Source organism: Strongylocentrotus purpuratus, unplaced genomic scaffold (assembly GCF_000002235.5).
Source record: "Strongylocentrotus purpuratus isolate Spur 01 unplaced genomic scaffold, Spur_5.0 spur5_scaffold_6, whole genome shotgun sequence".
Taxonomy (NCBI): domain Eukaryota; kingdom Metazoa; phylum Echinodermata; class Echinoidea; order Camarodonta; family Strongylocentrotidae; genus Strongylocentrotus; species Strongylocentrotus purpuratus.
In genome coordinates, this window is record NW_022145612.1 from 41,848,097 (window position 1) to 41,962,750 (window position 114,654).

The 114,654-nt window shown below is 37.5% G+C and overlaps 6 protein-coding genes across 8 annotated transcripts; 1 reads left to right on the plus strand and 5 right to left on the minus strand.

Annotated features, from left to right (window-relative positions):
* Positions 1 to 8,394: 8,394 nt before the first annotated feature.
* LOC100889105 lies at positions 8,395 to 11,373 on the minus strand. Its single transcript, XM_003728794.3, has 3 exons — positions 11,240 to 11,373; positions 9,916 to 10,195; positions 8,395 to 9,184 (listed from the first exon to the last, which is right to left on the minus strand). Exons 2-3 carry the CDS (start codon positions 10,193 to 10,195, stop codon positions 8,877 to 8,879), a joined length of 588 nt encoding a protein of 195 aa, XP_003728842.1. The 5' UTR covers positions 11,240 to 11,373; the 3' UTR covers positions 8,395 to 8,876.
* A 4,451-nt stretch (positions 11,374 to 15,824) lies between these two features.
* On the minus strand, positions 15,825 to 21,466 carry LOC115918052. Its single transcript, XM_030973483.1, has 3 exons — positions 21,390 to 21,466; positions 17,385 to 17,673; positions 15,825 to 16,188 (listed from the first exon to the last, which is right to left on the minus strand). The coding sequence occupies exons 1-3, from the start codon at positions 21,420 to 21,422 to the stop codon at positions 15,902 to 15,904; spliced, it is 609 nt and encodes a 202-aa protein (XP_030829343.1). The 5' UTR covers positions 21,423 to 21,466; the 3' UTR covers positions 15,825 to 15,901.
* Positions 21,467 to 25,176: 3,710 nt separating this feature from the next.
* LOC100888975 lies at positions 25,177 to 30,599 on the minus strand. Of its 2 annotated transcripts, none has more exons than XM_011664511.2 (3): positions 30,373 to 30,599; positions 28,703 to 29,012; positions 25,177 to 27,320 (listed from the first exon to the last, which is right to left on the minus strand). In XM_011664511.2, exons 1-3 carry the CDS (start codon positions 30,385 to 30,387, stop codon positions 27,043 to 27,045), a joined length of 603 nt encoding a protein of 200 aa, XP_011662813.2. In that variant the 5' UTR covers positions 30,388 to 30,599; the 3' UTR covers positions 25,177 to 27,042. The 2 variants fall into 2 exon arrangements, with proteins under 2 accessions (XP_011662813.2, XP_011662815.2); XM_011664513.2 differs by lacking the exon at positions 30,373 to 30,599 and adding an exon at positions 29,861 to 29,953.
* A 2,596-nt stretch (positions 30,600 to 33,195) lies between these two features.
* On the minus strand, positions 33,196 to 35,125 carry LOC115919398. Its single transcript, XM_030973071.1, has 2 exons — positions 34,678 to 35,125; positions 33,196 to 33,806 (listed from the first exon to the last, which is right to left on the minus strand). The coding sequence occupies exons 1-2, from the start codon at positions 34,775 to 34,777 to the stop codon at positions 33,475 to 33,477; spliced, it is 432 nt and encodes a 143-aa protein (XP_030828931.1). The 5' UTR covers positions 34,778 to 35,125; the 3' UTR covers positions 33,196 to 33,474.
* Positions 35,126 to 40,861: 5,736 nt separating this feature from the next.
* On the minus strand, positions 40,862 to 51,668 carry LOC589708 (IQ and ubiquitin-like domain-containing protein). Its single transcript, XM_030972158.1, has 12 exons — positions 51,398 to 51,668; positions 48,574 to 49,251; positions 47,920 to 48,054; positions 47,168 to 47,335; positions 46,554 to 46,885; positions 46,031 to 46,241; positions 45,338 to 45,513; positions 44,556 to 44,726; positions 43,847 to 44,023; positions 42,867 to 43,115; positions 41,909 to 42,094; positions 40,862 to 41,153 (listed from the first exon to the last, which is right to left on the minus strand). Exons 2-12 carry the CDS (start codon positions 49,232 to 49,234, stop codon positions 40,986 to 40,988), a joined length of 2,634 nt encoding a protein of 877 aa, XP_030828018.1. The 5' UTR covers positions 49,235 to 49,251; positions 51,398 to 51,668; the 3' UTR covers positions 40,862 to 40,985.
* A 277-nt stretch (positions 51,669 to 51,945) lies between these two features.
* Positions 51,946 to 109,366, plus strand: LOC576226 (dynein heavy chain 12, axonemal-like). Of its 2 annotated transcripts, XM_030972455.1 has the most exons (67): positions 51,946 to 52,105; positions 55,517 to 55,873; positions 56,283 to 56,309; positions 57,685 to 57,874; positions 58,636 to 58,711; positions 59,088 to 59,318; positions 59,834 to 59,957; positions 60,825 to 61,170; positions 61,646 to 61,737; positions 62,295 to 62,473; positions 63,023 to 63,284; positions 63,569 to 63,775; positions 64,672 to 64,793; positions 65,265 to 65,529; positions 65,879 to 66,064; positions 66,803 to 67,003; positions 68,103 to 68,297; positions 68,822 to 68,943; positions 69,455 to 69,617; positions 70,028 to 70,147; positions 70,705 to 70,981; positions 71,629 to 71,758; positions 72,157 to 72,592; positions 73,022 to 73,267; positions 74,002 to 74,231; positions 76,147 to 76,330; positions 76,764 to 76,988; positions 77,662 to 77,844; positions 78,386 to 78,502; positions 78,876 to 79,064; positions 79,510 to 79,658; positions 80,339 to 80,477; positions 80,985 to 81,151; positions 81,862 to 82,054; positions 82,271 to 82,551; positions 82,908 to 83,168; positions 83,948 to 84,140; positions 84,611 to 84,772; positions 85,165 to 85,359; positions 85,902 to 86,035; positions 86,423 to 86,666; positions 87,410 to 87,586; positions 88,583 to 88,804; positions 89,340 to 89,553; positions 90,146 to 90,314; positions 90,716 to 90,863; positions 91,872 to 92,017; positions 92,517 to 92,731; positions 93,113 to 93,305; positions 93,908 to 94,067; positions 94,434 to 94,639; positions 95,068 to 95,208; positions 95,925 to 95,939; positions 97,960 to 98,118; positions 98,543 to 98,687; positions 99,038 to 99,262; positions 99,660 to 99,839; positions 100,516 to 100,656; positions 101,000 to 101,137; positions 101,863 to 102,096; positions 102,594 to 102,782; positions 103,468 to 103,571; positions 104,283 to 104,394; positions 105,284 to 105,514; positions 106,447 to 106,538; positions 106,962 to 107,029; positions 107,480 to 109,366. In XM_030972455.1, the coding sequence occupies exons 2-67, from the start codon at positions 55,517 to 55,519 to the stop codon at positions 107,668 to 107,670; spliced, it is 12,015 nt and encodes a 4,004-aa protein (XP_030828315.1). In that variant the 5' UTR covers positions 51,946 to 52,105; the 3' UTR covers positions 107,671 to 109,366. The 2 variants fall into 2 exon arrangements, with proteins under 2 accessions (XP_030828315.1, XP_030828316.1); XM_030972456.1 differs by lacking the exon at positions 95,925 to 95,939 and having other exon boundaries at positions 107,480 to 107,670.
* Positions 109,367 to 114,654: the final 5,288 nt, after the last annotated feature.

The window sequence follows — 114,654 nt, forward strand, 5'->3', positions numbered from 1 at the left end:
TCTTGCTCCTGCTGATTAAAAGGAGACGAACATTTGTGTCCATGACGGTTTTTAGCTTTCGCTTTCTAGAATATGTAAAGATCTGATTAAAATAAGTAAAAAACAAGTCTAATACATATATATTGGTTAACAGCTCTAATAGTTGAAATATAAAGAGGACAAGTAGTTTGAAAAATTGAGTTCATTGCGATTTGAACTTTAACTTGTTCGACTAATGAAATGAAAGGAGGCAATGAGACAACGATTATTAACAATGGTATAAAGAAAGGAAAACAAATTGAGTTAAGGGTTTTAGCTCTAATTTCCTAGAATTTGTAAAAATGTGATGAAAGACAAGAAGAAAACAAGAAGAATAACATTATTTTCTAAACATTGATCCTATTTAGATAGAAATTATAAAATGGCGCGAACAATTCAGTTCATTATGACTTTAAATTTCATTTTCTAGAATTTGCAAAATCGTATAATGAAAGAAAAAGAGGCGATGATGCAAATACTATTTTGAAAACGTAAAAGGGGATGAACAAATGACTTCATCGAGGTTTTAGTTTTCAAAGTTTCCCGAAATTCTAAAACATTTGGTTATACTAATGATATTTATATGAATATATATATTATGTCAGAAGAAGTAATTTAAGAATTTTACATGGTTTGTATTGTAATTCTATTGTGGTTTTTATTCATCGCTGTATGGTACAGAATGTGAAAGTAAGGTTTGAGAATAGGAAATTATCTTATGTTAGAAAAGAGCAATTTTGATATAAATGTGCATTGCCAATATTGATATCAATATATCTACGTTTTGTAGTTTCGAGTTAAAATGTTGTGAATATATACACTTTATATCTACTTCTGAGACAGAATGCGATTACGTCATTTGATTTTGAAAAAAAGTAACCCCTGTAGCTGAAGGTTTAGAGAGAAGATGGTTATAATTATCTATGAATTACATGTATTATAAAGGTGAAATCTTTGTGACTTTTCTGTAGGTAATGCGATGACAGGCAAAAACTGACGTGTTGCAAGGATTTTTGTGTAAAAAGAAAACAAAAGGATAGTAAAACTGCAAATAATCATTAATCGTGTTGAAAATATTTATGAAGTGCACAGAGCGAATTGTGCTGAGTTTGATTCCCAATTCGTCAGTGTGTTTTAGTAATAGAGCTAAATTCACAAAGCTATAGCGGTATTGATGAATCGTACATGTAAATACAGAAGAGTATAGAGTATCTAGACAAGAGGATCTGATTGTGTTTAAATATATAAAAACAAAGAACGTACAGTGTGTATTGATGAAATATTATGATTTATATGAAAGAATCATTCGAGTCGAACGATTTTCAAGCGGGGAAATTGTCAGAATACAGACATTCTTTTAAGATAATAGGAATGACTTATTTGATTTATAGACAGGTGATCGGAATTTTTAGATGATCGGCCTGATTATTTTTAATTATCTTAGGTGTTTGATGTCTTAACGCCATAGCAATTTAATTTGTTGTTTTGATAGTAATTTCTATATTAATTGTTGGAATAAGAAGGTTTCTTTATCAAAGGTTGTTATCGATGAATAACATGTCACAGAATTTCCTTTGAAATGTTGAGTTTCTTGTAGAAGCTCTGCTACTCTGTTAACTCCTGCACCGTCTGCACGTTTCACGGTTTCTTCTTTTCTTGTCTGGGTTTCCTTTAACATGATAATAGTTGTGAAACATATTTTGTGATATAGAATTGTGTGGTCTGATTTATTTGTCTTTGATGTATTTTTTGTTATCTTTATTGAATCTGTGTGTGAAATGTGAAACCAATAAATTCAAACTCAGACTCGAACTAAACTATAGGAGCATGATTTTTACTTGCACGTCACTATTTTATTGTATGAAGCGATTTCCGTTGTTGTCTGCATGATCACCTGCTGTCACAACACACCCCATCCAAGTATAGCTGTTTCAGGGATTACCTCATCAAGGTTCACGATTGATGTTTAGAGAGGATATGGGTACATGGTTGTAATGAATTTCCGCAGCGTGGTTAGTTAATTAGGTCATTAGTTTTGTTTTATATCAGCAAGTTCATTGAAGTACTTAGATTTATGCAATATGCATAAGGTATGTAAACCTCTGACTGAAACACATTTCACATTTCCCACGACATAATATAAAATAACGGGATGATGATTTAATCACCAGTATATTGTTTTGTTTATAGGCCTACCTTATGAACACGATGAAACCTTAATATCTGTTTCAAACACTGAATGAACTCTCTGTAGAAGCGATTTCAAAATAAATCATTGAGTTCTGCTCGGACTTCGAGAAAATACTACAAACTACAAGAAATAATGATCCTCCATACTAGAAGAAATTATTTTACAAATTTTCGCTCAAAGGGCTTTTTAAGGAATGATTTTATTGGACCCTGAAAATTGTTATGCGTCGAAATATGCGAATCCTATCCTGATGAAATATAACAGACATTTGATATAGGCCTACATAGCTTATAGATTCAACTTACAGATGAGAATTATCAAATAGTGAATTTGCATCCAACTTAGGCCGTATCCACTTTGGCACACAAATGTTATTAAATTCAACGTAAGCCGTAAGTTTCAATATTTTACACTACACGTTGAAGTAAATACTACTCGATACCAGATGAGTTTTAATTTAGAACAGACCTTTACTTACAGAATAATTAATTCGGGTGAACTAGATTTATTATAATTTAACATAGTATCTTTTCTAGTGAAACAAAATGACTTTCATTTAATTTGGTTTGTCATGCTCTAATGATTTCTGAATCATTTGTTTTAACACAACCTTTCATTCAACATGTAAGTATAGATCTGCTACATTTTCCCTTGAATAGACATCTACAAAATTATATATGTATACATTAATCAGAAAATTACAAATAAACCGAATACATAATGAACGTCAATGAGATATACGAGGGCTAACGCTAAATTCATTAATGTGTTTTTCAGCTCTGAAAATGTTTGTGTAAATAATATATGTATACATGTATACACTATTTTGTTCTGTGTTTTGCTTTGTTACCGTAACGAGTTTTTATTCATGATTGTTATTGCATTTTGTTGATATCATGATATAATGAATGTCAATCGATATATAACAGTATTAATACATGTTATAAAAATGTGGCTTCAAAAAAAGTATTTCCATAATATTAAAAAATTAATTTCGCAGTGAGAGTTTCAAAAATCAACGTATAATTTCAGTTTACGCCACCAGCACTCTTTAGTTCTTGGAATAAATTTCTCATTGGGGCTCAGTTTCAGGATGTCTATGGTTTCGTCTACAAATACCATTAGATAACTATAATACAAAAAGAAGACGAAGAAAAAGAAGAACAACAATATACAAACTTTCTCTCAGGAGTAGGTACAGACAAATAAAATATCCTGGTGGTGTTTCACAACATTTGTCATCAGTCACCAAATGACAGTTTTTGCTATAAGCTAGTGAAATCCTTGCTTCTGATTGGTTATCAGTAGATTTGTCACTGATTTTTGTCATTTGTCATTGAAAAAGGGCTTTGTGAAACGCCACCTGATTTCTTTATGTCCTGAATAACCTTGAGAAAGTAAAGTCACCCCCATTCAAACTGCTAAAACTTAAAACTTACCCAGGACAAACTGTCTTTTAAGAATGATTTTCGAGTGACGAGAGGCCCGCCCCGGTGTATGCTGCACATATTATCATGTGCCTAGGCGCGTACGCAGGGGGTGGTTTTGGGGTTAAACCCCCCCCCCCCCTCGAGTTTTTTTTATGTGTATGTTTTATGTATGTTTTTTGGGAAACCCCCCCCCTTTTGATTTTAACCCCCCCCCCCTTGAAAAAAATCCTGCGTACGCCACTGCATGTGCCGTTGACGTATGATCACCTAACAGTCACTGATTGTCTACGTTTCACTGCTCTAAAGAAATCAGACCAGAATGTCGAGTTATATGTTGAAAGGCTTAAATGCTTACCTAAACAACAATTAGTGTGAACTCAACACAAGTGCAGACTGTAAGAACTAACCTATGGCTGGACGTATCGATTCAAATGTAATGGAATTTCCTAAATATACAGTCATGCCTTACCGAATATCTTCCCTTTACAAACACGTATAAGAAGGCAATTATGTACTAGTTAGTAAAACAACACTTCTGCTAATTTCATTATATTATCAAATATAACCTCCGGTACAACCCCTTCTTCTTGATCGGATAGCTTTCACAAAAATAATATGCCCAAATGAAACATGATAATTCCCCTAACTTGACTAAAATATGTGAATTATGCTTTAAAAAAAAAAAAATTGGCAGTACCTATATTGACACAATGCGCCATTGCTGTAGCGCATGCGCATATGCACTGACCAATCAGAGCTCGTCTGACTAAAATAGGGTGTAAAATTACATCCCTCAAATATACCTTTTTCCGTGTTTTACTCCCTAAAAGGTGTAATAGGAGCGCCCTATTTTTCCAATTTTGTTTTACTCCCCAAGAACACCTTTTATTTCTCTGTGTGTATATAATATACAGTGTTGATTGTGTTTCAGAAAATGTGATCAGTTTCTTCTAAACTGTCTTCCTATTCAACAGCAACTGCGGTATGAATTTACTTTAAAAGTAAATTTGTAGATTTCGCTGATTTCGATTTATACTATAATGTATCGTAGGTTGTGAAGAGGAACCATAATCACGAGGAGTATGAGCAGTCCGTCCCACATCTTCCCGAGGCATACAACATGGACACATCTTCATGCAGACACATGGAAGGCACAAATTGTATCCTCGTCTCCTTAGGCAAACTTCTGCAGCCTCTTCAGGTGGGGGTGATGAAGCAAGAAGAAAGAATTGTTTTAGTTCGTTAATTTGTTCTTGATTAATCTCTACGGGATACTGATTGAGACGACCACCGATTAGAACTACGGAAGAACTCGTAAATGTTGTCTCCTGTTGAGTACGAATGATTCCATCCGAGAAGTCAGGTTTGCTGCTGTGCGTACCTGCTCAGGAAAATCATGGGCGATCACCCCAACTTTGCTCTTTCCTATACAGATAAGGTAGAATGAGAAACCAGCCCTTGATGAAGTGAAGGTTGCAACGAGACAATAAATTGAGAGAGAAAAAAAAACATACCGCCTTATAACGTTCCCGAAATGCCGTGTGGGGCCAGTACCTACTGGCGTATAGACTTATGATGATGGAACTGTATTTCAAGAGATTACTGTTAATCTGAATTGTGGGTCGGGGAATGCCTGAATATTTTTACTTGTTTTGAATGGATAAATATGTATTGAACATTTGCAGCTACAAGCACTCGAGGGTGCATGCTATGTTCAACATTAGAAAACTACTTTCCGATCATAAAGCACATGTTATACTTTCTTTTTGCACAATAATTGTAACTCGTAAGAGTAAACTCCTTCACTCGAAAATGGAAAACTGTTGAATCACTACTCGGAAAGGCCGAGTAATGACAATGCTTAATAATGTTTACTCTTTTACATTGTTGGGTGCAACAATGTAAACATTGCTTAAAAGATAAAGTCGAGTTCTGGTCAGGCGATTGCATTGTGAAAGAAACGGTATGGAATGGATCAGAAAAAGTTTATCAGGTAGCATATTATAATTATTAGTGTGTACTGCAAGGGATGTGGAGTCATCAATATGATTTTTTAAATGGCACGGTTTGGGTTAAATAACAAGCACTGTACACAGACAGATGCATATGGGACTACCGTACACGTTGCACAAAAATCGGGCCTCATTTTTAAGCTGTTACTTGTCATATTCTGAATATAGAGGCATTTAAAGAGCCATGCTTTTCAGGGAACATTTTGTCTGTGATGTTCTTCCACACTTGCATACTAACAATGACAACGCTCCCAAAATATTGTTTACCTCTCTCCAGAACTCAACCTTCTATTTAAGCATGATTGAATCGTTTCATGTACAATTTTCGTGCCTGAAAGAATGTTAGATGTTGAATCTACCCTCTTCACAACTAAGTATTGTACCAACTACTGCTCCAAACGCTTTTAAAGGGGTTTGGAAGGAAACACTTCTATGGACAAAAGTGTGCTTGAACTGGACTGTGAAGTGCACCCACAAACTTCTTGGCCATTGGTAAGAAGTTATCATACAGAGCACCAATAACGTCTGTAAGTGAGAATCCCCTGTTATCAATAGAATGACAGAGAAGTAGAACATCCATCCCACTGAAATCAAACGCATCCATGTTTCTCATGTTGAAAGGGAGAGTTTGAAACCTCACGCTTCCTACGACGTCCGTCATGTCTTTTTCGATCTGCTGGATGAGGCCCTGTACGTTGTCTGAATGGCTGCCACTACACACGCACACATCTACCTTCTTCACAACTAAGTATTGTTGCTGATAAAAGAAATTAATCATAAGGACTGACTTTTTAAATTAGGTATATCAAATTGACTAAGGCCCAGGCATGTTTCTACCTGTCGTTACTTGTTAGGTGAAGCAACTTCTGGCTAATAATTACAAACATTATTGTTATTATTAGTTTTACTATTACTATCATTATTCTCATTATTATCATTGTATCATAGTTGCCCATGAATTTGGTATTATTTTTTCTTTTCTTTATTCATGAAGTGATTGTGACTTTGGTTCATTCGTGATTAGGTGTATATCTTCTCAGAACCTTATATGGCTCAATCTGTGTTACTCTTTAGATTAATAAATACATTTCTAAAAAGATTTAAACATTATTTATCAAAAAGAACCCATATTCCCACAATCACTTCATGAAAACATGTAAGAAAAAACGGGATTTTATAGTAAATGATACTATTATTATCATTATTATTATTATTATTATATTATTATTATCAACATCATCATCATAATAACAATAATGATACAAAATAATATAGTATCTATAATGCACCTACTCCTCATGAAAATTATGGTAAAATAATTCCTTATTTGTGCAATTCTTATAATAACACATATCACTTTAACATTATCTGAGGCCATCCGAAACATGAGAATGGTAGGACAATTAATAATAAGCATACTAATTGAATGGAATTTAATTTATTTTCTTCTGCAAAACATAAAATTCACATTACATTTTAACGATACAGCATATACAACATAAACAATTTTTTGGAACGTCACATACACGATATAATAATAATACAAATGTAAATGATTACACACTTTCGAGAATTAGTCATTAATCTAAGATTTTCAGAATTCTAAATTGATCTACATGTTTTATTTTATATAATCTAGGAGATCAATCCAGGATTCAAGCTTTGCATGCTGAAAAGCACTTTCTTTATAGCCTATCCTTGTGGAGAAATATTTCAAGAAACTAAGACGAATGAAGATTTGGGTTATGTTGCTGTGTGTGAACGGGATCTTGTTGGCCCATTTTACATTTCACAAACTCGAAACCACAACAACCACAACAACACCATAGATTATAAAGATTAATGCTATTCATCTTATGCTTATGAATTTTATGACAGGTTTTTCATAGAGAAAGAAACTTATTAAGCTGTTTACCGTTTAACTGTCCGCCATCTTGAGCTAATAAAGTGTAAAATAATAAGCTTATATTCCATTCGAAACAGAAACAAGACCAATGTCGTTCCCAACTTATTCGTCACATGGTCGGAACCATTTCCTTCTCACAAGGTAAGCGAGATTTCCTTTTACTACACGTGATATTATGCTGCTGGTAAAACATGTAAACATTGATTGTTTGGGATTCTCTGTCCCGCGTTCAAAACAGAAACAAAAAGTATATAACATGTACTTTGAACTCGATCGGCATCCAAAGACTTCCGACAGTGTGACCCTAATGAAATCTATATACTAGTAATATATTGTGTAAAGTTATAAAAACCAGATAAAGTGATCGAAGTTTATTACGACACTTTTTCTTCAGAAGCTTATCTAATAGAACCAAATTTAAAACCTTTATAGGCTCATGCAAAGTAATAATAATATTCAGGTAATATTTTCTAAGATGGTTCTACTGACATATATAAATGTAAACATGTCGCTAATGTGCTCAAGTATATCCTAGCTGTATTCTGAAGCTAGAGTTGTATTCATTAAAAAGTATGATATTCTTTGCATAAATCTACACTTTTCTCGTAGGCATCTATATCTAGTTCCAATCTAAATATAACTTCACGCATTGCTGTTTAGTAGCGTATCCGGACACCTACCCCCTGGACATCCACCCTCCGGATAACCACCCTCTAGGACAACTACCCCCTATAGGACAAATACCCCCTAGGGCACCCACCCCCTAGGACGATTACCCCCGGGACAACTACCCTCGACAACTACTCCCGGAAAACTACCCCCGGACAATTACCCCCGGACAACTACCCCCTAGGATAGTTGTCCCGGGGGAGTTGTCCTAGCGGATGATTGTCCCAGGGGTAGTCGTCCTAAAGGGTGGATGCCCTATGGGTAGTTGTCCTACTAGAGGGTGGTTATCCTAGGGGTGGTTATCCCGGGGGGGGGGGGGTGTCCAGGAGGTAGGTGTCCTAGAACCGGTTAGTAGAGCTCATTCGATTATATTGGTTGAAAATAACCACCCTGTTTGGTTAAAGAAAACTCCCATACGATAAAGTAATGGACAAAGCATCAGCACTATAAAAATAACATTATTCAACAAAGTTGGTACCAATAGATTATTTCAAAAATGTGTTTGTATTATTACAGGATTATAAAAATGGATATCCTTAATACCAAAAGTCTGGAATAATACTTCCATATATATTCATAAGTTCATCTCTATATAGTTATTATATTAGATTACGCCAAACGAAATGTTTTTATGCAAAAATTTCCAAAATTCATTGCTCTGTCCGTGTACCACGAGCACAGAGACAAGGTAAAGCCATCTGCATTTTAGGTTCGGCAGGTCTCGGTTTGGGTTTAGGCTTTTTCAGTTTGTTTCTAAAATAGTTGCCAAGCTCCTCCCATTGATCACTGTTCAGTTCTACAGGTGACTCCGAGAGTTTTCCACCGATGAGTTGCAGAATGGATTTTCTGAATGTTCTCTCTTGAGTGTTTCGGAAAGATTCCATCCTGCTCTCCAGTCTTTCAGGCGAGAGTTCAGCAGATTCAAAGTCATGAGCGATCACACCCACATTACGGCGGCCTACGAGGAAAAGGCACATAACACATGCATTGCGAATCATTCATTGCTTAATCGATATTATCAGCATTAATTACACATAAACAATAATGAGAATATTAATAGCATTCATATAATATTTGTAATAATGATAATGATGATGAATATGATACGCATTATGATAATAACAGTATTAGTAATAATTATAATAATAACAATAATGATAACAACAATATAAATAATTATAATGATGATGACATGCTATTCTTGTATACTACATATCACATTACAATTTCAAGTCTCTCTACTCTTCCAAGGGGCCTAATATATCCTTGCTTTATCTCCGGCAACCGTAGCTCTTTCGTAGTGCATTCAAGGCGCCCATATATACACCTGGGTCGAGTGGCAAACGAAGAGTATGTCTTGCCAAAGGAGGTTAGTGCTGCAACAGGCATTCGAACCCGTGGTTCAAAAGTCCGAAGACTTATCTACACTACAGCACCTCTATTTGGGCAGACGGACACACACATACACGCACGCACATGATTATGTAATTCATGCTCACGACTACTTGTTTACGCACACACCCTCACAAAAATTACAATTTTATTTTATTTATTTATTTTTAATCAAAATGTATAAGTTTATATTGTACATATTATGTATACATTTTGGGGGTAGTGCGTGCGTGAGTGTGTGCGTGTGTGTGTCATAGTTTTTAATTATAAAAACTAACATTGATTATCTTCGCTTACCCAGTTTCTTCTTGGCTTTCCGTAAGAAGTCATCATAAAGAGCATCTGTGACATTTGTGATTGAAAATCGTCTGTTCTCTATGGAATGACAGAGCAACATGTAGTATTTCTTGTCCAGCTTCATCTTTAACATGTCACTCACGTTGTACGGAAGTGGAACGAATTTGACTTCTGCAACACAATCCGACATCCTCCCCATTATTTCCTTGATAAGACCTGCTACATTTTCCTCGTTGCTGCCACTGTAAACAGCTACCTTTACTTTCTTACTGGATGTCATCTATTTAATGTCATGCATAAAACAAAGGGGAAAGTTACACATTTGATTATACCAGCTTGTTGACTGATCTTCACAAAACCGCTTTTTCGGTTTCTTTCATGATTTCCCGTTTAAAATCTTTTTCAAATATGGATATTGTACGTCTTCCTAAAACAATCACCAAATAAGGAGAAAGAACCAAAGATAATACATGTACATAATTGTCATAGTGAATCACTGCTTGGCTTAATTGTATTTTAACATTAGTACACGAGCATTAGGTCCAACATGGACAACGGTGACAGAAGCTGGTTTTTCAGAATAGGTCGAAGAATAGGTGAAGGATTTTTTTTTCTTCTTCAAAAATCGATATTAGAATCTCTCTTGAGTTGGTCGGAAAGTTGTTATCTGTTAGTAATTCGCAATGAAATACTGTAGAGCTCAGTGGTAATTGCCAAAGAGAAAAACAATTGCGCCCCCATCCCCGTCATTTTGACAACGGCTCGCTTGTAATTGTAAACATCATCTTGTTATTCAAACCATTACAATATCCGCTCGTATACAAAATACTGAATGTGCACAGACAGTAATGATTACGCTACGAAAACATTATGTTAGGAAATAAGTGTGAATACTAGTACAATTGGATATCAACTATCGAATAAATTCAGTCATACTTTTTATCAAGCTTCGAAACAGCAGATGTAATGACCTATTGTTAACAAAATCGAGGAATAGGTGAAAGATTTTTTTTCTTCAAAGTCGATATCAGAATCCCACTTGAGTCGGTTGGAAAAATGTTATCGGTTAGTAATTCGCAATGAGCTATACTGTAGAGTTCAGTGGTAACTCACCAGAGAAAAACAGATTGCGCCCCCATTCCTATCATTTTAACAGCGGCTCTCTTGTGATTATCATTACGTTATTCAAAACCCGGCAAAACACTCGTATACATATGAATGTACATAGTAATGAGTACGCTACGAAAACATTACAAACGTTAGGAATTAGTGTCAATGTAGTGCGATCGGGTATCAATAATCGAATATATTCTGTCAGTCCTACCTTTTCGCAATCTTCGAAACAGCAAATGTAATGACCTATTGTTCACATATATGGTGCACGTAAGTCTCTAACTATGCAGCCTTAATGTACAAATACCACTTGACGTCTCATGACTAAACGGGAATTCCCAGACTTGGCATGCATAAACTCAGGCACGCAGGAAAACATGATTGCCAAATGCCAATATCCTTATTATTTTTCCGAAATCATTTCCGGCATGTCTGATTGAGGCAAGGGGGTATCTTTCTCTCCCTTATACATTTCGACAAGAATAACAAACAGTTACTTCCTATAGATAATCATGATGTTGAGCAAACTACATGTATATTGATGAAAACATAAGAACTAATAGATACATATTTTTGTTAATTGTTGATTGACAAAGTGACATCAGTCACCCAACCCATACACACTAAGAAATAAAGGTACCAATTTGCACCGTTAAGGGTGCAGGCCTCTGCTTCAATAGAAGCACCCTATAGGGTGCAATTCTGTACCTTGCTATGGGGTTGCAAACTTGCCCCCTAGATGGAGCAGATGTGCACCCTTATGTGTACACGTCGAGTCCATTTGCGTCTTTTGTTAAACCTAGGCAAGCCATCCTATTAATTAATCAAAGCGGCTTGGAAAGAGGTCACAAGCAATCAGACTTTGACATTGATTCTTTTTTTGCTTTGCCTCACCCTAACTCCATGCTATTAAAGGTACTATGTCCCATTTGCAGGCCAAACAAAATGAAAAGGTTAAATTCCAATGGCATTTGAAAAGATAATACTAATTTAGAACTTGAAAATGTCTTCAAGTGGGAAAATAACGACTATTAGTTGTCAAATTGACTTAGGAGCTATAGAGCCAATAAGAAATAGTTGTGATTTTCAGACCATTGTACCGAATGGTCATACGTTTTATGCTGCGCAAAGATTCAATCAGTTTAATTTTGGCCATCACACGAAGTGGGTTATTGATGTAGCCAAATGCTCATGTACCCTTTACAGCTCATGTTATGTATGTTATTACCAAAGAAGAAAAAAAGCCAGTCAGTCACTCAATAGTGTCCGACAGTGAAGTCTAGCAAGTAAACGGGTTCCCTTGCATAATTTGAATATTAGGACACTGCTTACGTTTAAATTTCACAGATAGGACATACATGACATATTCATAGTTCCTGCAAATTTCTACATAATTTGAGGTTGGCTGCAAAAGGGACTAGTACCTTTAATAAAGGCAAATAATTTATAAGAAGGAATAATTTCTGGGTTTCAAACCCACTTATCTAGGATTATCGTATGCTTACCTGACCGATTGAGCCAACGATGGATTGATCAAAATCAGTTGCAATATTATTTTTAGCCCTAACTCTGAGAGGGATTGATAGTCTGTGCAGAAGATGAAGGCCTACTGACTTGAATTTGTTTCAAATTATATTGAGATATTTGCTTTTTGTATAATAATTATATCATGAAAAAGTGAAATAAATTTTGTATTTGAACATGTTTAATCTCGTTCTTCGAATATCGACACAAACTTGAAGACATATTCAACTTTAAATTAGTACTTATTTACTATTATGCCTTAATACAGACTACGCCGCGTGCACCGTTGTGCATCCTCCAACTTCTCGTACCCATAAGGTTGCACATTTAAGCCGCTTTGGGTGCAAACTGGCACCCTAGAGGGAGCATATACGTGCACCCTTAAGGGTGGTTGTCAGATACTGCACCCTTAGAGGAGCAGATCAGCACCCTCTGCCAAATACGCGTAGGTGTAATTACACCCTTATTTCTTAGTGTGTACCCATGCAAGTTAAGGCCAGGAACAGCGATTTTTTTTTGTGTGTGTGGATTACCATAGGCCTGTATATCTGTACAAATAAGAAAAGTTGTGATTTGTTTAAAAGTTGTAATCACTATAGTTATGAATTCTTCAATTCGGCTGAATCTGTAATGTCTATGTGATGTAGTTGGCGTACCACTTTCCCATTTGTTCCAAGTTCCAACACACAAAAAGACTAAAATTTCAAATTTTAAAAAATGTATGAGTCAGGAGGAACTTTTCACTTCAGAGGACCTAAAATGATATGCTATCCATAATATACCTTGAGTAGAGTCCGAGGGAGAAAGCGCTTAGGTGAAAAACTAAAATTAACGATGTTTTGTACGATGATGAAAGCCAAGAGAGCTATTCGCGACTACATCACCATCCACTAACTAACCTGCCAACTTGACATTGGCATCGACTTGGTGATCTCATGTTTCAAACATTCATATTTTTCTCATAATAGGCCGGATATATTTCAAACTTTCGCCATTCTTTTCATGCATGTTACTTCTCTGCTTTCATTCAAACTTATTACAAGTGCTAGATTGCTCTTTAAGGATTGTCATCGGTTTTAATCATTATACAAAAATTTGCATGTTTTTTAAAAAGTAATCCGACATTCATTGGACCACTCATGAACCATTCGTCAAGTACTATGAGCAAAACAAGAACGGAAATACGAAAAACGCAATTACAACAAAATAAAGAAGAAAAAAGAAAAAGAAACAACCACACAGACAGAGGGAGAAAAAAAACACATCCAAGACCAGTCTTGCATGCAAATGCCTTCAATGAGAGGAGACGAGTTCTGTTGACTTTATATAAAGTATCATGGAAGTTTTTAATTAAAATAACAAATCTTATTGTGATGCATCAGTTACTGTCCACGGTATGCAATTCTGTATGTAGTCTTCTAGCTCATGGTATTAATTATGTATCACGAGAGAATAAAAATGATCTTGAAAGAGTATGGTAATCAGGAGGCTCACTATTGTTCAGGTAACTGGATTATAATAAATTTTGCTTTTACAGCTACCTTTGAAACAGTCTTTGACACCTCTGTAGGGCAATAATGGTTATCAAAATAGCGTTTTAAAAATCATTTAGCTTACTATGTTTACAAGAGGTTTATCAATATGCAAAAATAAATGAAATTACAGTCGAATCACAACTGAACGCATGCACACATAATGATGTTCACGTATATACATTGTTGTTTGTTTGTTATGTTTATCAATACAAAGAAACATACAAATAAATATAATGAATAACATGTAAGTTTGACAAAATTTGTTTTTAGCTAAAATAACAGTTTCATACAAAAGGAAAAAGCATGAGGCCACATGTCGTAAGCGTAAATGCTTGAAGATGACGGTGGCCTCTGCCGAGTTAAAACAAAAAACAAAAAAAAACAACCCTTGCAACTGCATTGTATTCGATGTTAAATAAGATATAAGTGAAGTGATTAAAAGTGAGCATGGCTGAAATAATTTTGAGTGAAAATAACAAAACATATTTAGTGAAATATTTCGTGTTGAGAAGTGCATTTGTGCAAGGTGCAAAAATTTAGCTTGGTGGAACAAACAGAGACTAATACCGTGATATTAATTGTGTGTTGGTTTCGGTTACGGGTGATAATATTACATGTATGCAGGGTCCATTCCTGTTGACAAACAGAGACAGAACAATTCTAGACATAGCAAATTAGATAATTTTAAATTTCTATGTACTAAGATCTAGTAAACTATACTGAGTTAACAAATATGTTTTCATATAAGCTTTAAAAGAATAAAGGGAGGTTCCAGTTTTAATATGGTTTGGTAAGTTATTCCAAATATCTGGTCCATGGTGTCTGATTGATCGTAGGGCTAAACTAAGTTTGGGATTATTAAGATGATAATCATGAGCATGTCCAGTTAAATATGAGTGAACGTTTACATTTAACAAATAAAAGTTTAAGAAAGATGCCGGAAGAGTTTTGGAAGTGTACTTATACATAAAAATGGCGGTTTGGAGCGTATGTATACCATAAACCTTTAATTGTAATAATAATATTAATAATCCGGATTTATATAGCGCTTTAGCGTTTTACAAGTATTATGACCCCATATGGTCACCATGAGGGCATATGGTAATTACTTACACAAAGACATTCGTGATCCTAATAGGTCCCCATTTCTCTCCTGGGTATGGATTGGCAAATGTAGATTAATGCATTGCCAAAGCACATTCAGATAACTTATAAGCGCCCTTCTTATTGCTCGAAAATCAATATCTAAATTTTACAAAATTAATGTAGACTCATTTCTCCTCAGAGAAATGTAGGCTTACTGTTTTTAATGTATAACAATAACAAATAATTATAACATATAATAACAAGTACAGTTTATATGTGGTGTATATTCAAGAAAAACATATACATGAATTTTGAAATCCATGATAAAGAATTTAGATTGGGGATCTATCATGTTTCTTTTATGACCGCTCTTTACCGATGTCTCCCTTTTGTAAAATCCACATTAACAGAAAATGTATATAATAAGGTAGATTATATACATTTGCAACAATTTCATCGGTTTTAGCCGAAAAATAACGGATCTAAAACTTACATGGGGCATCTTTGGGGGGGGGGGGGGGGGTTAGTGAGCACTATTTTTTTTTTTGCCCCATGAAAATTAAAAATTTGCACCCCCCCCCCCCCCTTGAGCGCCCATCCCCCTTGAGCCCCCACCCCCCCCCCCCCCCCCCCCAAAGTCTCCCCCCCCCCCTTGGATCCGCCACTTGCTCCTGGAAATCATTTCAAATCCGTTGGAAACCTAGGAAAACAAAACATTCTGAAGACGGTCAAGAATTGTGACATTCACTGCGACAAAAGCAGAGGGCAAAGGGAAGACAAAAGGTGCGTGTAGGTGGGGTTGAAGCAGTAAGAAAGAAATGCTTGAGGTCACTAAACTGTTGGTGGGTTAGCCTCACTGGAACTTGACTCAGCTGACCGCCGATCAGAACTAGAGAAGAGCAGGCGAATGTAGTCTCTTGTTTGTCACGTAACCAATTCATAGTTATAGCTACACAATCTTGCTCCAGAGAATCCTCGGATAAATCATATGCGATTACTCCAACCTTGCTCTTACCTTTACCGAAATGACAAAAGAAAACAAATTAAACGTCCAATGGAAATGATACTGTTTTATGTGTTATTTAAAGTGACTCGGTAACATTGTTGAAGGTTGATGAAAAAATTGCTTAATTTTTGTATAAAATGTTACTTATTATATTCCTTCTACTGTACTAACCTCTGACATGCAAAAAATCCTGAAAAAAATCTCAAACCACGAAGATATCTAGTGCTTTCTAACAGTGATTAACAATGAATTCTCCCAACCATTTTTGAATTTTCCCAAACGTTTTTCCATGAAAAAAGACATAAAACAGGCTATTAAATATATTTCAACACTTAAATGTCCGGAATGGTATGTAGAGTCAATTTATTGCTTTGTGATGATTTACATTCACCTAAAATGTAATTAAATTTTAATAATATAGTTGGGAGAATTGAGGAATCGATCAGATCAGTTTTTCCCCAATTTGTATCATCAATAATGGTCCGTTTTCTCTCAAATTTTCAGATTATCTTTAATTGTACATTTGGCATTGAAGTCACTACCTTAGCATCACTTTCTCTCATCTGAACAATGTTACCAAGTCCCTTTAAGCATTGAAAACCGATTCTGAATTAGCAGCCAACTCTTAATAATAGAACTCAGTAACTAATATTCAGTCCCATTAAAGTTTTATTTCCAATTCTTATAAAACACTACTTGGGCAGGGAACTTAGGCAAAACTAAAAAGAAATATATACATGTTTTTTTTAATTTAAAAAAAAAATGACATGTAAACGCTTGCTGTATTTTGAATGGTGTTGAGGATCCCTGTTTACTGAAGTTGATGTTATACTGAAAAGATAATGAATATAAACCTCATTTCTTCTGTGCATATTAATTCCTTCAAACTTGAGTTCAAGGCGGCGATTACAATCAAGCCTGTCTAATTAGTGGCCATACACTTTTTCTCTTTCCAGTAAGAGGTGTACGTCAATGGAGAACCTGGATAGAAAAGCCACCTGTCTATGGTGTCCACTTCTCTGTGGCCTTAAGGTGGCCTCAACAGACGGGCTTGACTGTTTATCATAATCTTTCCCGTCATAATAAGACACATAATTAACCTGTTAGGTACATGTACCATCCCCACGCCCTTGGTAGAATTCTTTCTTGAGGCCATGAACAATGCATGAACAAAATAATTATGTCAAGGAATACACTTATCATACCTAAGAATTTCTTTGCCCTTGGTAAGAAAACATCATAGAGAGCACTAGTAACGTTGGTAAGTGAGAATAGCCTGTTCTCTATAGAATGGCAGAGAAGTAGAACATCTATCCCACTGAAATCAAACGCATTAATGTCTCTGATGTTGTAAGGGAGAGTCTGAAACGTCATGCTTCCGACGACGTCCGTCATTTCTTCTTTGATCTGTTGGATTAATCCCTGCACGGTGTTCATTTGACTACAGCTACACACGCACACATCTACCGTCTTCCCTTCTCCTACGTGCTTTAGCTGTACAAGGAAAATAATGGAAGATGCCAAAATCAAGCTTCTGATAATTTATTTCATACGTCTATGGTGGCCCTGAAGGGACATCGCGAATAGACTAAATCGTGAAAAATATGCGATAAAATTCACGATATCGTCAATTTTATCGCATATTTTTCACGAAGAAATTCACGAAATTGACGATATCGTGAACTTTATCGTGAACTTTTCACGATGAAATTGACGATATCGTGAATTTTATCGTGAAAAGTTCACGATATAAAGTTCACGATATCGTCAATTTTATCGTGTACTCTATCGTGTACTCTATCGTGTACTCTCCTGACGGGCGCTTCGTAAACAAAACCAGCCCTAGCTGGGGGAGACAGGGAGAAGGAAAAAAGGGAAAGGGAAAGAGAAGATAAAAGGAAAGAAAGAATAATAAGAAGAAAAGAGGGAAACGGGGGGGGGGGGCGAAGGACTCTTTCCCCCCCCCCTCCCCCCCCCCCCTCCCCCCCCCCCGCCAAAAAATAAATCAGAGAGAGAGAGAGAAGGGAAAGGGAAAGGGAAAGAGAAGATAAAAGGAAAGAAAGAAGAGGAAGAAGAAGAAAAGAGGGAAACGGGGGCAAAGGGCTTTTGCCTCGTCCCCCCGCCCCCCGCCAAAAATAAATAAGAGAGAGAGAGAGAAGGAAAGGGAAAGAGAAGAAAGAAAGAGAAAAACGAAAAAGAGGGAGAATAGGAAAGAAAGGAAAAGAAAGAAAAGAAAGGAGGCAAGAGCCATTCGCCCCTGTTTCCCTCTTTTCTTATTCTTTTTCCTCTTCTTTCTTTCCTTTTATATTTTCTTTCCCTCTCCCTTCTCTTTCCCTTTATGGCGGGAGGGGGGAGGGGGAGGTAAGAGCCTTTCGCCCTTCCCCCGTTTCCCTCTTTTCTTCTTATTATTCTTTCTTTCCTTTTATCTTCTCTTTCCCTTTCCCTTTTTTCCTTCTCTCTGTCTCCCCCAGCTAGGGCTGGTTTTGTTTACGAAGCGCCCGTCAGGAGAGTACACGATAGAGTACACGATAAAATTGACGATATCGTGAACTTTATATCGTGAACTTTTCACGATAAAATTCACGATATCGTCAATTTCATCGCGAAAAGTTCACGATAAAGTTCACGATATCGTCAATTTCGTGAATTTCTTCGTGAAAAATATGCGATAAAATTGACGATATCGTGAATTTTATCGCATATTTTTCACGATTTAGTCTATTCGCGATGTCCCTTCAGGGCCACCATATACGTCCCATGATTACAAAATGACAGAAACATCAAGAGGAAAACATTGTAATTTCCATGTGCTTTATTCAGATCGTGAACAAAATGTATCACATTGAAAATACAGCATTTGATTCATGGGTCTACGTTCAACTAGCTTTACAATTATTATTGTTATTGCTCCCCCTCTTTTAAGTTCACTGTAGATACAAAAATGATTATAAAGACTAAAAATGAAAACAGATAAGTTCAAATTTAAAGGATTATGCACTCCAAACTACTCATAACACGGCCCATGCGATTATTTGCACGCTCCGTGAGAGTCATGTATTCAGGGGCGTCGCTAGACCTTTTTCAGTGGAGGGGGGGGGGGGGGGGGGTGTAGAGGCCAACGATTACCGAAAAAACTAGCGACCAATTACCGACAAAATTAAATGTCCAATATTTACAAATTTAACCCTATAAACCCGGGGCCGAGGGCTAAATTGTTTTTCATGTGGACTATATATAGTACTTGCATATGCGCAAATGGTCATTTTCCTCGACGACATAAATATACGAATTATTTCGTCAACTTAGTCAGCATCATAGCTGATATATTTTAATGCAGGCGCGGAGCTAGGATCTTATTTTAGGGAGGGCGGTAGTGAGCAAGCGAATCACTTAAAGAGCACTCATAGGGGGTGTGGGTAATAGGCCTCTAAATTATTAGGAAAAGAAGACGATTTAGTGTACCTTTCTCGACTGTAAATCTTTGTCTAAATGAAGTTCCCCCCCCTCCCGCGCAAAGCGCGAAAGCTTTGATGTTTCATTACATTTTTATGAAAAGAAGACGATTTGCTGTTCCGTTCTCTACTGTTAATCCTTGTCTAAAATCAGTTTCTCCCCCTTCCGAGCGAAGCGCGAAAGCTTTGACGTTTCATTTAACTATTATGAAAAGAAGACGATTTGCTGTACCGTTCTCGACTGTTAAATCTTGTCTGAATTCAGTTTCTCCTCCTCTCGCGCAAAGCGCGGAAGTTTTGACGTTTCATTAAATTATTAGAGAAAGAAGACGATTCGTTGTACCGTTTTCGACTCTTAATAAGCCCTAATTGGTGTACTGTTTTCGACTCTTAATCCTTATCTGAATTCAGTTGTCCCCCTTTCGCGCGAAGCGCGGAAATTTTGACGTTTCATTAAATTATTAGAGAAAGAAGATGATTCGTTGTACCGTTTTCGACTCTTAATAAGCCCTAATTGTCTGAATTCAGTTTTCCCCTTCCGCGCGAAGCGTGGATTTTTTTTACGGCGTTTCATCACAATATAGAGAAAGGAAGGCGATTCGTCGTACCGTTGTTGACTCTTAAACCTTGTTTGAATTTAGTTTCCCCGAAAATGTTAAACCTCTGATTTCTTTAGCTGATATTATAGGAAAGTGAAACTTCGAGAAAATACAAGTATTGTAGTTGTAGTCACTCTTGAAGTCGTCACAGCGGATAAAAAGTCACAGTTCGTAAGGGAAAAAAACTTGTCGGCCGACCGACAATATACATCTCACCGACTTCAAACTTCTGCATTGATATGTACACGAGGATCGAGCAAGAATACCGACACAGCTGACCCGACATAGCAACATATTTACCCGTGTCTTTCTTGCTCCCTCGACGAGACGACTCCATCCAACAACCCCCTTCTCTCTTTTACCTCCACTCCTCCTCTCTCAGGCTCTTACCTCTCCTCTCTCTCCTCTCTTTCACCCCCGTTTATTTTGTTTCCCTTTTACTCTTTTTTCTCTTTTTTCCCCCCTTTTCTTTCTTTCCTTTCTTTCCTCTCCTCCCTCTTTTTCTTTTTCCTTTCTTTCTTTCTTCTCTTTTCTTTCCTTTCTTTTCTTTTCTTTCCTTTCTTTTCCTTTCTCACTTTTCTTTCCCTTTCCCTCTCTTTTTTTCCCTCACCCTTTTCTCCTTTTTCCCGACGGCAGCGCAATTTTACCGACAATATCCTGACAGGTGGGGGGGGGGTTGTCGCACCCCCCCCCCTTTGGCGACGCCCCTGCATGTATTACAATCTGATGGCTAAAACAAAACGGATAATGCAGATCAAACTATTACAAAGGGTTATGTTTGCAATAATACACCTGCTCACAAAGAATAAAAACTCGAATTTGATTGATAATATTCATCACATCACTGGCCTAGTTCCTTTCATTAGAATCATTGGAAATTGTTTATCAACAATTAGACTAAAATTAATTTTTAATGATTTTGTTAGTGAAGTCCAATCAATAAACCTAATAAGGGAATTGCCATTAGGACTGGCGTAAGAGAATGATAGTTCATGGGATATATTTTCGATCAATCTTGAGTTTCTCAACTGTTTTGCAGAGTTTATCACACATAATCGTGCACCATATACTGATGAATCAATTTCAGCCAAATAAAAGACTAAGATTTAAAATTACCCGCAGTTTAATATAAATTATAAACACATGATTTATTGCTTACTATTTTGCTCCTCTCTGTTGATCTCTCGGCCATTTTGATGAATCGATTTTCACCTATCAGTTGATCAAATCAGACAAACAGCAAACTACTAGAGTACTAGGCATGCACAACCCGGTTGCTTTGTTTTTCTTGTCAAATCAATGGATCACTTCCGTCACTTTATTTCACTCTCATAATGCATGTAAGGAGGAGATCCAGGATAATCAGAACTGTGTATATGGGGGGGGGGGGGGGGGGGAGCGGCAAATGCTTCCCGTAAGCTATTTTGTCATACGGAATACTGTAGAAAAAAAGTCCAACCGACTTCCCCAGGCGAAGATGTTGAGTTAGAAGGAAAACTTAATACTAATACTAACAGGGGCGGATCCAGGAATTTCTTCCCGGGGGGCACACGGGGGGGGGGGGGGGTAAGAGGACATATATATATATATATTTTGTTTGGTCCCCAAAAAATCGCAACGACTCAGCCAGCCGCTGAATAAGCGGGGGGGGGGGGGGGGGGAGCAGTGCGCACTTTTTTTCTTTTTTGGGGGGCCGGGGGGGGGGGCACGTCCCTGTTTGCCAGTACATTTTTGGCGAATTTGGGGCTGATTTTAACAATTCACGTGCCCCTGTGCCTCCCTGGATCCGCCACTGACAAAACAAATATATATACAGGGGAGGCGATTTCTTTTTAAGACCGGGGGGGGGGGGGGGTAACGAAATGCGAGGGATAAGAGAGCATAGTGAATGAAAGAGGCGAAGGTGAGGGAATGATATTTAGCGAGAGAGCGTAGCGACCAAGCGAGAAGATAGTTGTATTTTATTAGTCTAAACTCTGTCCTCTTGTGTAGCAGTTTTTAGTCAGTATTTGCTATCCATTATTTGTGTGCACTTTTTCAAATTTTCCAGGGGGGGGGGGCGATCCCACCCTAAAAAAAATGGGGGGGGGGGGGGAGTGTCCCCCGTCCCCCCGGATCACCGCCCCTGTATATATATATATATTTATATACGAACATCATTTCCTGGAATTATGAATAAAATAAATGTATAGGAATTCAATGTAAAAGTTTTATCCCCTGAATATAGTAACAATATAGCCCTAAAAATGTGTATGTATTTTCCTTTCGTCTCCGGCTCACCGGATAGACTGGTGGACTTTAGACTCCAGAGATGATCATAAAATAAGTCATCAAATAACATGCCCATTTTCCGTGTGAAATAGCTGACAGCGGTAAGTAGTCACCTTCTGTAATGTAAATGGAGCTTGTAGAGTACGTTTGTCAGTGTACGTGTGTGTGCGTGTGTGTGTGTGCATGTGTGTGTGTGTTTGTGTGAGAGAGAGATAGAGAGGGGAGAGAAAGAGAGATAGAGAGAGAGGGGGAGAGAGAGAGAGAGAGATAGAGAGAGAGAGAGGGGGGTGTCAGAGTGGGGAATTAACAAGAATTGAATTGATTTATTTCCACATTTCCATAAAAAATAACAAAACAATATACGATATATACATGAACATAGTTAATGTTTAGCACCAGTGGCGTACGCAGGATTTTTTTCAAGGGGGGGGGGTTTAACATTTTTAAATCGGGCCGAGCTTTTTGTTTGGGGGGGGGGGTCCCAAATATTTTTGCAACGACTCAGCCAGCCGCTGAATAAGCGGGGGGGGGGGGTAGGAGCACCTGTTTAGCACATTAATGACATAATAAACATTAGGAATAAAATTAACACTAATTAAAAGCAGAAATACAGAATAATACAAATTAATGTGGGGGATTACAACAATTTATGAACTAAGAACATGATAACCCCATGTATGTATTAATAAATGTATAATTTATAATTGGAAAAGAAGAAGAAAAAAACTAATTAATAAATAAAAAATAACAATTCAGTTGTGGTAAATGAATGATCGGAAGTATTAAAAATTGTGTAGAAGGTCATTTTGAATATTGGATTTGAATATATTCAGGGAATCCGATTGAGAATTGTTGATATTTTCATTAATTTTTCTAGAAACAGGTCCATTGTGAGATAGGGATTTTCGAGGTAAGGAATATATTCCGCATACAATACGATGATCACATTTTCCCCAGGTATTATGAATGTGAATGTCAGAATTTCCACTAAATAAAGAGTGAAAGTTAAATGATAATAATATCTTATAATATAAATACATAAAACCATCAAGATTATAATCTGACAGTTCATATACTAGCAAAATAATGAAATTTTGAAGAAAAAAAGGGGGGGGGGGTATGTGCTCTAAAATCAGAATGAGCCATCATTCTAGTTAGTCTTTTCTGTAAGATAAGGACTCTGTTCAATAAACATTTATTAGAAGATCCTCAAACTACGAGTCAATAATTCAAATATGGTAAAATTAAGGTGTTATACAACATTAACAATAGATTTAGGGGTACAAAATGAATATCAGATGAAGAAAGTGATCCCATAAGCTGTATTTTATAATGAAATTTCTTGCCATAAAATAGAATAATGAAATAGAACTTTAGGAAATGTAAACTCCCTGTCATGTTTCGGTATTTGATTTTGATGAAAAAAATAACTAAATTAAATCAGATTTAATCAGGCTTTTCCCTGTGAATAGGGCGCATTGATTAGAGAAAGTAGGTTCTAGTAAAAGTGAAATTAATTTCTGAGCTTTCTCATTCTAACTTATTCCAGTGTGGAAGTGTTTCATTGCAGCAAAGTAACATGAAATGGATTGCTCTTATAATGACCTTATACTACTACTACTAATAATAACAATAACGATACTAACAATAATTTTAATATATTTTAATTACTTATTTATTTATTCCGTCTTCTTTATACAGGGTAGTATCATCAGTACAAAAAAAAACCTGCTTTGCAAGATAGCCCTGCGTTATTGAATACAATTAACATATGATGTGAAACAATATGAAACATGATAAATAGCATAAATAAAAGCACAATACATAATTTTTTTAAAGAGCAAGAGCAAAAATATAGATTGATAATGGAAACAGGTATTAAGACTTTTGATAATGATGAATGATTTAGCTAAAAATATACTTTTATTAATCTAAATAAAATACCGCAGAGCTAAAGCTAAGCTAAAAGTTGGAGGTTAAAAGTTTACAGATCGTAAAACTTGAAAGTTAAAAGTTAAAGCTCAAATATTTGCATTGTTTCTTAAAAGTCACAGTCACATGATATAAAAATCGATAAATAATCATGACAGTAAAATCTGGATAGCGACAATCTGCATCAGGAAATAATTATATATTACTTTAGCTATACTGCTTTTAAAAAAATTCCAGCACCATAATATTTAAATTTTGCATATCCTTATCCAAAATGAATACAATGTTAGCATTTAAATTTAATGTTCTTGATATAACTTATACAACTGTATATACACACAGTCCTAGATACAAAATCAATACAATACAATATCAGATATAATTATGTTAACGAATTCAATTCAAATTATTCTTTCCACAAATCGATATAAGTGACAATGAGAACATACAAAACAACATATTAACATTGCAAGGTACATGTTTATATATACAAATCCAACAACAATAAAAGGTTTAGTACAAAATCATAACAGATAGAAATAACAACAAAACACAATGTGGAGGGACTAACAAAGGCTAAAGGTCTATCACAGGCGTGTCCCCCGAAATATTTAATACATAATGATAGACAATGAATTAAGAATAGTTTAGACACACGCACACATATCCACGCGCGCGCACACACACACACAAAAAGCAAATATCAGTGGATGTAATACTTAATCAATTCATTTAAAAAAAAATTTTGGAACTCGAAGAAGAAGGGCAACTGTTTATTTCAGACTCCAGACAGTTCCATATTTTGGGACCACTAAATGTGAGTGTGGTACGAGAAAATTCACACTTAAATGTAGGAATGCGAATCTGACAGGACTGTCTGGTAGAGTATGGACAAACGGACGACTTTCATGAATAAACATCTAAAAACTTAGACAACAAATTGTGAAAGTACGAAAACATAAATTTGATTTTTGCAATTTGTGTATATCCTGAACTTTTAACCGACTTACAAAGGGAATAGTGTGTGATAATAGAGCTGTACAACATGCAACATGTCATGAATTTCTTGATAAGATTTATTTCAATTTGTTAGATACAAACCAATCAGAATCTTTAATAATTCCGAATTCAAGGTGTTTTATAAATATGTAATATTTTTTTCTTATAGAAACAAGTTTGTGTCATCGACATAAATAATCCCATGTAGCACAAATCACCTGATCTCCGATTGCAGTATTGACGGATTTCCGGTAGGTGCTTGGATTTTTGATGTATTTCCGATACATAAGTTTTCTTTCTACATAGTTTCTTTAGTTCAAAGGTAAACCAAGGTTTAAAAATATGCTTTCTATTCAGTGAGTCAAGTTTCACATAATTCAAAGATAGAAACGGGATGAGGGAAATAAATGATAGAGTACATATAAAATTGTCAAAGTTTTTCTTTAGACTTCTGCACTTGAAATAAATTATAGATATAGAATTGTTACAATTGCGAATACTATTAACAACGATATTATCATAGATTCATAGTCTTGAGGAAGTACATCGTTAACAAAATCATGCGGTATTGCCCTCATAGATTCATGAACAGGATCCGGATCTTGCATCCCTGAATATACCGTATATATCCCTACCTCTAATCACATTCATAATAAATTCTAATCATATTATAATCATATATACTTTTTTCTTCTCAAAACGCATATAGTCAGAAAAGGAATTTTACCCGGGTTCAAGAACCACTTCAGAAGTTTATGTAATCCTTATTGATTATTGAAGCTGCATGATTATTGAAGTTGATTATATCACACGTTAGCCAACACTGATTATTCAAAATACTCTCCGAGATATTTGGGTCCAGTTCTTCGGAAAAATGTAAATTGTAACCAAATCGATATTTCATTTAATAGCACATTCAGGAGGCAATATAAGAAACGTTTAATTTGTTCCTATTGATTACTTTTAATTTGTTAAATATGTCTTCTTAAACTATCCTGTGGAACCATACCATACGGTTCGATGCTCTTATATCTTTTTTTATGTTTATGTTCTCATGTTCTCATGTATTTTGTTTTATGTATACCAAATATATACCGATCTCTAAATTTTATAATAATAATGTAAAAACAAATACTAAAATAGGTTTACACACTCTAACAAGCCACAAACTTGTGTCCACCATTTTCCACTTATCCACTTAATATGTTTTGTTATGTTGTCTGTCAATACTGAATTGCGTATTAAATGGTCTACTTTTCCCCTTTCTTTGCCTTGTTTCTCATTGAATGCTATACTTGTTGTGTTCTTTATCTTCTTAGTCGTTTGATTGAAATTTCATAGTTTTTAAAATGATTTTATTGCCCATTGACTGTTTTTACACATTGTTTTAATTGATGTTGGAATTTGACAACAAATGAAATGAATTCAATTGAATTCAATTGAACACAATGAGTTTCCGTTATTGCAAAATAATGATTTTTGAAACAAACATGAAATATGGTGTAAAATGATGGAGCCATGCAGAAAAGAAATAATTAAATAATCTCGGTGGATGTGATCATTATTCAACATTCCCAAAGGATTCTTCTCTTTCTCCCACCAAATGACATCTAACAGCAACAAGTAAAGCACGAATGGAGACAAACTCGCAAGCATTCTCCTATCGTCGGCGATGAGGCTTCATGAAAGAACCATTTGATTTTATTGATTTGATCATTTGTTAGTCCCACCGGGGTTCGCGTGAGCTGACCCCCGATCAACACCAGAGATGAATTGGCGAATGTCCTCTCCTGGGTACCGCGAAATATTTCCATCTTGGAAGCCATTTCATCCGATAAGAGTGCATCATCGGGGAAGTCGTGTGCTATCACTCCTACTTTGCTCTTCCCTGTTCGGATTAAGACATAATCAGAAACATTTCAAAATATGTTTCTTTTCCCTTTCCTTTCTCCTTGCTTTAAAATTGTCTTCTCGTAAACCTTTTTAACGTTGTTTACAGCAATTTAACAATGATTCTAATATAAGCGATTGTACCACTTTAATCATTTTTCTCTATTCAATTTGTTTTAAATGGCTCCCACAATAAAACTATTAGTATAGAGATATCGACAGCTTTGAGAGGCCTGGCTGTTTGATATGCTCAAGGGAACGCGCGCAGATCCTGCCATTACCCTGAGGCGCGCCTGGGTGGGCGGCGCTGAGAGGCAGGCGCGTACGCAGGGGGGGGGGGGGGTGTGAACACCCCCCTTTGATATTTTTATGTGTGTAAACCCCCCTAAAACCCCCCTAAACCCCCCCCCCCACCCTTTGGATTTTTTTTTTTTAATTATAAAAAAAAAAAAAAAAAATTATGCCCATGGTTGACCTAAAAAAGGTGACCTTACCCCCCCCCCCCCCCCCCCCCCCCCCCCCAACAAAGAAAAATTTCAAATTTATTAAATTTCCAGACCAAAAAAAAAAAAAAAAAGTGTCCTCTTAATTGGACAATAGCCCAATTGTAACCTTCCCGAGAGCGTATAAAAACAACTATTTCTCGAATATTAAAGCAGTCATTAATACTTTTATATGCCAAAAAAGAGTCAACTTATGACACCATCTTGGCCTTCATCTAGTTTGTCTGCACGGTTGTTTTTTATGACTGTATCTTTGAGAGTAGACTAAAAAATATATTTTTTTTTTTTTTTTTGAAGATTGGATTCGATCTCTTGCGTATCAACGATGATGTGACTAAAATCACAGCCGTAGACCGCTCGGCCATCGCGCACTAATACCATACTCAGCAGTTTTCTCTGATGTATACATTAAAATGGATTGAAAACGGCTTCGCGTGCTGGATGCTTCGCGGCAGCTCCATTAAACGGGCCCTACTTTTACTTTTGCAATGCATTGGCACGAACTTAGATCAAGATCTATCGGCAAATGTTGTTTTTGGAAGTTTATTTTCGTCTTCATGTCAACAATGCAAGATAAAATTCATCCATCGAGATTCAATTGTATTGAAATTACCGACCAATTCATCGCACACGTACGGTATCCTCGATTGCTCAGACCATTTTTTAACATGTAAACCTATGGGTATTTCACCAAGACTGAACTATTTTCCCAGTAACCATGGTAACTGTGATTTTAGAACTATTTTTTTGAACTATTACACGGGTTTGGAATTTTACCGGGAATTTTACAGGAATAGTTGAAGTTTATGAATGCAATTTCGACCAATCAGATGGCTGGATTTCTTAAGTGAGGTATATAATGAAAGATAGCACATACCTAAATACATTCTGGCCTTTGGTAAGAAACCATCATAGAGAGCATCAGTAACGTTGGTAAGTGAGAATCGCCTGTTCTCTATAGAATGACATAGAAGTAGAACATCTATCCCACTGAAATTAAACGCATCCATGTCTCTGATGTTGTAAGGGAGAGCCTGAAACCTCACAGTTTTGACGACATCCGCCATGTTTGCATTGATGAGCAGCATGATCCCCTCCACGTTATCAGGGCGACTACAGCTACATACCACGACATTCACTCCCTTTCGTGTTGCTTCACATATGGGGATTAGCGGAGTGGATTCATCCTCGTTTAAAAAAAAAATCAGAGGATATGGAATTTCATTAGCCATTATGAGAAGTATACTCTATTAGTATATCCAATAATATACGTCTTTTTTTCCCCCACTGTAAATAAACACTTTTGACTTGTATATTAAAACAAATTTAAAATAATACAAAAATATATGTGCTATTTATAATGCGTATAAAGTCCTGAGTGTAGTAACTCCTTGGTCGAAACAAGGAAGTGTATTTTCAACAGATATGAATGACATTGTGTTGTGTGCTTTAAGTCCCTACTTTAATGACTATCGTGTTGTCTTCTTAGAATTACAAAAATGTTTTTGCGTCCATTTTGAAAATTTCACGAAGACTCTTTTCTTGGTCGCTGGTAGTGGTAGGAAATAATTTTTCCCAGCAACATGAATCACGTAATCTTAATGTTGCATGAACATAAACCAAAACTGCCTTTGACAACCACCCCCCCCCCCCCCCTTGACAGGCTCCCAAGAATAATATGATCTGAGATACGGTCATAATGTTCAGAGTATTAAAGTCACAACTACCGGTGCAAAATAGAATATGCACTATCCCTTATCAAGCTTTATATTAAATGGCCCACTGAAGAAAGGTCGAAGGAATCGGACTTGACGGTATACAGGTACGGTTCAACCGATCATTCTGATTTAACCAATGCCGTTGTGTTCAAATAATAGTCTATTATTGAAAGTATACTACTGCATGTAGTTGCCGCATATACTCAATCCAGTCACTTTACGAACATGATAATGTAATATGATAATTATACTAATATACAGGTGATGAAACAATGGAATACAATTAAGAGTCCTCATTGTTTCCCTTAAAAACTTACCCCCGTAGAACCCATTTCATGTTCGTAAGCTACATTAAATTTGGAAGAGATCGCCCTAGCCTCTGACAATGACTGAGCACCACACCAGCGAGACAAAAACAATCAATGACACTCACTATGAACATGACAGACAATGAAAGCGGACAAAATATACAGTTCCTCAGGTAGACAAAGGGACATCCCTTCACTGCTATTATGTAAAAAAATGTGTAGAACAGGTGTCACATGCATATTCACCTGTTCTACACCTTTTTACATAATAGCAGTGAAGGGATGTCCCTTTGTCTACCTGAGGAACTGTATATTTTGTCCGCTTTCATTGTCTGTCATGTTCATAGTGACTACACTGTTGTTTGTGAATCCCTGCAGTATAGGCTTCAAGAGTAATACATCCGGGTTAACACAACATTCAGTATTAAAGAGTCATGAAACCACCATTCAAAATATACTAAGAATAGATAGTAATATACAGGTAATGATAGAGAGTCATTATTGTTTTCTTTGTAACTTACCCCCGAAGAACCCATTTAATGTTCGTATATGAGCTACGATATTAATGTTGAAGAGATCATCGTTCCCTCTGACAATGATTGAGCACCACAAAACAATATTCGTAAGCTACACGGGTTAACACACTGAACATTGAGTAAGAGTCACGAGACCACGCAAGACGCATGATATCGGAACGGGGAATCCCCGTAATCTCGATCATGAATCCGTCAAGGCTCGCAATCCAAGCGACACCTATATATATGTTTGTTTAAAACCGAGAGAGAGAGAGAGAGAGAGAGAGAGAGAGAGAGACACACACACACACAGAGACACAGAGAGAGAGAGAGAAAGACAGAATGAGAGACAGAATGAGAGACAGAGAGAGAGAGAGATAGAAAGAGAGATACAGAGACAGACAGACAGACAGAGAGGGGAAGAGGGGGGAGAGGGAGAGAAAGAGAGAGGAAATGGGGATAGAGGGGGAGGGGAGGGGAAAAAGGAGAGAGAGAGAGAGAGGGGGATGGAGAAAGAGGGAGATAAAGAGAGAGAGAGAGAGAGGGATGGAGAAAGAGGGAGATAGAGAGAGAGAGAGAGACAGGGAGAGAAAGAGAGAGAGGGGAGGGGAGAGGGGAAAAGAAGGCGGCGGGGAGAGTCTTACCAAGTAAAAGCAAATTGAATTGAATGGAACAACAGACTATGATGGTAGCTGTCTCAGGCACATTTTTTAAATGTGAGAAAAAGACGTGGTCTGTGAGGGTAGAAAGTGAGAGAGGAGGTGCTCAATATGTCTAATGAATGTGGGGTGGGATGAAGAGAAACATTGAGGGGTGGAACTACAAATAGTAACCTACATGTTTAATACAATAATGTGTTGTTTTAAGTATCGATTCAAGTAGTCTGACAGGGGAGTACATGGCATTGTGTGTCGACTAAAGGTGTGTGCTTTTACATTCACATTTTAAAAAGAATGGGTATGTTTATCTGTCTAAAATGTTATGATAATATTTAAGAATTACATTGAACTCGGGTCGATATGCTTTCAATTCCAAATTGATATGAAATATACAATAACTAAACACAAAACGCAAATCGTCATTGATCATTGATTTATTTATATATTTCTGTCAAATACTATAGTTTTACAATAACATATGCTAAACATAATAATAAGTAGGCATACAGTTACTCTGTACATTATAATTATATTGTTTCCACTTGCGGCATGGTGATAAAGTAAAGGATAAAATTGCACAAGCCATTCAGTAATGCATATTTACATTATGGAATCGATGGAAACTTCTACGGAATAATCAATAGAGGAGGCGCGGTGGCTCAGTGGTGGAGCAGTGGTGTCGTTACCGTTATCCTCGGGGAGGACTTAAAGCCGTCGGTCTCCTGGTTGTTTACTTAGAGGCATATATATGCTGTCTTAGTGTCTTAGCCATCAGGTAAAACAATCATCGATCATTATTATTATCATCATCATCAAAAGAATTTAAAATCATGAGAAAACCGACAATACAGAAGGAAAAGAAGTACAAATAAATGAAAAGAAAACAAACCTATACAGAATCATGAAACAAGATAGAGGAGATGGGTCGACTTTCAGTCATAAGACTTACTGCTACATTCTGATTTAGGAGATGATACATTATATTCTTAATTACAGACTGTTATTGTGCTATTGTTCAGAACACCATCATTATGCCTCTATATGGCAGTAGTGATCCTACGGATCAGTTTCACCAAACTTTTTGAGAGACTCAGTCCATGTATTGTATATATAGAGAATAAGAATTATTATGTTTTATATAGACTCATTATGTGTACCTTTGGATTACAAGTAGGAAAATGCGCCACATCAAATACAATATTGTGAAACAGATGACAGACGATTTTGTATTGCATTATTGACACTTTATTGATAAATAAATCTTCAATGTCCGAATTTTCGAAACGCAACTCGTTCCTTAGTCAGGAAGTTTGCACAAAAAATGAATATATTATGTGTATATTGGACTGCAATTCAGGGGCGTATTTTCCCGGAGCGATGATGGCAGCTGCCACCACACCCATACCTTCCTTCAATTATTAAACTTTGTGCAAAGTTTCATTACCCCTCCCCCCCCCCCCATCTCCCCCAATCATTCATGATAGATAAGCCATGGTCCAAAATAGGAGTAGGCCTAGCCCTCTTTTACTGGAGCACCATGAAGATATGCTAACACAAAAACGGACCTCTACATTGACTTTCATTCATAGAATTCTTCTTGAATTGGATTGTTTTGTTTTTATCTATTACAAACTTGTTCAAATGGTAAAGAATAGGTTTGGGATGTCGGTGTATACATCAGTAACTCTTGGTTTAGAAAAGGAAAGATAAGGTTTTCTAGTCTTGTTGGCCATGTGCTATTAATTTTCAGAACTGTCATATACTTTCGACTTCCACCAGTGAATCACTGTCATTTTTATGTCAAATAAGGAAATTATGAAACCATACAATTATGCTGTATCACTTTCGTTGTTAATGACATTACTTATGTTTGGCAGAAGGAGTTTCCCTGAATATGAGCATGGATAAATCCAGAATGCTTGTGGTATGATTGATCAGCATATCTATTCAGTAACCTTGTCAGATTTCAAATCGGTCACCAAGCGAACTTGCACAGTATGAAACTCAGTGTACACTGGACCTCGAGTAGTACAATAGCGATGCTTGAGAAATGCGAAACAAAAATAACAAGAAATAAATACATAGGCATGTAGGTTAAAGAAAGCGAGAGAGAGAGAGAGAGAGAGAGAGAGAGAGAGAGAACGAGAGAGAGAGAGAGGGGGGGGGGGGAGAAGGAGAGAGGAGGAGAGGAGGGGGAGGGGCAAAAGAAGAACAAGGTCAATATACAATCAAACTATACAAATTATTTGATGCCATCCCCCTCCAAACTCACAAAGTCTTACGTATCATCAGTGCCAATTAAATTTAAACATTCGTCCTCTTAGAGTCCGGGTCATGAAATGAATTGCTAGGTAAAAGCATGAATTTCAAGAGGTTTCATCGATCAGAACAAAATAGATATTTATATTTATGCAATACTTAAATCTCTCATCAGCTTTCAACATTGCATTCAGGTTAGTCCAACGCTCAACCCGACAATTAATGCAACTATAATCGCAAAAATGAGAAACGCTGGTAAAAGCACCTCCCGAAGAGCTTTGTGTGGAGGTGCTTCGGATAATCTTGATGCCTTTGCGATAAAAGTTCTAAGCTCAGTCCAGTTGCCTGGCCCAAGTTGGGGAGGAGAATCGGCTAGCTGTCCGCTGATGAAAACCATAGCGGCATTCTTGAAAGTGGTTGGCTGTTGACGACGGAAAGATTCCATCTTTTCTTCGTATTTTCTATCATCGAGGATGTTCTCCATCGACATGTCATGTACAATCACCCCGACTTTTGCTTTCCCTGGAATATTACAGAAGAATTGGCAAGAGGGACAGTAAGACAGAGAGGGAGGAGAAGAGAGACAGAGAAAGAGAGAGAGACAGAGAAAGAGGGAAAAGGAGAGGGGGCGTTAGTGGACCCTTAAACAAAACACTCAGATTTGATTTGATCTTAAACAACAAATAATTAAAGGTGTTGTTCCAGTGGGTTACCGGATTCTTGCATATTTGGCAACAGAATACAGGTAGTGTTCATGAATAGTGCTTCTTATGGTCGGTGACGGTTCAAGGAAAATGTAAACTCCCGGAGAGAAGGGGGAGGGGGTATACATCAAGCCCCCAAAAGTTACCATCATAGGCCAATTTTCTTTTCAGAACAAATAAAATATATATTCTTTTTATAACTGTAATGCTTCCTGAGAGAACCAATCGATCTTATTTACTGGGTGTAAGCCAGGCGCGTACACAGGGGGGGGGGGGGGTTAACCCCCCCTTTGGTATTTTTATGTCCTCTTACCCCCCCCCCCCGCTTATTCAGCGGTCGGCTGAGTCGTTGCGAAATTTTTTGGGACCCCCTCCCCCCCAAAAAGTGTCCTCTTACCCCCCCCCCCCCGCTTATTCAGCGGCTGGCTGAGTCGTTGCGAAATTTTCGGCCCGATTTATAAATGTTAACCCCCCCCCCCCCTTGAAAAAAATCCTACGTACGCGCCTGGTGTAAGCCACAAATATGTTTAAATAAAATATTGTGACTATATAGTTCTAAAACATTTTACATTAAAACATTTTACATTAAAAGTTTTTAAAATTAGTGGCCGGGGCGCGTGATTTCATGGGCCTATCTACGCACCCCCCCCCCCCCCCGGATGTTCGAAGAATAATTATTGAAGTCCCACCTATCTCCCTTGTAGCTCTAGGAAGAAACCCGGTGTAGAGTGCATCCATGACGTCCGTGATAGCAAACCTTCTGTTTTTAATGGAATGGCAGAGTAGCATGACGTCGATGTCTTTGTCTCTGAAGATGAATTTCTCGACTTCGTTGTAAGAAAGCTGTTGATATCTGACCTCCTTCACAAGTTCATCTAGCTCACGTGACAGCTCTTCTATGAAACCGCGGACGTTAGATTCTGGAGCCGAGGTACACACTGTGACGGCTACACGGCGGTAAACCTTAGATAATGACAAATGTGTTTATAAACATGAAAACGTTTTAAACATACACACGCATGCAGTTACCTAGCTACGGAGCATATTTTGTGCCCCTCTCCCCACCGTCTACTAGAGAAAAAATGAATAGATAAAAAGTAAGAAAATAGGGATAAGAAAAAAAGAATTATATGGGCAATCTATCTATCCTCCAGGGGTGAGAAAATATTTAGCGACAAGGGGGGGGGGGGGGGAGGTAATGAGCACTAACTTTATCTACATATTTATTTTCGCTCAACGGGGGGGGGGGGGGGGTAGTGAGCACTATTTTGTTTACTCAACATCCCCCCCCCCCTCCTTGAGCAAAAAATAAAAAGGTAAAATTGTTGTTACCATCTTGTTTTAAGCCTTTTTTTGCCAGGGGTGGGGGCCGGGCCTCCCGTGCCCCCCACCCCGGATCCGCCACTGCTGCTCTCTCCACTATTATGGTCTCACGAGTATAATGATAATATATAAGCAATACGTTGTGAACTAATATGCTATGTAGTATCTTATGGTCCCATGAAATGCAAAACTGATACAACTTTAGAAACAGACTCGTGAACTTACAGGTGCTTCCACGATATGCTGATAATCTTTTCGTAACTTTGCCATTTCCATAATCAATATTCCTTAGAGGGTAGTGCAGCTCCGTACTCAAGAAATCTGCTTCAACATGGTATATCCATCATAACGAAATGTTCAAGTGTTCATAATTATATACCAGCAAACCAACAATCACATGGTTATGTGTACATTGTTTATTGCAATGAAAGGATACAGAAGCCAGTTGCCACACAACGGCATATCCTGTCACAAGACTACCCAGACTGATTATATTCACAATTGAATGACACACGCCTTTAAAGGTAAAGGCCAGTATTGGAAATGCCCCAATTTCAAAAAATGAAATGGAAGCTCTCATTACCAATCATATGAAAGAATATGTTTTGACTAATACATGATGATAAAAAATTTGCCGGGAAACCGCCTACTAATTTATATATTTGGTAAATTTGTTTCTCTCATGGTCTGTGAGAGATATAGGGTAGTCCCATATACATGTTTCTGTGTATAGTGCTTGTAACTTTACGAAGAATGTGCCAAATTTCTTATCATTTTGATGATTCCAGAACCTTGCAGATGCTAGATGCTAGATGATCAACCTTTTCTGATCGATTCCACAACGTTTCTTTCACAATGCAATCGCATGACCATAACTGGTCTTTACCTTTAAGACTAAAACAACAACAACAAACATTCTATTCACCCGTTAACTACTGAATTCTCTAAATCCCATATGATTAATACGGAGACCATCCGGTTCCAGTGGGCAATGGGTTAAAACAATCTTGTTATGAATGACACCAATATTTGTTTAAAAATACAGAGTTGTGAACTCTATTTTCACTTTGGTTTATGTCCAACATTCAGTTTCAGTTTCCGTTTTATTCTTCATTTCCAACAGATCAGTAATTTTGACAAGAAATCAGATATACAATTCAACATTCAATAATATAGTACATTTTACATGGTTTAAAGTTATGAGATAGAAAATACACATAAATATCTAGGATAATAGTTTTTTAAAGTTTGTTAAAGGAATAAAGGTACTATGTCCCATTTGCAGGCCAAAAAAATGAAAAAGTTCAATTTCAACTGCATTTGAAAGATAATACTAATTTAGAACTTCCCTAAAAAAGGTGGGGCTTGAAAATGTCTTCAAGTGGGAAAATAACGACTATTAGTTGTCAAATCGACTTTAGGGCTATAGAGCCCAAAAGTAATAGTCTTGATTTTCAGACAATTGTACCGAATGGTCATACGTTTTATGCTGCGCAAAGATTCAATCAGTTTAATCTTGGCCATCACAAGAAGTGGGTTATTGACGTAGACAAATGCTCCTGTACCCTTTAAAACTCTTTTCATGTATGTTATTACCAAAGAAGGGAAAAAGCCAGTCAGTCACTCAATAGTGTCTGACAGTGAAGTCTAGCAAGTAAACGGGTTTCCTTGCATAATTTGAATATGAGGACACTGCTAACGTTTAAATTTCACAGATAGGACATACATGACATATTCATAATTCCTGCAAAGTTCTACAGAATTTGAGGTTGGCTGCAAAAGGGACATAGTACCTTTAAGATAAACCTGTGGAAATGGAGGGATCCATCGAAAAGCAGAGCTTGTAAAATGTGGATCCCTCAAAATAATGACAAACATAATTTTTGTAACATGTAAATATATTGACTTGAAAAAAAAATATATAGATTACTAAAAAAGGTCAGATCGATAAAGAAAAGACTACATGTAGTTAGTAGCGTTTTTTTTTTTTTAAGTAGTGGTATATATATCCAGCGCTAATGTGAAGTCACCCCCCCCCCCCCTCCCCCGTTCGAATGCCCAAGGTGAAAGAAAAAAGCTGGACCAGGGTCATCCAAGGTATTTTCCGCTGCTACCCTTCCCCTTGTCCGTCCGGGGGAGTGCCGTCCCCTCCACTTCTTTTATACGACACCAGTACTGACATACTGGAGGGGCGCTGGGGGGGGGGGGGGCAGTAGCCCCCTAATACAATTAAAACGTGGTTTATTTTTAATTTAATACCAGTGATTTACAAATGTTGCTGAAATGACATGATTCATTTTGGGGAGTTTTCTCACTTTTTTGTAAATTGTACTTTTTTTTCTTTTCTGCCCCTCAAAACAGTTTTTGCTCATTACGCCACTGCGCCCTGGGTGTACGCCACTATATACGACACTATATATGCCACTGACATTATGGCAATTAAACGAATGTTCAAAGTACATGATCTTTTATTCGCCTGGTCTATTGAACAATACTAGTAGAGCGAAAAACGTTAACATTTATGATACTTCTATGATTCACAAGTTTCGCAATTCATTTTTGTACATTTATTGGCAACCATGAGAATAAGCACAAAACATTTAGTGGACTTTGCACCCAATAGTGAAAACAGGAACTCCGAGACTCTATTCGTGGCATATTGTGACCTTAGTATTTATTTTTGTACTATTGTTTTTTTTTCATCAGGGAGGGCGATGTGGCTATGATATATATAAAGTATGTTTGGAGGATTCTGTAAAGAGAGTACTAACTATCTCTCTGGCAGAAAACTTCATTGGAAATAAACTTATATAATACTTTTATCATTAAAAACAAAACAAATAAACTGAATCTCGATATATTCTAACGAATTTGTTACTAGTAATTCCTATATTGATCTCGAGATTGATAAAGTCTGTTGGAGGACAGAATAGCAATTTTAAATTCATGGAAGCTTAAGTGAAAGACACCTCAGTGAGAGATTATAAGGTATTCTAAGGTGATTAAAACAGCACTGCTCAAGCTGGTCTAAAACGTTCTTCATCTTCCTAACCTTTTCTCCTCCTCCCCTCTTTTTCTTCTTTTCATTCGTTCTCCTTTTTTGTTTTCTTCTTCTTAATAAATCTGTGTTTCAATATAAGTCAACGCCCTTCTGGCTCACAACAACCGTTATATAAAATAAACACCACCCCCTCTCTTTCTCTTTCTCTAAAAAAAAATGTTTGTACTCTATTGCTTTTATCATGCAAGAAGTTTCCAAACAAACATTTCTACATTACACCCCTCCCCCCCCCCCCCCAAAAAAAAGAGACCATTATATAATAAAAATCATGAATCTTCATGAGTTGTGGAGCGCCAGGAGTGTCAAGTTTGACACACATGAGCGCTATACAAAAACCCACCATTATTATTATTATTCAGGTAATAATTTGAATACAATTTTCCAGAGGACAAGAAAACAATCAACACAAGTCAAATATATTCAGGACTTCAGCTATCATTTAATAATCAAATATACATGACAAACATACATTATATCTCGATATGTACAGGCAGTCGTTCCAATTGTTGATGCCCATCACACACTGTATAATCCAACTAAGATTTAAAGAAAAATGCCAATGTTATGAAATTGGCAATCTTCTTCCCCCAAAATTGTTCACAGTGTCACAAACTTACAGCTTATTTGATCTTACAATTTCCCCTGATTCTGTTTTCTTACGACTATTCAAAACCTCAGATGCATTTTGCACTCTGTAATCTGTAATCTAACTGTAAGTGCATGTTCTTCATGAGGCTGTCGTCGGATTATACAGTGTTGTGAGCTTATCCATTTTATGCACAGTGAAGTTAGCGTTGAAGCAATCACTCATTCAAATTCATTAAGTTATCTACCTTATAAAACAAAAAGTGTATATACATCTAATATTGTACAATTTGAATAATATATATATATATGTAAACAAACTAGATAAATGTTATATACATGTAGTACAGTGTGCTCGTTTGTGGACGGATATGGCTGAACAATCTTTGGACTGGTGGAACAAGACCATAAAATTAATGCATTGATAAGAAAATAACCACCCAAAATATATTTACTCCTTTTCAACCCTGTAGTTTGTTTTCCACTTTTGGTTTCAGTGAAAGATAAGATGTGTTGACATTTAGAAATAGCATGAAATATAATTGAAAAACATGGAATTTTTATTCCTAGATATTTGGAGAGCAAAAGACAAGTACAAGAAAACTATCAGTGACATCTCACTGAGAGATTGCTCAAGAGACCAACAACCTACGGGACGGTAAGACTGAAATTCTGGTCTCATAAACCCTAAACAAATTTGTTGAAAGGTCCATGAGACCGATGCGTCGGCCTTGCAGGCGAATGGTCACATGGGCTATTGCTCTCTAGGGCTTTCAGGTTTTGGGGCTGTTGGCCAACTGGGTCATAGCGAAAGGTACGCTCTAGGAGGTTGTCAGAAGGTAAGTGCAACATGCATTTACCGTAGTAGCAAGTCATCAACAAGCCCTCGTGCTACAAAATTGTGACTTACAGAGCCTTACCAAATGCGATAACGCCGTGAAAAACAGGATCCCAGAGCCCTAGCGGTTGTGTTGTCATGAAAATAATCAATTCATCATAATTATAAAAATATGATTTCCTTTGAAAAGTTATGATCACATGCATTAACCGTCCCCAGTTTGCATAATTTATTCTTGTTCTCAACAAAACACATGAATATCTTGACCCTTGGAAGCAAGGATACTAGACTTCATGTATATGACTCACAGGTAAATAAAAACACTGATTGCGTTTATACAGTGGTGCTTCTTTATAAATACATATAATTCTACTTTATAAATACAGATGGTTTGAAGAGACTCCTTTCCCTAATGATGTATCCCTAGAAACTTTTTCTTCTCTGCAAACTTAAACTCATCACGCTTTCATAAGTGCCCTATTGTGGCTTGCTTGTTTAGTAGAATGGTTTCAGTGGCTCGAATCCACTAAAGTTCTAAAATGGAAATATAGTGTGGCATTCTTTAAATGAACCAAGGCATCGACAGGGGATGGAGTTTAATTTGTGAAAGCATAGTTATTCTAAGACAAAGATTGAATATGGGCTTTTTGAAATGAGCCCAGTGACTTAATTTTGAGTGTAAATGCAGGCCTTTTCATTCCCTGTTTTGATTATTACACAAGACAAGACATTAGGTGTGACGAGGCCTTGAGAGTAAGTGCAGGACTGTTCATTCCATAGCAAAGATTTAGTACAACATTCTCTTCAATGAGCTAAACCATTAAAGATGGGACTAAGCTTTGAGTGTAATGGTAGGTGTATTCATATTCTATTTCGGAGATTAGGCATGGTGTTCTATTAGGCCTAAAAAAGAATAATCTTGTATTGCCCTTTAGGTGCCAAAACATGGGTTGGTCATTCAGAAATCTTTTTTCTTGCTTTTTTTTCTCCCTCTTTTGGCTGATATTTCTCATTTTTGTGCATATATTTTAAAATTCATTCCACATTTTTTTCTCTAAAAAACAGTAAAAAAAAAAAATTAAAAATTAAAAAAGCCGACCCTAGATTTCAATATTTTGGGGTCGGTCGCAAAAGGCAATACAACATCTTCTTTTTTAGGCCTTAGATGCACCCAAGCAATCAAGTTGAGACTATGCTTGGAGCGTAAGCGCAGGTCTATTCGATATGCTCTTCTCCTGGTGGCTCTTCTTGGCTGCTGTTTCATGCATTACCTCAGCCATGCCGGGCAAACGGGAGAAGTAGTTACGAGCCCGAGTGTGCTTGGTCTTGATCTTGTGGCAGAAGACACGTCCATAGGCCTGAATCAAACATGAATGGAGAAACAAAGAATAAGTTATTATATTCTACTGCTATAATCATGATTATGTACGTGTATATCTCAAAAATTATAATGTAAGGTCAAAACCTATAAGTCCCCCTGTGGCTATTTTTCTGAAGCCTCATTGCATAAAGTAATTACTCCAATAGTCATAATGCATAATAAAATTGCCTAAACCCAAAGCTACACTCGCTATCTTTACCAACACATCCTATATCAATGCTATAATTTACTGATAATTGAGCAATATTTTAAAGAGAATACTGATCATTTTGGCCTACTATTATAGAAAATGTATGTAAAAAAAAAAAAAAAAATATTCACAAAACCTACACAGTGGAATACAGTCAAACCTGCTTTAGTGACCACCTGTCTACAAAGACCACCTGTCTACAACAAGCACATTTTTTGTTTCCCTTGAAAATGGTTCTCATTGAACATGTACTAAAGGAACCTGTCTACAAAGACCACTTTTTGTGTTTCCCTTGGGCGGTCGCTATAGACAGGTTTGACTGTACCATTATACCATAAGTTATATATTAGCTTTGGACGTCTAGGAAGAACAGAGCCATTTTGATAAGGGCTCTGTATAGAGCATTCCAGCCATTTTTAATTCTTGATTTGTATTATTTTTGTAAATTGTATTCTTGTATGTATTTGAATTTTTATACGGAAAATAAAACCAACCAACCAACCAACCAGCTCTGTATATAATTCATGAAGACTGGCACTTACCTTATCCAGGTCATCAATCTGTGAATGAGCTTTGGCCTCATCCTTGGTGAGGAGGATGCAATTCCACGGAGACCATTCCTCATCCTTATCCCAACGGACCAATACCAGATCATAGAGATCCTCCCAGGAGCTGAGGGCACTCTGGGTGTTCCAGATATCAACCACCAAATAGCGCAGGTCAGCCTCCTACACAGGGGAAGAAACAACGAAAGACCATATTCATTAGGCTACAAACTAATAATTAAATTGCAAAGGCATTTTAAAAACTGATGTCTTGACTTCGAAATTGTGCATGATTTCTGACTTTCGGTGAATAAAATCAAAATGATGACCTTTCAACTAATCCTATGCCTTTTTTTTACAAAGCGCTAGGTAAATTAAAACAGATTCTGCTTATGTTTTCATGCATTCCCAAATTTCTTTGAATATTTGTAATGTTATAAATCTCTTACTTGTAAAAATCAATTAATGTAAATGTGGATAGATAATATAAATTTTAAGACGACATTATGAATCGCAGTAATCATTCTGATTCATGTTTAAGCCGCCGTAAAGGAATTATGTAGTAATCATTTTTTTTTTTTGAAGGACCAAAGAAAAACTTTCCCAACAACAAATTACAAAGAGGAACCTCTACTCAACTTCTCCTTTTGTAATACATAAACATATAACCACCTCTTTTGAATCTCTTTAAGAATCAGTAGCAAATCTTAGAACAGCTCTTTTAGAGAAGCCATCGAACCAGCAATTGCAACTGAATGATAATCTGAGGCCCGTTTCACAAGACCTTTTTTCAATGACAAATGACAAAAATCAGTGACAAATCTGCTGATAACCAATCAGAAGCAAGGATTTCAGTAGCTTATAACAAAAACTGTCATTTGTCACTGATGACAAGTTTTGTGAAACACCCCCCCCCCCCTGATCCTTGTAGGAGTAACATGGATTTCTAACCCACCTGCAATAGGAAAGCAATCCTTGAGCCGTCTCCCATGGCCTCCTCTGACTTGCGCAGTCCCTTGAGCATGAAGCGGAAGTGACTGTAGTCCTGCCTGGTCCTGGCATCGTTGTCCAGCTTGGTACAGCGTCTGCACCGCCCAACGCCGGAGGAGTTGGAGGCCAGCTGGAACTCAGTGGACGGCAGGTAGCTGCTGCAGCTCGGGCAGAAGTAGATGTTCTTGCGCAGCGTGGATGGGTCCTGTGGTACCTGAAGGAGGAGGAGAGAACAAGTAAAAACTGTTCAAAATGATGCCAATGTAGAGATTTCAAGTCTTTCCTTTAAAAAAGTCCAGGGCCAAGTCTTATATTTAGAGTTGATATAATTGCAACTTATTTACAATTGATATCAATCACAATTATTTAAATGAGAGATAGGAGACTGCAAACTTGCAATTGATTTGGATCGATCGCAAGTCCTTATAAGACACAGGCCTTGGGGGTGTTTCATAAAGCTGTTCGTAAAGTTACGCATGACTTATATATGAAAAGCCAAATGGGATGCTCAATCATTTTTTAACTGCATCAACTAAAGTTGAACTGTGCAGATGTAGATTAACATTCTTTTTATAACAAACATTTTTAATACAAAGTATATTTTTTGCCATAATTTAATTGAGGTTATTGGAAATATAGTCACACTGTGTGAAAACATCAAGAAAAACTTTGGGCATCCTATCTGGCACTTCATATTCAAGTCGTTCGTAAAGTCATGCGTAACTTTACGAACAGCTTTTTGAAACACTCCCCTGGTGAAAAAACAGCATGCAATAGCGCAGAGTGCGCAGAGATTTAAGCACTTTCTGCTCATGCTATGATTTGGGGCTCTAGTTAATCAGTCCAACAATAAATGTGGAGTTTGATTCTGAATGGATCAATGCAAATGACTTCTTTTTTTATCATATTTTTATCAAAATTAAAAATACTTTGCACCATGCCTACCTTGAGTAATCTAGCTGCCTCTGCATTGAAGGTGGGTGTCTTGACGTACTGCAGGAAGAGAGTGGCAATTCTCTTACGCAGTCCTTCGAGGTTGGACTCCCTCACGCCTCTCATCAAGAGATCAGCCTCGCGATCAATCAGCTGGATGATCTCCTGCGTCAGCTTACAGTCATGCTCCTAACAAATATGGACAGAAAAACAGTTTTTCATGAAGATAGAAGCTGAACAGTGTGTGTGGATTGAAACTGGGGTGATATTTTAACGTTAACAGAGAAATAAACCTTCGTACAAAGTCAATATGGAGTGGCAGCAATACAGTAAGAGAAATAAATTCAGAGAAATTCATAAATTGTGAATTTTCTACTGCCTTTTTAAACCTTTATCTATATCTTCAGAAATGTATTCTTCCTACAACCCATTATGCCTGGGTACAATCAAAGATACTCACGTCCGAGATGATAATAATTATGATGATGATAACAACAATACTTCTCTTTAAAGCCCATCTGCAATAGTTTGGCCAGGAGGGTTTAGGCCTCCCTGCAAGGTCACTGACAGGTGGTTATCTCATCAAATCAGCTCTCAATTAACATAAGAAAAAGGGGATCATGGGGGACAAACAGTCACCGCTAAGGCATTGTTTGCTATAGAGAGGGCGCAAGTAGCTGTACAGTAGTACAGTGGTACAGTGGGGCTTTAAGGTTCTTACCTTGACTGTGTGTTTGAGGGTGAGTAAGACATCTAGCCTCTCGTCCTGGGTCAGGTACTTCATATTGAGACTGTTGTAGATATCTTTGAGTTCCCTGGCTCGGATTGTATAGGCTGTATCCATCTCGGTGTACTTCCCATCGAATGCCTTCCATCGCCTTGGAGCAGCAGCCTGTCAATGAGAAAGGACATTGGTGATGGGTACTCCGTGACAGCGCCAAATGCTCGATGTTATGGAAATATTAAGTTTCATTATTATATGTACATATGTAAACAACAAAATAATTTTGACATGAAGTGATTATTGTTTGTATATGTTGTATGTTACCTTACATTTATATGTTCTTTGTTATTTAGTTATATCATATTTGGGAAAATGCAGAAATCAAATCAAATGCCATTCAGTATCAGACTTCAGTTCATTAATTTGTTATTTTTAGTATTGACCAGGGATAGTGATAAAGCAGGTATATGCGTTGATATAAGTTGCGATTTATACCTCAGGTTGTAAGTAATTTCCAAGGGTTTGATGTCTTGCCAACTGACTTGGTCTGAAACCAAGGATCCTATGGTTCTATATGTATAACCAGAGCACTATAGTCCTAATCATATATGTAAAACATCTTCAAGCTTCCAGAGCTGTACAGATTTGAGATTCATTTTAACCATTAAGGGACTGACAACTTTTGAAGAGCTCGTATTGCAGAGCGCTTTTACTACGGATAACTTCTTCCATGATCTGTACATTTCACAATTTATGCGAGTTGACTGTTGCAATCGTACCTTATCAAGAAAGTTCTGGATAGACCTCTGCTTGTTCTCAGTGTCTGCTTCCAGCTTGTGTCTACCTATAGCTGCAATCAGCTGGGTCTCTTGATCCAACAAGTGACAGAGGGCAGCTTTCCGTTGTGCACCCCCCGTTGTTTCGTCAATTTGTGACAGTTCTTCCTGCCTCCATTCTAATTAGATAAAGAAGAAGGGTAGCAAGGTTGGTGTTAGAGAATTGCTGTTCATGGGCTATCCAACGCTATTTGGCTCTTGTGATTTGAGATCAAATGGCGAGGGATCAATTAATTCTTTGTATTGTCAGTAATCAATCTTCATGTGAAATGATTATAAGTTCATGACATGTTCATATTTTATATTTTTTTATCTTGGTCTTTTTCAAAAATGTGTGGGGAACCACATGAAGGGAACTACAAAGCAGTTTTAAGGCTGGTTATGCAATGAATATAAAATAAGCATGTCACTGCAGGCACATTCCTACAAAAATGCAATATACAAGTAGGATGCATCATGTAGTCACCAAAATCTGATCTAAAATCATTACTGAAAAGATATGTAATATCTTTCCATGAATATAGAAAAGTCAACCGTTTATCATGATGGGATGACAACAAAATTGTCAAGGAAATAAGCATTTCAAATTATCATGATCGAATTTCAATGTTTGAAGAAACAATCACCCGCACTCACTTTCTAAAGCATGGTAAAGGAGATCAAAGTCCTCCTTTGTACGTGGATTCATGCGTCGCTCAAACTCTTGCCTGATGCGCTCTTCTTTCTCCTTGATCTTACGCATCTCCTCCCGGCGCTCCCACTCGCGCCTCTTGACCATGTCCTCCTTGAGCTGCACCACGGTATTGTTGGCCTGCCATCGACGGAAGTACGACTGCAAGATGATGACCTGAATGAAAGAACCAACAAACCAGATTAGCTTAGCAATATAAGAAAGAGACTTCCAATAAGCATGTCTAGAGATTATTTATGTACAGAAAATGTATAACTTAATTATACACATACACTAATAAAAGTCTAGAAAAAATAAAAATGTCAATACCATATTGAAGCCTGAACATGACAGCTCTTTAAATCTTTTAACATACCGTATATTGACTCTAGATACATGATTTCATGATTTTCATATTTCCTCAAGAAAAGCCATTCCATTAGACCCCAATAAGTCACTTCACATATGTACACTAAAACAAAACTGTACCTTTTCCAGTCGTTTACTGTGGTATTCATCTGCAGTCTCATATCTGCCCGGTACTACAAGTTTGTCAGTCATGTTGGACATGTAGCATCCGATGGTTGTCATCTGTGTAGAGGTATCCAGTGTGGTCTGCTGGATTCTGTTCTTCGCCGATACGGTCTGGGTGTCTCGACAGAACCTCGTTATTCCATCGTCTGTACGCACTCTTCCTTTGGTTTGTGCCGATGCGTTGTGAAACTCCACTCCTGTAAGCCGGTGACGGAACCCACCCATGAAGGGTTTGCGCCTGGTGGTGCGCTCGATCTCTACTACTACGTCATCAACAGTCCCATCCTCTGTGAGAAATGAATATGGAAAGATTAAGATAAAAATATGACTTAAGTTCTTTGTCGCTTCCATTAGATTAATTAAGTAACACTTAAGTGAAGTAACCATATATCATTGCAAAATATCACAGCTCCTTTTAAAAAAAGAAGATTGATGATAATGATGGTCAATTATTTGAAGCAAACAAGATATCTACCCATTAATTATCAGCCAATGGAACATTAATCATCAAAATGAAGATTACTTGTGAAGAAATGGTAGGAACTATTTCAAAATAAACATTTACGAACCTCTTTCTATTCTTGTGGTGATGATGTCAGGCATGTTATATTCAGGCTTAGGTTTGGGCGCCCTCAACGGGACATTGACAGGATCTGACGAAGAGATCTCTAGCTGCACAGCTCCGTTGGGTCCTACACCGATGGAAGCCAAGGTCATGTCTGCACCTACATCAGCACCTGGGGAGAATAAATCAGATTTGCATAGGGGTTGGGTGTTAAGGAATTGACAAGCAATCACATGAAAAAGTTTAGCTTTGTAATTTGTAAGCATACAGCTTTAACTCTGACCTTATCAGACATGGGCAAGGGCACCATCTGCATAAAAGAGTTGTGGCTTATCCGAGACAATAGCAAGAAACCAGGGGGGTATTTCACAAAGATCCTAAGTCAAACTTAGCTCTAAGTTGGACTTAAAAATTATGTAGAGCCATTTGTAGCCTTAAAATAAAATATATTAAAAAGCGAAAATTCAAGTATTTTAGATTTTTTATAAATTCCACATCAAGAACTTTAAATCTCCTTGATAATAGAAAATATGATTGACTTGAATCAACATTTTATGCCTTTTTTCATAGATGCTAAAGGCTTTCCATAATTTTTAAGTCCAACTTAGAGATAAGTTTAACTTAGGATCTTTGTGAAACACCCCCCTGAGTTGATAGCAATCACAACTCTTTACAGTACATAACAGATAGGCACTTATAACTTTAGAAATGGATCTGAGAACTTTCTCATCAGACTGAAATTGATATTATTCTCACCATCAAACATGAAGACAAGCTTGTCTGCTGGCATTCTCAATTCACTAGCCAGATGCTCTTTCAACTCGTGCATGGTTTGTCCCAAAGCACATGCCATGGTTGTAACCTGTCCACTGGGCATCAGCACAAATTTCACTGTAAAATGAAATGAAAACATTGTCAATATTTTTGTTGCCATTATCTCCATCTAGAAGTCATACGATTTATAAAGGAGAGAGAAAGTGAGCGAGAGAAACTGAGAAAGAGAGAGAGAGAGAGAGAGAGAGAAAGAGAGAGAATGGTTAAAATCTATGGTAAAAAGTTGTTTGAGGTGGATTTTACACACTTCATAACACTGCAGCCCCCAAGTATATTACACAGTGCCTCTATCTAAACAACAAGACAAAGCATGAAGTAAATGATAAGTAAACCTTCTACAGGTATATACAGATTAGTCTGTACCAAAGATTTTATACGCAATAAAATGAAATTTCCATATAAAAATGGTGTGGTGTATGTCCAATCTGATTTCAGAGAGGAGAGCTAAAATATGAATTGATACAACTATACAACATACTTGTAGAAACAAGTTCTCTTTCAAGTTTCATTCAAATAAAGTAGAAGATCACTATTAAATCAAAGATATTAAACCTTAAGAGAACACACTGTTATTACCTGTTGCTGTAGCATTGACCATCATATCTGCATCTGGTTGAGGCGAAGAAGCATGTGGATCCGTCTCATGGGTGTCTCCAGTCTCCTCTGTGGCCATGCCCATATCCCCCGTGACTCGAGCAACCTCTTCCTCTGTCTGCTGCTGGCCAGATCCTGCTTCTTCTTGAGTGCCTTCGGCAGGTTGTTCATCATCTTCGACTGCTTCTGCGCTGTCAGTAGGCTGATCTTGCTCTGCTTCATCTGGAGCACCTTCTTGACCTTCCTGCTGACCATTTTGACCTCCGTGACCTCCTTGCTCGGCTGTATATCCTTCAGCAGCAGATGAATCAGCATCTTCAGTTGGAGTATCCACATTTGGGGCATCATCTCCTAATTCTTCAGTTTTCTCTTCTTCTGTACCAACTGCCTCTCCAGCATCACCCTGAACCTTTTCTCCTTTATTATCACCACTAGGAACCTCCTCTGGCTTCTCTCCTGGATCGTCCCTGACTTGTTCAGATTCGACAGCATTTTCTTGAGTGTCTTTGCCATCTTCTTGAGTTGTAGTTGTGGGCAATTGCTCTGATACTTCTTGACCGGTTTCCTGTTCTTGTCCTTCTGTTTGCTGGGATTCATCAACTTCTTCTGTTGGAGCAGGTTCATTTGCTTGTTCTTCAGACATATTGGAACTTTTTTTTTCTGTAGTCAATATATCAAGAGAAAAAAAAATCTGCATCATTAAAAAAGTTTTTTTTTTCTTCCCCGCATATTTAAAAATAAAATTCCAAAGCAAAGGCAAAAGTGAAGGCTTGATTTTGTTGTTATGCATCCACACACACAATGTAAACACTAAAAACAGACCCCATACTAGACCAACAGCTTCAGTATCTAAAAGTGAGAGTTGTTCCATGGAGATTTTGTCTTGCTCCACTGACAGAGACTGAAGCACGTCATACGACATATGACGGGGAGGTTATGTCCTATATACTGTACAGCCATAGTATTTTGCTGGTCTCATTGCGTGTAGTAGCTTCACAAAAACTGGACAGATTAAATGAAGGTAATCATTATATTTTAAAATTCTACTATTTTTTTTCATTTTTCAATTTCATTTTTATACATTTAGTATTATGTGAAAATTAGATCTAACATTTAGACCTAACATCGTAACAACTTGTTAACATTAGAAAGATATCATATATTTCCTTTCTGTCATTCTTTACTAAATAGAAAACCAGATCAAGATCAAGAAAAAGATTGCTTTGCTTAATATTCTTTAACTCCAGGGAGCTCCAGAAGTCCAGAGCTTGTACAGGAAAACAATTCAAACAGCGGGTTGGGTCACATTTTTTTTAAATGTGAAGAGGTAGAGTCTAGTAATTACAATTTTGACTTACATTATGTTTTTCAACACCTCTCGGCATAATTCTAACCACTTGGAATTATAATTTGAAAAAGTCTTTGATGGAAAGGGTGATTTTTTGTCCTAACCCGACGATTCTTCCATGTTGTATCGTCAACATGGCGAAGAGAAAGTACGCATTTGTGGTAGCGGTGGAGCAAATATGAATAATCATGACAAAAGGGCCCTTCGCTCAAAATTGCTGAATATGCAAGAGGTTGAGAAGGGCTCTGTCTCTTTGATTCATGCATATTCAGCAATTTTGAGTGAATGGTGCTCTATCACATGAATGGATACATACTGTAACATGGATGAATTGTCGGGCTAGAATGAAGAATCACCTTTTTCCATCAAAGACTTCTTCAAATTATAATTGCAAGTGGTTGGAAAACTTGGAATTAGATCTAGTCTAGTCTATGCCCATGCAGACTGCCAGAGGAGTCGAAAAACATAATGTAGACCTAGACCTAGATCTAAGTCAAAATTGTAATTACTAGAATATACATGTACAGTGTACCTCTTCACATTTAAAAAAAATGTGACCACACCCGCTGTTTGATTTTGAATCGTTTTCCTGAACGAGCTCGCTGGACTTGACTTAGACCAAATTTTTCTGTCGCTTTCGTTTGTTAGCCTCTAATTTGGGTAAGGTCGGCTCCTCCCTCTGATTTGGATAAGGTCAGAGCCGACCTTACCCAAATCAGAGGCTAACGAACGAAAGAGACATAAAAATTTGGTTTAGACTTGACTGAGCTCCGACGCTTTCAGCATCTGCATCGCAGTTCCCAAAGTTAAATGTTCTCAGTGTAGATACAGTGTAGACTTGGATCTTGGATTCTTTTCCTCCTAAATACTCCGAAGAAGAGTTTGACTGGAGGTGGTGGAGGGCACGTGGACGATTACATTTTGGAAAAAAGTTCTTTAGTATAATAGTCTAGTAACTGCATTTTTAAATGAGAGCGGGGAGGTTTGGTTCGATGGTTGACTTACGACTTATGATTTTTCATACTCAACGAGATGTTTATATTGATATAATATAGATCTAGTCTACAATGCCAAAAGGACCAGGCCGAGGACGGACCTGGCCCTGCGGGATCGACTCCTAACAGTAACACTAACAGTTCTTCAGGCTGAAGTTCAGCCGAGGCCGAGCTGAGCATTCCCTGTCTAGACCGAAAACTTCAGTCTCTCTAATCGTCGGTTGTTCCACTGAGACTACATCTGGCTCCACTAGACCTCCGATTATAAATGTCAGTTTTATTAAAGAAATGACCCAAATCAGACGGTTATTTCTGTCTATAAAGGCTAAGCATTCCCCATCAACTGATCAACGACTTCTCTCACGTCTTCACGACTCTCGATCGAGCTCTGATTCTGAATCTGATCTTATTTTGTTAGAATAAATAAAAGGTTATTAGACTATCTAGGCCTAGATCTACTTACCAATGGCAAATTAAATGAATGAATCACAGATAGACGTATGAAGAGGTGTCATTCAAGTTTAGAAATAAGAAAGACATCCATATCCGTTGTTAACATGATCATTGAATTTCACTGGCCAGCCTCGATCTAATGATAGACACAAACTATACACAAGATCCTAGCCGAGACTCTAGGCCTGCGCTGCACACTAATTCGGTGTATTGCAGCTAGTTGCACCCGACGAATTCGCTATCGTAGCAAAGCGTACACAATATACACATAACACACACTGTACACGCACACGAACACACACATACAAAAACGTGCAGTTGTTTTTGATGACGTCACGTTGCTGTGCGACGCCACTTTGTGAGTCAATATAATGAGGAAATACTCTCCTAAAAAGAGTTTTAGATAATAATTACAATCTATCAATAATATTTTTATTTATGAAAAATATATCAGATTATATTCGAATTGATTAATTATGAAAATTCGATTATTCAAGATGAAAATCGTTGTAGATACGATTCGGTATTTTTCGTGAATTTCCGGAAATTCACCCTAACAACCGAGGAAGCCTCTGCCGAACCTCGGATTTGTTGTTTTGCAAGATCAATCAATAGAAAATTCATTAAAAGATGACAAACATCTGATAATATTGTTAAGTATATCACCTGTGTGTCAGTGTAAGATGTAATCTGACCTACATCGAATACTGTGATAAAAGTGAGTAGAATTACCATTGAATTAAATGTCAATTTATTAGCGACACCATCTCGACGCGACGCTGCACTGCGAGTCTGCGTCTGCGCTGCGGCAAGGGGGTAGCCACGGCGTTAGACACTACCTAGCCCTAGGTCGATCGGGCCAGACCTCTGCCGAGGCACCCGGCCAAGAGACCCGCGGGGCTGCGATGGGTCTAAACTTGTACTTGCTTAACTTGTGTAGCATGGGCATGGTTGAGTGTGCGGACACTTAACTAAGATGAACACTTCTCTTTTACCTTCGAATTTGACGAAAAGTAGACATGCATCAATCAAGTTGCACTGTCCATAGACTACCCACTAAATTTTAGAGAGTATTAGATGGTCTAGATCTAGAATTCTAATTGAAATTGATTTGAATGTAGATCTATGATGATACTAGGTCTAGGATTTCGAAGGTCTTGGGCTCCCAAATTTTCTGTCTCTTTCATTAGCCTCTGATTTGGGTAGGGTCGGCTCCTCACCTCTCTTTAGAGAGGAGCTGACCCTACCCAAATCGGAGGCTAATGTACATGTAATGAATGAAAGAGACAGAAAATTTGGGCTAGGCCTAGATCTATAATCTAGACTCTATATTGACTTGAGTTGAGTATGAATGATGTGATGAGTGATGATGGAGGGGGGGGGGGGGTGTCTGAGCTGAACACAATGGATGTCCAGGTTTATTACTGGAGAGTCAACGGGCTGGAAGTGGCAGAGTGAGGTTGAAGTTGTTGTAGGTCTAGTCCAGTAGTGACAGAGCTCTGCAGAGGTGAGCTGGCTATTGCAAACTGCAAATTGTGTCCGAATGAATATTTGCAGATTTCTAAGGTAGGCACATTCATGGGGCACTAGAGGGCGCTTTGCGCGCGTACGAAAATCTGAATGGCCTTGCTGCGGTGGGTCGGCAATAATCAGCCCAAAACTTGGATATGGAAGGATATATCTTTTTTATAATGTTATCTGGTCTTACCCTTAACCATCCTATGTTTAATACCTTGAATATACCTTGAATACCAAAGCCGTCTCCAGCTGCCAAGCTTCCAGGTCTAACTTCAAGGGGGGGGGGGGGGATGTCCCAGCTTCCGGGTCTTGCACCATAGTCATTTTACATCTGTATCTTGCTTGCTGGGTCATATCAGGATTGTCATAACTGGAGTGTCAACTGGGAGAAGGGTGAATGATATTGCTCCTTCTTCCAGTGTTTGTCAAGTCTGGCTTTAAAGCTGTTTACCGAGGTTGCAGATACTACCAACTCAGGGAGGGAGTTCCAGTCGTTGAGGACCCTGTGGCTAAATGAGTCTTGCCTGAGTTTGGTGTTGCACCTGAATCTATGTAGAAATAACATGCGAGTACGATAAGAGAAACATCAGGCCCATTACTGATGCAAATTTTAAAATATTAGCCTAGAAATGACCACCAAACGGAAAAAATTGACATTTTTTCCTGACAAATCTTCATAAAATCTGATTTATAAACAAGTCACATCTACATGTAGGTACACTAATACAAATACGATTTTCTGAAAATTCAGGTATTATTTTTTAAGTTTCTTTCAAGTATATTTCTGCGCATCGCAGCGCCAATGTTCTTCACTGCTTCAAAATCACCCTTGAAATTTTTTTTTTGCAACGAATTTGTTACGAGGTCCGCGAGTGTTCCCCGTTCCTTGCGTGTTGAAAGTTTGGTAATACATAGTTTACATTGACTCGCGCACGAAAAAATGGTCGAAAACAAAATGTCAAATGAAGAAATAAACAAGCTTTTGTATAGTTATAAGAGTTCTACCGAGGTTTCTTTGTCGATTTAATTTATTATATAGTCTCAATTAGAATTCAGAATCATCTCTCTGAAAAGTTAAGAAACTGACGATGTTCTCGATCGTAGTTATTTTCATTTTGCCAGCAGCCGATGTAGCGTTGTTTGGGCAAAAAGCTAGGCCGCTGCCTTCCCATCGCAAACCTTTCCGAGTCCCGCTAAAATGGCGCGCTGCGGAGCTCCGAAGCTGCGTTGGTATCGCTGCAAACTCTCAGCCGGCTAGCTCCCCAAGACAGACCATTCGCGGTATGGCGAGATTGTGTGTGTGAGGTACGATTTTGGATTCGAGAACGCACGTAATGCAACCGTGCGCGTCATATTCAGCTGTCGAATGTCTACGACCAATTTTACATGTACGATTTTTAGTACAGATACTCGGTCAGTTTTCTTCTTATATCTTTGGTTTTACAACATTTAAAAATATAATTTCTTCAAATTTGCTCCTGACTCGGTTCAGACTAATTGTGTGATGTGTTTTCAAGTCAATTTTTTGAATATATTTTTTTGCATGAATTTGCCTATCTAAGGATGTCACCATGGGTCTTTCGGATGGTGACGTTTAATTAGGTCGGTCCCCAGACGCAAATAATCATATATGATTGACACATGTCTGTAAAACACAATACACACACACAGGTTTTTGCTGAGCAGAGCTCACGCCTTGCTTCTTATCTGATCCGAAAAATGAGGGGAAGGGTATTTTCAAACTGTAATGACTTGTGATCCCTTGGGGCTAGCGAAAAAATAAGCGCATGGATATATTCCTTACTACTTATCGGTTGGGGCGTCATTTCCAAAAAGTGGCAAATTTTGGAGCTCGATGGAAACAACATTAATTTAAATCGCTGTTTGACCAAGATATTTTTAGAATTCCAAAATGACGCCCCTTTGGAATATGGAGATAATTTGCTCTTTCATATGACACCTCATGTTATTGAGTATCATCTTCAAGATCACAAGAAATAAAGGTTATTTGAATCTTGATTTGGTAATATAAACTGACAAATTTTGCATATCGCGCAATGCACATAGACTGCATAGGGATGCATGCTTTGCATTGCTCAAGTTTAAGTCTTACGTAACTTTTTTATGTTTGAAAAATTATAATTTTCGTCATACTTAAGGTACAAATTTGCAAGTTGTACTGACATGTTCATTGACTTTTCTATTTTATATGTGTACCTATGCTGAGTGTGCGTCAGTTATGTGTGAAGCGCGTCACCTGTTTAAAGCATGACATGTCAGTGTACTGTTATGTAATATTACGTATTGGCATTTCCATTGCACTTACATGTAAGTTGTGTTTAAGTTAAGTAGGCCCTCTCTCACTTAAAATATTCACTCGAGCAGATCGGCCAATGGGAGCGCGCTATCTAAATGTACAGCGCTCGATGCGTAAAGTTCTACGTGTCTAAAGGGGATGTATTGTACATAATTGTAAGTTACATGTAGATCTGAATGTTACAATTTTTTCAGAAAACTGTGCAATTATTGTTAAAGATGCACCTATTCCACTGCTGATTGTTACTGATGTTTTTCATCTTTTTATATTTTTTTGTACTTATAACTTATGTAGATGTCTCGAGTAAATGGTCACAGCCCAACTCACAATGGAACCAGGACCAACCAAAGAAGCCCAGGACCTGGTCCCAAGAGTCCTACCCATAATGGTGCACATACAGAGAATGGGGGCTCACACCTGGTCAATGGCAAGCCTCGTCTGCCGCCCATCAACACTCCGGCAAGTATCTTGTCCAGCAGAAACTCCAGGGACTATAGCAAGAGCAAGCTAATGACTCACAGGAGAGCCAACGAGATGCAGGGACTGTTGATGGAGAAGATCTACCAGAAAGCAGAACAGATCAGGGAGGATGTGCAGGAAAAGGCCAAGAAAAGACCCCCTTCTGCAAATGATCCAGATTACCCATTAACGGTTCGTACAGTACAGGCTACTTTTTTTTTTCTTTCTTACTGTTTTCAGTAAATTCAGTCTTTAATAACTGTATAAGCGAAGGGGAATTTTCTTTATTAAATTGAACAGTTCCTAAAGTATTTTTCAATGATTTTTGTTTTGTCTCAGACTTTGTATTGATTAAAAAAAGCAACAACAACAAAAATGTTCCTCACAACTTGCTTGCTATTATCAAATAAGGACTCTATTTAAATACACAAACCTTTAAACAAGGAAATTAAAGTACAATGTAACTTACTGATGTTGAAATGAATTCTAGAAAATGACTATCATGTCATAAAAGAAAAAAAAATACTCTGATTTGTTCAGCACAGGGTTTTTTTTGTCATCAGAATATCATATGATTTATATTATGTTCATGTTTTCACAGATGATGAGTAAAGATCGTCAGACAAGGGTAAGACGTGTGTATCATCTGTGTTGATCATCTGTGCTTGAATTGTGTTGTGACACTTGTCTAATTGTAGCACCACCTATACTCTTCTGTAGTCACTTAGTAATTGTATACACATTTATGCACTGTATATGCATGAAACTGTAAGAAAAAAATGTGACTGCTCCCTATTTGGAATGAGTCTGTGGTGTCAACATGCACATTGATTTGCAGCATGCTAACACTATTTACATTCATCATGCACTCAAACTCTCGAAATTACACATAGGCGTAAATATACATTGATTCCAGGGTTGTAACTTATTAAAATTAGCTATTTTTAATTCTCTGTGTGTGTGTGATGTGTATGTGTGTGTGTGATGTGTTTGTTTGATCAATACAAAAAACAAAAGGAAAATAAGAAAGGTAAGGAATCTACATGTATTGTGCAAGTAATCATGCAATACTTATTCAAAGTCCAGTTGTAGGAACCCAAAGCATTTATGTTGTCTGTATTCATCTATAGTCCATGGGTACTCACAAATCCTGAGATCAGTCTCATATATCATCTTAACTTTATAGTTGACTTTAGTTACCTTAATTGTCTATCATCATGTGTAAAAGCTAACCTCAAACACTTCATTTAATGATTCAAAAAGCAATTATCTGCTGTGTCTGTGTGTGTGTAATATGATTTCATCGTAAAATTCCTAATCCATCTCACATCATACTTTGTATGGTTGCATGGATGTACACATATGTTTATGTATCACCCCATCACCCCCCCCCCCCTTTCCTTCCTACCTACCTACCTTTAGTTAACCTTAAGAAATGCAAGGTTATTTGTGTGCTCTCTCAGCTGGGAGGAGCCGATTCACCACCCATGCTCTTTTTGAGTGTTAAGGTTTTTAAAAAAGCACAAAGAGCAAATAAACTAATAGATTAAAATAGAGTGTGTATAATTGTTTGTGTGTTTCTTTACTTTTATTTGATAGATTCAAAAGAATTGTGTACGATAGGAAAGTACATGTGGTTAGTGTACAGTAAAATTAAACGAAAATATGCAAAAAAATAAATACATAAAATGTATGTTTTTTCTAAATTGACTCGGATATAAAAATTGGCTATTCTTCTGCTTGATGTTGATAGTGTAAATAAAAACTGTTTGATGACTACTTGACCTGCAAATTTTCCAAAGGGCCTTTTAAAGATGTAGCTAAAGTGTATATAGTACATGTAGTTATATTCAAAGCTTCAGATCGAGCTATTGATTCTTAATGATATACTGGTATTAAAAAGAATAGATGAAATGAAAATAGTGAAATAATAGAGATGTAAAAAGAGACGGATTATCATGTTTTTATCTAATGATCTTTCATCCTCTCCATCATAACAATAGCAAAACTACCAATACATGAAGCAATGTGTGGAGAGTGGTCCTATCCCTGTTATGGAAGAACAACGGTATACCAACATCCTAAGTTTGGTACCCTCCCACCTCCAAGAGTCTAAGTACATGCAAGAAACCATACAGGAACTGTTCACAGAGGTACAGGGTGACTTCCACAGCAGCATGATGAAATCCATGAGTGAGTTTATCAGAAAAGCTTCTCGCATTAAAGGCCATTGTTTCACAATGTTTCCAGTTTTAGAAATCTGAGATGCATGGCCCTACGTGTTATCAGTGATGTGGTGTATATAAAATTGAAGCCCCCCAAAAAAATTGTGCTTCAAAATGATCATGAAGGGCTACAAAAAAGTAAAAATCTTTGAGTGACTGGTTTGGCAATACTCATTTTCCCAGATAAACTGTAGTGTTAAAACAAATCTGTTCAAAACTGTTTGGCAAACAGTTTTTGACAATTTTGATATTTTTTGACAATTCAAATCATAATAATATCTTGATAATCAGACAAAAGTCATGGGATTCCTGACTGACTGACTGGTTGTTATTATTATAATGATTATCGCAGCATATGAGCTAAACCCAGGATTTTGTTGAGAATCTGAGGCAAAGATACCAAATCCCTTTAAGGTTCAGGTCCTTGCCATACTGAGATATTTCACATTGAGCACCATTTTCCCTCTTTTTATTCAACCTTTTTATATTACCAGTCATTTTTACAAAACTATTGTACTCGGAGCATTCAAATTTTAGTTTTAATTAAATTTTAATATATATTACCTTTTTCCTCCGAATTGGATCTGTAGAGATCATAGTTACCAAATACGTCAAGTCAATTCAGAATTCCAAAAATATAATGTAATGTAATGAAGTAGCCATTGTTAATGATGTGTTATTTTTTTGATACGTAAGACAATTTAATTTTGGATTTTCATCTTGATACAGCACAACATGTATTGGTCAAACCAAATATAAAAGGGCTTGAGAAAGACACAACAGGAGAGCCACCAGCAGAACCAGTGTAAGTATTTACTTATCAAGCATGTGTGAAAATTAAACTGGGGGGCAATCAGTCATTCAATATGATCTTTTCTTTTTTTTTGGGGGGGGGGGGGTCATGTTTTCTAGCTAGCTCCAAGCCTTTTTTTGTTGTATTTAAATTTGAAAATAAGTTCTATTGTTTTATTGACTTGATCTGTCCAAGAATGGATATTTCTATTTTTTGAATAATTTCCAAGTTTCTTCATGTTTGGAAAATGTTTAAACAAAATTAAAATGTAAGATGTCTTTTGTGCATTAAAGAAATACACCTACCTTTGATATTGTATTCATGATAACACCTTATAACGAAGTGGTAATATATGGATTAAACAATATGGATTATCTGTACTCTACAGTGGTCTCGACTACTCCAGCCCTTGGCACAACGACTTCCTGGATGCGGTGGAAGCGATGCAGTGCAACCTCCACGTCACCCATCCTTCCATGCAGATTGTACTGGGCATGTGTCAGACGAGCCTCGGACAGCTCCTGCTGGTTGACCTGAAAGGTCAAAGGGCACAGGGGCCAGTAGAGTGCGAGCACCTGAAAAATAATGTCATTCTCGAATGTGAGAAGATGGAAGAGAGGTGAGTGACCTTTACAGGCTTGTTCGCAAATGACGCAATGAACCGCTGCCCAAAAAAAGTTATTTTTTAAATGTGTAAAGTGAATGGCAATTTCCCACATTAAAGGACTTGCTCATAGTCACTTTGCTGTGTGATACAAGATACAGAAATTTGAAGCTTTTTACCCTTTACATCATAGTAAATAAAAAAAAAATGCAGCGTCTCATATCTGAAGGAGTCTTAATAGCAGGAAACATGCTGTAATTTAAGTTTCAGGTGAATACACTGAAATATAAGAATTATTGTGAAATAAATCATATATTATTATTTGGAATGATAGAGGGATATTTATCTAGGTGGTCCATGAACATGCTCTATCAGTAGCCATGCTGCCAGTATTTAAAAGTATTTTATAGGCAGTGATTTGCAATCAATAACATAAAGTCTTCAGAAAAATATCTCTGTGTATGGATTACAAGCTTAATTGTGATTTGGGAAACGGCACATTTCAATTCCTGATTTTGTTCTCTCTGCAGACTGATGCATAGCTGGTGGCCTGAAGTACTCAACGTGTTCATGGATAGAAAACGGTTGTCAGATGTCCCTACCGAGCAACTAGAATCTTTCTACTGCAGTGTCTCAACTCTAATATCGAATCAGGTAATTACTTATAGTTTTAGCTGTGTCATTTGCTAATTGTTACGATGCACCTGTATACCTCACTAAGAATGTTCTTTGTATTAATGATCTTCATGTATTTATATTCATAATTTACCAATTTCATTGTACTCAATTGAAAGATGTTTATAATCATGTTGAAAATGTATGTATTATATCAAATCAACCCTTTGGTTGCTACAAATAAATAAATTAAAGGGAAAGTCCACCCCCAAAATAAGTTTATTTCGATAGAGGCAGAATAATAAGAAAATCAGGTGAGTGAAAGTTTGAGCAAATTCTGAATGAAAATAAGAAAGTTATGAATTATTGAAGTTGTGATCAATCAAATACAAATTGGCAACTCTGTGACTTATTATACGAGCTCTTCTTCATTTGCTTTGTGCATAATATTCCATAAAATCATGTTTTCTTCGTTATTGATGACGGAATATATATTTGTTTCTTGCAGGGGGAGTATAGAAACATATTTGCAATTATTATATTTAGGGTGCATGTATGGTTGAAATTTTTCTTGAGGGAAAATGAAAATTTTAGATTTTTTTAGTACTGAGCAAATGGAAGTTGAGCTCGCATGATACGTCATAGAGTTGCCAATTTGTGTTTGATTGATCACAACTTCAAAAATCCTAACTTCCTTATTTTTAATCGGAATTTGCTCAAACTTTCACTGACTTGTTTCTCTCATTTTTCTACTCCTATTAAAACTAACTTAATTTCAGGGTGGACTTCCCCTTGAATATTAAGAAGCAATGTTCATTTGTCTCATTTACTCTTATTCTACATCGCTGTGTGATTATGTTGTAACTGTTGGGTATAATTGAGTCCTTGATTTTGCACTTCACACAGCTGAAAAAGCTGATTGCACGATCCATCGAAGCATGGGTGGAGCTGTTCGACATGGAAGACAAGCAGAACCTGCCCATCTTCAAGATGGAGCTGACCTACGACAACGACAAGATGGAGTTCTACCCGTACTACTCGGACCTGGAGGAATGCCTCCTCTTCGTGGTCCTCCAGCTGACCAAGACCATGCAGAGTGTTCCCACTGTCCAGTCCTGGCTCTCCGGGACCAACGAGCTCAATAGCATCGATGCCATGGTGGCCGAGCATGTTGTCACGGCAGCCAGGAGCACACTGAAGGAAGCCTGCAAGGTGAACTTCGAAAAGCCCAGTGCCCACCTGGATTCTTACAGTAAGCATCTCTGTTTAAATATGCATCTATATGTAAATAATACTTACGGTACTCATACAAAATTAACATTGCTGATTCATGATTAAAGATTACCGATATAATCTCTCCAAATCTGTTAATGATTAATCAAGATTGTTGGAAGTGGCATTCGCTTCCTTGCCCACTTGGAGTGCATTATAGGCTGAATATCTAAAGCACATTTTCACAAAATTTAATCGTTATCACTGGTAGTTGTAGAAAATCTGATGATTTGATATTGGTGTTCCATTATGCAAATTCCTTGTTTGACCTATTACCTAAGCAGCTAGATTATATGTAGCATCTTGAACCTTAATGAACTTCACTCCAAGCCAAATTTCTTTACACCTTGTGAGGATTGATATGCTCAAGCAACTACATCTCAAAATAATACCCTTTCCCGTGATTGTTTCTGATGATTGTGAAGTTTAATCTTTTTTTTCCTGCCATCTTCCAGTGGAAAAATATGAACATCTGTGCAGCGGAGAAGCTCAGTCCAAGGTCGATAAATTCCTTGAAGATGAACACACATTTGAAGAATACTGCCAGGTAAGCCTACCATGAGATGAACCACATTTACACTTAAAGCCTGTCCATACTAGTTTGGCCAGGGGGGATTAGACCTGCCTGCAAGGTCACTGACGGGTGGTTATGGCATTAAATCAGTTCTCAATTAACTTAAGAAAAAGAGGATCATGGGGGACCAACAGGCACCGATTAGGCATTGTTTGCTATATAGAGGGCACAAGTAGCTATAAGTAGTGCAGTGGGGCTTTAAAAGATGAGTCCCGATAAGAACACTTAATCAACCTTGACAGAGAATCAGAGGAGTGTGATGGTTTCTTCATGCTTTGGGGGTTTGAATAAGTACTTTCTGTAAACTTTGATACATCTCTCAGAAATGCACATGAAAGAATTTGATACACTTGGTGTGAGTACACAAAGCAAATCCAATGAAAATGTGAGAAGACACCAATGATTTGTAAATTGGAATACTATTTTTTTTAAGATATCAGTAATAAATCTGCTGGCTTTTTAATTATTGTTGCATTAATCAAATTGCATATACTTTTACATCACAATCAATTTTTTTTTTACACTTGCAGTATATTGAGGAGTTCCGCAACTTGGCTAAAGACATCATGAGTCTTGATAGCATCGTTCACTTTGACATGGTTCGTCTAGATTGTGAGGATCTTAAGAGAGGTCTGGCTGAGAAGTCTAGGGGTTATGCCAACACACTGCTAGAGAGAGTAGCATCAGATCACAGGCAGGAGAATGAAAGGTGAGTTAGGCCTAGAAAAAAAATGTTGTTTTGCCCTTTAGGTGCCAAAATATGGGTCAGTTAAGATTTTTTAAATTTTGTTTAAAAACTTTTTTTTTTAATCCCCTTTTTGGTTGTTGTTGTTATCGGCGCTATCCATCGATTCCGATGATTTCCGGCAGGCTGTGTGTAAGAGCGTCTTGCTCTCACTTCTGCTGCTCTACGTTTCTGTGATTCTGATACTTGGGCTGATATTTCTTAGTTTTAAATACATTTTTTTCTTATAAAAAACGGTTTTAAAAAAATCCGACCGTAGATTTCAAGATTTTTGTGTTAGTCGCAAAGGGCAATTCAACATCTTTTCTTTTTTTACACCTTACATTGTGATAAAGGATTATAATATAAAAAATAAGTAATATCTATACGGTCATGCAGATGATGCAGATGATACAGTGAGAAATTATGGAAAATTGAATTTTCTCTCTAAAATACTGCGAAATCATGCACTCACTTTTTAAAAATTGCAACTGAACCAACCAAACTTTTTCCTTTTTCCACCTAATTATATAGCATTTGCACAGAATTTGAGACAATCAAGGATCGTGCTCTGAAGCTTCCCGAGAGCTCAGAAGATATGATGGAGATGGTTTCTTACATTGAGAAGGCTCGCGTCGAAGGGATCAAGGGTCTGAAGGAGCGCATCGACGGCAGCAAACGCAAGATGAATTTCCTCTTGGACATCTACCTGTTCCAGCCAGAACACATTGAACTGAACAAGACGGTGCTCATGTGGCCCAGCAATATTCAGCCCATCTTTGATGACAATGAGGAGGTTAGAATGATTATTAAACTATTGGTCGTACACACTGAAAAATACCAAACTATAAGAATACTGGCAATATGGGTTTGGAGATGAGAGAGGGGTGGAGGGTGAATTTAGGGATGAATTATATAAAGAGGAACATTTAAACAAATGCTATATGTATATCATTTGTCAAAGCACCAAATTCCTATATTTCATGAAGAGCCGGAACTCTGAGCAAAATATCAGTCCTCTGTTGTTTTAGGACTTCATAATCACTTTTTGCTTTCCTTTCTTCCATTTTGTTGTTTTAGTTGGTTGAGAAATCCAAGAAGAAGGGAGAAAGTGAGCTCTTGGAGAAACGAGAGAAGCTCATGATCGAATTGGAGAAGATTCGCAAGAGAGTAGCAGAGTTTGCGGAGTATGGAGAACTAGACATGATGGTTCAGTATGTCAATGACGTCAGAGCTGTTCAGAAGAGGCTGGTAGAAGCATCAGAAACCATCAACTTCATCAACAAGGTATTCTTTCAAGCTAAATATAATACTTATTGTGGATATAGTATCAAAAATAATATCGCTAGTGATATTTGTTTGTCTCGCAATGTATGGTCAACAAGGGATCTAGGAGATCACGACATTTCGTGCGCCGCTGCAACACTGATAAAGTATATTGTAAGCAAGCGTCTTTTATACTCTACGGATGGACCGGCGGTCAAATAATTAGATCAATAATTAGAACAATAATAGAGAAGGCCTATTGGCTGAAGCACACGGGTGCGGGCCGGCTGGATGGGGAGTGTCATGGCGGTGTATCAAACACATCCAAAATTTGGGGAAATCGATCACGTTGTCTATGTTGAAATTATTGGGATTGAGACGAATATTGATAGCTTTCTTAACCCTCCATGTGTACCAATGTCGTTCTTGGGAAAGGCATTCTTTGCTTCCAAGATATTGTTGGCTCTGTTGTACATCTCTAGCAAATCATGTGTATGTGATTAGGGTTTACCTTTATAGAGCTGGAAAGTTACATCATCCAGTTATGATAAGCTATATTGTTTGGTAACTATTACAGGGAAGTAATAGTACACACATTTATCAATGACAACTGTTGAGTCCTATTTTAATGTTCAATTGTTTTTACTTTGTGCCAGGCCTGATAATTACCCGATTTTACCCCTATTTTCTCTATTTTCCTGATTTTTCCCTATTTTTCCCTATTTCTCACTAATATTATTACTCAAAAGGGGGGGGGGGGGGGGAGGGGGGGGGAATGTTGTAGAAGTCATTTTTTTCCAAATTTTTTTTTTTTTTTTTTTTTTAAAGTTAATAGGGGGTTGAGAAGGAAAAAAATATCCTCATCAAACTTGTTGCATACCGGCTTCATATGTATTTATTTTGTTTTATGTTTTCAGGAGGAGAAACTGTTCAAATGGGATGGGACTGAGTATCCAGAAGTTGATCAGATAACCACTGCCATCGAACCCTACCAGAGGCTCTTCGGTCTGGTTGTCAAATGGCAGAGAGCAGAAAAAAAGTGAGTTACTTCATGAACTCTCACCAGGAACGAACATTTTTATTTTGCATCCTAGTATTGGAAATTATATCGGAAGTGTAGCCTTAGAACCTAAACAGAGCACAATGTAATAATGTACATGTACTGTACACCAAGCATCAAAGTTACAATTTAATTGACTACATAGATTTAAAATTGGTCAATAACAGTGACTATATAAAATTATCTTCATGATTTTTAAGCAATGTAACAAAAATGGAAAAGACTCATTTCAAATAGTATAGGAATGTAATTCTTGGTTTTTTATATACACGTATAATATAGGATTTCAGTTTTTGTACATTAATTGACTCAAATTTAAATTAATGTGCAATTAGTGATAATCAATTGAAAATGTAGCAAATAGATGCATTAAATTCTCCCTCTTATCTTGATCCTTCCTCAAAATAAATTTGATCTCTAACTCCAAACTTTGCCCTCATCTTTCTTCAGATGGATGGATGGTGCTTTCCTGGAGCTCAACTCCGAGTCCATCGAAGGAGAGGCCGATGAGTACTGGAGAGACATCTACAAGATCACCAAGGGCTTCGTCAACGCCAAGAAGAAAGAGGAGGCAGAGAACAACAAGGCTGCGCCACCAAAGAGAAAGAAAAGGGATGATGCAGTGGAGGAAGAGGCTAAACCAGCAGAAGAGGAGACGGGCTGGGCGGCCATCAAGGTCTGCAATACAGTACAGGAACAAATCACAGAGTTCAAGGTGGGTTTAGTCAATGTCAGGATTGTCTTTAGTCTGTACTTGTTCACGCATGTGTAATATCAGAATAGCTGGACGGCCAAATTGTATTTAGTGTTTGTGTGCTATTTTGTTTTCCATTTACTCCAGTTTTAAGTTAATAAATTAATGTCTTTCTATGATATTCCCATGGTCAATAATGAAAACGAAAATATGTCTTTGAAGTCTTGATTAATGATGACAGTTTTGATGGAACAAGAGGCACATAGCTACACGTATTGAGGACCTTTTGCCTATGGGCAAAGAAAAATATCTATAGATATTGTTTTTTACCTAGTAATTGAATGTGATAACGTTATTTTTTGTATTTTAGGAATTCATTCCCACCTGTGCTGTCCTGTGCAACCCTGGCGTCAGGACCCGTCACTGGTCCAAGATGTCTGACATTGCTGGTTTTGACTTGACACCTGATTCAGGAAGTACCCTGCGTAAAGTGCTCAAGCTCAACCTCGGGACCTACATGGAACAGTTTGAATCCATTAGTGCAGCAGCTACAAAGGTATGGTGCTTAAAAAATATAAATTGATCACTTGATTGCGTATGTAGTGAAAGGGGGTGTAGCATGACGAGACTACTTGCCTTTCCTGTGGCCTGACCTGGGGGCCAATCAGGTATAAAATGACTATGGACGACGCGACCGCAGTATCCACGTGCATGCAACATACGTATAACCAAAGCGTGAGGAGAATTTCGGTCTGTTTTGCGAATGCTAGCATGCACTGACAGTTAATCAAGTCCATTGGTTTACTTGCAGTTGTCCAAAAGAAGTGGCAGATGGCATTAACCATTATTTGCCACGCTACACCCCCTTTAGCAACATTTATTATAATGTTGTATTATACTAAATTATCATAACAAGCAATCGTGTATCTGTTTTGGTATGCTATCAGTCAAAGAGCAATAGGATACTTCTCATCTGCTTTATATCCTCTCTATAGAACAGTTACATTTATTTAGTTAAAGAAGTTACTATTGCAACCGTGATGTAAACAAGTGATGTAAATGGGTACCTGGCAGGAATTAATTCCTTGAAATGCTAGAGCGCCATAATGGCAGCCTTGCTAAAGCCAGGGTAATAATCGGGAGCGCCAAGAGGGTCAAGCCTGACAGACATGAGCGCTATACAAGAACCCACCGTTATTATTATTATTATAATCCCCTACCGTAAAGCCAGTTTATGTCTTACTATGCATATTCCTTCCGGAATTCACTCTCATTCTCATTTGCTCTGCTACAGGAATACTCGTTGGAGAAAGCCATGGGTCGCATGCTTGAGGACTGGGAGGCGGTGTTCTTCGGACTGACCGCTTACAGGGACACAGGGGTCAAGATCCTGGCATCCGTGGATGAAATCCAGACCATGCTGGATGACCAGATTGTAAAAACCCAGACGATGAGAGGCTCCCCCTTCATCAAGCCATTTGAAAAGGAGATCAAGGTAATACATGACAATAAAGGTTTACCGGTGTATAGCCTTTTGACAAGGCCTCGTTGACTCTGGCTAAGCGGCTGAGATGAGTCTAGATACCCGGAGTGAACGCGCGACCGAATGACGAATGTCATGAGGCCTTTTGGAAAGTGGGTTTCACTGCTCCGCATGAATTATTCATAGATACATATTAGTAGGCCAATACGCCTACTTTGGATTCATTGACCAATCAGAACGGCGATCTCCTAGTTGGCTTCGTTCGTGATTCGTTCCATGTAGAGGTCAGTGGTCAGCGGTCTTAGCACGTACGTATAGTAGGTCCATGTTCGCACTACGTAGAGTTTACTGTGTGTGTGTGTGTGTGTGATGGATACTATATGCTGACGTCGTGCTAGGATACGTTCGCTGATTGGACACTACGTTTTCTGAAGCGAGTTCCAGTCGGAAACAAGGGTTAACATAAGAAATCCAAACCAGATTGATAAAGGCCACAGGTCTGGACAATTCGCACTGGTGTTCATTCAGGTTTTCGCGATTAGTCTCTTTTTAGTCGCTCGGCGTCTATCAGGCATGTGGCCTTGTTTAAAGGCTAACCGGTGTATGGATTTACCCAATCCTGTTATTGCCTGGAGTTAGTTCCTCCTCAAGTGTAACCTTGAGTTCTGATGATGACAGAAGATAAGATTCCATACTAAAGTTACAACTACAATCTTCTAAATAAATTTAGTAGAAAGTGTATGATAGTCGAGGAAAGAGCAAAGACAGATAAGGAAACCACACTAGTCTTCCTGACCTTGTACCAAGCAAGACACAGTTTTAGTGAATAAAACTTCCACCAAGTTTCATTAAGTATTTACATTTTGTGGTCAAAACTACAGTATTGGTCAACTTCCAGACTTTGAGTCCGGAATAACTTTGGGCAAGGTCCTCTTGAAACAGAGTTGCCTCAACAGAACTAATGCTTAGCTTTGTAAATGAACAGATTCTTCATTTCCATACCAAATACCATTCACATTACATTATTAGGTCCTCTTTAATAAGAAAGGGCCTTCAAGAAGGTGAAAAAATGTGTTTAAAACGTCTGTTGTTTTGTCTTTACGTCTGTTAGGTCTGGGAGGAGAGACTGTTACACATCCAGGAAACCATTGATGAATGGTTGAAGGTACAGGCTCAGTGGCTCTACCTAGAACCCATCTTCAGTTCAGAAGACATCATGCAGCAGATGCCCGAGGAAGGTAGACTCTTCCAGACGGTGGATCGTAATTGGAAGGACATCATGAAACACACCTCCAAAGATCCAAAGGTAAGATCGAGATACAAATGTTACACACAAACAAACTAAGCTTGTCGCTTTAGTTTTTCCATTTCACTCAAAAGATTGTTTTAAGCCCCACTGCACTACTTACAGCTACTTGCGCCCTTTATATAGTAAACGATGCCTAATCGATGCCTGTTGGTCCCCCGTGATCCCTTTTTCTTATGTTAATTTAGAGCTGATTTGATGAGATAACCACCTGTCAGTGACCTTGCAGGGAGGTCTTATACCCCCTGGCCAAACTAGTGCAGGCTTTAATGTAACTCAAATTGTGAAACAAGTTCCAAGAGAACTCTATAACGATCTAGCCGGAAGATAAGATTTGTCTGACCAGAGACATAAAATGACCTGCTTCTTCTACAACTACCATCATAATTGAAAAACTACAGTCTCAGTTTAAGAAAATCAATTCATTCTTTGGCCTTTGATTATCTAGGTTAATCGAGGAATACATATTTGTACCATAGCCATTACCTAACACTGCTTGTGTTTTACTTTTGAACTTGTTTTAGGTGCTGGCTGCTACATCCCTGACAGGAATCCTAGAGAAGCTCGTGGATAGTAATGGCCTACTGGATCGGATCCTCAAGGGTCTCAACGCCTACCTGGAGAAAAAGAGGCTCTTCTTCCCCAGGTAATATCATACTCTTAAAGAGATTGGGTATCTCTCCCTCAGATTCTAAACAAAATCCTGGATGTAGCTCATGCTGCAATCATAATTATAAACCTGTAGGTCAGTCAGGAATCCCATGACTTTTACAAGCTAATCGCCTGTCTGATTAGCAAGATATTTATGATTGGAATTCGTAATTTCAAAAAACGTTTTCCCAAAGATTTTTATAACACTACAGTCTTATTGGGGAAAATGAGTATGGTAAAACCGGTCACTCAAAGATTGTTCTTTTTTGAGGCACTTCATGATCATTTTGAAGCCATTTTATTTAGGGCTTCAATATTGAACCATATTACAGACACTGACAATATGTAGGGCCATGCATCTCAACTGGGAACATGTTGAACAATGCCTTTAACTAACCTTCAAATCAGAATATGCTTGCGGTACAGAGATCAAGTGCTCTCCATATTTCTTCTACCAGATTTGAATTTTAGTTTAGCTTATTTGTTTCTTCCTTCCATCATTTCAGATTCTTCTTCCTGTCCAATGACGAGATGTTGGAGATTCTCTCCGAGACCAAGGACCCACTGCGTGTCCAACCCCATCTCAAGAAGTGCTTCGAGGGCGTTTCTAAGTTAGACTTTGATGGTGCACTGGACATTCATGCTATGTTCAGTAGTGAAGGGGAAAAGGTATGTCGCTGCTTTAAATGACTTATTCATGTATTAACAGATCCTATGTGAAGGTTAACATAGGAGAGTAGAGTACGAAGATGAGACTGTTCCTTCAAATAATCTACTGTTCAGGGTGCAGTCAGTTTATTATGTTCGAAAGTGGTGACTCGATCTCCACATGGTCTACGCCTATCCGAGGTACAAAGTGTTTTTCACTGTAACTTAGCATGTCCCTATGAAATATTAAGGGCATGTTCAGACACAACAAAGCCTTTTTGTTTGACAGGGAGACGCTCTGCAGACTTGGCCAACTTGCCTCGATCCTTAAGATTATGCCTCGGTTCTTTAAAGTGGTACATTTAGACAATGAATTGTGGGGAAATGTCTCATTAGTTACCCTGATCTCTATTATCTGGTTGTATTCCTAGGTCAAGCTTAGTGATGTGATTTCAACTTCTGAAGCCAGAGGTGCTGTTGAAAAATGGCTACTGCAGGTTCAAGATGTCATGCTGAGGAGTGTCAGGGATGTCGTTGAGAATGCTCATGGGGTAAGATTCTAGTTCATTTTGCTTTGAAAATAATAATAATAATAGTAATAATAGCTCGTATTTATAATGCGCCTAATACTTTGTTTCTAGGCGCAGAACATATTATTACCCAGTCATCGGATTCAGGCTTTCTCGCACACAATGTATGCACATTCTCCACTCCCTGGGGAGCATTTTGGCCAGTCGCCATTTAACTAGCGCCACTTGCTCATCCAACCACATTAACTTTCGCAGCCTACCGGGTACTCATTTAACACCTGGATGGAGAGTTACAAATGTAGATTAACGTCTTGCCAAAGGTCATTAGTGCCGCGGCGGGACTCGAACCCCGTACCTTGCAATCTGCAGTCAGGTGACTTATCCACTAGACCACAACACTTTTACAAAAGATATGATTGCACTTTATCTGTTGAGTCTTTCAAGCCAGTCTTAATAAAGAGACACCATGTAGGAATATTCATTGTAGTGCAGAGATGACTGCTGGAGCTAATTTCATTATTTTCTCTTTGTAAAACAGTATTAGGATAATAATCGGTCTTATTCTCTGTGCATTATAGGCATATGCTGTGGAGCCCAGGTCCAATTGGGTTCAAGAGTGGCCAGGTCAAGTGGTCATCTGTGTCTCCCAGATCTACTGGACGGAGGAGGTGCACGAAGCCATACGTGGTGGCCCTCAGGGCTTGAGGAAATACTACGACAAGCTGGAGTCACAACTGCAAGACATTGTCGCTCTGGTGCGTGGCAAGCTGTCGAAGCAGACACGTACTACCTTGGGAGCTCTGACTACCATTGAGGTGCATGCCAGGGACGTAGTGGAAGACATGGCAAATCAAGGTACGACCAAGAGATTTGAGTTGTAACAGCAAATTAATCCAAAGTATTATAAAGGCCAAGGTAACAACAACAGAAAAGAAACTGATTGCAATTTTTCTCTGATAGATGAAAATTGTAGGTGGGTATATATGGCTAATTTTCGATGTATGCTGTGTTCAAGTACCAATACCACAAAAAGAAACGAAAGGAGTATGTATCGTTTGATTCAGAATAATGCATATCAAAATTTGCTTTGTGTTTTGGGATAAACTTTATTAATAATAATAATAATAATACATAAGATTTATAAGGCGCCAAATCCACTTGTCATTCAAATGCTCAAGGCACAGCTTGCGCAAAAGATGAAATACATGATAAATATACACAAAAGTGCAATAGGAAAGGTACAGACATGAAAGGTAATGGTAATCAATCAAAGCTAAATTAAACAGATATTTCTCAAGATTTCGTTTTAACACTTCAGCATAACTGCTATTTTTAATCCATTGAGGGAGAGTATTCCATAATGAAGGTCTAGCATGAGCGAAGATTCGCTCCCCCCACTTTCTTATGCTCATTGCAATTACTTCTATTTTCGCTTAAAAAGTGTGAAATGGTACGTTATTATTATAGACTACAATAATGACCTAACTCTTCTCTGTTTCTAGGCGTAAAGGAAGAGAGTGACTTTAACTGGTTAGCACAGCTGAGATACTACTGGGAGGACAGTAACACTCTTGTTCGTATCACCAATGCTACTGTCAAGTATGCCAATGAGTACCTTGGTAACTCTGGAAGGTGAGTGTCTCTCCCTCCCCCTTCCCCCTCCCCCTCCCTCCCCCTCTCTCTTTTAAATCTACTTGTAACGTATCAATTGTTGGATTTCATGGCTTGTATGACAAGTACTCCTTTTGAAAACAAGGGTTATTTTAGGAAACAAGTGTAGCACTTTAAATGAACAATGATAGCTACATTATATAATTAAGGTTGATGTAAATGTAGGTAGTTAGAATTGATATATTTTACAAACGATGAGTATTATAAACTTTTTGTTATATCTCTACAATGTGAAAATTGTGAGGTTAGAGCCCCCCCCCCCCTTCCCCACGCCAAGAAAGAAAAAAACATGTGCTGTTTATACACATGATGTTGCTACTAAACAACTGATCGATCTCTAAACTGTTCTCTCAACTTAGGTTGGTGATCACTCCTCTGACTGATCGATGCTACCGTACCTTGGTCGGTGCTTTACATCTCAACCTTGGCGGTGCCCCGGAAGGTCCAGCTGGTACCGGCAAGACTGAGACCACCAAGGATTTAGCCAAGGCCCTGGCTGTCCAGTGTGTGGTTTTCAACTGTTCCGATGGTCTGGACTACCTGGCCATGAGCAAGTTCTTCAAGGGGCTTGCAAGCTCCGGTGCCTGGGCCTGCTTTGATGAGTTCAACCGTATCGAGCTAGAGGTGCTGTCTGTTGTGGCCCAGCAGATCCTGTGCATCCAGAGAGCTGTAGCGACACATCAGGAGACGTTCCTCTTTGAAGGGACAGAACTGGTCCTCAAACCGTCCTGTTTTGTGGCTATTACCATGAATCCCGGTTACGCTGGTCGATCTGAGCTACCTGACAATCTGAAGGTGTGCTTGCAAACATGTCAAGATCTTTGTAGTTTTTCTTTTGCTTTATACCTTAACTACTATTTTCTGTATGATTGCATTGACACAATTGGAAAAGAAGTTTAACTTTCAATAGAACTGAACTGAATTATATGTTTATATCATTCATATTAGAAAGCAAATAACATGTTCAAATGTAGAACAAATGTAACTTTAATTTGTGTATCTCAAATATACAATTAGGAATCAGTTAGAAATCAACCATCAAAATTGATACCGAAATACAGCACATGCCAGCCATGATTATGAGATATATTTGTACTTTGTGCCCCTTGATTTGTTTTTATTTATTTATAATTCAAAGTTTATAGAATCACTTTTGTTCCCAGAAATAAGGTCTCGTACTCATCTCTTGAACATTGCATTGCCCCTCCCCTCCCCCCTCCCCAGGTTCTATTCCGTACTGTAGCCATGATGGTTCCCGATTATGCCATGATTGGAGAGATCATGCTCTATTCGTATGGTTTTGTGGACGCCAGGAACCTCTCGGTTAAGATCGTCACAACCTACCGTCTCTGCTCAGAACAGCTCTCTTCCCAGTTTCACTACGATTACGGCATGAGAGCCGTCAAGGCTGTGCTGGCCGCTGCTGGCAATCTCAAACTCAAATTCCCGGATGAGAATGAGGATATTTTGGTAGGTATTAAAGCAGGACTGCACTACTTGTAGCGACTAGCGCCCTCTATATAGCAAACAATGCCTAAGCGGTACCCGTTGGTATCCGTTGGTCCCCCATGATTCCCTTTTTCTTACGTTAATTGAGAGGTGATTTGATGAGATAACCACCGGTCAGTGACCATAGAGGAAGGTCTAATCTCTCCTGGCCAAACTAGTGCAGATGGGCTTAAAGAGTGGAACTGGTTTTTAGTACATCTGATAATTATTTCTTATTTACAATTTTGACCATTCTATACATTGTATCTTTTATGAAGTATGTTGTAATGCTAGCTTCAAAAGTTATTACATTGTGACATGGATCTAAAAGAAAATCTTCAGTAAAACTGTGTTCATTTTGCCAATCTTGTTTCAACAAATTTTACCTCTTTACCTGTTTTTCAAACAAGTGAAGGTACTACCTTTAACATGTGATGATTTTTCAATATTAGCATCTGGACCCTATTTAATAAAGGGTTGAGATTGTTTGCAGTCGAGTGCAAGTCTAATCAATTACAAAGTTGCATTTGCCAACTTCTCACATAAGGAGTTTAAATGATAAGAAAACTCAGGTTGAGTTGCGAATAGCTTTGATCAGTTGCAATACTTTGTAGGAAGGGGACCCAGGGTTTATTTGGTCTTTGTGACAAACCAAGTCCTATCGTTTCTTTTGTCCGTTGAGCTATTTTTAAAATTTTACTTCCTCCTCTGAACAGCTCCTGAGATCCATCATGGATGTGAACCTGCCCAAGTTCTTGTCACATGACATCCCGTTGTTTGAAGGCATCATATCGGATCTCTTCCCCGGTATCACCCTACCCAAGGCCGATTACAAGCTCTTCATGGAAGCCGTGCTTGAGATCTGTGAGAAACACAACCTCCAACCGGTGGAAAACTTCCTGGAGAAGCTCATCCAGACATATGAGATGATGATAGTCAGGCACGGGTAAGTCAGACGGATTGAAAAGTTGTCCTTGATGATAAAACCCCTGCTTTACCACAGTACTATTGACCTTATATAATGCAGGTATAAATAAAGTAACCTTGATGCTATAAGACTTCAATCTTAGTCCCATGGTTTGAAATAAGTAGAAATCAGAGAGAGAGAGTCCCTTGGAAAGTGTGACTCTTTATTTTCATTTATATCTCTGAAAGGTAAGAAATTGATTAAATCTGTTATTTCATGTTCTGGATAAGACTTCGATAAAATGTCCTGTTTTGGGGTACAATAGAGACTAGCAATTTCATTATTTCACATAAACTTTTCACCCCCAAAAATCTAAAATCAAATACTCTCATTGAATATTTTTATGCCTCCGCCACCGAAGGTGGTGCCGGAGGCATCATGTTTTCGGGTTGTCCGTCCGTACGTCCGTCCGTCCGTACGTCCGTCCGTCCGTACGTCCGTCCGTCCGTCCGTCCGTCCGTCCCGTTTGACCGTTATCACAATATCTCAAGAACCATTTAAGATTTAAACTTAAGACTCGGGAATAGTATTTATCACCATAGGAAGACGATCTGATTAGATTTTGGAGTACGTAGGTCAAAGGTCACAGGTCACAGAGGTCAACTTATGAAATTCCTTGTATTGAGTTTGTTAGCGCGATATCTCAAGAACCATTTGAGATTTAAACTTCAAACTTAAGGATAGTATGTATCACCATAGGAAGACGATCTGATTAGATTTTGGAGTACGTAGGTCAAAGGTCACAGGTCACAGAGGTCAACTTATGAAATTCCTTGTATTGAGTTTGTTAGCGCAATATCTCAAGAACCATTTGAGATTTAAACTTCAAACTTAAGGATAGTATGTATCACCATAGGAAGACGATCTGATTAGATTTTGGAGCACGTATGTCAAAGGTCAAGGGTCACAGAGGTCAACTTATGAAATTCCATACATTGAGATTGTTATCATGATATCTCAAGAACCACTGGAGATTTAAACTTCAAACTTAGTGATAGTGTGTATCACTATAGGAAAACAATCTGATTAGATTTTGGAGCACGTATGTCAAAGGTCAAGGGTCACAGAGGTCAACTTATGAAATTCCATACATTGAGATTGTTATCATGATATCTCAAGAACCACTGGAGATGTAAAAACTTCAAACTTAAGGATAGTATGTATCACCATAGGAAGACGATCTGATTAGATTTTGGAGCACGTAGGTCAAAGGTCAAGGGTCACAGAGGTCAACTTATGAAATTCCATACATTGAGATTGTTATCATAATATCTCAAGAACCACTGGAGATTTAAACTTCAAACTTAATGATAGTGTGTATCACCATAGGAAGACAATCTGATTAGATTTTGGAGCACGTAGGTCAAAGGTCAAGGGTCACAGAGGTCAACTTATGAAATTCCATACATTGAGATCGTTATCGCGATATCTCAAGAACCACTGGAGAATTTTCACTTCAAACTTAATGATAGTATGTATCACCATATCATAATATCTCAAGAACCACTGGAGATTTAAACTTCAAACTTAATGATAGTGTGTATCACCATAGGAAGACAATCTAATTAGATTTTGGAGCACGTAGGTCAAAGGTCAAGGGTCACAGAGGTCAACTTATGAAATTCCATACATTGAGATTGTTATCATGATATCTCAAGAACCACTGGAGATTTAAACTCCAAACTTGTTTAAATTGCTCTATGGCGGAGGCATCATTTTCGACTGCGCGCAGTCAAAATTCCATCTAGTTCTATCATATTCTGAATACTTTGATGAAATGTCCTGTTTTGGGGTACAATAGAGACTAGCAATTTCATGAAATTTTTTCACACAAAGAAAATCTAAAATCAAATACTAAGTACTCTCATTGACTATTTTTCTATCCTTTTTATAGTTTCATGCTTGTGGGAGAGTCTTTCGCAGGCAAGACTGAGGTTCTCCATGTCATGGCTGAGGTTCTGACTCTCTTGAACGAGAGAGGACTGAATGAGGAGGAGAAGGTCATTTACAGAACGGTCAACCCTAAGGCCGTCACCATGGGTCAACTCTTTGGACAGTTTGACCCAGTATCTCATGAGGTCAGTACAAGATTGTCAGACTATGACTATCAAGGAGGAAGGAGAATCAGAACAAAGATATTTTGATATTCAGGATAGAAACGTTTCAATATTTCAGCATAGAAAATGAAACATCTTGAAGGAAATTTTATATCTAAATGTTTTTATAATGCTTTCACCAGCTCAAGATCAGCACACTGTACATTTCTTTTTATTCCAAATTATTTATCATTGTTTAGAGTATGGAGATTTTCATTTGTTAATTATAGTTTAATCACTGATTTTTGACATTGTAGAATATTGCTGTATGATAAATATCTCACTTATGAATGACTTTTTATTTTTCTGGTAACTTCAAAGAAATGCCATCACTAAGTTCATGCATTTATGTTCACCATTAAAGACTTCTGAAGTTTAATACCTTGTGAATGTCACCACCTTGATCTTTACGCAGTGGACGGATGGAATTGTTGCCAACACCTTCCGTGAGTTTGCATCAACGGACACGCCCGATCGCAAGTGGGTCATATTTGATGGTCCCATTGATACCCTGTGGATTGAGAGTATGAACACTGTGCTGGATGACAACAAGAAGCTATGTCTGATGAGCGGAGAGATCATCCAGATGTCAAACCCTATGAGCCTCATCTTTGAAGCCATGGACCTCTCACAAGCTTCTGTAAGTTTTTTTTATGGAAAAAAAGTAATAACTTGATACAGGGATCTTCAATATTCAATTCAATTCAGCATTTATTCAATTCCATAAAAACAGTAACATATATTGACAGTAATAAAAAATAGGAACTCGGTTGCTGTATTAAAACCCTAAGGGTTTGTCTGGACAGCCACCAATATCTTTTACATGTGGGAGCTTTTCTCTTAAATGGGAAAAGGTGAGGGCTTCTCTAAATCATAATCTGTTCATGTAATGTAGAATTAGTGTGATCATTCATCAGGGTTGTCCCCAGACCCCTAGAGATAGCACCCCCCCCCCCCCCCCATATACAGATTTTATCACCCTGGGTTTAGCTCTGTTAGCTTGTGAGGTTCATTATAAGGAACTGCACTCTCTTACATTTATTTACCTAGCCAACCTGGCCAAAAGTAGAATGGCATAATGTATAGATTCTTTTGATCATCTTATGCAACAAAGAATTGTTTATAATTCTATGTACACATACATATAAAGTTAAGATTTCTCACTTATATTTTAATAATGATAAATAATAATAAGATATTTGTATACCGCAAATTACAAATTGCCTTATATAGTATAGTATAGTATAGTATAGGAAAACAGAAATTGCATTACAAATTTGTTAATATTCCTTTTTTTCCTTCTTCACTGACAGCCTGCCACTGTTAGCCGCTGTGGTATGATATACCTGGAGCCTCAGAACTTGGGCTGGCGACCTGTCTTCAAGTCTTGGTGTAATGTACTCCCAGAAGAACTCCTCAAGGAACTTCCTCTTGTACAGGCTCTCTTCAACTGGCTTGTAGAGCCTTGCATTGACTATGTCAGAAGGAACTGCAAAGTAAGCTTTGTTTGGCCGAGTGATCAATTAAGTTTCATAGTGGACCTATCCCAAAATGTGATGAAATTGCAAATTCAGTGTTTTATCTTTAGTTTTCACCTTTTATTAAGTCTCAATAAATCACATGCATTTGATGATTTTAAACGTTTGTATGTTTTATGGCCCTCCTTGATGGTTATCATGATGAATGTCCTTTTTTTTCTAGAGAGGGGGTATTTAATGAGCATAGTAGAAAACACAGCCATTATGGATATAAAAGAAGTTAATGAATACAGTTTTGAGTGTTGTGTTTCATAATAATAATAATACTAATTACATTTAAAGGGCGCATTATACAGGGGTTTCTCTAAGCGCACAGGTGGTACTGTCTAACTTAGTATAATTATTCAACTTGTTCAATAGCTTAAAAGCAACAAAATAAAATAAAAGATTACTAGTACATACAATAAAATTCAGTTGAATGGAATTAACTAAAATATAATCAATATAATCAACATAATTCTATGTTAACAGTGATTTTTTAATGTTTTTCTCTCTTTAGGAATATGTTGCAACGAGCATCAACAACATGGCACGTTCCCTGATGTACTTCGTCAAAATGTTCATGGACGATAACTTACCAAACTGTGATCCAAAGAACCTCAAATCATGGCTCACCGTAAGCAAAATATTTATGTGCAATTCATTTTTATTACAATTATTTAGTCTCTTTTGCCTTTCTCTCTCTGTTTTTCTCATGCTCTGTGCATGTCTTTTATTTTGTTCTTTGAGACTGAAAGTCTGAGAATACAGCAGAAGGAACAAACAAGGCCATTTGTCTTCAATTTAGATTTTGAATAACTCGCACTTAAGGCGAAAGTAGAGAAATATAGATGAGTATTTTGATTTATGTGATTTCAACCATTTATATTTGATCTGTATGTTCAGGAACAAAGCTTTTAGAAATATACGTCACGTATAACTGACTTGATTAGCCTTATAATCTAAATCAGTAGAGCTATTAAACTAATTTGTTTGATTTATTTCCACAGAACACATTTCTCTTCTCGATCATCTGGTCAGTGGGATGTACGACGGACAACGATGGACGTGCAAAGTTTGACGCATACCTAAGAGAAATCCTTACGGGCAAATCAGAAGACCACCCCATCCCAGGGGAGGTTGGCAAGCTGGATGTACCCCTCCCTCCTGAAGGCTTGATCTATGATTATCTCTTTGAGGTAAGTGAACGGAATCTTGGTGGGGGAGGGTAGGGGGGGGGGTTATGTTTCATTGAATATTGCAGATGATTTCAAGTATATGTCAATGATGAGAATGTGCATATAATAATGAAGTTTATCAATAATCTAGAACACTGCACTAGAACTCATTAATGACTCAGAAATTTTTGAAGAGATTTGAATAACTGCAAAGTAAAAAATGGTTGCTTGATTCCATATGAATCCCTGTTGCATTATGTTTTTAATTATTTTCTAATAGTGTATGATTCATCTGTTTCCATTATTGTGAACATGATATCGGGCATAGTTTTCACGACAAAGCCATGCAGAACATGTACTGTAGTACAGTAATAGGATCGTAAATTGAATTTAGAATGTGATCTGTTGTAAGGAATAAAATCATAAATTTACCAAACATTCCTAATTTTGTTCTCTATTGCCACAGTACAAGGCAAGAGGGAAGTGGACTCATTGGAATGACACCATACGCAACGCAGAGGTCGGTCAGGGTAAGAAGGTCCAAGAGATCATTGTCCCAACCATGGACACTGCACGCTATACCTATCTCATGGATATTGCAGTCAGGCATCAGAGGTGAGTAAGATATTCTTGTCCTTAAGATTTTCCTTTATTCTATTATTGTAAAAGTTGTTGTCTTGTATATAGAACAACTACCAACATGACTAGTCTCAGAATAGCTTCCTGAGTGAGCTGCTAAAGGGATTACACCATCAGGTATCAAGTATATCTGGGTCATTCCATAAAGTTGGTGTAAAAAATAGGACAGTGTCCATGTAACGTAGGTATGAGATCTTCTACTACACATGGGAGATGAAATTATCTGTTGAAGATTTGTAGGCAATGAATATATATAATAGTTCCCTGCCAGAATCGTTCCTGATTCAGTTGCTTTTCTTCAAAATCCTTGCTTAACACATATATCTCTTTTTATCAGCATTACATGGACACCATATTCATATAACATTACATAAACTTGGGGTCCATTATATTGATTCACCATAAAGCTTTAGTACTTATGAAGATAGTTGGCTATACTTTTTATGCAAAACTCAATTTGAGCACACATTGTTACAGTTGACAGGAGACATAGTTTCTCACTTCTGGTATGTCACAAAAATAGCCCCAACTTTCTGGACTGATCGACCCATCTTCACATCAGCAATCCTTTGCATGGAATTGACGACTTTTTTGTGTGAGTGTACGGTTTCTTTAATAGAAGTCTCTGTGTTTGTCTGTCTGCTCTTCCATTCCAGGGCCATCATGTTTGTGGGACCTACGGGTACCGGTAAGAGTGTGTACGTCAAGGACAAACTGATGAACAACATGTCCAAGGATGAATACGTTCCAATGTTTATCAACTTCTCAGCTCAGACAAGTGCAAATCAAACTCAGGTAATTAATGCAGGCTATAGTGTAGCGCAATCCCGTAGACTCAAAACAATGAATGTCTTTTTGCAGACTCACTACCCAACTTGTGTTTGTTTCGGTATCTATACAATAATTTAGTCAAGTTCTGACTGAAAAATGTATGAATTTGTGACATAGAAAGATGAAATAAACCCTGAAATTAATTCATAGACAGTTGTACTGTGGGATCTTATAGAAATGAATTAATTTCTCATTATCATAGTCCTATACATTATAATATATTGGACATTTTTAATTTGGTATCGTAATCCAAAATTCTGAATGGCTCTCCCCCTTGTATCGTACAGTATGTCATATTGGGACGTGCATTTTCTACACAAATTACACAATGAGACACTTGTTCATTCAGTTGAATTTTAGATAGGCAGGAGATGTACTCTTGTTTTGTATTCAATGATTTTGTTTGTTTTTGCCAAATAAATAATGATAATAATAATAATAAATCTAATCATGAAACTCCTTGTTGTGCAGGACATCATCATGTCCAAGCTGGACAAGAGACGGAAGGGTGTGTTTGGACCACCGATGGGCAAGAAATCGGTCATCTTTGTGGATGATCTGAACATGCCTGCCAGAGAGGTATATGGTGCCCAACCTCCTGTTGAGCTGCTGAGACAGTACTTTGACCACAAGAACTGGTGAGTTCATGTGATTCCCTTTTTTTCTGCTTTCACGCATAAATCATACAGTCATGCAAACCGGCTCTAGTGACCACCTCTCTATAAAGACCACCTGTCTATAGTGGCCATGCATTTTGTCTCCCTTGAAATAGAATCATGTATTGTAGAACCTGTCTAGAAAGGCCACCCGTCTACAGTGTCCATTTTTTCTGTCTCCCTTGGGTGGTCTTTATAGACAGGTTTGACTGTATATGATTTTGAATATCATGTTGTGATTGATGACAAGAGTTGTGTGATTAAGAGCTATTTATAGACACACAAAAGAATTGGAAAATAAAGAAATTAATTTCAGTTGAGATTTTTCTTGCTGATATAAAGATAATTCAGTGTGTAATGAAGCCTAAGTTCACCAGGTTCAACATTATTTTAAAATTGTAAATTAACTGTCGAAAAGAGACTGTATTTCCCATTGTTCATTAAGCATCACAACCTTCATGACCAATGGTAAATAGGAAGAATTAGATCATACAGTCAAACCTGCTTTAGTGACCACCTGTCTTTAGTGGCCATGCATTTTGTCTCCCTTGAGAGAGAATTATGTATTGTCGAACCTGTCTAGAGTGGCCACTTTTTCTGTTTCCCTTGGGTGGTCTTTATAGACAGGTTTGACTGTATATTGTTTTATGCTGTAAATGAGATTACTGTCATCTTCTTTCTTTATTACCCAGGTATGACAAGAAGGACACCACTAAGATCAGTTTGATTGACATTCAGTTCCTGACTGCCATGGGTCCACCGGGTGGAGGTCGTAACCCCATCACACCTCGATTCCTCCGTCACTTCAATGTCATCGGCATCGTGCCTTTCAACGATGAAACAATGCAGAGGATATTCTCCACCATTGTCAGCTACTATATGAAGGTAAGCACAATCTGGAGTCTGCTTGCTGCTTAGGACTTTTTATGCGTAACAATTGCCACAATTTATGACAAATTTGCAGAAAGCCAATTGAAATTTGGCTAAAGCAAGGTTAAAGTAAAATACTTTTGTAGACATCCTGACAATTACCTGAGATGTGTGTATTATAAATGTTGGTAGTTTTTATCATGACAATTAAACCATTTCTTTTTCTTAAAGGCTAATGAGTTTCCACCGGAGCTGTTCACCAGTGGCACCATGGTCGTCCAGGGCACCATGGAGGTCTACAAGCAAGCCATGGATAACCTCCTCCCTACACCAGCCAAGTCCCATTACACCTTCAACCTTCGTGACTTTGCTCGTGTCATCAATGGTGTCCTCCTGATCAAGAAGAAGGCCGTAGAGAGCAAGAGGACGATCACCAGACTCTGGGTTCATGAAGTCTTCCGTGTCTTCTACGATCGTCTCATTGATGATGAAGACCGAGAATGGCTCTTCAAGTGAGTACTCCTTTTGTCTTGCAAAAAAATTCCAAGAGTTTTTTTCTCAATATAAAATTGTTTTCTATGCATAACAGGCCTGATAATTACCCAACTTAAATCGGTTTCCCTTTTTTTTTTTTCCTGATTTTTCCTAATTTCTTTTTTTTTGCCCCGATTTTCCCCTGATTTTCCCCAATTTTGTTCTAATTTTCTTACTCAAAAGGGGGGGGGGATTTTGTAAGATGCCATTTTCTTTTCTTTTTTAGTGCTCACTTTCACCCCTGGCATATACAAAACGAAAACACTCTTCTTGGTTTTTGACCTAGCTAATTTCTTTCACCTCTTTCTTCATTCATTCATTCATTCATTCATAGGTTGTGCCGAACCCTTGTCAAAGACATCTTCAAGGACACCTTTGAGACTGTCTTTGAGCATCTAGACCCTGATAATGTAGGCATTAAGCAAGACAACATGCGCTCTCTTATGTTTGGTAATTATATGAACCCTGAGGCTGATGACGAGGATAAGGTGTATGAGGAGGTGATGTCGCTGGACGAGTTCAACAAGGTGGTAGACTTCCAGCTAGGTGAATACAACCAGATGCACAAGAATGGCATGAATCTTGTCATCTTCAGGTAGGTTTATGATAAGACTTGGCTCTCTAAGTGTTTGTGTTAAATATCTTGATTGTATGTTTAGTTAGTATATATATTTTCTATACTTTCACCCTTCAAATGTGCAATGGCCATTCTAAGCTATTCTCTTTGGGATCCTACAAGATCACTTCAGTCACTATGTACCAAGCACAAATTAGTTCTTGTCTTAGAATCTTGCTGGTCCTTGAGGACTAGACTTGAAAATATCTCAATTTTCCCTTTAAAATACAATTCATGTGTGGTCTTAGATTAAGGGATCATTTAACAATGCTAAATCTGAGATGCACGGCCCTACATGTTATCAGTGTCTGTGATATGGTGTTATATTGAAGCCCTAAAAAAATTGCGCTTCTAAATATCAAGAAGTGCCTCAAAAAAGTAACAACCCTGAGTGACCGGTTTTACCATACTTGTTTTTCCCCAATAGACTGTCCTTTTATGAAAACCGTTTGGCAAACGCAAAATTTGATTTAGATTTTCAATCATAAATATCTTGATAATCAGACAGGCGATCGGCTTGTAAAACTCATGGAGTTCCTGACTGACTTGAAGGTTTATAATTATCATTGCAGCATGAGCTAAATCAAGGATTTTTTTAAAGGATCTTAGACAAAGTTACTGAATCCCTTTAAGAAAGTATAACATCAAAACATCTTTGTTTAAAATTGTCCACATCAAAGCCCAAAGCTCACCAGATTTTCTCTCGGTTTCTCTCACTCTCTATGCCATTCCTGTCCCTTCCTCTCTTGGAAACCCAGGTACGTCCTTGAGCACTTGTCGCGCATCAGTCGTATCCTGAAGCAGCCCGGAGGCAATGCCATGCTGGTAGGAGTAGGTGGTAGCGGCCGTCAGTCCCTGACCCGCCTTGCCGCTCACATGGCCGGCTTCAGTCTCTTCCAACCTGAAATCTCCAAGAGCTACGGCATGAACGAGTGGAGAGAAGATCTCAAGGTAAGAAAATCGAGAGGTCATGCACTCACTGAAAAAAATGTAATGTTGTAGTCCTTTCTTTAAAATTTATTGTAAGTCTTGGGTATTGATATGCAGTGTAGTGGTGAAAAATGAAACATAACGGAGACTTTAATCAGACAGGTTACTACGTCCAATGTTGGAAATTGTTTTGTCACTTGAGGAAAAAGGATTTTTACCCGAGTTTCATGTGTCGTTTTTATTCTTGAGAGTATCACCAGGTAGGGATATAATGGATTATGAGTGTACTAAACTTTTGTAGTCGTAAACCTCTTCCAAGCATTTCTATACTTCTTTTGAAATACTGGATTTATGTTAAAAAGATTTGATGCTTATGGAAAGACAAAAACTGTGCAGTATAAACATCAGTAATCTACAAGTAGTAAAGTTGATATCACATACTTTGTTAATCGTATAACTAATTACTTCCAATATTATTTTTCCCCTTTTAGAACCTGCTAAAGAATGCTGGAGCTTATGGCAAGCCGACAGCCTTCCTGATCACAGATACTCAGATCAAGGAAGAATCCTTCTTAGAAGACATTGACAACCTCCTGAATGCTGGTGAAGTGCCAAACCTTTACCCTCCAGATGAAAAGGCAGAACTCTTGGAGGTAATGTGCCCATTTCAGCTCAACATACCTTCTTGCTTTGCATGTGACATGACTGTGTACATGTAGTGTGGCTTGGGAGAGAGATATAAATGCTTAGAACTTAGTTTCCTTTGACGAATAGCTAGCTGAAAATTTAGTCTTCCCAGAATGATCCATTAATGTGTTAGAAAAAGAAACCTGTCAATAGCATACTATAGATGTTTTGTGTACAAGACAAAGAGAGCAAAAGCTGTTTTATCTGCTGAAATATTATGCAATCTGTAAAAGATTTGTGATTTATATCTGGAAAAGTTGAAGTTATTTTAAATGATTCAGGTGCAGTGTACCAATTGCAGAACTATCTAATTCAAGTTATGCCAATATTTTCTTCTCTTGTTTTACGATTTGATTAGGCTGTGAGACCAGCAGCTCAAGCTGGTGATAAGAATGCAGACTTCAGTCCCCTGGCCCTCTTTGCCTTCTTTGTCAATCGTTGTAGAGAGAACCTTCATATCATCATCGCCTTCTCGCCCATCGGAGATACCTTCAGGAATCGTCTGAGGCAGTTCCCGTCTCTCATCAACTGCTGTACCATCGATTGGTTCCAGGTAAAGAGTCTTCTTCCTTTTTTAGTACATCCCTCTTTATAGAGTATTATCGTACTATACTGGGGTGTGTGCAGGTGGACCACTACACCGGGGTTTCCCCCCACACTGATACGAATATTGCAGTGGGTTCTTAACTTGCGAAGGTAGTGACTCTTCTCTACACGGGGCCTCCATTTAATGTCCTATCCGAGGGACAGAGTGTTTTCGAATTTACATAGCCTGCGTCTATGAACAAGTGGAGGGGCACTTTGACACACAATGCAGGCTTCAGTCATCCGCCTGTGTGGGATTCGAACCCGGGATCTTTGGTTCGACAGGCAAACACTTTTACCGACTGAGCCAACTCGCCTCCTCATCATCGTAACACTGAAAAAATTGTCTATAGAGATGTATTTGATAATGTACACTTCAGTTCATTTAGAATTCTTTATATCCAGGGTTTTTTTCACTCTAAAATTATATTTAATTTGTCGTTTAGTAGAAACTTTCATTATCAAACGACATATCAACCTCTTCCCATCTTGCTCCCACCTCTGCTTTAGGCATGGCCTGAGGATGCCTTGGAAAGGGTAGCCAACAAATTCTTGGAAAACGTAGAGATGGAGGATGATGAAAGGGGCAACGTTGTCAATATTTGCAAGCATTTCCACACAAGTGCTCGAAACCTTTCAGAAAGGTAAGTTATCATCGTGGCTTATTTTATGGGAAATTTGGACTAGAAATTTGAATACTATTGCATTTAATGACTGCTCGTTTGGAGTTTGTTAAGCAGTAGAGGATAGTGATTATACTAACCTAGTAATTCTAATGAAATTCCTGAGAGAACTTTTATTTTATGAACAAATTTCTTTGTATTAACTTAAACACTTGCTGGAAATACCAGTGTTCAATAAAGCAAAAGTTTTACTATGAAAGAAATTTATGAAAGTATTTTTATCATTTATGCCATCTAAAATATTTTAAATTGTTACTACCTTCTTTTGGTTTAACTCCTATCGTATCTAGAAATATTCTATTCAGAAAGAAATCGAGCCTCTTTATCCCATTTTGATGAATCAAACAGGTTCTTTTCCGAGTTGGGGAGGCACAACTATGTGACACCAACCTCCTACCTGGAGCTGATCTCGGCCTTCAAGACCCTACTGGGTAAGAAGCGCGACGAGACAGCCAAGGCCAAACGGCGTTACGTGGTGGGTCTTGAGAAGCTCAAGTTTGCCGAGAAGCAGGTCGGTGAGATGCAGGTGGAACTGGTGGAGTTACAACCCCAGTTGGTGGTGGCTTCTGAAAAGAATGAAAAGATGTTGAAGGTGAGTCGTCTCATTGCTTTTTGATAGGAAGTCTGTAAAACTATTTCCCTTGGGTATCACTCGTGGAACCGGGCTTGAGATGAAATTTGCTAACTCTTGTCTATGGAGCTTGATAGTTATATATATAGTCAAACCAGTGTATAGGGTCCACCCAAGGAAGACACAAGCCTTTGTAGACAGGTGGCCGTTGTAGACAGGTTGGCGTTGGCGGCCATTTGAGTTTGAATAATTGATTGACAGCACGCCGCCTACTCGCATGGCCTCTCGTAGACCCGCCAGTGCGCAAACAATTCTCTGTGGCTTTTAATGTAAGGGCTCAGTCGAGCGAAAACGAGGCAGAGGGCCGATGTATAAATCTAATAACGCAAGTTTATTTGTTATGTTGAAAAATCAAATGGTCGCTAAGGCAAGTTTGTATATTAAAATAGACCTAAACATTGACCACCTAAAGTAATAAGACATCACATACTACATTGTGAAATTTTTCAGAGGGCAGTTTGTTTGAAACATATTCTACTGTCATTTCTGTAACATAGAGGAATCCATTGATTAAAAGCATTAGATAGCGATACTTGCTTGCTTTATCATGACAAATTTATTTCCAAAGAAGTGTTATGCATCATTTAAGATTCTACTCTTTATTTAAATAAAGATCAGTAGTTACATAACATAGTATTTGCTTTCATGAGATGCACCCATGCAGACTCCATTCTAAATGGCAATATATATTCTTTAATCTACAGGTGATAGAGAAGGAATCGGTGGAAGTGCTGGCTACTAGTGAGGTGGTGAAACGTGATGAAGCATCAGCCAATGAGCAAGCTGCAGAAGCCCAAGGCCTTAAGAATGAATGTGAGAGTGATCTAGCTGAAGCTATCCCAGCTCTAGAGGCTGCTCTAGCTGCTCTCAACACACTCAAGGTATGGAATTAGATAATGATCAATAAGAATACCAAGATAAATACTCTTTAAAGGCATCGTTTAACAATGTTAAATCTGAGATGCAAGGCCCTACGTGTTATCAGTGTCTGTGATATGGTGTAATATTAAAGCCCTATAAAAAAAATGCGCTACAAAATGATCATGAAGTGCCTCAAAAAAGTAACAATTTTTGAGTGACCGGTTTTACCATATTCATTTTCCCCAATAGACTGTAGTGTTATAAAAACCTTTTTGAAAACGTTTTTTGAAATTTCGAATTCCAATCATAAATATCTTGATAATCAGACAGGCAATTAGCTTGTAAAAGTCATGGGATTCCTGACTGACCTACAGGTTTATAATTATGATTGCAGCATGAGCTGCATCCAGGATTTTGTTTAGAATCTGAGGCAAAGATACCCAATCTATTTAAGAGTATGATATTACCTGGGGGAGAAGAGCCTCTTTTTCTCCAGGTAGGCATTGAGACCCTTGAGGATACGATCCAGTAGGTTGTTACTATCCACGAGCTTCTCTAGGATTCCTGTCAGGGATGTAGCAGCCAGCACCTAAAACAAGTTCAAAAGTAAAACACAAGCAGTGTTAGGTAATGGCTATGGTACAAATATGTATTCCTCGATGAACCTAGATAATCAAAGGCCAAAGAATGAATTGATTTTAATTGATTAGAAAAACAAAAAATGAAATTTGATTTCCAATCATAAATATCTTGATAATCAAACAGGCGATTGGCTTGTAAAATTCATGGGATTCCTAACTGACCTTAAGGCTTATAAATATGATTGCAGCATGAGCTAAATGCAGGATTTCGTTTCAGAAACTAAGGCAATGTTACCAAGTCACTTTAATATGCATGTATAGAACTTTTCATAGTTCTGATAAAACCGCTATTATCTCTGCGGACTCTGCATTCACTATTTTTGTTTAGATGTAAACTTTATTCCTAAACATCATTTTTATTTTGTTTCCTGCTAGCCTTCTGATATTGCTGTGGTGAAGACAATGAAGAACCCACCTGCCGGTGTCAAGCTTGTGATGTCAGCTGTGTGTGTCATGAGGGGCATCAGCCCAGAGAAGATCGCAGATCCTGCTGGTACTGGAGGAAAGATCCTAGACTACTGGGGACCCTCCAAGAAACTCGTAGGAGACATGAACTTCCTGAACATGCTCAAGACCTACGACAAGGACAACATCCCGGTGAGTAAAGAATGGAAATGTGATAGTGATAGCTATTTTATGGTAAAGCTTAAATGAGGCGGGAGCTAAAAGCTAGGGTAACAATTTCTAAAGCTCTTTGGAAGCGCATAGAGATGTTATTTCATAATGTATTATGCACTATACAAGAACTCAATATTTGTATTAGTATATGACACAGATGTTGTTTTGATGGAACAGTAACCATGTGACAACAGCTTTAGGTCAGATCAGAGGGATTGAGTAACTGACAGTTCAGTACCTTGCCTTATAATAATATTTCACTGACATAAGGCATTAATCCTCATTACCCGGTCTCTCAGAGAGGATCTTAGGCCGTCGGTCCTCTGGTTGCTTACTAACAAGCATTTATGCTTTCTTAGCAGTCAGGTAAAATAACTACAACTACTACTACTACTACTACATACATGCAGCTATGAATCTGGGAGTTGTTAGTTTTTTAGCCATCTGTTTTAGGTATTGAGAAGAATCCTTGAATCTCTAATTCATTAACCTCTTCCTTGTATTTGGTAATTAGGTGGCTACGATGAAGAAGATCCGCAGTGAATTCATGACCAACCCAGAATTTGATCCTGCCAAGGTCGCCAAAGCTTCCTCAGCTGCAGAAGGTCTTTGTAAGTGGGTGACTGCCATGGAGGTCTATGACAGAGTGGCCAAGGTTGTTGCTCCAAAGAAAGAGAAGCTGAAGGAGGCAGAGGAGTCCTTAGCAACCACCATGTCAATCCTGAATGGTAAGAGAGATCAGGGCCCTGACAAATGACAGTCTTTGTTATAAGCTACTGAAGTCCTTGCTTCTGATTGGTTATCAGCAGATTTGTCACTGTTTTTGTGTCATTTTTCATTGAAAAAAGGCTTTGTGAAACACCCCCTGTTGGCGTTCATCTGCAAAACCTTACCTTACCTTATAGTGAAACTATGTGACAGAAGCTGTACATGGCTTAGGCTTACAGCACCAATTCTTTTTTCTTTTTTTCTCTGTGATTTATTTCTTTCCTTTCTATTCTTCACCAAATCTCTAACAAAAAACATGTATATAACAAAAACAGTAGACTTCTGATATAAAGAGAGGAGCATTTAAAGGCCGTCTGTACTAGTTTGGCTAGGAGGGATTAGACCACCCAGGGTGGTCACTGACAGGTGGCTATCTCATCAACTCAGCTCTCAATTAACATAAGAAAAAGAGGATCATGGGGGACAAATGGTCACCAATTAGGCATTGCTTTCTATATAGAGGGAGCAAGTAGCTACAAGTAGTACAGTGGGGCTTTAAACTAGATATTTTAGGATAAACTTCATGCTTCCTTTGCATCTTATCATTTTCAGCCAAACGAGCTGAGCTAAAGGCTGTTGAGGATCGTCTGCAGGCTCTCAAAGATCAGTTCCAGGAAATGACAGACGAGAAGGACCGGCTGGAGAAACAAGTGGACCTCTGCGCCAAGAAGCTGGAAAGGGCAGAGAAACTCATTGGTGGACTTGGTGGAGAGAAAGAGAGGTAGGAGAATATTTAGTTCATCACAATCTTTTACCATCCATCCGTTTAAATTCTTGAGTTTTTCTTATTTTTACTACCCCTGTTCACTCCTTTTGCTCATAATTTACAATGGAATAGATAGATGAAATGAAATTTAGTGCATTGATGTAATCCAGATGGAAAAGGAGAGGTGTCAGGAAATTTTTACATTTACCGAAACCTTTTAAGTAATGAAATTTGTTGTAGCAAAGAAAAAAATTATCAACAAAATAGATGGTGATGTGTAAATGGTTACCTATGTGTACAAACATCGACTTCTGAGACAAGGTATGCCAAACAGATAATTCTGTTTCGGCAGCAACTTGGTGATATGACCTGCTGCGTTATGAAAATTAATGTGATTAAATCCTCTCCAAATACAGGTGGACAATAGCAGCTGCCAATTTGCAGAGCATCTATGACAACCTGATTGGTGACGTCTTGATATCGTCTGGTGTCATAGCCTACCTAGGGGCGTTCACCTCCTCCTATAGAAATTCCTGTACGACAGACTGGACAAAGCTATGCACGGTATGTGGGTTTATTCTACTTGTGCTTTGTATAGAACTATATAGTATCTTCTATATGTATCTAGCTTACAGATAGCAACTATTATATTTTTGATGAATGAATTCCTGTTCAGTGAATGGTCAAAATAACCTTGCTATGATGTTACCGAAAAGAAAAATAGTACTATACCGTGACGTCATCCATGGCATAGTGCACTATACCATGGACGACGTCATAGATATACGATCGATCAAGATCAATGTGCTATTGGTATTCAAGCCACTAGTGAAATTATGGCTTCCTCGGCAACAGAAATAGTGCTATTACGCCACCTGGATCCATAATCTCAACTAAAGCCTCTCAGTGCATGGTATATTTGTATCATCATCAGCATCATCTTCATCATCAATATTCCTTTATTCTTATTTGACTAAGGAGACCTACAGCTTAAGTCCTATCAGAGGGGCTAACTGATTATTCAGTTCCAGTCCTTGTCAGCATTTGCATTTTTAAAAGGTTTTCTAACCTGGGATATCTCAAGATCGAGGAGTAGTACTCTATGCACTGACCTGTGAAGCATCTAATCAATGTACTGTAGCATACCTAGCCTCTACTCGTGTAAAGTGTTTGAAAGGATTGGGTATCTTTGCCTCAGATTCTTTAAAAAAATCCTGGATTTAGCTCATGCTGCAATCATAATTATAAACCTTTAGGTCACTCAGGAATCCCATGACTTTTACAAGCCGATATCCTGTCTGATTATCAAGATATTTATGATTGGAATTAGAAATTTAATAAAAACCATTTTCCCGTCTATCGGGAAAAATGAGTATGGTTAAAACCGGTCACTCAAAGATTTTTACTTTTTTGAAGCACTTCATGATCATTTTTTTAAGGGCTTCAATACGACACCATATCACAGACACTGATAGCACGTAGGGCCATGCATCTCAGATTTGTAAAACTGGAAACATTGTTAAGCAATGCCTTTAAATTTGCAAATTTTTTTTGGCTATATCTTTACCACAGAATGTGAATATTCCGTGTTCTGATGAGTTCTCTCTGAGTAACACATTAGGAGAACCCATCAAGATCAGAGCCTGGAACATTGCCGGTCTCCCCACGGACAACTTCTCCGTCGACAACGGTGTCATCGTCGACAATGCCAGGAGATGGTGAGTAATGTCCCCAACGTAAAATGCCCTTCTTCTTTCGTGTCCATCATCTGATCTCAAATGTTTCTGCCAGGCTCTTGCACACTCATAAGCCTTCTCATTTGCTGCCACTAGGTCTTCCAGACAGCATTGGTTATCTAGAAGTGGGCATCTTAATAAGTGTGACATAGATTGCACGGATGTTCCACACTCACAGTATGTGTCTGTGTCAACTGGCAAAGATAGAAGGTTATTTGAAAGCAAGTAATATAATGAGGTTCTCAATTCTAAACATTAAAGCAGACTTACTTTGAAATTTCTCCTTCTTACATTGATTTAAAGCCACATACGAGCAGTTACCTTGAGGTGATGAGTTCCCCATAGTGGTGATTGGTGCTACTGGGCTTTAATGTACTTGAAATGAAATTTGAATAGTACCATTCTTGATAAATTTTATTCATGATGTTTGATTTCACTGTATGCTATTATTGAAACTAAGACTTGTCTTTCTCCTTACCAGGCCTCTAATGATTGACCCTCAAGGTCAGGCCAATAAGTGGGTCAAGAACTCTGAGAAGGAAAACAAACTGTCTGTCATCAAGCTGACCGATGGAGACTACATGAGGACCCTGGAGAACTGTATCCAGTTTGGCACCCCTCTGCTCCTTGAGAATGTTCAAGAGGAGCTGGATCCTTCACTGGAGCCCTTGCTCCTCAAGCAAACCTTCAAACAGGGTATGTTGTGTTATTAGGATTCTCAATGTTTGGTTTCACTTTATGTGAATACATTCTTTTTTTTTTTCTTGATTGAGACTGGTGATGTTCAGAGTGTAGTTAGACGTTTTGTATTTTTTCCCTGCATATTTTATAATGATATGAATTATTTATTTTGATGGTATCTTAAGGGGAAGAATTCTTAATTGTTTTCATTGAATGTACTGCTTTGGAAGTTGTAATTTTCTACAGGTATTTGACAGTTATGTAAATTCATGACAAATTTATGATAAAAGCAAAGAAGAAAGATAGGGAAATCAAGAAATGAACAAATACAAGAAGACATCAGCTACCTAAACACCATGGTTGACTTCTTTTACTACCCTCCCATGATTGATCTAGGTGGTGTGGATTGCATCAAACTTGGAGAGAGTACGATAGAGTACTCCCCAGACTTCCGATTCTACATCACAACCAAGCTACGCAACCCTCACTACCTGCCCGAGCTCTCCGTCAAGGTCTCTCTACTCAACTTCATGATCACTCAAGACGGTCTGGAAGACCAGCTCCTTGGTATCGTGGTTGCTAAAGAAAGGTAAGTGAGCAGTCACACTGAGGGGCGTTTCACAAAACTTGTCATCAGTGACAAATGACAGATTTTGTTATAAGCTACTGAAATCCTTGCTTCTGATTGGTTATCAGCAGATTTGTCACTGATTTTAATTATTTGTCCTTGAAAAAGGCTTTGTGAAACACTTCATAATGTCCACACCTTTCAAGGACTTTAACAACTTGTCTTTATATACAGGCGAGTGCAAGAGCACGTTTGACTGTACCTTGATAGGGACCAAGTATTAAGGATTTCACTGCCTGTTTATACTTTTTTTCTCCCCTAAACATGGTACAGGGACTTTGAGGAATACAATCTCCCATTCTTTAATCTCTAGAATCATTTTTCTTTACAACAAAATAAAGTCTTGCATTGATGTTAAAATATGTTCTTGTGGCCTTCATGTTAATGTGATATATTGGGATGGAGATTGTGATGCAAATGTAACTTTCAAATCTACTTTGAGCTTGTCCACTGTGCCGCAGAAGAAGATCTGCCACAAAGAATTTGATAAGTAGAATCAAATCATGAATAATTGAGCAATTATTCTAATTTCTTTATGAACGTATCTTTTTCTCCACCACCAGACCTGAGCTGGAAGAGGAGCGACAGGCCTTGATCCTGCAGAGCGCAGCAAACAAGAAGCAGCTCAAGGAGATTGAAGACAAAATCCTGGAGACCTTGTCATCTTCAGAAGGCAACATCCTAGAAGATGAAAGTGCCATCCTCGTCTTAGACTCATCTAAGGTGAGTCTCTTTCTAAACTCCTTTTCAGCCCAATATGATCTTCATCAAAGAAAAATAATTGGCTTCATAGGTAGTTTTCATCATTTTATTCCCATGGATGAGATTTCATACCCACATTAAAGTTAAATAAAGTAGTTTGATCAAAAGATTTAATTCTCTTAATGATCATTTATCATTTAATTCAAACACTGCATGGAAAACATTGCCATGACTTATACTTACATAAAATTTCAAGCTCAAGTTAAAGAACTGCTTCAATGGCATGCTGAATTTAAGCATCAGCAAGAATATCCAGATACGATGTATCCTCTCACGAGAAACACTGAGCTCTATAATTCTACGTAACTAAATGTTTGTTCTTGTTAGGTCTTGTCCGATGAGATTTCAAAGAAACAGAAGGTCGCTGAAGAGACGGAGAAGAAATTGAACGAGTCACGCGCGGGCTACCGTCCTATTGCCAAACATTCTAGTGTTCTCTTCTTCTCCATCGCTGACCTGCCCAACATCGATCCCATGTATCAATACTCGCTCACCTGGTTTGTCAATCTCTACATCAATTCCATCCAAGACAGGTAAATACATCTGTTTATTTATTTATTATTTATTTTGTATTTTCTTTGTCTACAAGGAAGTATGAAGATTGCAGTCCAGGGGTAACTAGAGAACTTATGACTGCCAATTTAATGAGGAATTTTCTCCAATGTTGTGATTAAGGCTTGAGATTTTGATCATTTCTCAGAGATTTAGCATCATTCATTATTTTTTTTTAATGCAAAGAGGACACCTGCAGTCTGAAACAGTCTATTTTCATTTGAGAGAAATTTATTTCATGATATGTGTAGAATAATTTTCATGTTTTCTAGAATAATTTAGGTCAATGCAACCTGCATAGCTAGAATCCTATTGATTTTGAATTTTGAGGTTGGTTTTGATTTTGTAACTTCAGTTTGGAGCTAGCGTCAATAACATTACTGTATTCCTTTTTCTTTTCATACCACAGTAACAAGTCCAAGATCTTGGATCGCCGTCTTCGTTACCTGTCGGATCACTTCACCTACAATCTCTACTGCAATGTTTGCCGTTCGTTGTTTGAGAAGGATAAGCTACTCTTCTCATATCTCCTGTGTATCAACATCCTCCTGTAAGTAGTAACATATATTTGATACCATAGAAATGACATTCATTTAGGTCAATACATATATAACTGTCCTTTTAGAAAGTATCACCTGTAAGTAGAAACATATATTTGATACCATAGAAATGACATTCATTTAGGTCAATACATATTCTTATAACTGTCCTTTTTTTAAAGTATCACATTTCGATCATTTATCCTTTCATCGTTTCAGTCAATTCCACACCCAAAGACATCTGTTTTTGTTTATTGTGGCCGTTTAGTACATGTATATCATTACATCACTTCAGTTCTGTTAGAATAGATATGTCCTATGTTTTTTATTTTATTCATTATACTCATAAACTGTAGATAGTTAATACAATATAAAGCTCACAAACTACATTCCTTCATCATTGATAGGAAGACAAACTTCATGTTTAGATTTGTCATAACATTTAGAAGATATTTCACTGAAAAACAGAAAATCATATGTATTTCATGCTGTTTCTGTTTCTTATAGCTTACATAGTATCAAGCTTGAAGTGATGAATCTTTCTTTTCAAACATTATATTCATGAAAAAAAGCTTTTCTAACTCTTTCCGTCTCATTACTCTGAGCTACATCATTTATTTAATTGCAATATCGTACCAACGTTTATTTATATGATCCATGGCTTGCCATTTATTTAGTATGCTACATGTATATCATCATATAAATGTTATTTTCATCAATTATACAGGGCCGCTCCTGATACGTAAGTTGTTTTCTCCAAACCAAACTGCGTGTGTTTGAAGGCAATGCAAAGTTTTGAAAATAGGAAATACAACAAGTATTTGTCCTAAAGCAGAACATTCAATGAACTGTTTTGTTTTTTGTCTAATTTTTGTGGGAGAAATGTAGTTCTGGATGTGTACCATACATTCTTCTAAAACTCAATGTATTGGGAACAAACAATTTTTCTCTCAAAGCTTTGCATTGCCTCTAAATATTTGGTTTTTGTTTGATCCCTAACCTTCACCAGTTTAATCCCCTGTTTTTATTCCCTGTGTTGAAATTTGTTAACAGAACACTAACATGGAATGGTTTTGCACAAATTTGTTTGACTGACTTAATTTTATGGACTTTTTCTCTTTTTTTCTTGTTTATGATGGTGTTTTCAAGGAATGTGTATTAGTAATAATAGTGGTTTAATACAATGGTAAATGGGCACTTTTGGTAAATAGTAGAAGCAGCATTAGTGAGAGCACTCTTATATATTATTTTTATTGTTATTATTATTACTATTATATTGCGACATATCTGAAGATGTTTGTACACACAAGTGTTGAAAGCTACATTTTAAGCACAGCAGATCACTCACTATCATTTACTGCATTATATGACGGGCAATCTATTTTTAAATACTCTTTGGGCGTTATCTTTTTTAAACATCTTTGGCTGTGATCGTGGTGGAGGTATACTAATTCTTAGAATGTTTATTTAATTTAATAAAACATTAATTATAATATATATTATGTATTTTAATTAAACAGGACGTCAGAGAATTAGGGTTTGAAACTATTGTTTTGGTAAGAGTTCATAGAAAGAAAGACATTTCAAGAATCAAAATCATGTTAGTCTGGTTTTTTTTAACTTTAATATAAATTTAAAAGATTAAAGCTAAGCTGTATGGGCAAAACAGACTCAATCATACTTAAATGTATTGTGTATTTGCACATTAAATCATTATCTCATCTGCTATTTCTAAAATAGAAATTGAATGTAAAGCATAATTTGAAATGTTTAGATGATGGTTAGATGTAAGGAACTATAAATTCATAGTTCAGAGATAATAGAGAGGCATGACAAACATTTAATTACATTCTTAAGCACAAGGAAATACCCAAATATGTGTACTTCTTTACCCTAATAATACAGTGTTGCTTTAGACATGTTCATTTTTTTAATGAAGAACAAAATATGTGGTAGATTTAAAGGGAAAGTCCACCCCCAAAATAAGTTTGTTTCGATAGAGGCAGAATAATAAGAAAATCAGGTGAGTGAAAGTTTGAGCAAATTCTGAATGAAAATAAGAAAGTTATGAATTATTGAAGTTGTGATCAATCAAATACAAATTGGCAACTCTGTGACTTATTATACGAGCTCTCCTTCATTTGCTTTGTGCATAATATTCCATAAAATCATGTTTTCTTCCTTATTGATGACGGAATATATATTTGTTCCTTGCAGGGGGAGTATAGAAACATATTTGCAATTATTATATTTAGGGTGCATGTATGGTTGAAATTTTTCTTGAGGGAAAATGAAAATTTTAGATTTTTTTAGTACTGAGCAAATGGAAGTTGAGCTCGCATGATACGTCATAGAGTTGCCAATTTGTGTTTGATTGATCACAACTTCAAAAATCCTAACTTCCTTATTTTTTAATCGGAATTTGCTCAAACTTTCACTGACTTGTTTCTCTCATTTTTCTACTCCTATTAAAACTAACTTAATTTCAGGGTGGACTTTCCCTTTAATGAGGATGCCCAGCCATTTCTGTTCAATAATGAAAGTGTCTCCTTATTACTTGAATGGACACATGATGAAATAATAAATTTGGTTAGACAAGGAGTTAGTGTAACATTTTTCACCCTTGGGGCTTCTTCAAGTTATCACATCCTTACTGGATAATATGCATGTAACTTCAGTTTGTATCCTTGAGATTGAATGTAGGCAAAGAGTGTTTTTTCAGTATATCCATTAATCATTTGTTGTTATCTAATGTATTCTAGAGATAAGAAGGAGATGGATCAAACTGAGTCCATGTTCTTCCTGACTGGAGGAGTAGGTCTAGAGAACAAGCTTGAGAACCCCGACCCATCCTGGCTCTCAGATAAGAGCTGGGATGAGCTGTGCAGAATGTGTGACATGCCAGCCTACAAGGGATTCAGGTCAGTATCTCTACCCATCAAGAAAATATCTTACTAAAGGTTGAGAGTCTTTCTTCTTTCAATTTACAATGCTGGCAATTTTTTCACTGTTACCCCATCTCACGAAACCTTGTTAATCTAAAATTCTAAAATGGAACAGATAAAGACTCAAATTGTAGGGTGATTTTCTCTTTATGCTGTTATACATGTACTTGCATGTTGTGACATTGATAGCATTCACTTCCAACATGCCCTGAAAGCCATGAAATTGTTTTTTGATAATTTTCAAGGAACAGAGTGTAACTTTTCATTCTGTTGTAAATTAAATTTTCCATTAGTCCAGCATTGTGGATATATGAAGATCTGTACATGGAAATATATTTCCCCATCTTAGTCCCTTCTCAATTGGAATTTATTTTCCTATAATTTTGTATTTTGACCGTAGGGATAACTTCCAGGACACTGTGGCAGAATGGAAGACATTCTATGAGAGCAAGGAGCCCCACCGTGAGACACTTCCAGCCCCCTGGCACGACAAACTCACAGACTTCCAGAGAGCTATTGTGGTTAGGTGCCTCAGGCCAGACAAGGTAAGCACACTGTAATAGAGATATGTCTAGCATAGAAGACTTGTATTGAGAAGAATATTACTGAAAATAAGTACAAGTATGGTCCACATTTTTGTTTTTAATTTAATTGATTGGATATTAAAAGAGCAGGACTATAGATTATTATATAATATACATTTCCATTCATATTGCTTGTAGTCCTGAACTATGCTTTTCAGTTTTTGCAACTATTTATTTAAATAAAGAAAATTATTATGCAATTTAAGCTTTGTAATCAACATGAGAATTGCCTTAGTACTTAAAAACGTAAAAAAAAAAAAAACGTAGAATAATGTTCATTTATTATTTGCATATTTTCTCATTCAATATAGGTCCTACCACTAGTTACCGATTTCGTCATCGGCAAGCTTGGTCAGAAGTTTGTCCAGCCACCCCCCTTTGACCTGGCCAAGAGTTTCACCGACTCCCACGCTTGTGCACCGCTCATCTTTGTGCTCTCCCCTGGAGCTGATCCTATGGCTGCCCTGCTCAAGTTTGCTGGAGACAAGGGATTCAGCGGAGAGAAGTTTGATGCCATCTCACTTGGACAGGGACAGGTGAGAACATTTTTGTTGTGGTTGTGTTATTATTTATGAAAGTTTAGTATAAGAAAAGGTATTTGAGTGAGTAACAAAATATAGACGCGACATGTTCTGGTTATGCCACAAAAGGAGGAAGATTTTGTTGACTGCATGAAATTGTCCTGAAAGGACTATTAAAATGTCACTGAGAAAGTGGAAACTACAAAAAAGCAACAATACAAATGTATTTGACAACTTATTTGTTCAATTAGCAATGTATTCGCTGTGTAATTAATCATGCACTTTTAGAGTCAGTTATAAACATAGTGAAAAACTGAAAAGTTCTGATGTGTGGCATCTTAGGAGACCCGTACCCGTCATTGTTACCATGAAAACATGTGATTCACTAATCTTTTTCTTGGGATGCTTGCAGGGTCCTGTGGCTGCAGCACTGATTGCCACTGCTATCAAGGAAGGTACATGGGTCGTACTTCAGAACTGCCATCTTGCTGTCTCGTGGATGTCAGCCCTAGAGAAGCTCTGCGAGGAATTCAGTCCAGATAACGTCAACCCGGAATTCAGGCTCTGGCTCACTAGCTATCCATCAAACAAGGTATGCCTGCCTTGGTCTCTTAAATCCCTGAAAGAAATTTTTCGAAATGTAAATCATCTGTAGTAGGGTGTACATTAAATGCATATTGTTCAAGCTAGATTTTGATAAAAATGTTTGTTCCACATGGTTTTCCTCATTTGAACAGAGAGGGAAAGCAAGACTTCTCTAGAAACATTGTATTTTTTTCAAATGTCATAGTATGTACTGAATTCATAAATTCAACATTTAAATTCAAACATGGACATGGAGAACCTTATATGAAGTAAGATTATATAGCTAATACTATATTTTTCTTGTTATTTTTGGATTTTATGACATCTCCTGGTTTTGAATATAGATTATGAATGCAATTATTATCAAAGCATATATTCACTTCAATTATCCATGTTGCTGCGGAATACCTATGTGATTTATAATTACTGTAGACATGTTTAAAAAACCTCTCTACCTTTGTGTTGCTCTTCGTTCATGAAGCATATAAAGCATATGTATTCACTTCAAATACCCATGTCGCTGCGGAATATCCATGTGATTTATTATTACTGTAGACAATTAAAAAAATATCTCTACCTAGCTTTTGGTTCGTGTAGTTCCCAGTGACTGTTCTCCAGATTCATTACTACTGTAGACATTTTTAAAAACCTCTCTGCCTTTGTGTTGCTCTTGGTTTGTGTAGTTCCCAGTGACTGTTCTGCAGAATGGTGTGAAGATGACAAATGAGCCTCCCACCGGTCTCAGGATGAACGTCCTACAGTCGTACATCAGTGATCCTATCAGTGATCCAGACTTCTTTGCCTCATGCCCAGGAAAAGAACTGGTAAGTTGATCAAATTGATTGGTGTTGTTGAAACAGTTACATGGATTGTTAGTCTTTATTGTTGCTGCTCTCATTGAAGAAAAAAAAGTTCAGGATCAGTTTTACAATGAAGTTATGAATTTAAGACGTATATTTGTAATTGAAGTCGTGCTGATTATCAATAAAAGTGAAGAGATAATGGAAACAAATATGAGAGCATGAATTGCTATCAGTAGCGCTAAGAATTTAGCATTAAATTGCTCTTCATACACCTGAAATGTTTATCGATCTGAAAGTGTGTTGTATGTTTGTTGACTACTTCAAAATTGTTTTGTTGTACCGGTATGTTCTTTTTTTTTTATAGATCTGGGAGAAACTTCTGTTTGGCCTGTGTTTCTTCCATGCCCTGGTCCAGGAGAGAAGAAAGTTTGGTCCATTAGGCTGGAACATTGCCTACGGTTTCAACGAGTCTGACCTTCGTATCAGCATCAGGCAGCTACAGGTAATAACTGGTGAATGGATGAGACAAAGAATGAGTCGATCTACAGCCCAATGTTGATTCAGTGTGTGTCATACAGGACATGAGGACAACCTTCATTTCTTTTCTTTTTTAGCCTTAACTCTGGTGTACAATTGATGAAAACTTGTTCTAATTTGGCCATTATGAAGTGATGCTAGAAAGAAATATATTAGTGGTGTTAAGTGGTGGTTATTTTACCTGACTGGTTAGAAAGCATAAATGCTTGTTAGTAAGCAACCAGCATTGGAAGTGTGTCGCGCGTGGTTGTAAGTTTTGATTTAATGAATTCCTTTTTTTTGCCAACATGGTTCCCTTTTTTTGGTCGCACAAGGTTGGCAGCTCTGGGTATGGGATGCATTTCACAAAATGACCTTTGAGATACGAGAGTACTAATGAACCCTATGAATAAATGCGTTATCTAGAAAGAGATAGACATGGAATATGACTGGCAACTGAAGAGGCATGCCTCAGGGACTCTCTGGGGACTATTACAGGATCATTAGTACCTTTCTTGATACAGTCAAAACTGTTTTAGTGACCACCTGTCTACAAAGACAGCATTTTTTGTTTCCCTTGAAAATGGTTTCTCATTGAAACATGTATTAAAGGAACCTGACTACAAAGACCACTTTTTCTGTTTCCCTTGGGTGGTCGCTACAGACAGGTTTGACTGTATATACAAATGGCTTTTAATTGTCACCCTGCAGATGTTTGTCAACGACTATGAAGAAGTCCAGTATGCGGCCATTGCATACCTGACCGGAGAGTGCAACTACGGTGGTAGGGTCACTCAGGAGTGGGATCGACGTTGCCTTCTGACCATCCTTGCAGACTTCTACACTCCGGATATCATCAGTGATCCCAAGTACAAGTTCTCACCGAGCGGAGAATACCACTCACCTCCCAAGGGATCCTACGAGAGCTACCTTGAGTTCATCAAGGTCAGTATAATTATTGAGAAATTTGTTATTTCCAATTATGTGACACAGATGTCCAAAGTTAGAATTATGTATTAGAAGAGAGAAGAGGAGTGGACCCGTTTTTCCCCTGTTAAATGGTCAAACATTTTTTGATTGATTATATAACATTTTTAACAATTTCATTTCCATTTAATAAAGAGATAAACTGTATACCATTGTAATCAGAATAAACGTCATGTTGATGAAAACATATTTCCAAACTAATGCAAATTCAAAAGATGCATTCACTTTCTCATTTTTTACCCTGAAAATGTCTACTGAAGAATTAATTGAGCTGCAATGTTATGTTTCTGCAATGTTTAAGTCATATAGTGGTGATTAAAGTCTATTGCTACACATAATATCAGTTATGATGAAAGGAATATAATTTTAGATATGACAAGCCCTAAAATGTTGTTTAGCAGTTAAGCATCTCAACGTGACACCATTCCTCCTTCTTCTCCCTGGATATATGACAGGCCTTACCAGTCACCCAGGTACCTGAGATCTTTGGTATGCACGACAATGTCGACATCTCCAAGTCTCTGCAGGAAACCAGACTCCTCTTTGATAACATCCTCCTCACCATAGGAGGCAAGGGTATGGGAGGAAGCAGTGGCTCTACAGATAACGTCCTATCAGACATCGCCAAAGACATCGTCTCCAAGGTCAGTGTTCTTCCAGTACCGTACCTTCATTTCGAGGGGTCAGTGACACAAAGATGTAACTCCATTTTGGCCATTTTGAGAAAAAGTGGTTTATGTGTCACTGAGCACTTGGGCCTTAAGGAGTTAAATCTATGTTTCACTAGCCATTGACTTCAATGGGGTGTTGGGTGGAGTTAAGTCTTTGTGTTTTCTAGAAAGCCCACATTTTTCTGAACATTTTGATATCAAATACTCATTTTGGCAAAATATGGAGTTACGTCTTTGTGTCACTGAACCCTCGGTTTGTTTTCCTTTTCATTTCAAAGTTCAAATAGTACAAGACAAACAGTTCTTAGAGAGGCATAAAATGTCATGCAACCATTTATTAATAATATAAAATATATAGTGAAGGATAAGTTTAACACATTTCATGTAATGTTTCATTGGAATTTGACACAATGATTTATTTGTATGCATTGTGAGTGTGTATATATTGTGATGCAATAGAGATTTTATTTCTTTTTAATATATATATATATATTGTATGTTTATAGTTGACTTTATTCTGTTATTTTGTATACCCCATTTGTCCGTATTGTTGTGTTGTAGACAGAGTTATAAGCCTGAGTTTATTTGTTATGGTTAATACATGTGAATGAGACATTTATCAACATTTTTCATTGACTGATCATCATTATTCCTACAGCTTCCACCAAACTTTGATCTGGAGTTAAGTCTTAAGAAGTATCCAGTCACATACGGGGAGAGTATGAACACAGTCTTAGTACAGGAGATGGAAAGATTTAACACGTAAGCAAAGAGTTTTGATGAAGCTAAACACATCTTTTAATTTTTCAATTAAGAATTTTTTTCATTGGAGTCTTGTTTTATCCACATTAGTATGTATCTGATTCACAAATATGTATGAATTTATGTGTTAATGCAGATATTACATTAAAGTGACTCTGTGACATTGCCTCAGATTCTGAAACAAAATCCTGGATATAGCTCATGCTGCAATCATATCTATAAACCTTTAGATCATTCAGGAATCCCATGACTCTGATTATCAAGATACTTATGATTAGAAATCAAAATTATATTTTTTGTTTTCCTAACGGTTTTTATAAAACTACAGTCTTTTGGGGAAAATGAGTATGGTATTGGTAAAGCCGGTCACTCAAAGATTTGAGGCACTTCGTGATCATTTTGATGTGCAATTTTTTTTTAGGGCTTCAATATTACACCATATAACAGACACTGATAACCCGTAGGGCGATGCATCTCAGATTTAACATTTTTAAACAATGCCTTTAACAATATTTAATTTGCTTGTTATGTCCATTAATTATGTCTCGTCCTGTGAATCGTTTTTTTTTAATTATTTAAATCTGTTTTTGGAATAACTTTGTGCAACTGATCATCCTTATGTTAAAAGTTTTTATTGTTCAGCATGTTGAAAGCATCACTGAAACATTCCTATTGTTATAATCAACCTATATCTTTATTTTGATCTCCTAGACTGTTGATTACGATTCGAAGCAGTTTGCTCAATCTTCAGAAGGCTATCAAGGGTCTGGTTGTTATGTCCTCTGATCTAGAGGGTGTGGCTCATAATCTGCTAATCGGAAGAGTAAGTAAAATTATGAACATTTGCCGCTTGTATAAACCTCTTGCAATTCTCCCTTGAAGATGAAGATTGATTCCTCTTGGTGAAAGTGAAGTCCCCTCAAAGGGGTGATAACTTATATCAAGAAAGGAACAGTGATTATGAGTTTTTATATACCTCACTTTAGAAATCTAGCCATCTGATTGGTTGAAATTGGAGTCGTAATTTCTAGCCATGCCCCGCCTACCAGTCAATAGTCATTTGAAAGGCACCCTAGGGCACTTTTCAAAAGACTATTGACTGGTAGGCGGGTAAGAGTACTGCGATCCCCTTGGTTTACGTGTTAATTAACTTAGTTTGTGTGGAGCTCGACTACCATACTTTTTTACAAACTCGAGTGGCGCGCGATCAGACACCCTATTATTAAAGAGTAGGTCTTGATAGCGTAAAAAAGTTTAATTATACCATGATTGGTAAGTCGCACATGTATTCCATGACCCTTTTCTGTTTATAAAAGTTATAATGACTGCTTTAACATTCGAGGCATAGTTGTTTTTATAGACTCTCGGGGAGGTAACATCGTGCTATCACCCCTCGGCACGCCTCGGGCGATAGCACGATGTAACCTCCCCTTGAGCATGTAAAAACATCTATGTCTCTCATAGCAGTCATAATTACTATAATGATATCTTAGCAGAATCAGAGAATGAAAAGTCAAGTGGAGGACGCGGGACTTACAGTATAATAATGATGCTATTGATCAGTGATTAATCAACCAATTACTTTGTACATGTACCCTCAAGTCTCGGTCTGTGAAGGTGACACTAGAAGTAAAAATTTGTCCGCTGTGTTACGTTAAAGGATACCAAGCATTGTATGTAAGTGGTATTCTATCCTGTTTCCTGTTCTTCAGGTGCCAGATGTGTGGGCCAAGCGTTCCTACCCGAGTCTGAAGCCCCTGGGTAGCTACATCAATGATTTCCTGGCCAGGCTGAAGTTCCTGCAGGATTGGTACGATGATGGCAAACCTATGATCTTCTGGCTGTCTGGGTTCTACTTCACTCAGGCTTTCCTTACAGGAGCCATGCAGAACTACGCAAGGAAGTACACCATACCCATTGACAAGTGCGGCTTCCAGTTTGAGGTGAGTGCTCTGTGTTTTTAGGGTGCGTTCAAAAAATGAAGCTAGAATCACAAACATGAATCACAAATCAAAACGCCGTTAAAAAACATGGTTACTGCGGGAGAGCGTTCAAGCAATTTTTCATCAATGCTGATTCTCGCTCATTTTAAGCCCAGCCACTGCGCAGTTTGACCCAGGAAGTATAGGTCAACTTCGCTGCATCGTTTCTGAATTTGTTTACGGTCGACTGTCGGCCAAATCAGAAGCAGGCCACGATAATGATGTTATAGAATCACAATTGAGATCTCCGTTCGTTCAAGTGATTTTTAGCGACCATGATACAAAAAGCATCTTTGTCAGCGTTTCGTGTTTGTGCTTTGAAACACGTTTATTTTTAAGACCGACGAAAAATCGCTTGAACGCAACCGTGTTTTAAACTAAACGTCTTTGAAAACCGTGTTTCTAGGCTGAAAAAGTGTCACTCGAACGCACCCCTAGCTGTGCCATGAAGACAATATATGATTACAGAAATAATAGGTTAACAGAGGGTACATTTCAAGCCACTACCTATACCACTACTTTTAAATACCATTTCTGTACATTTGTTTGTTTGTTTTACCTGACTGCTAAGAAAGCATGTGAATGCTTGTTAGTATGCAACCAGGGGACTGACAGCTTTAATTCCTCTCCGAGGGACTTGCTAATGAGGATTAACGCATTACCAAAGGGCACTAGTGTTTCTACTTGGTTTTCAAACCCGGGACATACCCGTTACGAGACCACTGCTCTACCACTGAGCCATCACGCCTCCTGCATTCTCTATTTTGTATGGATTGAATATACTGAGCTAGAATAAACTTGGAATCAGTGCCAATCAAAATGCAGGTTAAATGGGAAATGAAGAGCATCTTCAGTGTGATAATATTGTCTTATATTTCTCTTCACATATGTAGGTGCTGCCTTCAGAGACGGCTGATAAGGCTCCTGACGATGGTGTTTATGTGAATGGACTCTACTTGGATGGAGCTAGATGGGACAGGAAACGGTAAATATTGATTTGGAAAAATAGTGTTTTCCTTGGGTCCTTGGTAAATAATGAAAGGGATATAACATGTTTAAACCAAAATTGTCATTCTTAAATGTACTACCGGAAATTGTTTATTAAATCTGGTAAATTGTATCTTGTTTGTTCAAAACTCATATTGCTTTGGATCATTGACTTTTTGTTGGATATGTAAGATATAGTTTTATTATTAAACAGTCCCATTTGATTTACTGCACTATCTTATAACCCTTCTAAAAGTAATTGTGAATAATATCTCCTCATAGAGTTTGTATACTTGTGAATAATCACAAAATTGTTTTCAAATTGTATAGGAAGAGAATATTTATGAATCATAATAATTTGATTTAATGCAAATTATAAAGAATAATTCTGATTATATCGTGTTTTCTTGTTGTTTTCCAGGGGAATGCTTGGAGAGTCACTACCCAAGGTTCTGTTTGACTCTGTACCAATCATCTGGATCAAACCAGGTAAGAATCTTTTATTTTCTCTGTTAAATAAGTATATGGGAGTCAGAATAATTTTCCAAGGGTGAGAGAATACACCTCTAATAAGATAGTAGATTTGAATATGTTCTGGTAATCATTCAAAAGACTTTGGATATTTGTTCTCATACGGTTCGAGTCCCGCCCCGGCACTAATGTCCTTTTGCAAGACCCTGCATGCTTGATCTACATTTGCCCCACTCAACCCAGGAGATGAAAATGGGTACCTGGCAGGAATTAATTCCTTGAAATGCTAGAGCACTGTAATGGCAGCCATGCTAAAGCCAGGGTAATAATCGGGAGCGCTAGGAGTGTCAAGTCTGACAGATATGAGCACTATACAAGAACCCAATATTGTTATTATTATTGGGTGTGTGACTAGGTATCGCTTTGGTAATTATGGTAATTTCTAATTCCCTTCTTTTCTTTCTGCAGGCATAAAAGCCGAGTTCAAGGCTAAAGGGGACTACATCAGCCCTCTGTACAAGACCAGCGAGAGGAGAGGTACCCTGTCCACCACCGGTCACTCTACCAACTTTGTCCTTGCCATTCATCTGCCCACTGACCGGCCGGTAGATCACTGGATCAAGAGGGGCGTCGCCCTCCTCTGTGGCTTGGACGACTGAGCACATCCTAGGTTTTTATACCGGTACTTAATTTTGTTAAGGGGATGCTTGCCTCTGTGATTTCCTTCATGCAGGTTCGTTGTATGGAGAAGATTCAAAGGGATGCACCTTTTGAGAGGTATCACTACTTTACGTAAGATATTTATGTGTGCATCCACTTGCTCCACATCATATCTAATGCGGAGTTCAGACCAAAACCAGTGTCTATACATACATACATATAAGTTATGTAAATTATATTGTAAGATATTGGAGATGTAATGGACTATGGTTGTACATGTATTGGCAAGATCAATTACTTGAAATAACATTGCTGGACGAATGTGTATATTTAATGACAACTGATTACTAATGTTTCACTCATATATCTTGGATATAATATTCTTATGGCATTCCTGTAAATATATATGTACAAAATACTTATGTATCATACATCCAAGATATTTGATCTTTGCAATAGTTATCAGTTGTGAGATACATTGTAAGTACACTGTTGAGCTTTTTGACCATTTACTTGGAACTGGAAAAGCAGTCTACAAGTAAAAAAGACACTTGCTAATATTGTTGATACTTATACTGCTGTGAGATTTATGATACTGTCAAATTTGCAGTTGGAAGAAAAATCTACTCAAATCAAATACAGCCCAGTAGAGGTATATTTTATTGTAAACACTAACATCTGAAAACAAATGTTGAGGTCTTTATCCACAGGGCATTCCTAAAAATGAAGAGTGATATAGAAAAAACTGTTATGCCTTTATGCCTTTTTTCTTCAATATTTTGTAGAAGATATTTGTATTATACCTAATTTCAAAAGATATTTCTTTTTGAAATTCATGATGAGGATTAAATGACATTGTAAATACATGTGAAGAGAGCCATACATGTAAATATGAAAGGTGATATGTATATAGAAAAGGCTTTATTGTGATGATTGTACACTTTTTTTTTAAGGCCTTGTAAATATATAACTACATGCAAGACATTCAAGACTTTGTAAATTGAAATAAGTGTGTGCTGTGAATACCCTCTTGAAGTTTATGAGGGTTTTCATACTTTTTATGATGTAGTGAATGGAATTATTGCCTGATAAACATGTAGAATGGCAATGAGACTAGATTGACTTCATTAATGGGAAGAAATGACTTCAGTTGACAATTCATGTATGTGAGAGAGACAGAGAAAGAGAGAGAGAGAGAGAAGAGAAGAGAATGTTTGACTGTTTTCTTTTCAGATCATTGCTGTGATTGATTTTTAATTTGATGCAGTAAGTTGAGAAGAATTTGTGAGACTATAAAACATAGTACCATAATCATAAAAAGTTATTTAGCATTCTTTGAATTATATTTAGATTGAATCAATGATTAACTCTACACTTACAGATATGTCATGATATATTTATTTTGAAAATTGATCTTGTATGTATGCAGTTCTGTAAAGGTTTGAGAGTTACATGCACTTTGTTCTCAGAATTTCCTGCAATGAGATGGTGCGCTATATATATATTTGTGTAATATGCATTATTGTAAATAATTGTATGTCAGGATGTAAACATTTCCCAAATGTACCTCCGTCCATGCACCTGGTAAGCATATGTATTCTGTCCGATGTCAAGGTATTCCCGTCCATTCTCACCGAAGTGACTTTTATTTTCCTTTTTCTTTCTATGAAGGAATAATTGTGATATAAGAATGTGGATTAGAGTATTGTATACCACACAAGCAATTCTATTTTGATTTATTGTATGAAACTTTATGGCATGTAAATGAATGTTTGATTTTTCTTTGATTAGGGTGGTTTATAATGTGTGACCAAATTAAGTGTTTTCTATCTTCCTCTGTCAGAAATATTTCCATGCCTTTAGCACTTTCAGTGCTCTTATGTATGCAACTGATGTAAAAAGGAATGTCTTTTTAAACCAATACATGTTAATGTTAACTGATATATATATATATATATATATATATATATATATGCTTATATTGGCAATGGAATATTCACTTAAATTGTGAATGTATAGCACTTTTTTCTAGGAAGAATGGATCAGAAAAGTTGTGAGTTTTAATATTGTGAAAATATATACAAGTACTTGTCTGTGAGGGACTAGAGAGAAGGATTAACCTTTCAGATTCTTTCAGATATTTTGTGCCTACTTTGATCACCTTGTGAATGTAATAATTGGACAGAACCTTGAATGAAAGTAAGTGTTCTAAAGACAGTTTGAATTGAGAATTGTAAATGTACATATATTTTTGTATAATTTGTAAATTAGCTGCTTTTGTGATATCTTTGTTCTTCACAACCATTTATATATGAAAAGAGATATATATTCCAATGCTTATGAAATTCTTATGATGTTGTGATGTTGTTTGACCTATAATAAAAACAAAAGAAACTTTCTCTTACATTTTAAGTGTCATATATTGTTTTTTGTATTAATCCTCTGACTATGATGGTTTAGCAAATAGTAAGTTTTAGTGCATGAAAACACTAACAGACAATGGATATACAATTAAGTTACGTGTGGAGAAATGTTATCAAGTTGAAGTCAGTTAAAGTGGAGATTGCCATAAACTGTTTTGCAAACCAAGACTAACTTGTGATGATGCTTAATTGTCAATATCTAGCAGATGAGGAAGAAAAAGGAGGAGTTTTTTTTTTCTTCTGGTAGTCAAGTAGTATATGAAAAGGCATGTGACTATATGGCTAGGCCTTTTGAAAAATTATTTGGAGAAAAAAAGAAAAAGAAAAGGGAAACTAGGGAAATAAACATTCCTTACACTAGTAGAAATAATCAATTTGTGATATATTTGTGCATATTGGAGAAGAAAAAAAAGAGGATGGGAGAGAAAGATTGAGCATGAGAACTGGGAGAGAACAGCTAGAGATATTATAGGCTAGGAATATTGTGTTTTGAGGTCAAACAAATTGCAATAAAATATTTTTCACTGCAATGCATTTCAGTAAGGTCCCCAAAATGACATACTAAAAGTCCAAAAAAATCCAAGTAGTGGAAGTGTCCCTAATTTACATAAATCCAATATGGCCGCTTTTTCGCCGGTTTTTCACATAGATTTTGTCATATTTTTCAACTTGTATAGGCTGTTGTGGTACTAAAGGAGTAGGAAAAGTGATCTGCTGTACAATTTGTATCAACTAAAATACCCATATACTACAGATACATCACACACCTGAAACAAATCCCCCGCACACCCACACTCACACAATCCAACATGTAATTTATGCTCAATTTATCACCTCAGCAGCGATGTTATTTCTTTATGTACTAGACAAATATCATGTCTTAGTTTGAACATATTTGTGGCTTACACCCAGTAAATAAGATCGATTGATCGATCTGTAATTGGTCGTACTGGGTGTAAGCCACAAATATGTTCAAACTATTGAAATTTCTTCCAGGAAGCATTACATTTATTTAATTTAAAATAATAATAATAATAATAATAATATCATTTTAATTATATTGAAAAAAACTAAAATAAAAATATTCAGAAAAACTGGCCCTTATGAGTATCTGTACAAACACAAGAGCTGTTGGTAGAGATATTAGGGGTATAGCATGTATACCTTACATTATCCGTGTAATTTCCATAAATCCAAAATGGCCGTCAATTTTAGGGTTTCTCCTAGATTTGGTCACAATATTCACCATACATACTTTTTAGCGTACTTTTAGTGTACTTTGAAAGTCTAAAATGTTTTTTCCAAGAAATTTTCTGTTTGCATAAGGTTTCATATGCCCGGTTGAGTGTTTTAATTTGCTTAAATTCAAAATGGCTGCTAAATTAAACATTTTTGTAAAGAATTTATTATAATTATATTTTTTGTCCTATATGTTACATTCAGACTTATTGCAACAACACTTACACTGTATATACATGTATGTTGTACAAATATTTTTATATTTCAAATGTTTCATTATTAGGTTTTTTTAATTTGCATATACACATACATTTTTTTAAGTAGGTTAATTTGCATAAAGTTAGTGTTGATTCTCACCTTACAATGCATTTCAAAGCAGCTATGTCTATGTTGGTTTACAATCCCAGTGCAGTTGTTATTACAGGATGCATCCACATCTGATGACCTTAACGTGTTATGTGGATGCTGGCTGTTTTATCAGTTTTTATTGGAAGATACTTCCCATCCATGACCTGCCAACTCAGTTTCCCAATGTCAGGCTGTCTGCCATTCCTTTTCATTCGAATATCTGATAGTACACACGCAGACTGTGGAACTTTCCTGCTGCTGAAGTTCTAAGGCAGACAAGGTTGGTGATACCTTTACGCAAATCTTCTATTGAGTCACCACCATACAGGCATAACAGTGCCTTCTCTCCAGCTGGAATAATGGCCTTCTTCAGGTCTGATGCCGGCTCGGACTAAATACCATGGCAAGCTCACAGAAGTCGTCATTCTTCAGTGCATTCTTCAGTGATTTTCTTCAGTGCTACGCCTTCCCCTAGTCCAAATATGCGAGACGTTGTGTCGCAGCCCGGAAGCACATGGCAAGGAGAAAGTAGTCACACACACTACTTCCTAGAGTTTCCTTCAGCTGTTTGATATTCCATGTTCGGTTCTTCTTGGAGTTGCCTTGGGCTCAGGTGCAAAAGAAGAAGTCCTTTGCATTCAGATCAGCGTAGAAGATTAGCAAGATGAGAAGGTTTGTGACATCACCGACAAGAACTGTGGCTTTAAACTTCTGATGCATATCACAATTAATTCCAGGAATCTGCTCTTCGTCAATTGCTACGTCACAGTGAAGATTAGGAAGATGGTGTCCGTTAGTAGTTGTTTGAGAGAGAACTTAAGTGGGCTGCTCTCCGAAATTAGCTACTCCACATGGAACACATGGGTGCTGAACAATTAACCTCTGGACATTCCTATAGTGAACACCATAGGAGCTTCCGGAGGTTGTTTGTACTCGTTGGCAGATGTACATTATACAAGTCTGGTATCAGCATGGTATTTAGAGCAGCATCAACGAGTAAATGGCCCCGCACATGCAGCTCTAGAAATCATCGCATTTCCAACCAGCATATATGGCATACACTACTTCAAGAAGTTCCTGGGGTCCTGAGCCCGTCATCAAATGCCTTGCAGAACGATCTGCTTCATTGCCGCACTTCTTTCATATTTCTTAACCACCGGATAAGAGCATTAGAAGCATTGCGCATGCATGTGTGTCGATCAGAAATCGAGATGAGAATTGATAATGCATTTGTAGTCCAAGCTGAAGATGAGCAAGGAGAACCCCTGGACGTTTTGCGTGCATTATGGCTTGCCCAATAGATGCCAGCATCACAATCTACCTTTTCACCAACAAACAAAGAAATGCAGGTAAACGCGTCACTGCATGTAATTTTTCTTTTAATAACTTGACATCATTCTTTATACAGTGAGGCAGCAGTCTTGATAATCTTCATTTTCTCCTGCTTTGGTGTGTTGTTCTTTGGCTGCTTGTGAAATTCATACAGAATAGTACGAAATGTAACTACATCATTCTGTCCTTTCAGTTCAGTTATATAATCCTCTCACCGAAGTACCCCTGTATTTTCTTGTTCATGTATACCCCACTAGCTGTCGGCATCATGATCTGTATCCAGAAAATACTCTTGCATATCTTAGTAACAAAATCAACTACTGCTGTTTGTTCCTCATCATTTTCCTCAAGGGACTTAACTACTTTTAAGAATGCAGTCAATTTCACCTAATGTTTAGGTCGGCCAGTTTTAGCCTTTTTGTAAGTGCTTGTGCTTACAGAGTATACCATTGGTATTTGTTTTTTATTTTAATTCACCATGCATATATAGTTTATGGTATACTGCATCAACTGCGGGAAGATTATTGACAGATGCAAGCCTTCCAGACACATTTTGAAACCAAGTATCATTTCTTTTTATGCATATCTCTACTACAACTACATTAATAGCACAACCAGTACCACATCAACAACTAAAGCCCCCTTCCTATTGATGTAGCTATAAGCTCATATGTAGGCTTGCCTTTTGTAGCACTGCATAGATCGGCGATCAAGAAAGGTGTACATTCTGTGGCGTCATGAATTACAGGCTTAATTTGAACTCTGAATGACCTTAGATGAAGTGGGGGTGTAGTGACAAACTTCGATTAGTTATTGTGTCTTAGTGGATTCTGATATCTTAATTGAAAAAATGTATTGTATTCTGCACATTATAAGTTTTCCATCGATATTATACTTAAACTATTATTGGGTGTTCTACTTTAAAGTTGTGCAATGAATGACTATGAATTAGGCATCATGGATATCACATAATAAAAGCTTACGGGTCTAACTTAGTTGAGTATTTGACAAAAATAGTGACTAGAGAGCACACTACCGCAGTAACATGGATACTTGTATACTGTGATGAGCCATTAGCATGCAATTTATGCTTCTGTTTGTCACCTCTCTAAAATTAAGTAAACTGTTGCACTGAGAACAATTTCTAATTCCAATGACCATGAGGATAATGTAAGGTACAGGCTGTAGGCTTTCATCGAAAGGGTGCGGTGCGGCGCGGCGCGGTGTGGTGTGCTCAACGCACCCATTCGATAAAAGAGGGGGGCTTTTCTCGAAAGGGTGCGTTGAGAGCGGAGTACCGTTTTAACACACCCTTTCGATAAAAGCGGGGGGGGGGCTTTTCTCGAAAGGGTGCGTCGACTAGTCTTTCGCATCAGTCGTTTAAAATGAGGATCTGGGACAGAAGGTAATAGTTGCCAATTTAAGTATATCGAAAATGTATTAAATAAAATGGAATGGTCTTGATTACAGAGTGTTCTCTTTCGTTATTACTATGTTGATGGGGAGACAGAGAGAAGGAAAAAAGGGAAAGGGAAAGGGAAGATAAAAGGAAAGAAAGAAGAAAAAGAAGAAAAGAGGGGAACGGGGGGGGCGAAGGGCTCTTGGCTTCTCCTCACCCCCCTCCCCCCCCCCCCCCCCGCC

Excerpts from the sequence above, each read along its gene's own strand:
- LOC100889105 (XM_003728794.3), bottom strand. The coding sequence starts at position 10,195 with ATGACATCCAGTAAGAAAGTAAAGGTAGCTGTTTACAGTGGCAGCAAC. Across the intron at positions 9,185-9,915 it reads GAAAGCCAAGAAGAAACTGG|GCCGCCGTAATGTGGGTGTG; the intron begins GTAAGCGAAGAT and ends TTTTCCTCGTAG.
- LOC115918052 (XM_030973483.1), bottom strand. The coding sequence starts at position 21,422 with ATGGCCGAGAGATCAACAGAGAGGAGCAAAATA. Across the intron at positions 17,674-21,389 it reads CAACAGAGAGGAGCAAAATA|CTAAAGCACGTAGGAGAAGG; the intron begins GTAAGCAATAAA and ends TTCCTTGTACAG. Across the intron at positions 16,189-17,384 it reads AAGGGCAAAGAAATTCTTAG|GTAAGAGCAAGGTTGGAGTA; the intron begins GTATGATAAGTG and ends ATTTCGGTAAAG.
- LOC100888975 (XM_011664511.2), bottom strand. Across the intron at positions 27,321-28,702 it reads AAAGGCCAGAATGTATTTAG|GGAAGAGCAAAGTAGGAGTG; the intron begins GTATGTGCTATC and ends TAATCCGAACAG.
- LOC115919398 (XM_030973071.1), bottom strand. The coding sequence starts at position 34,777 with ATGCTACTCTGCCATTCCATTAAAAACAGAAGGTTTGCTATCACGGAC. Across the intron at positions 33,807-34,677 it reads TAGAGCTACAAGGGAGATAG|GGAAAGCAAAAGTCGGGGTG; the intron begins GTGGGACTTCAA and ends GTAATATTCCAG.
- LOC589708 (XM_030972158.1), bottom strand. The coding sequence starts at position 49,234 with ATGTCTGAAGAACAAGCAAATGAACCTGCTCCAACAGAAGAAGTTGAT. Across the intron at positions 47,336-47,919 it reads GCTTGTCTTCATGTTTGATG|GTGCTGATGTAGGTGCAGAC; the intron begins GTGAGAATAATA and ends TATTCTCCCCAG. Across the intron at positions 44,024-44,555 it reads CCCTCAAACACACAGTCAAG|GAGCATGACTGTAAGCTGAC; the intron begins GTAAGAACCTTA and ends CATATTTGTTAG.
- LOC576226 (XM_030972455.1), top strand. The coding sequence starts at position 55,517 with ATGTCTCGAGTAAATGGTCACAGCCCAACTCACAATGGAACCAGGACC. Across the intron at positions 66,065-66,802 it reads TTAGTGCAGCAGCTACAAAG|GAATACTCGTTGGAGAAAGC; the intron begins GTATGGTGCTTA and ends GCTCTGCTACAG. Across the intron at positions 85,360-85,901 it reads GTACCATCGATTGGTTCCAG|GCATGGCCTGAGGATGCCTT; the intron begins GTAAAGAGTCTT and ends CCTCTGCTTTAG.